This window comes from Tursiops truncatus, chromosome 20, assembly GCF_011762595.2.
Source record: "Tursiops truncatus isolate mTurTru1 chromosome 20, mTurTru1.mat.Y, whole genome shotgun sequence".
Lineage (NCBI taxonomy): Eukaryota > Metazoa > Chordata > Mammalia > Artiodactyla > Delphinidae > Tursiops > Tursiops truncatus.
The window spans coordinates 42,674,851-42,819,029 of record NC_047053.1 but is presented as its reverse complement, the minus strand read 5'-3'; the positions used below and the strand labels follow the sequence as shown (position 1 = coordinate 42,819,029).

Here is a 144,179-nt window from a genome sequence, read left to right as displayed (position 1 = left end):
TTCGATCCCTGGTTGGGGAACTAAGATCCCACATGCCGCACGGTGCAGCCAAAAAGTAAAAAAACAAACAAAAAAACAAAATTCTCTTACTGTGAGCATTTGACTGTGAACATTCCTCAGCACAAGGTATATCTGTGAGGGGAATGATACTGCTTGTATCTGATGGCTAATACAGTATAACTATGTTCTATTGTTAAACAGTAAAGATAAGATTCTACAAAACTAGTGTATGAAAAGTGGGAAGAAAGCAAAGAGCCTGACTTAGTCGTGAGAACCTTGGAAAACAGGCAAAACTAATCAACGAAATGAGAAGAAGAGCTTTTACTAGTACTCCAGATCTTTCAGACTGCTCTAACCTGCAAAGGAGTGTTCCTTGGGTAGAAAGCAAGAGCAGTCCAAATTATGAAACAAGATTCCCCAAGAAAGCCTCTAAGGGCAAAAAAAGCTGACCAGCGGGCAAGGAGGTGCTAGGACAAATGACCCTACAACAGAAACTTTGCGGCGCCACACTAACTCAAAGCCTAGCCTCAAATGAACCAAAAAGAACAGAGAGATGGGAAGGGCAATCCTTCTGCAGGGCAAAGTCATCAAATACTCCAGGAATGATTTTTTTTTTTTTAAATATGACTAAAGTCTAAACAAGGTAAATTTGGGACTAGAAAAAGCCAAGTCTCTTTCTGGATTAGGGAAAAAGGGAAACTGGACTGTAAAACGTCAAAAAGAACAGCCTAAGAAGTGTTTAAACATGGCTAACATACTAGGAAGCAGATTCTAAACTAATCCATCCCATTACACACAGTAGTAGTTAGGACCAAGTGAAACCTACCATCAAGAGGGACCTAGCAAAAAAAAAAAACAAAAAACACTGCAACAGATCTTGTTTAAAACTATTTATTAGAAACATCTTTAGGATGTAACTTTATAAACATTAGCACTGAAAACAAAAGAGGTACCTAGCAATTTGAGACCCAGACAAGGTAAAGACGAAGAACAAGACTAACCAAGCCAAACCATCTCTAGACTCAAGTTTGAAATAAGAAATCATTGATAGGACTTCCCTGATGGCACAGTGGTTAAGAATCCGCCTGCCAATGCAGGGGACACGGGTTCAATCCCTGGTCCGGGAAGATCCCCCATGATGCGGAGCAACTAAGCCTGTGTACCACAACTACTGAGCCTGCGCTCTAGAGCCTGTGAGCCACAACTACTGAGCCTGTGTGCCACAACTACTGAAACCCACATGCCTAGAGCCCGTGCTCTGCAACAAGAGAAGCCACCGCAATGAGAAGCCCGCACACCACAACCAAGAGTAGCCCCTGCTCGCGGCAAGTAGAGAGAAAGCCCACAGCAACGAAGACCCAGCGCAGCCAAAAATAAATGAATAAATTTAAAGATAAATAAAGTAAAAAATAAAGCCTTAAAAGCATTCAGAAAACGTTAAAAAAAATCATTGATAATACAACCTTACTTGCTTTCTTTCTCCTTGCCTTAAAAAAAAATTTAAGAAATACTTCAATTTAATCTTTAACTAAAAGTAAACAGAAAATAAGAAGTAACATAAATGACTAACAGCCAGGTGTAATGACAATACTGACCACATATAGGAAGGAAGAAAGCAGATGAAAAGTGAAAATCACAAGGAGGAAAACTAGATATGGATATGGATTCTCCAACCACTGTGGCACAAGAGTTCATGTACACTTTGTTAAGTGTCAACCAAATTTATATTACTGACTGTGAAAAAGAGAAATAAGGTATTACTGCACCAAAATCCGTAAGACAAGAATTCAGAAAGGTAAGATCAGCACTCAAAAAACAGTATTTCTATTTGAGGACATTTGCTGATTTAATTCTAAAGAAAAAGCTTTGAAACTGAGCTAGCTGTACTTTTGGAGGCCTGAGTGTGTGGAGAAAGAAGAAAGTCAAAGCCCAGGACCTGCCCAATGAGGGTATTCTGGGAAATCTACCCTATACTTTAAACAAAGAGCACAGGGCTACCCTTTCAGGGTAACAGCCACCTAGGAATACACCAGCCCTCATGAAAACTCAATGGATAGAATTATGGAGATTAGACAAATTTAAAGAGAAAATAAAGAAGTGGAGGTATCAGAAGAAATACAAAAGTGCAAGGAAATTTCAGAACAACCTACTCAGAATTCAGCCCTGGGAAATAAAGACCAGCAATCCAGAAGATAGGGTAAGAGGCAGAGAAAATACAGTAAGAAGGTCTAACATATGTTTAAATGGAATGCAAGAAAGAGAAGACAGAGTGGAAGGCAGAGGCAATATATGAAGAGACAACGGCTGAGAATATTCTAGAACTGATGAAAACCAGCAACCCACAGATTTAAGAAATCCAATAAATTCCAAGCAGAATAAATCAAAATAATCCAACCATTCATAAAAATCTGCATACAGATGTTTATAGCAGCTTTATTCATAACTGCTAAAATTTGGAAGCAACCAAGACATTCTTTAGTAGGTGAATGGACAGATAAATAAACTGTGGTACATCCAGACAATGAAATACTATTCAGTGCTTTAAAAAAAAATTTTTTTAAAAAGAGGTAACAACCCATGACAAGACACAGAGAAAACTTAAATGAGTATTACTAAGTAAAAGAAGCCAATCTGAAAAGGCTACATACGGTATGATTCCAACTACATGACATGCCAGAAAAGACAAAACTATGGAGACAGTAAGAAGATCAGTAGTTGCCTAGGGTTAGGGGAGGGAGGGATGAACAGCTGGAGCACAGAGGATTTTAGGGCAGTAAAACTACTCTGTATGATAGTATAACAAATATATATCATTGTACATTTGACCAAACCCACAGAATGTACAACACCAAGAGTGAACCCTAATGTACACTATGGACTTTGGGTGATAATATGTCAATATAGGTTCATCAGTTGTAACAAATGTGCAGGGCCAGGAGGTATCTGGGAAATCTCTGTACCTTCCACTCAATTTTGCTGTGAGCCTAAAACTGCTCTAAAAACTAAAATCTATTTAAGTGTATTCTCAGGTTCCCCAAAAATATTCAGATGTAAATAAAGCTCAGGAAAATAATAAAGAAAAAAAGTAATCCAATCTAGACATATCTCTCATCCCTACATTATAGTGCAGAAGATCAAAGTCAAAGAGAAAAGCTCGAAAATGGACAAAGAAAAGAGAGATTACCTTCAACAGAATGGCAGTGAGACTAAAAATAAAAAGAGTATAATGGAAGTCAGTGGACAATAGTAAACAATGTACTGAAAGAAAATAACAACAAACTTAGAACTTTAAACCTAGCAAAAATACCACCATTCAAGAATAAAACCAAAAACAGACATTTTAAAGCAGACAAAATGGAAAGACAATCACTGGTAGACCCACACTAGAGAAATTCCAAAGGATATATTTCAGGCAAAAGAAAAAATATTCCAGATAGAAGAGCAGAGATGTGAAAAGGAATGAATGACAAAGAAAGTGGTAAACACATAGGTGAACATGTAGGTTAGGCAAAAAGAACGTAACTATAAAACAGATGCAATAATAATCTGTGGACTCTTAAAAATATATATACAAATGGTGAATACATGACTTTTCTTCATGTATCAAAAGCCATAGAACTCTACAACACGAAGAGTAAATCCTAATGTTAAACTATGGACTTTCATTAATAATAATGTATCAATACCGGTTTATCAACTGTAACAAGTCTACCACACTTACGCAATATGTTAATAATAGGGGAAACTGGAGGGATGGGATGGTAGTATATGACAGCTCTCTGTACTAACTGCTCAATTTTCTATAAATATAAAACTGCTCTAAAAGCCTACTAGTTAAATATATATACATATACAATTAAATACAGAACAATAGCATGTGAGGTGGGAGAGGAATAATGGAGTTAAATGTTCAAGGCCCTTATACTGACAAAAAGGAGGGCAAAGGTATTGATTTAACATTAATCTTTAATAAACTGAGGATACATATTGTAATTTCTGTGGTAACCAATAAAAGAGTGCATAACTTTCAAACTAGAAGGTGGAAAAATGGAATATTAAAAATAAATAATAATATAACTGACAAAAATTTGAAGGTGGGGGGAAATAGTAGGAGAATGTTTGTCTTTCATAGCAGACAATTACTCAATAAATTACAAAAAAATTTCAAAAGAAGGTAATAGAAGCATAAGAAAGATTTTAAAAGAAACATAAGGAAGATTTAAGCCAAAATATATGTCATTGCTTTAAATACAATCTTAGACAAGAGTTTGGAGCTAGATTAAAAGAAGAAACATGGGGGCTTCCCTGGTGGCGCAGTGGTTGAGAGTCCGCCTGCCGATGCAGGGGATGCGGGTTCGTGCCCCGGTCCGGGAAGATCCCACATGCCGCGGAGCGGCTGGGCCCATGAGCCATGGCCGCTGAGCCAGCGCGTCCGGAGCCTGTGCTCCGCAACGGGAGAGGCCACAACAGTGAGAGGCCCGCGTACCGCAAAAAAAAAAAAAAAAAAAAAAAAAGAAGAAACTTGCCTATATGGGTGACAATTAACTCTATTTTCATCTTCTCAATACTCTTTTCCAATTCAACAAAGATTTATTCAGTGTATACAATGTGCTGAGCACTTGAATAGTCAGAAATAAAGGTATCACCCATGTTCTCAAGGAGACTAATGGGGAAAACAAATGTGTTATAATAAAAGTAGGTTATCAGGTGTTAATAAGATAATGCAACTAGATGGTGCAGCTATCTGGAAAAGCTATACAGAAGGGATATCCGGATTATGCTTTGAAAAGTAAACTGAAAGTTCATTTGACAAATAAAAAGGAACGGTACAGGAGACATCACAACCCTGTTTACTAACATGACAGGTTAGAATATCAGTCATGGTCTGAGGTAGCAGCGACCAGCATTGGAGGAGTAGATGATCCATGAAGTTAAAAAGTTTGGATAGGGAGTTTTAACTCTACCCAGTAGACAATGTGGAGCCTTTAAAGCAAGGGAGTAAAACAATAATATTGGTATTTTTAGAAATATAACTGGTGGCAGGTTACAAAAAGATGAATGGGATAGGAGAAACTAGCTATTACAGTTATGAATGAGGAAGGTCTGGATTAAGGCAGTAGCAGTGGCGCAGACAAATACTAGAGAAAGAAGAGAAATGAGTTGATACTTGACTACATGTGAAATGAGGGTAGAATTAAAGGAATACTAAAGTACAGATGGTCCCCGACTTATAATTGTTCCACTTAATGATTTTTCAACCTTATGATGGTGCAAAAATGATATACATTCAGTTAAAACCATACTCCAAACTTTGAATTGTGATCTTTTCCCGGGCTAGTAATACGTGACACAACACTCTCTCACGACGCTGGGCAGCGGCATCAGCACAGCTCCCAGTGAGCCATGCAATCACGAGGGTAAAAGAACCAAGACACTTATAACCATTCTGTACCTAGACAATCATTCTGCTTTTCACTTTCAGTATGGTATTCAATAAATGACATGAGATATTCAATACTTTATTGTAAAATACACTTTGTGTTAGATGATTTTGCCCAATAGTAGGTTAATGTAAGTGTTCTGAGCACGTTTAAGGTAGGCCAGGCTAAGTTACCATGTTCGGTAGGTTAGGTATGTTAAATGCATTTTCAACTTCTGATATTTTCAACTTACAATGAGTTTACCAAGACATAACCCCACTGTAAGTCGAGGAAGATCTGTAATGAAAAGGAGAACGTAACATAAAAGCAAACATAATAAATTTATCAACAGTTCCTTAAAACTAACCGGTATAAATGTACACTATTTTTCAACATTTATGCTTATTGACCATCTAACTATGTACTAAATATAAACACCTAAACACACTGTTCAAAATTACTGGCACTGGTATGTGAAATAGCTAACATTAGATATTGATAACTGACACCTTCTAATTGATGCAATTCACTAAATGACAGGAGAAAGGTATTGGCTGGTTAAAGGTCTTTTCAGAAATCAAATGTGATCATTTAAAATGTTCACATATCAGACTCACAAATTTATAAAAGATAGGAAAAGAGATCATTTTTCTTTAAGAAGACATCAATAATCTACTATGTGGTACTACCTAAAATTACATGCTCTTGCTTCAGGCTCTATAAAGTGAAGGTTCTTACTGTGCCAAAAGAGATAGTCCCACTTTTCATGGCTTCTCATTTTGCTCTTCTTGTCAATACCATCAACACACTGCATAATCCATTTCATTCAATACAACTGAAACCAACGACATTAATCAAAAAAGTAAGTGATAGTGTGGAATCCTAAAAAAATAACACCTTAAACGTTTTCTTTGAACTTAAAACATAAATGTTTATTCTGTTGCCAAGCTTTTGATACAGGCCCTTTGAGTTATAGATCCACTATAGTTTCACACTGTCTTACACAAACCACACCCATAATGCATCATCTACAATTTCCAGTTTCAATTTCTTTAAAAGTGAAGCAAGAACTTTAAAGATACTTTCCAAGGATCTAAATGAAGAATTCTTCCAGATTAAAAAAAAACTTTTTTATAAATTTTTATAGTTATCTCCTTATTGACTCATTTTATATTCAGTCTTTCCAAGGCAGTTACCTTAGTTTTCACCAAATCGACAATTCTTTCATTTTACAATCATATGGCAATGGTTGACACAATTTTGTATTGAACTATATGATTATAATACAAGTGCAAGCTGTCATAAAGTGACTCTTGGTAAGTCTATAAATCAACTGGTGGGAGCAATGCAGTGGGCATCAGTTAGTATGTCTTATAAAAAGAGAAGGAGTGTTTATTAAGACTAGTATCCCTGTTATGAAAGATCTAAATTCACTTATTGCTTTTATTGTACTCAGGACAGTATCTGGCACACAGGAAGTACTTTAAGAGTATTTGTTACTATCTTAGCATTAAAATTCAACTAGGTACAGTTAACAGTGCATGCAAGGGTGGAAATCCACCTACTTTACAGTCTCCAGAATCAGAGACAAGACTACCTGTATTTAAGTTGTCAAAAGGGGAGAGAGTAGGGAATATAAACTGCATTAAGTCCTCATTGAAAACATATGAATACAAGGTACAGTCAGTTTCACATTACTGCAAGTGGATTATCTAGCACTTAAAGGAAGAGAACTTAAAAGAAGGATAGCTCACATGTCAAGTCAACAAGAAATGAAGAAGCAGGTTCGTAACCCAATTAATCTATCACCTCAAAAATGCTAAGAGTATGGCTACAGGTCCTCGTAAAAGTGGCAGCTAGACTAGAGGAGGAAAGTCAGCTACAGCTTAGTGCACATCAGGTTACCTTCCTCTATTATCAACTCACTGATGACAGAAAGCATCAATCTCTTAAACAAAACCACATGGTGCATCCCAAAGCGCAAAACAAATGCCTTTGTTTTACCAATTATTATAAGTTAAATATTATACATAAAATTATATAAAATTAATGCATATAAATGCAATGTACAATAAAATTTTTAATTTGCCAATAACCTAAATATAAGTAAAGAGCAACTTAAATACTATAAGTAATAAATGCGGTGGCTTGGCCATTTTCTTTTAGCCTAAGTTTTGTGATGTATATCCAATTTGCAGGTACAAAACACTCGAGGCAACATGACAGAATATCTACAATAACCAGGAAGTTCAAAGACTGCAGCTACTTTAAACACCCTGTCCACTAGGAAAGAATCCACAGTGGCACTGACCTTCTTCCTTCTATGGACATCAAAAAGTACTGAAAATGTTATGAATAGTTCGCAGAAACTCAAGAGACAGCCCATGAGGCTGCACCAGTCCCACTAGATGGCACTATCACAGGAAAGTCACTCTGCTCTCCCATTTGGAGCAAGGGCTGAAAGCGCTCATGATCTCTGTAAAAATGAAAGCTGTCATCAACACAGTGACATCCTCATTGAGAAATTATGACCCATAATGAGGAATTCCAAGCTAGAAGGAGGAGCTTATCCAAAAGCACCTTTTCTCCCAGTACTGTGGTCACCTCCCCACTCCTATTTCAAATCAGTGGTCTGAGAGATACAATGTCTTGCAGGCAAAAGAAGTCCTGCAAAATGGAGATTTTCTTTTTCCTCTTCCTAACTCCACAAAATAATTTACTTGCCTTTTTTTTTTCTTCGCAAGTTTCTTTGCTATGGGTAAAAATACTCTCCTGCTAGTCCATGAATAACAAATTTATTGTCATCAATATACTTACCATGATTGGAAATTTCAAAATAACATACAATTAATGGCATAAAAGCTTTTGGATATGAAGTAACTTCTTTCTATGTATCAAAGGGAGAACTTCCTCTTAAACAGATAAAGTTTTCTGACACCTTAGTTACATGATTTTAGGTTGGGCCTGGGCAGCAGAATTCACAATGTTACTCATTCCCCTAACTTACGCTCTACCCCATGGAAAGTATGCTTGGATACAGCTACCATGAACCTAAAAACAGAAGGAAAGAAAAGCATCCTAACAAGGAAGCCTAAAGAGTTTAAACCGCATACAATTTGAATACAAACTCACTTTTACTCACTAGGTGACCATCTAAACAGACAGATTTGGATAAGAGCCTTTTGCTGAATTCCCCAGTTAAAAGACGCAACAAAGGTTATTATTAGGTAATCAATTGAATCAGAGATCAATTTAATACTCAAATATACTGCTCACTTACAGTTGAAGCTACTTCACCTAGATCAGAGAATTTACATTTACACATGTAACTTTAATATACAGCAACAGTCAGGAGTATAGCTGCTCCAAAGTGCCACAAAAGTCAGTTACTTAATTAAAGAGGCCAAGAAACTAAGAATTACAAAATATGTAACAAATCCTGTGTTCCCATAGCACCTCACCACAGCTCTAATACAGCTCTCATCACAGCATCAGCTCTCTGTCTAGAGCACTTGCCCTCTCCACACTGCGGGGGGGCTTGGAAGCACTGTACTGAGGCGTCATCCCTAACACCCTGCACAATGCCTAGTATGGAGCAGGTACTCAGTAGCTGCTGAATGAACAAAAACTATCAGGCTATTCCAGCTCACCAAAATTATGAGACTCCTCAAAGCAGCCAGTTTTTCCAACTAAACCCTGACAAACACCTTCTCCTTTAAGAAGCTACTGGGTCTTCCCTAGTGGCGCAGTGGTTAAGAACCCGCTTGCTAATGCAGGGGACATGTGTTCGAGCCCTGGTTCAGGAAGATCCCACATGCCGCGGAGCAACTAAGCCCATGTGCCACAACTACTGAGTCTGCGCTCTAGAGCCCACGAGCCACAACTACTGCGCCCAAGTGCCACAACTACTGCAGCCCGCATGCCTAGAGCCCGTGCTCCGCAACAAGAGAAGCCACCGCAATGAGAAGCCCATGCACCGCAACAAAGAGTAACCCTCGCTCGCGGCAACTAGAGAAAGCCCGCGTGCAGCAACAAAGACCCAACACAGCCTAAATAAATATATAAATAAAAAATAAGAAGCTACTGACCAAAGCATGAGACTAAGATCTAAGTCACCATTAGAAATAAGATTTCTTGAAAAGCGCAGGAAGGAATGTATCACATGAAGTCAAAGATCAAAAATTCTCGAGTCTCAAGTCCAAGGAAGCAACGTCTTGGATTGGTGAAAATTTTAAATAAAACATCATAAATATATTTTATATATTGTATTAAAATCATAAATATGTTTTACATTTTGTACTAAAGCCATCCTATGAGAGTAGAGGGGTGAGGTAGCAGGTATATACGATTGCACAGGAAGCCATAACACTGCTTAACTTAATACCCGCCCATTAATGAGGCCTGATCTTATTTTATGCTCCTGGAACAAAATAAAGAATGAACAAGAAGGAAAAATAGAAGGAGAGAAAAAGCAGTCTGGGGGTACAACCAGGAGGAATCTGCTGAACTGCAGATTTGGAGGACTGACAGACTTAGCAGAGGCAGATTTTTCAAAACTCTACACATAACTATCCAGAAAGTCTAGCGTAATGAAGCTATGCCAATACCTTTGCATTAACAGTTTTTTCTGAGTGACTGAGCTTTGACAAAATGTGGCATAGAATCTACATACACATCCTGTTAATATCCTTGCAACAGACCCATGGGAAACCTCTCCCATATTAGAGGGTAAAAAGAAGTATATCCTCCCATAGAGAGTACCTTCAAGCAAGCATACTGTTAAATGACTGGAACAACTGGTAGGATTTAAAAGTTCACTGGAACCGTAAGCCAAATTGTCTCCCCCTTCAGTGTATCTGTATGATCCACCCAAATTGCTCTTTGTTTTTAAATGTGTTTACATTAGGTTATAATCAGTGTTTGTTATCATCATTTTACTCACCTTACTAACACCAACTCCAGTAAACCTGGCCTCTAATAATTCCTGCCGTCGGGGGTCCAGGCTATGCAATTCTTCCATCATTTCTACTGAAAAAGAAAAAGTACCTGTGAGACCATAAAAGCTAAAACACGAGGAACCAATTTTTAGATATAACAAAACTCAGAGTAATTATTTCACCAAACGGTCACATACAGATAAACCTCAAATAAATATGGCATACAAGTAATAAACTACAATGTGCTGCACCAAACAGTAATACATTTAAAGTTATAAAGTGGCTCAAAAGTCCTCTTCTGAGCAGTGGTTAAGAATCCGCCTGCCAATGCAGGGGACACGGGTTCGAGCCCTGGTCCGCGAAGATCCGACATACCACGGAGCAACTAAGCCCGTGCGCCACAACTACTGAGCCTGTGTGCCACAACTACTGAAGCCCACGCGCCCAGAGCCCGTGCTCCGCAACAAGAGAAGCCACTGCAATGAGTAACCCCCTGCTCACCACAACTAGAGAAAGCCCACACGCAGCAACTAAGACCCAATGCAGCCAAAAAAAAAAAAAAAAATACAGCATGAATCAGAAGCTACTAGTAACTTAAAATAATGCTATTATATGCCTCCTTGCTCTAAGGACCAGATAGTAGCTCATGAAAAATGGAATTACTTCAAATTTAATAGAGAACCCATGGTAAAACCATCAACCGGCATTCACTCAGGAAATTAGTATAGCTCCATAACCATCCCTTTACAAAATCTTTCTCTGCCACTCCCTGGAGCAAGTAGGTTTCTCTAGACATCTGCTTTTAGCACTCCTTCCAAGCAGGGAGGGGCAGGAGGACACCATTTTTAAACTCCTTCCACGACCAATTAATGCACAGGCTACTCTCAGCAAATACCTCCATCATTTGCAAGAGATCAACTCTTGCAGAACCCACTGGAAACCTCCCCAATATTAAAAGTAGAAGAGGTGCATATACCATTACATAGAACCCCTTTGAACATATTATTAAATAGTTATTGGAATGATTGGCATGATTTAAAAGTTCACTGAAAACATGAATGAAACATGCTCCTCTGCAATCTAACACCTCCACAATTTCCAGTAACAACCCCTACAAAGTCCTCCAGTTTCATTTCCCTTCCTGGATTGAGAGCCTGGGGCAAAGGGGAATGAAAGGGTGGCAAATTAAAGTTTCACCCACACAGACAAGTGCAGGTTAGAGAGGGAATTAGGAAATTCTCGGAAGGGTAGAAAGGCATCTTAAAAAAGAAAAAGGAAAGAAAAAAAGAAGAAGAAAAGAGATTAAGCCAGTGTTTCCCTAAGTGGCCTTCCTCGCGTCTCGCCCTGCCCTAATCGAGGCCAGTATGGCAGAGGTTGCAACCTCCCTTCAAGACCCAGGGTCTCTCGGCACGTTTCCTAAACCTCCATCCTCAGGCCTGGCCCGGAAAATGACGCCCCAGCGGTTATTCCATTTAATGTCAACTCATGTTAAGGAAAGATCCACTCTGTTCCATTCCAGCGGGGCCTTAGACTGGGATCCTCCCTGTAGCCCACAGCCAGGAAGCAGGACCGATGGGGCCTGGTCCCGGCGCCCCTCGCCTCCCGCCGGCTCCAAACTTTCCCCAACTCCAGGCCCACCTGTCACGGAGGGAGGGCGGGCCAGCTCTCGGGGGCGCCCGGGAAGCTGCCGGGGCCTCCAGCTGCCCGGGCGCCCCCCTCTCCCCGCCGGCCGCCGGCCCCACTCCCAGGCCGGGGCCGCCTGGGCCTCCCCCATCTTCGGCCCGGCCCCTCAGCGACCCGCAGCCCTCGGAAAGCCCCTCCCGCCTCAGAGCCGAGGAGGTGCGGCCCCGCGCCGGCCCCCGTGTGGGCCCGGGCCGCAGCCTTCTCAGCCGAGGGGGTCGCCCGGATGGTTAATGCCCCAGGCCCGGCGCCCTCCCCCGCTCGGGGCTCAGCCTCTCACCTGCCGCCGCCGCCGCTGCCGCCGCTCCACGCTCCTCCCGGGAGGGGCCCCGACCCGACCCGGCTGCGGACCGCTCTGCTCTCCCCCTGGGCAGGCCCGGGGCGGAGCCGGGGCCTCTCCTGAGCACCGCAACCCCCCGCCCGGGCAGCCGCCGCCGGCGCTGGGCTCCACGAGAGGGCGGGCGGGGGAGGGGGGCCTCGGAGGCCGCAGATCCCCGGGCTCGCGTACAGAGCCAGGCGCCCGACGCGGGCCCGGGCCCGGGCGGCCGCGGGGGGCGCGGGACCGGTCTCCTGGCGCCGGACAAAGGCCAAGGGAGGCACAGAAGGGCCCAGGCCCGGCCGGGAGGTGGGGGCCCACTCGGCTAGGGGCCACTCGGGTGCGGCGTGGAGGGCGGGGGGGGGGATCGGAACCGCTGGTGCCCACGACCCGCCTCCGGCCCCTTAATCCGGATCGGTTCGGTCCGGATTAGTAGTGATCGGTGTAAACACACTAGTGAAACCGCGTGTTTCCTCGCGAGATTTGCACGGCTGGGAGGCAGGGGGGGGGTCCAGTGGGGGTGGGGGAAGAGCCGACAGTGGGGGAGGAGGGGGAGGGGACGAGGAAGGTGGGGGGGTCCCCGCTGCCCCGGCGCCCCGCCTCCTCCAATCAGCGGCCGGGCTGGCGGGCAGGGGTTAACCAGGGGACCCCGCGCCGGCTGAGGAGGCCGCCGCCTTGCCGGGCGGCTGAAGGAGGGCGGGCGAACGGGCGGCGCCGGCGGACCCGCAGCGACGCTAGGAGAGGTCGGACCCGTTCGGAGCTCCGGAGACCCCACTGCCGTCTACGTAAAATCGGCCCTCGCCCCGCGGGACCGGCCCCAGCCGAGGAGGTTGGGCCGGCGCCCTGGGTCGCGGACCGGAGCTAGAGGGGCCTCGCCGCCGGGGCCGGGCGCTTCCCCGATACGCCTCGTCGAACCCTGCGCCAGCCTAATCCCTGGTCTCCACGAGTTTGGGTGAGAAGTGGGGTTGCTCTGCCCAGGATGGATTTTAGAGCAAGAAAGCCCGTGTGCCGGCGAACCCCGCCCGAACTTCCCCGGAGACGCCCAGTTAGTGAGTTGGCTGTGCCCACCCGTGTTGGCCGGCTCCCCCGCCCCGCCACTCTCCAAACTCACCCTCCCACTCCCCAAATCCAAGCCGCCTTGGAAAGCGGACAGCGCTCCACCTCCACGTACCTGGGTGGCAGGACGTCTCCAGGGACAAGAGGTCCTCTGGGATCAAGGCTGACTCCCCACCCCCACCAGGATGCTGCCCCAAAGGGACTCTCTCGGTGCCCCCGGGGGGAGGTTCCATTTCAACCTTTGATTAACAACAAGGCCATCCTGGGTACTTAGGGGGCTCGGAGGGTAAGGGCTAGAATGGAGAAAACAGGCCTGCCCCTCAGTGTCTGCTGAGGAATGGGAAATGTGAAAGGGTGCAGTAGCTCCCGCAGCTAGGAGGGCTTCCTGCACAGAAAAAGCCTCCCATTTTGATCACCCAGCACCAGAGAAAAAATCACATTCTCCACCGACTTCTATGAGCCAGGACACTGACTTAAACTCAAATACCCAACTTTTTATTTTCCTTTGATGCTGCCTTGATCAGATGTCTGAAGATGACTTAAGGACTACAGGCAAATCACTTGGGAAAAATTCAGATAATGAACAAGAGCCTTGAACTTTTCCAGGGGGTAGGCAAGTACTTCAAGGGGAGTTTCTGCCTTTCTTTCTTCCTTATTCTTAATTCATCCTGTATTAATGGAACACAAACCTGCTGGAAGGGCAAAGGATGGCAGTTTACTTTTTGTTAGTTGCCCAGCCTTCCAAAGCCTTGGACAAATTCAAGCACTGTGGAAAAACTCCATTCAACCAAGAGTCACCTTGCTTCGAACCCAGCCAGGTTGGGCCCTGTGCACGCACATATTTCCAAAGATAACAATGTTTGAAGGGGAGGGGGAGAGCAAGTTCCAGGCAGACGAGGGTGAAAAAGGGCAAAGTGAAGGACTATCAAGAGAGCAGGAGAACCAAGAGTACCTTTCCCTACAACTCGAAAAGCAAGTGAGGCAAGCTCTGTCATTATAGCGAATGATCAAAAAAGTAGTAACTCCTTAAAATGACACTGGAATGTCTCAAATGAGAAGAGTTTAAAAGGAAGAGCGCCGGACAGAGTTGGAGCTGAGTTCCAGCCAGCTCTTTCACAGACAAGCTGCATGGACCAGTTACCTAACCTTTCAAGTTTCGCCAACCTCATCTGTGAAGGAGTTTGGACTAGAGGATAATAAGATAATAATAAGGCTATGATTCTGTTTTTTGAGCTAATTTTTAATTTTTTCTTTGGCCACACCATGCAACATGGGAGATCTTAGTTCCCCCGACCAGGGATCAAACTCGTGCCCCCTGCATTGGGAGCACGGAGTGTTAACCACTGGACCACTGGGGAAGTCCCTGAGGTAATTATTTTTTAAAAAATAAAAGTAGTTACTGAAATACAGGAAAAGATGAGATTTTTAGTTTCACTTTGCCTAGTGCATTTTCCTCTGCATGTCAAAGAACTTACACTGCCATAGGTCTGTTCACAGCCCCACTCCACGTTTAACACTCATCCCAGCAGGAATTGCTCAAAGGAATTTAATGAATTTGCTTACCACAAAAATGAGGTGCTTCTGTTTATAAGCATCATATAAATGAAAATATCAACAGTAAGGAAAAAGAACAATAGATGGATAATTTCAAAATAAGCTCTGTTGTTGTCAGATGGTTCTCACAATGTAATTTAACCTTGGGTTCATGAACCAACCAGTTTAAAGTGTGTTTACTGGGACTTCCCTGGCAGTTCAGTGGTTAAGACTGTGCTTCCAATGCAGGGGGCTTGGGTTTGATCCCTGGTCGGGGAACTAAGATCCCACATGCCATGTGCCCAGAAATAAATAATTAATTAATTAAAGTGTGTTTGCTCACAGGGCAACTTTGTGAGACTCAACTTGTCATAGACTGGCAAATGGTGACACTCCCCATGCAAAGGCCCAATTCCCATCAGCTTCAGAAGGCTCAAACATGGATTCATTTAGATGTGCACGTTGATCATCTGGTCCTTCCTGCCTTCAGTGTATGACAAGTTCTCCAGGTTCATGTTCATAGTCACAGAGAGGACCAGGGCACTGGTGTTCCCCAAGCTGTGCTCTGCACATCTCGATAGGTTAAATGCTTTAAAGGGAGTAGATGTACACTGGACCTCGGGAAACTAGGTTAAAGTGGAATCCTTTATTTCAGTACTACTTAGAGCCTAAAATGTACAATAGGCATACGACAATCTCCAGGTGGGGGATCAGGGTATTCAGTGGTTTCCTATTTGATGTTCGGAACCACCACCCTGGTTTTTTGTTGGCTGGTTTGTGGTTTCAGGTACTCATGGGAGAGGTGTTTTGAGAAAGACACTGGGAAAAACTAAAGTAGTTCTAGCACTCTTTTGCCCTTTCACCTGTACCACACTAAAGAATGTCCAGCATCTTCTTCAGTGTTTCTTAATGTCCACCATCTGGCATATATTACTGAGCAGGGGGCCTTACGTGCACCTTTTCCAGAAGGGGCCTGCAGTGTGGTGGCTAAGAGGACAAACTTCCTAGTCAAGCCCCCTGGTTTTCATCTTGGCCCTGACTCTTACCAGCTGTGTGGCCTTAGGCAAGATATTTAACTTCTCTAAGCCTCAGTTTCTTTATCCATCAAATGGTGTTAAAAACCTCACAGGACTGTTGGAAGATGAAATGAGATAATGGTGTGTGCCTGACAGAGTAATCCCTAAATAAATGGTCCCCAAACCACACTTCTACCAAGGATGTAGACATTTGTCATTAGATTGGTTAGCAGTACACAGTTTAACTTCGGAAACCAGGCTGCCAATGTACTGAGTTGTTTGTGGGTCTATTTTCTTCATAACAGAAAAAGGACTTGATGTCCCTTTAAAGAATGCATTACAAAAAAAAAAAGTATTACATTTTATTTTGGGGGGGCGCGGGTAAGTAGAGAAAAATGTAAAAGTCATCTGGTCTGTTTATGTTCTTCCCCCATCCTGGAGAATTGAGGGTTTCTAATGGTGAGAAGAAATAACAAATTTTGTGAAGGCAATATTTCCACTATAAATTCTGGTAGGCAGGGCAGTGTAGAACGTCAGGGCACTGGTGGTTGGAATGAACTAGGTCCTAACCCCGTCTCTTCACCTGTCAGTTTCCTCATCTGAAAACTGGCCAGCACACCTAATCCCATGAGTGGCTTTAATTAAAGTTGAAATAGTGATAGGAAATGCCTTGTAACTGTGCCTGACATACAGTAGGCATTTGGTCAGTGTTATTTCCTCCCTTCTCCCCATTTCTAACAAAGTGGAAAAGCATCTGGTTGCCATGAAAGTGCACTATAGACGAAATAAATTCAGATCTCAGCCTGCGTAAGATTCTCTGCCTATCTCTATGTTTTTCATACCCTTCTTCTGCCCAGCTTGCTTCAGAAAGCTTTCCCGAGCAAGTCTCCTTGACACACTTTACTCTCTTTATCGTCATGCGTTCTTCCCCGCAGCCCAGTGATGCTGGAACAATATTCTTATTCTCCTGGAGAGTACCTCCCTTCTTTAATTTCCTCTTTCAACTCCCTCCCCAAATGTTACTTTTTAATACTTGTCTTCCCTGAATTGTGTGTTCCTTCTTCCCAGCAGCTGAAATGTAAAAGAAACAAGTAGAGGAGCAAAGAGAATAAATGCCCCTGAAAAGTAACAAGCCCCCTCCCCTGAGCTATTGAATCCTCCATTTTGGTCTTTCTCAGAAGACGTCAAGATAGGGAACAACAGCAAACACACTGCATTTGTGGAAGCTGGCAAAAGTGTATTTTATAAATCTTAGTTCTTCCATTGACCTTTCATATTAGGCTTAAGTAATCAACCTTCAGACACAGTGGCACAGGTCATGAGGGAAAGGGGGCCCAAGCCCACAGAGAAGACAGAAGGGGATCATTCGGCTAGTGGCCTTGGGCATGGTCAGCCCAGAAAGGCAAGTCAGAAGATGGATATTGTATAGCCTCTGAGTTAAGAATGAGTTTTATTTTTAATGGCTGAAAGAAAATCAAAAGAAGAATAGTATTTCGTGACGTGAAAATTACATTAACTAATTTTGGTGTCCATTAGTAAAGTTTCATTAGAACACAGCCACACTAATTCCTTTACATACAGTCTGTGGCTGATTTTGCACTACAAATGGCAGAATTGAGTAGTTGTGACAGGCAGGCAACGCCTAAAATGTTTAGTATCTGGTCCTTTACAGAAACAGTTAGTCAACCCTTGCTCTAGGCCAGGCCTTCGCAAATTGGACCAAGCATACGTATCCCTTGGGCATCTTGCCAAAATGCATCTGGGATAGGGCCTGAGAGTCTGCATTTCTGACAGCCCCAGGTGATGCTGTTGCTGCGGGTCTGCAGCCCACACTGGATTTCAATGCTCTGAAGGCTTGTCTGTTACATTAGTGAATGCTTTATGTGAATGCTTTGTTAAGTACAGTGAGCAAATCTTTAAAAGTATGAAAAATTGGAGTGTAACCCATGATAATAACCTCAGTCGAATCTTCCACATTTCACTCCACTGTTTTGGCATCATGTGACAGCCTGAATAGCCGTGGAAATGGATTTGCCAGCCACCTTGCTGAGGCCAAAGGGATGGCAGCCCCAGCCCTCTTGTGATGTGGTGCTTCCTCTTATTGGCGCTAAACGTACCAGTCCAACTACAGAAGGGCCTTCTGTGTCCTGGTATTGCAGAATTTGGAAAGGAGATCTGAGTTCACCTTATGCAAAATACTCGACTCTTCCAACTGCAGGCAAGCAGTCCTCTCCCAGCTCTTTCTTCAGTGAGCAGTGCTTCTCAGGGTGACAAACTCCTGCAGAAACAGCTTGGATTCAAATCCCAGCCCTTCTACATACATGTTCTGAGACCCAAGGACACGTGACTTCTGGAGCCTCGATTTCCTTATCCGTGCAATGGAGATAATGTATGTAAAGCACCTGGCTTACTGCCGGATTCCTGCCAGGTGCTTCCAACCTGAAAGCATCATAAAACTTACATCCAAACCCTGCTCCTCCCCCTACCTAACTCATGTTAGAAAATGTCATTTCCATTCTTTCATTATTTATATCAAAAACCCTGGAATCATCCTCTCTTACACCCTTATCCCCAGCACCTCCACTCCAGCCTCACTGGCCTCCTCCCACACCTCAGGGCCTTTGCACTTACTATCCCTCTACCTGGAACACTTTCACCAGACACTTAGCAGGTGTGGCCACATGTTACTGCATTGCACGGAATGTGTCCTATCTTCTGCGTATGTGTGATAATGATACGGAGCTGGCAAGTGGCTGCCTTTCCATGATAGAGTGAGAAGAACCTCCAGGCCGTTTCAAGAGACAACCATGCTAGGCTTTTGAGTAGAAGTAAGTGAGGAGGGCAGTTTGAAAAGAAAGACCATTTCATCACAAGAAAAACAATTTTGGGGGCTTCCTTGGTGGTGCAGTGGTTAAGAATCTGCCTGCCAACGCAGGGGACACGGGTTCGAGCCCTGGTCCGGGAAGATCCCACATGCCGTGGAGCAACTAAGCCCGCGTGCCACAACTACTGAGCCTGTGCTCTAGAGCCCATGAGCCACAACTACTGAGCCCACATGCCACAACTACTGAGCCCGTGCGCCTAGAGCCCGTGCTCCGCAACAAGAGAAGCCACCGCAGTGAGAAGCCCGCACACCGCAACAAAGAGTAGCCCCCAACTCGCCGCAATTAGAGAAAGCCCACGTGCAGCAACGAAGACCCCACGCAGCCAAAAATAAATACCATAAATAAATTTTTATAAAAGAAAAACAGGGCAGTGATTGAAACTGCCCGAACCCATGGAAAGATATCAGAGGACTCTGAAGTCAGAAATATCAATCACTCTAGTAAGATGTCAGAAGAGAACAGAGAAAGAAAGCCCAAGAAAGTTTGCTCATATGTGGATATATGTATATATATAACTGATTCACTTTGCTGTACACCTGAAACTACCACAACACTGTAAATCAATTATACTCCAATAAAAAGTTTTTTAAAAAAAAAAAAAAAAGAAAAACAATTTTCTTCTACTTCTTTAATTTTGTATCTATATGCGATGGTGGCTGTTCACTAAACTTATTGTGACAATCATTTCATGATGTACGTAAGTCATTATGCTGTACACCTTAAACGTATACAGTGCTGTAGGTCAGTTATATCTCAATAAAACTGGAAGATAAAAACAAAATAAAAAGAGCAAAACCAAATCCTTGCTCTCAGGTGCATGACAGTGAGAGAAACAGACAAAAAACACAAAACTATATGTCAGAGGTGCTGAGTGTCATGGAGAAATAGAAAGCAGGGTACGAGGATAGAGTGCTAGACCCCAGTGGTGGCAGGGATGCTTCTTTATATAGGGAGGTAGGTCAGGGACAGCTGTCCTCTGATAACGTGACGTGACGTCTGAAACAAAGGTGCAAACCTTGTCACCGTCTGGGGGAAGAGCCTTCCAGGCAGAGAGAACAGTGAGTGAAAATGGCCTGGGGCCAGGACCAGCGTGTTTGCAGCAGGATGACTTGTCAGGCAAAACTGCAGCGTCTCTCTGGGCCTTCTGGGCCTTGCACGACAGGGTGAGAAGATGCCTGCTGCTGAGCCGGGCATGGGTGTAGGCCACAATTTCACCAAGGTTTCGACATAATAAGGTGCTTTATGCTGCAGTGAGATTCAGTGTCTTGAGCCTGCGTTTAATGCCTGATCCCAAAGGGCAGGGATTATAACAAAAAGCATTTATTGAGCATTTATGGGGAAGGCACTGGAATGAGAGCATGTTCATTATTACTTTTAATCCTTTCAACCTTGAGGGAGGCCCACCATACAGAGGAGGAGGAGACAGTGGAGAGGAGGTGAGGGAGTTCTCTGAAAGGCGGTCTGGCTCCAGGACCGGTGCCCTCTGCCCCACCAGGCAGGGTTAGCGTGGGCCAGGGCGCGCAGTGCTCAATCCTGCCCCTCCTGGCTGACTCCAGGTTCCACCTGCTCCTTTAGCTTGCTTCAGTTAACACTAACTTTCTGTCACCTGCTTCTGGCTTCTGGCTTCATTACCCCATATTTATTGTGTTTCACAGCTTTCCTCCCTGGCCATTAGTTTCTACCTCCTCTGAAGGTGTGGATGTGGGCAGCTGGTTAGTCACTTAGGTAAGACTCTTACCAAACTCACCGCTGCACAGGATCTGGTTCTCAGGTCTTCGGGTCCCCCTGGTCCCAGAGTTAATCCAATTTGGGAAGAACCTCATCAAAATGCTGAGAATGGTACATAACCCTGTGTGCCAACTCGTTCACAGCCCTGGATGCCAACTCGTTCATTTCAAAAGGGGAATGTGACTGCCAAGTGGCAACATTTGACCCACAGACGCTGATCCCAGGATAGCTGCTCGGAAGGCTCCTCTGAGCAAGGAGCAAGGGAAAGGGCATGGCCTTAATGGCTCCACCGCGCACAGTTGTGTTCAGCTGCCGTTCCCAATTCCTCGAAATAGTGCCCTGTCTTGTAAAGGGACAGGACGCTGGGTCTGTCCCTCTCATGAAATTACACCAGAGCCCTGCTTTTTAGACTCCCCTCTCTTGGACTCTCCTCTTCTGAAACCACAATGTATATATATATATATATATATATATATATATATATATATATATATATATATATAGGCTTACATTTTCTTGGAAATTTGGATAACCCATTTTTAGCCAAAGTTGCTGCTTTGTAGGTAGCTGATCTCCTCCATCACCGTGGAGTCTTCCAAGTTTTGTTCTCTGGCTTTGCAGGTATCTTGGTGAGGCCTTTGAGACTCTGCTTTAATATTCATTAGCATAAGACTTTCAGAAAGTTACTTCAACTTCCTCCTCTATCAAACCGGGAACTAACACCTATTCTCCTCTCAGCGTTGCTCTAAGGATTAAGTCAGTTAACACAATAAAGTCTTCTGGGGCTTCCCTGGTGGCGCAGTGGTTGAGAGTCTGCCTGCTGATGCAGGGGATGCGGGTTCGTGCCCCGGTCTGGGAAGATCCCACATGCCGCGGAGCGGCTGGGCCCGTGAGCCATGGCCACTGAGCCTGTGTGTCCGGAGCCTGTGCTCAGCAACAGGAGAGGCCACAACAGTGAGAGGCCCACATACCGCAAAAACAAAAACAACAACAACAACAGCAACAAAAAAAAGTCTTCTGAAATTTAGGGGGAAAAAAGTGTCATGTAAATGCAAAACAGAATTATTCTTTCAAGGCAAGTTTCCCCTAAAACAACAGTTTAAGCAACAGGGAAAGACGGTGACAGTACAGCTGGCCCTGCACACGATCTGCAGCCTACACTGCCCATTCACGCAGCAGCCCAGCAGCCCTTGTCAATGGGAGTGTGGTTCCACCAGGTCCAAGAACCACTGCCCTAATAAATACTACCTCAGTGTGAAGCCATCCACAGACTCTGGCTATTGTGTTTCCCCGGTCTCCCTGTGCTTTGTCCAGATTTAGTTTTTAGTTGCAGAGTAAATGCGGTGCTCTGAAAGGAATATAAGACGCAGAGTCACAAGCCCTGGGTTCACAACTCAGCTCTGCCGTGCACGCTGGGTGACGCTCAGCCACGTGTCCTCCCCTCCGCCTGAACCTCCCGCCCCCCCGTAAAATGGGGCTGCTCACATGACCTGTCCTTTAGAGCTGATGTGAGGATGGGATGAGGTAACCGAGGTTCGGTAAGATTAGTGTGGTGTCTGGCGTGCAGAAGACACCCCAATGATGCTTGTTGAAAATAATTAAATGTCATTGATTTGTTTGACGAGAGAAAGCAGTTTATCACTAGTCTTCTCCTCAAAATGCTTTCTTTCTTCAGAGGTTTTAACTTTTGCCTGACAAACCAAGCTCTTCTGTCTGTTAAGAATGTTTTTTATCTTCCTATTCTAACAAAATATTTGGAAGCCAAAATAGATGCTGCGTGTGTGCGTGGGGGACAGACTTTCTTGGTCACTGTTTTAGCCACCCAGACAGTGGTGTTTTAGCTCCCACGTTTCTTAAACGGTAGCAGGGCAAGATTTTACTTTTGCTGTTTCAATCACTGGCATCGATGTTGCAATATCACATAGTAACAGGTTCCCCAATCTGATTACTGGCTTAGTATCTTATTGATCAGCTGATCCGTTCCACTCCTGTATCAGAGCAGGAAATACCCTGATAGGTTCTTTTCTTCTACCACAGATATAAGACTCACCTAAATTACGAAGTCCTTTTTCCCTGGGGCGCCCCTTATACATATCTCCACAGGAGCTGGACAGAAGGACCTGTGGGATTGGAATGTGGGGAAGGGGCTGCACTGGGAGGCTTTTGGTGGTCACAGTGCCCAGAGGCTGCATCCCACCTGGCACTGATTCAGCATTTGCATGCTCCCACCTGCCCCATTTGGCTAGAACAGGTGAGAGCTGGTCCTGTGTCCTTGTGGGTCCTACATCTCCTGCCCTCCCCTTGCCGTGCTCCCCATAGGATTGGACACCTCCAGGATGTAGGCCTGGGTTGGGTTCTCCAGCCCCTGGTGACTCATCTCCCCAGTGGAAAAAGTATGAAAATTGTGCTTGTTACGTTAACAGATTCCTGAGAGCTGCCCCCGTTGTCCATTGAGGGAGTTTCCATCTTATATTTGGGAAAACAGAGGTGGTAGGTGTGAGGCAGAGAGCCTGAGCTGGGAGCAAAGCTGACCCAGGGTCCAGTCCAAGCTCTCCTGTCCTGGGCTCCGTGAACTTGAGCTGGTTACTTCATCTTCCCAGCCTCACCTTCCACATCTGTAAAAGGGGGATACAATGCCCATCTTAGAGGGTGGAGTTAGGCCCTTAAAGCATCAAGCACAGCACTGAGCACAACAGGGACTCAGTAACCGGGGGCTTCTTTATATTGTTCACACTTCAAATGGACTGTTTAGTCTTTTCAGTAAGTCCCCAGACTAGAGCTGGGTCCCAGCACTGAGCTGACTGAAGCATGACTGCAGAGGCCCTAGCAGCACCGGCCACAGAAGGGGGATTCAGGTGTCTCCACCCCCCTCCTTGGGGGCAGCAATTCCCCCGTCCCCCACCCCCCATAAAGCCCAGACAGTAAATATTTTAGGTTTTGCAGGCCATGTTGTCTGTTACAAGTCTCACCCTGCCAGCACGGCAGGAAGATAGCCACAGATGATACGTAATTGAATGACTGTGGCCGTGTTCCAGTTAAAAGTTTATTTGCAAAAACAGGCAGTTTGCCAGCCCCCTCATAACTCTCAAATTTTGGCTCACACCAGAATCGCCTGGGGGGTGTCTTCCAACACACCTTGCTGGGCCTCACCCCCAGGGCTTCTGACTCTGTGGGTCTGGACTGGGCCTGCATTTGTGTTTCTAAAAACTTCTGGGTGACACTCCTGCTGCGGGCCTGGGAACCATTTTGAGAACCACCAAAGCTTTTCCCTCTCCCTTCTTTCCCTGTGCAGCTGAAACACTTTATTCCTACTGCAAAAGAGCATTTATTGTGTTTTACTATGGTTAGTGGTTTGTGTGTGGGTCTCTGGGATCCGTTCCTAATCATCTTCCTACCCCAGTGCCCAACAGTAGCCACTGCCCATCATGAGCACTGAACTCAAGGGAGGTCACAGGCTCAGGAGCCCTGGGTCCAGCTCTGCTCCTTGGTGGACATTTCTCTCTGGAGCTCTGTGTGACACCCTGTCACGGAGAAAAGGAAAAGGGACTTTGCCCCCCTGCCTATCCAGAAACAGATCAGGAGAGGAGACATTCCCTGCTCAGACTAGACCTTGAACCTGGACTGTTTTCTAAGGAAATGAAACGAGGGTTGGGGGTTTGGTTTGTTTTAATTTTGTTATTTTTTTGCTTTGTGATGTATGAGTGTGGGGGGTTGAATCCAGACAGCTGACTGATGTGGAAAACCACTATTTCTGAGTTGCAGAGACTAAGAAGGCATTTACAATGACCTGCAGTCAGGGTTCTTTCCTCAGATCAGGCAGAATCCAGTTTGGTCCTGATAAAAATAAATAATATTTGATGGGCTTCCCTGGTGGTGCAGTGGTTGAGAATCCGCCTGCCAATGCAGGAGACACGGGTTCGAGCCCTGGTCCGGGAAGATCCCACATGCCGCGGAGCCACTGAGCCCCTGTGCCACAAATGCTGAGCCTGTGCTCTAGAGCCTGCGAGCCACAACTGCTGAGCCCGCGTGCCACAACTACTGAAGCTCGCACGCCTAGAGCCTGTGCTCTGCAACAAGAGAAGCCACCGCAATGAGAAGCCCGCGCACCACAATGAAGAGTAGCCCCCGCTAGCCGCAACTAAAGAAAGCCTGCGCGCAGCAACAAAGACCCAACGCAGCCAAAAATAAATAAAATTAATAAATCAATTTATTTTTAAAAATAAAAATAAATAAATAATATTTGAGACCTTCCCTATCCTAAGTGGCATGAGTACAACAACTCCTGGGTCCAACTCCCTCTTTTGGAACTTAGTGCCTTACTCCTGGTTTTTTTTGTGTTTTTTTTTTTTTTCGGTACGCGGGCCTCTCACCGCTGCGGCCTGTCCTGTTGCGGAGCACAGGCTCCGGACGCACAGGCTCAGCGGCCATGGCTCACAGGCCCAGCCACTCCGCGGCATGTGGGATCTTCCCGGACCAGAGCACGAACCTACATCCCCTGCATCGGCAGGCAGACTCCCAACCACTGCACCACCAGGGAAGCCCCTTACTCCTGGTTTTTATCCTGAGGACGCTGCGAGTAGATAGAGCCAGGTGTGGACCCACACGTGCTTTCCCACCTCTTCTTGCTGGTGGGCATGGAGGAGGCCCCACAGGAGCTCACCAGAGACAGGGAGCAACTTAGTCCTGGGCTGGTGTAACAATGACCTTCCTCTTCCCAATTCCCAGGCCTCTCCGATGCAAGCTTACATGGGAATTCCTTTTGATCTGTGAAGTTTCAAGGCCATCCATACCTAACCTTCCGTGCCTCACTCTCTCCTTTCCAAACTAACAGACAAACAGGGAGAAAGGAGTCCTTCCCCTCCCCATCTTGATGCGCTCTGTGAACACTGCCCAAGGTCCAGACATTTGCTGCTCATCTAGACTGTGGTGCAGAAAGCTATGAGCTATGACCCAGTAACCTGGAGCACGTGAAGTTAGCACGGCAAGGGAGCAGGAGTGACCCGACCGGCTTAGAACTCCTTCTGATATTCCCTGTCCCTGCCACCTCGTTACCCCTGCCTGCCAATCAGTTTTGCATCAATAAACTTTATGTTCCGGGCTTTGCCAGATGAATGAAAGGCGAGCAGCTAAAGACTGATCTCTGACCTCGGCACGTAAACAGCCTACAGATTGGACTTGACAGTTAATAAAGGAAAGGCCTAGCAATTCTCACATGCCTTTTCGCCTTAATTAGATCGAGCATTCATAAGCTTTGGGGAAATCTTCAATTTGAAGAGGAAGACCCCGCAAGACAGGAATTCACATCTCTACCCGTTCATCCGTTCGGATTGTCTGCCCCTCAGTCTCTACTCACTGACCCTGGTGCCACCCTACTACCTGTGCTCAGCGCTGTGCTAACGGCTGTCGAGCACAGGGGCTGTAAGAATTCCAGGCGTCCGCACCATACTCTCCTGGAAGACAGCGTCCAGCTCGGCAGTCAAGCACATGCTTCGCTTCAGACAAATCCAAGCCTGAATCCTGATTCTGCCGGGTGACCTTTGGCAAGTTATTTAACCTGTCTGCCCTCAGTTTCCTCTTGGGGTTAATAATACCAACTGCCAAGGGTTGTCGTCAGGACTAAGTGAGACCATCTGTGTGAGGCTTGCAGCACACAGCCTGGTGCTTAGCAGTGACGCCAGGCGTGGAAGTCCCAGCACAGCGCTCGTGGCTCGCTGGGCCGGCTCTCAGGGGCTGAGAGGCTCCTCCCCTTGCCCTGGCCTTCTGCCTGCCACTGGGGAGCCAGTGATGATAGGCAAGGTCTCTGCCTTCAGCGGCCTGAGAGGCCTACTGTTGACAGTGCTTTTAGTTTCTTCATCTATAAAATGGGGGTAGTGGTGCTAATCCTCCTTGGAGGATCAGGGAAGAGCCTAGCACAGAAGCCTGCAAATGCACTTTGCCGAAGGAAACGACTCTGGGAATATTAGATGCCGGTAGCAGCCTCTGGCTTGTCATTGGATGCCACGGCCCCTGCAGGCTGTCTTTAATAATAGATACTTTCAAATTCCTGAACCCGCTTCAAGCTATATTTGCTCACACACGGAGGTTTATTCAGTGTTAATCACATTAATGTGCTGTTTCATTTCACGCTGTGCAATGCCAGCTTCAGCGAGAGCCCAGAGACAGCAGAATTTACGCTCAAAGGGACCTCGTACTGCGTTTATCCAAGCGTCGTCAAGGCATCTCAGCGCCCCAGCAACCTCCGGGCCACCCCCCTGCTCCCCCAGGGGTGCCCTCAAGCCTTAAGCAGTCTTCCTTTCAAGTGTCTCTCTGTATCTCTTGGTTTTTACCCTCAATTAGAAACCTCTTAGGCAAGTGTCCAATTTTTACTAGCCATCTTTAATCCTTTAACAACCCAAACACATGCTATTCAGTAAAAGCTCTCCATCAGGTATCATAAGGGACCCTGAGTGAACAGGAGTTTGCAGGGTCCTTTGAGAGCCCCCAGTTCAATCCCCTCATGTTACAGATGGAAAAACTGAGTAGCAGAGGGGTAAGGACTTAAATCTCTCCCCTGTTGGCTCTTTCCCTAAGCTGATGAATAATCGCCATTCAGATCTTAAACACCAAACAAATTTGCCACTTTTTCTTTGGCTCTGCGCCTCAATCTGCTTGAAACAACCACTTGCCCTCCTGACTCTTGTCAGCTGAGAGCCTCAGATCCTACTTCCTGAGGGGTTGCCCCCCCCCGCACCGATCCCAGGGCCCAGCGCAGCACCTCAGTGCGGTGTCCCCTCCAAGCTTGGGGCCACCCGTCGGCCAGCCTTCCCAAGGACTTTTTCCGGCACCTCTCACCCCTTTCTTACAACATCAATTTCTCCCTTTCCACAGGAACATTCCTGTCAACATACACTCTTGCTCTCATTTTAAACATTTTTGTGCAAAACCCTCCCTTGACCTCACGATCCCCTCCTGGTACCATACCATTTCTCTCCTTGAAAACTTGGCTGTTTCCACTTCCTCTACAACTGCCATTAACTTCTTTTTTTGTTTGTTTTTTAGAGTAAACGGTGTTTATTTTTTGTTGAATTTTTTCAATCAAATGAAATTGCTTAATTTAAAAAAACTTCTCTCTTTTCTCTTTAAATACTACAATTTCATTTTACCTCAGCAGACACCTAGAAACAAAACACTGGACCCACCAGAGAAAACAGGGCAATAAAAGCATCAGAAATTCAAATCAACTATGGAAGACCTACTGTTAGCTGGCAGCTCTCAATTCTAAACAGAAGTGTCCCAGAACCTATCGGGTTTGACAAAAGTTTCTTAGAACTTGGGATTTGGGAAAGTTGGACTCCAACTGAATTCTATTACAAAGAAGGAAATTAAGGTCGATGCATCAAATGAACACCCAAAGAAACATTTAAAAAACGTGTTTGAGGGACTTCCCTGGCAGTTCAGTGGTTAAGACTCCGTGATTCCACTGCAGCGTACGTGGGTTTGATCCCTGGTCGGGGAACTAAGATCCCACATGCCGTGCGGCCAAAAAAAATAAAATAAAAATATTTTTAACAAATGTTTGACTAAAACTCAGTATGTGAGATTATTAATAACGTGTCCTCCTAGTTACTTTGTCCTGGAATATATATAGGTTATTTGTAGCTATCACTGCTACAATATCTTCTGAAAAATGCCAAGCTGTATGCAAGATCTTTTTGCTAAAGTCCAGACTGTCGACACTGATCTCGCCTTTTCTCTGCTTGCCCCTCACGCACACTGCTCAGTTTTAGGATAGCTTGGGGTTTGCTCTTTTCCCTCAAGGCCTCAAGAGTAACATCACACTTGCTGTTTCGGTCAAACATCCTGAAGAAGTTGTTGTAGGAGCCTGTTATAATGACACTGTCTGACCCATTCCACACACACTCAAAGTTATCAAAAATGCAGTCATTTTTGTAGAGGGAGCACAGCCTGCTGCAGAGGTAGCTGTGAACCAGGTAAGTCTCAGTGGGGCGGTTTTCCATGTTGAGATCCCAAACTTTGATGGTCAGATAGTCTCTGGTCATGATATACCTCCCACTGTGGCTGAACTTCACATCCGAAATCGGAGAGATAATTTCAGAGAATAACGACCTGTTGCCTGGATCTTCCGGCTCTTCAAAAACTGGTCATGGAGGGTCTCGGGGGAAGCAGGGGGGGTGGGGGGCAGCTGTGGTTCACTGTGGGGGCAAGGACACTGGTGGCAGAGGCACTGGGGACCAGTCATCTGCGTGAGCTCTCTTGGAGGCCGCCACCCCCGCACCACCCAACAACCTGCAGGCTCCGGTGCTGGGACGCCTCAAGCCAAACAACAAACAGGGTGGGAGCACAGTCCTGCCAGTTCACTCTTTCTAATTTTTTTTCCTTTTTTTTTTATTTTTAAAATTTATTTATTTATTTTATTTTTGGCTGCCTTGGATCTTTGCTGCTGCACGCGGGCTTTCTCTAGTTGTGGCGATCTTCGTTGCGGTGACTGGCTTTCTCATTGCGGTGTCTTCTCTTGTTGCAGAGCACAGGCTCTAGGCACGCGGGCTTCAGTAGTTGCGACTCGTGGGCTCTAGAGCGCAGGCTCAGTAGTTGTGGCGCACAGGCTTAGTTGCTCCGCAACATGTTGGATCTTCCCGGAGCGGGGCTTGAACCCGTGTCCCCCGCACTGGCAGGCAGATTCTTAACCACTGCACCACCAGGGCTTCTGCAGTGGAAGTGTGGAGTCTTAACCATCCGACTGCCAGGGAAGTCCCTAGGAAAAATTTAAGCCTACAGGAAAGTTGAAAAAGTGTTAAAACAGCCCCCAACCTAGATTTTCCAATTAGCATTTTGCCACATATGCTATATCTCTCTCTCTCTAATAGATACATATAAACTATATATAAATCTAATACCTATATATAAACTATGTATATACCTATGTATATACCTATAACATAAATACAATTTATATAAATATTACATATATTATATGTAACAGATACAGATATATATGTATAGTTTGTTATTGTTGAACCACTGGAAAACTTTCAGACATCTTGCTCCCTCACCCCTAAATACTACAATACTACAACATGTGTCTCCTAAGAACCAGACCTCTCTCACATAACTGAAACTGCACAACTCAGATGGGACTCGAACCCATGCGCTGGGACTCGAACCCACTGTCTTTTAATTGAGATCACACACCAGGTCTCAGGACTTAATGAAGCTCAGATTCTTTATGTCTCAGTGCAGAAGTAATTCAGCAAGAGGCAAAGTGATAGGTAAGAAGTGGATTTATTTAGAGAGATACACATTCCATAGACAGAATGCAGTCTGCCTCAAAAGGCAAGAGCGACCCCAAAATATGGGGTGGTTAGTTTAGGCTGTTGTTTTTTTTTTGCCACATGGCTTGCGGAATCTTAGTTACGCGACCAGGTATTGAACCCAGGCCAAGGCAGTGAAAGCGTGGAGTCCTAACCACTGGACTGCCAGGGAATTCCCTGGGGTGGTTAGTTTTATGGGGTGGATAATTATATAGGCTAATTATGCAATTACCCAGCCCATAAAAGTGGGAGAATTATTCCAACTATTTGGCGGGGGAGGGCAGGGGTTTCCAAGAATTGGGCCACTGCCCACTTTTTAGCCTTTTATGGTTAGCCTCAGAACGATCCTGGTGCCCGCGAGTGTGCCATTTAGATGCTAATGTATTACAATGAGCGTATAATGAGACTCAAGGTCTACTGGAAGTGGAATCTTCCACCATCTTGGGCCTAATCAGTTCTAACCAGTTTTTGTGGTATCTTCAACAGCTATGTCATTCTTTTAAAGGTTGTGCCCTGCCCTCTTCCCTCCTGTTTCTTTTTTTTGGCTGCACCACGTGACATGTGGAATCTTAGTTCCCCCACCAGGGAATGAAACCCCGCCCCCTGCAGTGGAAGTGTGGAGTCTTAACCACTGGATCGCCAGGGAAGCCCCTTCCCCCTGTTTCATAACCACAGACCATTATCACACCCAAGAAATTAAATGCTGATACAATAATCTAATATAAAGTCCATTTTCATATTTCTTCATTTGCCCCCAAAAGGTCCTCCATAGATACTTTTTTTTTTTTTGCGGTACGCGGGCCTCTCACTGTTGTGGCCTCCGCTCCGCGGCATGTGGAATCTTCCCGGACCGGGACACGAACCCGCGCCCCCTGCATCGGCAGGCGGACTCTCAACCACTGCGCCACCAAGGAAGCCCCATAGCTACTTTTTTTTTTTTTTTTTTTCTTCTTCTTTTTTTCGGTACGCGGGCCTCTCACTGCTGTGGCCTCTCACTGCTGTGGCCTCTCCCGCCGCAGAGCACAGGCTCCGGACGCGCAGGACCAGCGGCCATGGCCGCGGCATGTGGCATCCTCCCGGACCGGGGCACGAACCCACGTCCCCTGCGTCGCGAGGCGGACTCCCAACCACCGCGCCACCAGGGAAGCCCCCCATAGCTACTTTTTAATCCAGCTTTCATTCAGGGAAGAGGCCCACCCCAATTTAACTTTCAGATCCACCACTCCACCCAGAGTGTTCAAAGTCGGGTGACTTCTTTACCAAATCTAAAAAGCCCTCTCTGGCCTTGGCAGGGGGGTAACCCAGGGCAGTCTCCAATGTGGGCTTCTGGGTCAAAACACATTCGGTTCCCCCCCTCCCTTCCTTGCTCCGTCCCCTCTACCAGTCCTGTGAATGTTGGGGGACCCCAGGCCTTTGTGCTGGGCCCCTTCTCTCCAGTTCCCAGGTGGTCTCATCTAGGCTGGTGGCTTTAACACCAGCTGCATGCTGATGCCACCCATATTTCCAGCATCCAAGCTCTGACATCCCCCAACTCCAGACTGATGTACCCCACTGCTTTCTTCTCAGCATCTTCCCTGTGACGGGCCATCAACATCTCAAACTTAACATGTCCAAACTGAGGTCTTAACGTCTTCCCTTCTTTCCCATCTCAATAATAGCATCCCCCTCACCTATCATCTGCCCCGATTCCACCCTTCCCTCACCAGCCCCCCAACCACTGGGTCTTGTCTGGACCCCTGCTCCCTGCATCTTCCCCGCCGCCTCTGACGTCTGGTCCACCCTCAGGGGTCTGCATAGCGCAGGAGCCTCCAAACTGCTCCTTACGCTTGCCCCACCACCACCGGCACATTTTCCAGCATTGCTAATCTTTTAAAATTGTAATTCAGGTCAGACCACTCCCTCTTTTAAAACCCTCCAACAGCTTCTCCTTGTAATGAGAAAACCCCCAACTCAGCGGGGTTTCTGAGGCCCTTGGTGGTCTAGTCCTGGCTTTCTCCAACCTACTCCACCATTCTTTCCGGTGACCCTACCCTGGCCTCCACTTAGTTCCTTAAATACCCAGGCTTTACCCCCTCGGGCCTTTTGTTTCTACAGGCTCTCCCCTCTGGCTGCTACGCCCTTAGCCTGGGTCTCAAGGTCGGCCTGCCTGTTGGAGATCGCCCCGGCTCTAAGCTCACGCCGCCCTCTCCAGGCAATCTCCTGGGGAGGGCTCTGATTGGCTTAGCTGGTATCACATGAACACCCTTGTCCAATCATCTGTGGCCAAGAACAGGTCCCTGGGAGGAAAACACGGCTGCCAGGAGTTGCACTGGTTCCCCTGGGGGTTGGAGGTTTGGGGCAGGGGAGCGGTTTTGCGGGAAGAAGGTGGGCAATGTCTCTAAGTCCGCTCAGCCTTCAGTGCACTCGGCCTCTGAGCAGCGCTTAACCTATTGGGAACTACCCCTTTTATTTTTCCAAAATGTCTATTTTAGCCAAAAAGGGCAATATATACTTACTGATAAAAGAGTTAAAAAAATACAGAAAATAACAAGGGGGAAAAAAAACAGGATTACACCAGCTGAGGACAACCACTGTTAGCCTCCATCGGCTCTGTTGTCGCCTCCCTGGTCCATCTCCAGCCATGAACCTTGAATGGTTCCTCACCTTCCACCGCTTCTGCTTTTTCATTGTATATCTGGATTCTTTCTCCCATTTTTTTTTTTTTTTCGGCTCTCACTGAGATATCACCCACTGCAATGGCTTCAACCAACCACCACGTTTATGCGGGTGATTCCCTAACTGAAATCCTTTCCCACCAATTTCTTGGTTTCAGATTTGTATCTGGCTGCTAGATGGCCCCACAGGATGGCCGTGGGTGGCTCAAACTGGGAGGCTCTCCTTCCATACCCTGAAGTCTCTTCCTTCTTCTCTGGATTGAAGCCCTAATTATGGCATTGATGAAGTAAAATTCATATTCTATGGCAAGACGAGAAAAATTTAAACAAAATTTGTCTTTGCCTGTTTGGGCCTCCTCTCTCCCCTTTAGTGTGTAGTGTGCATCCGCATCAACCAGACCTTCTTAAGCAATAACCTTCCTTCTTAATCTTGTAGGGGGCCACAATGACCCATGACCCACTACTCACTGTGCACGTGTAGGTCTGGATTGTGTCAACTGTCAATACTACATCATTTGATGTAGACCCTTTGTCTCAAAAGCTTATATAACTGTGCTTTGACCTCTAACTAATGGAACAGTCCTCAGAGTTTTCTGAAAGACTGTCTCCAGGGTTATAATCCTCAGGTTAGCTCCAATAAAATTTTCCATTTCTTTCTCAGAGAACTGTCCCATGTACCATCCTTCCAGAACAGCCATGATCCTGTCCATTTGCTGCTCTTCCCCCATAAATGGGTCTTTGCGAAATTCCATTTCTTTGGCTGGACACCATCATCCCATCCCCATCCACTTGGTAAACTCATCTTCCAAGACCCTGCCCAAGGGTTACCTGCTCTGTAACATCCTCCCGAGAAGTCCTGCTCTTCTGTGCTCCAGGAAAATGCCATTTATGGAAGTCATTTCTGTACAAATAAATGTAAAAAGCCTGGATGTTTTCCCTCGATGCCACGGATGCCACCGTCCCAAATTCCTGACCCACTGAGACTTTGCTCAAACAGTTAGACTGCCCTATATGCATACAGAAATGCTAAAGACTTTACACAACAATTCTCTCCACAGATGTTTCCCTGAGACACAGTGTGGGCTGGGCAGAGGGGGAAGGTAGAGTGAGGGGTTCACTCACATCTACCTCCATCAACTCTGCCCCTCCATCTGGGAGGCTGATGCCACCTGAGGGGCCTAGTCACACTGTGACTTTCATGGGCTCTGGGCACTTTTGATTTCATGAGCCCTTTCCTCCATTCATTAAAATTTTTTTTTTTTTTGCGGTACGCGGGCCTCTCACTGTTGTGGCCTCTCCCATTGCAGAGCACAGGCTCCGGACACGCAGGCTCAGCGGCCATGGCTCACGGGCCCAGCCGCTCTGCGGCATGTGGGATCTTCCCGGACCGGGGCATGAACCCGTGTCCCCTGCATCAGCAGGCAGACTCTCAACCACTGCACCACCAGGGAAGCCGCCAATTTTTTTTTTTTTAATAAATGTATTGGTATAAAAACAAACATAATCTAGGCTGCCTTCATTATCATATATTCATTTCCAACTATTCATTTTTTCCTTGTTTTTTTTTTTTAATTTACTAAAATTTTTTTTTTTTAATCTTTGGCTGCACCAGGCGGCTTGCGGGCTTGTGGGATCTTAGTTCCCAGAGCAGGGATTGAACCTGGGCCCTCCAGTAAAAGCGCGAAGTCCTAACCACTGGAAAACCAGGGGATTCCCCTCTTCTGGTTTTAAAATAAATCAAATTAAAACGTTTTCAAGGGCCCCTGAAAGTATTGTGGGCCCAAGTCAATGCACTGTAGAGGAGATTGTGCCCTGTGCCTCATGAAGAAGCTGACTCTGGCTGAGGGCAACAACCTGAAACTCACTGAAAGCTCGAAGGTTTTATCTCCTCTTAACTGTTCTTTGAGACTTGAGAGAAGATGTAGATTAATGCTTCTTGCTACAATCTTATCAAGACTCAGGGACACATGGTTATTCTCTCTAGGCAAAAGTTGCCAAGGGACATACCATCTATATAACTGCTAAATACACAACATACGATAAAGCGTGCCTTGCGCAAACTAGCCTTATAAATACATAATAGCCCACAGAGGCTGGCTCTCAATGCTGTCCCCTCAAGGAGTTAGGATGGAGTTATGGGGGCCGCTTGGGCTGCTGGATGATTATTATTGTTCATACCTGACTGACAGTTGAGGAAACTGAGAGGAATCTGGTAACTGAGCCAAGATGATGTAGAGCACAAATGAATTAGTGACTCCAGGATTTCCATCCTGGTCTGTGCTCTTATGAGTTGCTTTGGACAGACAGACAGAGTTTGAGGTGCCTGAGGGCCTTCTAGGGGAGAGAGACATCAGGAGGTATTTAGATAAACTAGTTCAAGGATCAGGTGAGATCCCTAGCTCGTGACATAGATTTGGGAATTATCCAAGGGTTGGTGGCATTTAAAGATTCAAAGTGGATCAGCTTCCTCACTCTGTTGCAATCTCTGTACCACGAAACCACCCTGAGCGGGCCCCTTCCCTTGGGGAGATGAGCAGCTTTGCTCTCTTGTGGGCTCTTACTCCCTACTCTTTCCCAGGTATGCCTGGCTCCTGAGAAACATTTACAGGGCAACTTCTGTCCACAGGCCCTGGGCTACCAGCTTGGGCTTCCATCTCCAGCCCCACTATTTCCTGCTGGATTAGATGCCAGAACTTGACTTTCCTCACTTTGATGCCTGATCTCTCTGTGGAACCAGCACCTCTGTGCACTCACCCACACAGTAAGTATTTATTGAGCACCAACTATGTGCAGGACACCATTGTAGGTACTGAGGATACAACTGTGCACAAAGTTGACAAAGTCTCTTGAACCCAAGGAGCTTATAGTCTAGAGGCAGGAGGCAGACAGTAAACAAATAATAGTTCCAGGTGTCAGGAATACAATAAAGCCTCATAATGTGGCGTGAGTGAGGGCACAGGAGGGCTCTGAGGAGTGGCGGTGACACTGGTCAAGGTTGTTGGTGGGAAAGGAGTCTCAGAGGGGGGATGTTGCAGCTGAGCCCTGAATGAGGAGATGGTAGCGGCTGTGAGGAGATAGGGTGCGTGCAGGGCCCTTCCAGCAGGAGCAGTGAGCTGTGCAGGTCCAGGCTTGGTATGCCTGGAAGGCCCTCCTGATGGGGGGGAGGGGCTTGGAAAGGCAGAAAGAGCCAAGGCAGGCAGGGGGTCCTGCCCTGGGTGAAAGGCCCAACCTAGGGCCACCAAGGACCAGCTGACAAGATGGGAAGAGAAGACCCCTTTTTCCTGGGGAAGGAGAAAGAGGGAGGAAAAGTAGCAAGGAAGAAGCAGCAGCAGGATCGGGGCCCTTGTTAAAAAATTGTTAAGAATTTCAAGATGGTGACAGCAGAGCATTGAACCTGGTGAGGGCCCTTCTGAGCACCGAGCATGGTGCCACTCAACAGGACACGGTCCATGACACTGGCCCCAACCCAGTGGAGACCCTTGGGAAGATGAGGCACGGAATCCAGGTCCTCCTTTCACCCCAGGCTGAGCCTCACCTCGCAGGCAGGGCCACAGGACACAGGGTAAAGGTGGTGGGTTAAAATTTTCTATTTTGATGAAAATGTAGCAAACTGTACAATGTTGCAAAACCAACATAATTTATGTAGCTGATTTCATGGACTTTTGATTACACTTCTGACAGTTGCAGTGTTCTTCTTTCCCTTGGGAGATCTGGGGCAGATGGGGCCCGGGAATCTCTCCTCCTCACAATAGGGTTAACCTCTGAGCAGGTGTGACATGTTCCCGGGCAGGCACAGTTGGTTGGAGCCAAGAATGTTTAACCCCCTATATTATGTCAAATATCATTTATATCAAACCACCCCTCTTTAATCTTAGGCTAATTACCTTATGATTAACACTAGTCCTCTGACCTTGGTAAACCATTTATTCTCCCCGAACTTCAGATTTCCTCATCTGTAAAAAGGAGATAATTATACTTCACAGGGGTGCTGTGAGGATTAAACATATGAAAAGCCTTTTTAGAGTATTAAGGTCTAAACAAATGCCAGGTAGTGTTACTACAGATCTGCTCAGTGGTTGCCTCACCCGTGCAGACAGGGGATTCGGGACAGCCACGGCTTGACAGAAGCCTCTCTTTGTGCCACTGACTCTGAGGCTCTGGTGTATTCTTAGCAATCAACTTCTGATCTTCAGTTTCTCAAGCAGCTTCCTTTCCTGGGGAGATCCCCTTGGCTTGTCAGGTATGCCTCAGATCACAGATCAATAATCCTGGTTTATATAAGAGACTCTCGTGAGTTGGGCTGCCTTCATAATTTTAATTGTCCCTAAATGAACCGAGAAGAATCCAGATCCTGGACCTGAGGGTCTGATGGAGACAAGTAATCATTCTCTCTAATTTCTTAGTGCACTTGGGTAATACTCTTATTAATTAGTTTTTTAAATTAATCGGTAGTTGCGGCATGCAGGGCTCTCTAGTTGTGGCACGCGGGCTGTAGAGCAGGCAGGCTTAGTTGCCCCACGGCATGTGTGATCTTAGTTCCCCGACCAGGGATCGAACCTGAGTCCCCTGCATTGGAAGGTGGAGTCTTAACCACTGGACCGCCAGCGAACTCCCAGTAATATGCTTATTAAAAGGTGCTAAAGGCAGATACTTTTATTACAAGAGTGAGCAATGGTCCCCTAAGCTACTATTTGTGATGCAGTGTTGCCCATGCCGTGGGGTGGAGTCTACCAAGATCCTTAGGCCTTTGCAGTGGCCGTTCCTTCTGCCTTGAAGGCCCTGCCTCCACACATCCCATGAAAAATGTCACCTCCTCCAGGAGATCTTCTCTGCCCACCCCACCTCAGAGGGCCCTTTCCCCTGCTCCCTGTCACCTCGCTATCCTCCCTACCCTGCTCGATTCTTCCTGGCATATGCCCACCTGACTCATGTTTTATAGGTTTACTGTTGGAATCGCCCCATTTAAGTGTGAGCTCCGAGAGAGCTGTGACTCTGCTCCGTCCACTGCGGTGTTTCCAGGCCTGGGGCTCACAGCTTTTGACCAGCAATGGGATCCAGATAGAACTTATATTATTCTCTTGTTTTCATTGTATTTATTTTTTAAAAATACTTTTGTTCAGGACAAATACTTATTTTACATTTATCACAGTGATATAAAGTTTCCTTTAAAAATAAATTTAAGAATGTAAGTAATTTTAAAAGATCAAGTAAATAATGGTGGTGCCCAGATGTCACATAAAGGGTGCTCTGTGGATGCCTTTTGGGGACTCTGCTTGGTCTGTAAACCCATTCTGGCAACTGCTTACTCCTAACTGTGTGTGCGCGTGCACACACACACACACACACAGAGAAACACACTCATATTACAGAGATATCAAGCCTTAGGGTTGATGGTCGCCTCCTACAAGTGGACCAAGGAGCAGGGAAGGTCCTTGGCCAGACTGGGGAGTGCTGGTGAGTACACACTTCCCAGGACTCCTGAGGCCCCTCTACCTTTCTGCCTGGGCGTCCATGAGACACTCTGTGTCCTCCTACCTTCTGTTTTCTCCCTTAAGCCAGCTTGAGCTGCTGATACTTGCAACCACAGTCCTGTACACTACGGTCTTCTGAAGTTAAATACAAACTGTGTGCCAATGCATGTCTGTTGTCGGGGGTGGGGGCATGGCAGAAAAAAGCTATTTAGTCATTCAGTCCTCATGCATCGTGCACGACCGTGGGCCAGGTGCTGGCTAAGTGCTGAGAATACAAAGTTCCCCCAAGGAATTCATCATTTCCTGAGCTCCACTGAGTGTCAGCCTTAATCACCCAATAAATGCTGAGCAATGGGAAGCAAGGTTGAGCAGGGCATGGGGGGCTCACTGGCGGCACAGGACACGAGGCCTTTCTCCAGTCCTGCTCCTCCCCGTGGAAGTGTTTAAAGTGTGGCTCCTTCTAAGGATTTTTTTTTTTTTTTTTTTTTTTGCTGCGCCGTGGGCTTAGTTCCCCAATTAGGGATTGAACCTGGGACCTCAGCAGTGAAAGCATGGAGTCCTAACCACTGGACCACCAGGGAATTCCTGGATATTTTAAGTTTTAATGGAGAAAGGAAGGTGGGGGATGAATGAATGAATGCAATTTGGGGCTTACCTCAGGGTGAAGATGCCAAGTTTGAGCCCTTGGTCAAGGTTACTGGCTACTGTGTCTCAGGGCCCCCACTGGAGCATGGAATCTGACTGTGGCTGTTTGTCCTGTAACTTGGTCATGTAGTACAGTCCACTGACTACAGTCAAGAGACAATCGATATCCAATCTTGCACCTAGAAATTCACTGGAGTAAAGTGAGGTGGCTGTGACACACCATTTTGGTGTTTTTACTTGCAAAATTCATCACCAGCACTCCTCCCACCTCTCAACCCAGGCTCCCAAATCAACCTGCACGCCAAATTAAGAAGCATATAAAAATGTGCAACGCATCGATGCAGCCCGGCACTGAAAATAGCAGCTGCAGCCACAAACCAAAAAAAGGCCTTTGTGAACAGAGTGAAAGAAGCGGTTTGTCCTGAGTTCATCTTTTAAGCCACAGATAGAACCCCCTACTATTACTAAAGTAACGTCTTTAATCAAAGATAGGAATCAATTAGAGGAAAGCAGGATGTCTTAGTACATTAGATTTTCCTTTTCCTACTAAGTTTCCAAGGCCCTAATTTCCTAGTCAGAGCCAAGAGAGTATGAACTCACACGAAGGCAGGTAGTGGACCCACTGCATAGATTTGACAGCATTAGCAGAGGGCAGGTTCAAGATGAAGCACACAAAATCGGGCGATGAATCACTTCTGAGGTGTAAGAACCCATGGTCTCCAGGTGACAGTGTTACACCCTGACCCTGGGCACCACCTTCAGGAACATGGCTTCTAATAGCTCTGGTGCACCTGTCTCAAATTAAACTGTCCCTCATGTTTCAAACAACGTTGAATTTATCTCCTCAGCCAAATTAACACCACTTAAGAAGATCAGTTTCAGAAACACTTCTCTACTAGACTCCAATCTAAACCACACAACTTCCTGAGCAGTTTCACATGTGGAGCTACCTTCCCAGCCAACACAAGCACTTTTCTTCTTTAAGAGTATTGAGTCAGACAGACGTAGAGAACAAACGTATGGACACCAAGGGGGGAAAGTGGCGGGGTGGGGTGGGGTGGGGTGGGGGGTAGTGGCATGAATTGGGAGATTGGGATTGACATATATACACTAATATGTGTAAAACAGATAATAAGAACCTGCTGTATAAAAAAGTAAATAAAATAAAATTCAAAAAAAAGAGTATCGAGTCAGACTGGAGTCAGACTTATAGTCCAGGCAGTCTGTATTTTTTTGAGTGGCACTGAGGTCATACTTTAATCTACCCTAACCATATTTAATTGTCCTCTGCCCCCCATTAGTGATTCCAAGGCTGAAAAATTATGCAAAGTCCCTTACAGAGTTCAAGTTAGCTTGACAGATAAAGAGTCAGAGAGCTTGGCATGTGGCAGAAAGGTACAGGGAGCGGGAGAGGGGGAGGAAAAGGCTCAACTTTTATACCTAAGCCCAAAGCACAAGGCAGGTACTAGGATGATGGAATAAAAATTGTTCCTGTTGCTTTGAAATGCTTCAGCGACGCCAAAGGAAGGTTTTCTTGTTCTGTTTTTGAAAGCTACAAATCATTATTCATCAAATGAAGCCAATGATCAGGTGTACCAAATTAAGTGTCCCCAAACTATAATTTTTCTCTTGTGAGGAAAGCTGCCTTTACTGGAGTGCACAGACCAAAAGATAGAAAAGCCTTTTTGTGACTAGTTGAAACTTCTTATAGAAGTCCCACCAATTTTTTCATCTCCCGGCACATGGGATATGCTAATTCTTTGGCTTTTGCTGACCCACCTTGTAAAACCTTCTCTAAGTGGTCCTTGTTCATCTTCAGTTTTTCAATTTCACTCTTAATTGAAGCAAATTTCTCAATCACAGTATCTGCCACCATCAGCTTGTAGCGAGTGGTGTTGATGCGAGCACTGAGGCAGACCACCTCCTCTACTGGGAGTCCCGTCACTGCTGCATGGATGGAGACCTTGTTGGAGATGCCCCCTCAGCTGGCTGGGCGTAGGTGACCTCTGAGGTGAAGTCTATCACAGCCTTGCGGACTTCTGCAAGGAAGGTCTTTAGTGGATCATTTAATAAAGCTGTTCTTCATTTCAAAAGACAAATGAAATACATTCCAGTGACTCAGTGTTTTCATTTTATTTTTAAAATTTATTTATTTTTGGCTGCACTGGGTCTTCGTTGCTGCGTGTAGTCTTTCGCTAGTTGCAGCGAGCGGGGGCTACTATTCATTGCGGTGCACAGACTTCTCATTGCAGTGGCTTCTCTTGTTGTGGAGCATGGGCTCTAGGCACATGGGCTTCAGTAGTTGTGGCACGTGGGCTCAGTAGTTGTGGCTCGTGGGCTCTAGAGCGCAGGCTCAGTAGTTGTGGTGCACGGGCTTAGTTGCTCCGCAACATGTGGGATCTTCCCGGACCATGGCTTGAACCCGTGTCCCCTGCATTGGCAGGCGGATTCCTAACCACTGCGCCACCAGGAAAGCCCCAGTGTTTTCATTTTAAATAAATTCATTACAATGGAAAAGATGGGCGCTCCTTTACTCCTACCTTTTAAAACAGGTGAAACCAAGCAAGGTATGTGTTAGTGCAGGGGCAGAGGGGTTGTGGTGGCTCTGTGGGGTGCTGAATCCAGGGCAGGAGGGTGTCTGGGTGAGGAGGGTGACTAGGTGAGGTAATGATGGAAACAGTGGCTTGGAGAGGGTGTCAAAGAGCCCAAGAGGTGAGAGGGCATCCATGTGTGGTGACAAAAGAATGGTTACATATGACTGGATTATCCCAATATGTTGAGGATTGTGGGCATTTGGGATTGTTGGAAAAGAGAACAAGTACAGAGAGAAAGAATAAAAACTAGAATAAATCTTGTGGTGTTGGATTGGAATCAAAGGTACTGGTTTGAACTGGTTTTCAACATATATATATGTATTTTTTTTTTTTGCGATACGCAGGCCTCTCACTGTCGGGCCTCTCACTGTCGTGGCCTTGCCCATTGTGGAGCACAGGCTCAGCGGCCATGGCTCACGGGCCCAGCCGCTCCATGGCATGTGGGATCTTCCCGGACCGGGGCACGAACCCGTGTCCCCTGCATCAGCAGGCGGACTCTCAACTACTGCGCCACCAGGGAAGCCCTCAATATATATTTAAGTACAGAAATACAGATGCATGTATGTATACATATACATATATCCCTGAGCTCCATCCACTGAGGGGGCCTGGGAATAGGCACCACAATAGCAATGAGCACCCTTGGCTTGGTTTCTAAATACCTTGCTCTAGTAAAAGAAACTAGAACTCCTTGGGGGAAATAGCTGGTTCAGACTGGGGCAGAGAAAGTACAAGGTGAGCCTGGAACAACTTGTGCTTGAAGTGCTGGAATGGTATTTCATTTGTCCTTTGAAATGAAGAACAGATATATTAAATGATCCGCTAAAGACCTTCCCTCAGCATCTCTAAAGCATTCATAACAACAGGAACAGTTTTTATTCCATCTTCCCAGCACCTACCTTGTGCTTTGCAGCTAGGTATAAAACCTGAGTCTTGGGACTTCCCTGGTGGCGCAGTGGTTAAGAATCTGCCTGCCAATGCAGTGTAAATGGGTTTGAGCCCTGGTTCAGGAAGATCCCACACACTGCAGAGCAACTAAGCCCATGCACCATAACTACCGAGCCTGCGCTCTACAGAGCCCGTGAGCCACAACTACTGAGCCCGCGAGCCACAACTACTGAAGCCCGTGCACCTAGAGCCCATGCTCTGCAACAAAGAGAAACCACCACGATGAGTAGCCCCCACATAGCAACAAAGACCCAATGCAGCCAAAAATTAAATAAATGAATAAAAATTTTTTAAAAAAAAGCAGAGTCTTCCTGCTTCCTGCACATATCAAAAGGTCACAGAAGCATTTGAAGGGGCTCCCACTGGCCAAATGTGGGACAACATGAGCATCAATATCATAAAATATCAAAATGATAGTAATATATAATAATCATTGAGTAAAACAAACCCATGAGTCCATAAGCAAATGAATAGAGAAAAGGAAGCCTTCCTTATGGTAGAATGCCAACCAATAAGTATAGGAGGAATGTGGGATTCAAAAACATTACTTGGCTGCCATCATAGTAGTAATTCAGCCAAGAAACAGCAATAGATGCTTAAACTAAGGGGTAGAGTTTAACGAGGAATGGGATATTTAGTCTCAAAGCACTACCCTACAAAATAGTTATTAGGAACTTTTCAGTGGAGAAACCCAGCAGGCACCACCCCAATTAAGTGATCAAAGTTAACACCACCACCACCAGGGTTCATCAAAATCATGGACCACAATAGCATCACTTCTGATATTCCTGCCCAAAATATGTACTTGAACCAAATCATGAGGCATTAACAAACCCTCAAATTTGAGGGCAGTCTGCAAAATAGCCTGTAATCTTCAAATGTCAAGATCATGAAAACAAACCTCAAGGATTGTTCCAGACTGAGAGACTGAGAAATGACTACTATATGTAACAGAAGGCCTTTTTTTTTTTTTTGATGATAAAGGATATTATTGGGACCATTGGGAAAACTTGGTTACCTGTGGATAGTAGGATTTCCATGTTAATTTCTACTTTCATGTTAATTATCCACTTCTGATGGATATATTCAGTGATATAGGAGAACATCTTCAGTTACACGAATTACACAGTATAAAATATGCAGCAGTGTTGGGATATCACCTTGCAACTTACTCTTAAAAATGATTCAAGGGGACTTCCCTGGTGGCACAGTGGTTAAGAATCCACCTGCCAATGCAGGGGACACGGGTTCCAGCCCTGGTCTGGAAAGATCCCACATGCCGCAAAGCAACTGAGCCTATGCTCTAGAGACCGTGAACCACAACTGCTGAGCCTGGGTACTGCAACTACTGAAGCCCATGCTCCTAGAGCCCGTGCTCCGCAACAAGAGCAGCCACCACAGTGAGAAGCCCGCGCACCGCAATGAAGAGTAGCCCCCGCTCGCTGCAACTAGAGAAAGCCCGCACGCAGCAACGAAGACCCAACACAGCCAAAAATAACTAAAATTCAATCTTTAAAAAAAAAATGGTTCAAGGGACCTCCCTGGAGGTCCAGTGGTTGAGACTCCGTGCTTCCACTGCAGGGTTCACCGGTTTAATTCCTGATCAGGGAAGTAAGATCCCACATGTCATGTAGTGTGGCCAAAAAAAAAAAGAAAAAACAATTCAGAAAAAAGTTGACTATTCTCACAGTATTTCTGGTACTGTACTTCTCTGTAAGTTTGGAATTATTAAAATAAATGCTTATGACTTATATTTTTATAAATAAAATAAACAATTATGAGAATATTAAAGTTTGAGTTAAAAACCCAAAATGTAGGAATGAAGAATTGAAAATTCTTAATTCAATAAAATGAAGAACACATCATATAGTTTGTGGACCATCAACGGGGGCGATCACATTAAAAAAGTTAACAGGGATGAAAGGCTCACATTCAGAAATGAAATGGCTAAAATGTCTCTCAGTCAAACATTTAAGGGCACACACAGAAAGACAATTTGCTAAAAGTGAAGATCCTTTTAATTTTTTTAGATGCAGGTTACTTAGATGGGGAAACAGTACTTAAAATTCCATGGAGGTCAAGCAGAGACCATGACCAAATACTTAACAAAGACACCGTATTTTGATGCTCTTTTTTTGAGTCAGGACAATATCCAAAGACAGGTGATTCTTCCTAATTTGTATCTCTGATGACCAATGAATGAGGCCTTTAGTCATCTTTGTATCAATTTCTTAGTCTAGGCATTTGAATCCCCAACTAATTTAATGCAACTTAGTTATTCACTTCATCATATATAATACTTACACATGGAAATAAATTCTTTGATTCCCATGAATAACATTTCAACTATTAAGTTACAAAATGGCAAGAAAGATTCTTTGAGATCTCCAAGTAAGAAAAAAAAATGAGAAAAGTATATACCACAGGGCTTCACAAATATGAAGCAAAAATGGTTAGAATCTTTTTTTGTTGTGTTTTTTTAAAAACATCTTTATTGGAGTATAATTGCTTTACAATGGTGTGTTTCTGCTTTATAAAAAATGGTTAGAATTTTGATATAAAATAATTCTTCCTAGGTTCAAATCTGTTGGAATCCTTGAATGGTTTAATATCTACAAGACACCATTTGTGGGCGTTCTTTTTAAAAAGCCCCAATGACCTCGCCTGTCAGGAGCAGGTGCCTCTCAGCTGGTGCTGGACAGAAGAGGCTTACGATATTTGCACTGAATCCAAACTCGGTACATTGTCAGTTGTTTCCCTCGATTCACTTGCAACCGGCGATCCACCAGGTTCTGAACCTTTTCCAGTCCAGCAGTAGTGAAAAGTGCGTCCAGTTCATCTAGTTTGGAAAGAGATGTTTATATATTTTCCCCTGAAGAAAAAGCACTGTGCCTACCACTTCCCATGTTAAATGGCACTCTGTGAGATTGCTGTCCTTATTTATAGATTTTAAATGGCTTGAGCAGTATTGTTTAGTTACACACGCAGTAGTGGCTTGGTAGCAGGAAGTCCACATTTAGGTAGGGGAAGGCAAACCATGAGTGAATGGCAGCCTGGAACCCACAGGGAGAACCTCTCTAAAAGTTAGCTGATGAGAAAGAATTTTCTAGGGTTCTACGTACACCTTACAATTATATGCAAAAATTGACATATATGGCATGTCAAGGCCATTTTTTTTTTTTTTTTTTTTTTTTTAGGAGAGAGGTTCCATCACTAACTAAAAGTTCAAAAAAGTATGTGACCTGACAAACGGCCCAGGAATGAAGTATTCATAAGGCACTGGAGGAGGAGGAAACCGGCAGCAGGACAAGCAGCAGAGGAGAGCAGTTCTGAGTTATACCTAGAACCCAGGGGGCCATGAGTTCACCGTAACTCAGGTGCACCTAAGGTACAACCCAGCTTAGAGCCTGAAACAGCTACAGTGGAGTCTTGCAAAATGGGCAGGTTCCTGTTTTGGACAAAGTGATAGAGAGGAAGAGCAGCCAGTAGAAGAGCAAAGGAGGGACAGAAGGATCCGACAAGCTGAGCCTACTTGGAGCAGTGAGTGGTTCAAGGTGGCTGAAGGTAGGCTGAGAGGTGGGGAAGGGCAGAGAAGAGGCTGCGAAAGATAGAAGGGGCCAGATGATTTCACTTCTGAAAGCACACGGAGGAACATGTAATCTGGCCCTGTGGGGGCTGTCAGCATAAAGACGAGTGCTTTCATACCTTGTGTGAAGAAGTACACTCTGGTGCCATCGCCTCTCACATAGAAATTTTCAGACAGACACTGACCTGCAGAGTGGTGTGGTAAAGACCAGAGAAACTTTAAAGCACTTCTTTGAATTTCATTGCCAATCAAATGTGCATCAAGATATCAATTTCTTGGGCCAAGAACGGATCCTTTTCTTGGTTACACTGGTACTTTGCAGGAATCTGCAATTTCTCTCCTACAAAGGAATGGTGCTTTGGAGAAGAGCAGCCCAAGGGGAATAATCAAACTTCAGTGTTAGCTAACACATGCAATTCTCAGCCCCCTGTTCTACAGTTCCGTTTCATGATGAAAATAGCTTGTTTTTCCCTCCCTCCCCGATTAAATAAATAGCGCATACACTTTGTTTAAAAACAGAAACAACTTTCTAAACAGCCTTCTGCCCCTCTAAAAACACATTTAAAAAACCTCAAGGAATATAGCTAAGTTTAAGGAAATCTGAGACAGCCACTATTCCTGTTTTAGTGACTGTCCTTTTGCATGTCTCTCTACGTATCCACATGCACATTCATAAATATGATCACATATATACTGTTTTTATCAAAGACACACACTTCCCCTCCTGCTGCTAAGCCCCCTGACCTTGTCAATTTAACAACCTGATATGTAATCAATCCTTCTATACCTTTTGAATGTCCAAATAATCTTATTTTTCCCCAGTTACTGTTATACAGGGGATTAAGTTTAAAATACCCATGTGCACATTGCTTTTCTCACTTGGTAATATAGCATGGAAACCCCCCCAAGACCAGTGGTATGGGGTCTATCTCATGTGATATGCACAACATTCCCCTATCCAGAGGCAGTCACTTTGTTTCCAAGATTTTGCTTATCATACACATATTATGTGCTGGTTCTTGAATAAATCCCAAAAGGACTGTTGGATTGGATAGATAACACTAGGATGCTTAAAGAAAGGCTGTAACCATTTCTATTTCTACCAATAATGGAAGAGTGTATCTCTTTCTCTGAATCAGCCAGCAATAGGTATCTCATTGTTATTTTTATTTTCTTGAAATTTTGGTTTCAGCCATTTGGATCTGCTCTTTAGTAAATCAACTCTAAAACACTTCTTGTCTGTTTTTTGGTGGGTCACTGATCTTTTCCCTTATCAATTTGCCAACAGCCCTGCTTGAAGAGCACTGACATTGTCTTTATCTGTTCCTTTAACTGAAAATATTTGTCCTCAATCTGTCATTTTGTCTTTTAACTTTAATGGCATCTTTTGCCATACCACACTTAAAAACTATTTATGTAATCAAATGCCTTTTTCTAAAAAAGACCTCCCTAACGCCTAGATTATACAAGTCTTCAAAAACATACCACCCTTATCATGTATTAAATGGCTTTATGTATGGAGCTATATAATTTGAGAGTCTCTATTTTATTCCACTAATTTGTATGACTATTCTTATGGCAAAACCGTTGTTTTGATTATAGTGGGAAAATACCTTTTTTAAACCGAAGCTGAGCCATGTCATAGCGGCCATAATCTCGCAGAAGCATCATCCCTCCAGGCTTCAGAAGCCTGCTTAGCCTGTTGATAGCGTTCTGCATCCTGTGGGGCAGCAGGGAACGAAGATCAGATCTCTTTAAGGATAGGGTTCCTCTCCCCTGTAGCATATCCCGAAAAGCCCTGAAATCTCCTCCACTCTTGTTTCAGTTATAACCTGAGCACATGCCCAAACCTCTGCTGTGCCTTCTGCTGCCTGCTCACAACTGTGCCTCCGATCCACTGCCTTCAGTATGAAGAGGTCTGAAGAGGCCTGCTTCTTCAGCAGAGGTCCACCGTGGGGGAAGTTATATGCTCTCTGCCTGATTCACTTCCCACTCCTCATGGGGAAGCCAATCCTACACCAGGCTCCCATGGATCTGAGAGGACCCCTGACCACCCAGTATGGAGATTGCTAGTTGACCCATCTGCCTGCCCCACTAGGCCCAAGCTCTTTGAATGCAGCCTGCATCCTTCCATCTGTTAAATGAAGACTGAACCTAGAACTTACAATTTACATGGTGATACAGTCTGTATGCAAATGAGTACTCTGGGCAGACTGCTTTACACTTCTGACTGCACTTTCCATATACAGAGTCTCAGTGCAGGTTTCAGCTTTAACCACTGCAAAAGTATAAATGCTTAAAACTTAAAAAAACCATTTGAAAGTCTATTTAAATACTGAATAATGAATTTTTAATTTTAATGTTTTGTTTCAGTCCATATCAGTTTTTAAAAGTGTACAGCATGTAAGCTTCTGCAATTAATGTTTAAAACCATGCCAGGCCGTTTGGGCTGCCCTCCACCTGCCTTTATTTCTCACTCACAATATCCCTGTCAGGTCAGATGACACAATGCTATCCTAGAGGAAATGTGGGCTAGAGAAAGTCAGTCACGCCCCACCCCCCGCAACTGCCCCGAATGCTACTGCCTCCTTGAGACAGTATTTCACCTTCGTCGGGACAACTGGCTGCCTGTCTAGGAGACTTCAATGGTATCTTTTAGGGTAAACCAACCGACTTTCCTTTTATCTAATCGTGATTTTACAGAATTCTCCTGTACTATAGTTTTCTGAAGAACTTAAACAGAGAACACCTGAGTTAAACTTCACTGTAAATTTTGTGCTGTTAATAAGCTTGTTCTATTGAAAGCATTTAAAAGGCCAATAATGGGATGTTCTCTAATAGCTGTGGCATCCACAGTTCTAAGACATCATGCTATGTGATGGTCAATAGGAAATTTCCACATACCCACTAAGACAGCCCCCTCACTCTCTGGGGATGTTAAACCATAATCATGGGAAGAACCGAGCACTGCAGTCAACAAGCAGAGGTTTAGATGCTAAACCAGAAGTTGGACTCCAAGACAAATTTAGAAAAATAGTTGAGAAGCTCCTACTGCTCCTAGGATGGAGGAGCTTCTTCCTGCCTATCAGAACATTAATAAAATCCTTCTTATTTAGGTTCCACCTCTGACATCCAGGTCCCTGACCAAAGCTTTGTTTTTGCTATGCTACTGGCTAAGGGATCTAAAACTTACTTGTCTGGAATGATTGCTGAGAGAACAAATATGAGGATGATGACATCAAGACTATCCCCGGGCACTGGGTAACTCTTATCTTCATCACACAGGTCGTGAACAAAGGCAAAACACCGAGAAGGATCATATGCTGAATTTGTCTGCAGACAGATGGAAGAGAGGACACAGGCTAGAAAATGTTCACATAGACTCAAGAAAAGCTATCTTGCTTTAAACGTAATCACCGCCTCTTCCCACTGAGGAGATAGTTCTTGCCATTATGGCAAACATTCTTACTCTTAGGGTAAGAATCAGGAACAACTCTAGGACCCTGTGGAATCTAACTGGTATGCTTAAAATGGAATGTTCCCAACTCCTCTAATTTTAGTCTTTATTCTGATGCGGAGTCAGATCTGAGGACTGGAAAATGACCAGGAAGGTAAGTGACCAAAAGGGCAAAAAGAAACCTCATAAGGAGGAAAACAAAACGTACTGAAAAAGCATGATTTAAACTCCTACTACAGCGTATTACACAGATCATAGAATTCTCCAGGAAAATCTCTCTCTCTAGATGTGGAAGATTTAACCTACAATTTATTATCGTTAAATTAACTAAGGATAAGCCTCAATATTCGTCTGGTATAGGTTTGCAAGAATAGTTCCAGAAGTGGGAATTCCCTGGCGGTCCAGTTAGGGAATGCTTTCACTGTTAGGGGCCTGGGTTCGATCCCTGGTCAGGGAACTTAGATCCTGCAAGCCAAGCAGTGAAGAAAAAAAAAAAAAAAATCCAGAATTATTACCAATTCCTGAGCTCCTATGCTAGGAGCATCATACATTATTGTAACACGCACATTTTTAGGGTAACTTCCCTATCCACATCTCTCTTCTCCAAAAATGTGACTTTGTTCCTCATTGGCCACAGCTAATTGAAACAGGGCAAGTAGACTGTCAGCTGGGTTGAGTCAATCAGACTTTCTGGGGACTTTGGAATCAAGACACTGTCATTGAGAGGAGGTTTTGGGAACACGTGAAGAGGGGAGACTTGTAAGGGACTGGGAGGGGCAAGTATGCTGAGGCCAAGGCCACGTGCAAAACCAGGAAAAACTTATTAGAGAAAGGTGGTCTGCAAAGAAAAAACAAAACAAAAGGCAAATGGGCAATGAGAGATAAGACACTGTGAACTTGAGGGAGGTATTGTGATAGGAGGGGGCGGCAACATCTCACCAGCCAGCCAGTTTGCCTTTGGTATCTGACACCTTTTCAGGGCTGAGTTTTAGTCCTGGCTACACTTTACGCCCTTGAGTTCTATGACAATCCCTTTAGCTGAGTTTGTCTAGAAGTTTCTGTAACTTGTAACTCAAAGAATCCTGAATGAAATAATCATCTCATTTTAATCCTTAAAACATGAGTTTGGGTAGGTCAAGAGACCCGCCCAAAGTTTCACAGCAGGCAAGCAACATATTCTGTATTCACATTTGGCCCTTTCCTCTACTCCATGCTGTTTCAGTACATCTTTTACTTTCAGACCACAGTACAATAAGAAAATAGCTAGAGACCTTGATTTTTAGCAGACCCTTTCCCCTTTAAGTCAGTGAAAATTAGGGACAGGAGCACTGCACTTACCTGGACCAGTTCTACAGCTGTGGAAGAAAAATCACAACAGTAAACAAAGAGTCTTGGGTCACTGAAATGGGCAGAAAAAACAGCAGAACAATTAGATTACAAACTGTACTATGTCTATTCTCTTTCCCATGTAGCAGAGTTAAAATATGAAGGTACCATATATTAACAATGCAACAGGTTTAACACCCACTAATTTCCCTGATGACAAAGATAACTCATAAATAGAATTAAGTCAAAACAATCCATAAATGGATAATGTAGATATCTAATCTCCTATAACCCACAATTCCCAATAACCACTATTACCACTTGGATGCAGTAAGAGTTCTAAGAAACAACAACCCCTCACTTTTCTCTTCTTTGCTGTCATGTAAACTTTACAACAAACTTACTTGTTAGTTTGTAAAATTGGAAAGACTGTGTTTCCCACACCACAACCAACCTGTAGACAGAAATGAACTATTAATCACAGAACTTTCCAAAGAATTAATTCCCTAAAGCTAGATAAATAATCAACAACGGATAATCTTGTCTAATTGTATTAGGGAAGGTGTAGTGACCAGAGCTAAATAGTACCCATGACATTCCCTGCCCTTGACCTCGGGAACCCTTAAAGAGATAGCCATAAAAGATGAGAGCACGGGCTTTCACTAGCGGGAGGGAGATGGTCTGGAAAAAAGGGCATGGGCTGCTTTTACTTTCTGAGTTTTGGCAAATGGTCCTGTAAACAAAACATTTTCTTACTGAGCTCCACTATATCATTATTGGAAAAATGTTTCTAGCAGACTGGGTTGAAAAATTCATGAAAGGAGGACCATGGCAACACTGTCCTAAATTCAGCGCTGGGTGTGGTAATTATAAAAACAGCACAATTTACTAAAGGCTTACTGCGTGCCAGACACTATTCTCAGTCATTTTACATACCTTACTTCAATTAACCCCCGTAACAACTATGAGGCAGGGAGAGGCAGAAGTCCCATTCTGCTGGGTAAGGGACTAGCACAAAGTCATGCCAGAGGACTCAGTCCCAAAACTAGTCAGCTTCTGGTGGAGTGTGTTGTCACTTCTGTGAACATTTGTTACAGTGCCCACCCTAGACATTTTTTCAGGTCTAGCCTAGCCTCTGCCACACATCCAAACTGAGAAAACAAGAATTCTCTCACAATTGAGAGTAGGTACCACCGCAACTAACCTCTCCATCTTATAACTATCTTAGAAGTAACAAAAGCTGTCTTCTGACCTGGGACTCTTTACTAGATGGCAGGTACAGCAGGATGCTACAACTTCTGGATGCAATATAATGCTCCCAATAGCAGGTGATCTGTCTTTGTTTGCCATGACCACCAGGTATCTGGTCTGCATCTAGGGCATTTCATTAGTTCAAACACCTGGAGGTGTTTCCAGGCCAACATAAGGGTCCAGTCTAGTCAGGTTCATCAGTCAGAAGTTACTTTGGTGGTCAGCCTCTCTACTGCCACCCTATGTGCATAGTAAGACAGCCTCATTAACCCCACTACCAGGACAATAAAGGGAGGTTACCTCCAGTATTCGGTAGGTGGCTGAGGATCCAGGAAACTCATCAGCACAGATTTCCAGGTGACGGAGTTTCTGAGTTACATTCTCTTCCACAGGAGGTGGCTGTGTTTTACGTCCAAGGCTGACTGAAGAACAACTGTGCTGTGCTTCTATTATTAAACCAGATCCATCCTCACTGCTTCTACACGCAGGTACTTCACTCCCCTTGTTCTCTGAGAGCAAAGCCTTCAAGTGATTTTGGTTTTGGCTAGGTGCCAGCTCTGGGAATTCAGTAAAAAGCCAATGTCTATCCTTGAAAAACCCATTTTCGTGGATTTTGTAGAAGTCATTCCAGTATTTGTTGGCATTGATCTCATAATCAACTGTAAATAGTTAAGAAAGAATTTTAAGAACCATCTCTCAATATTTTATCTGTATATAGTGTAAATCACCATCCTGCTTCACCAAAATTTGTACTAAAAGTTATACTCAAGTAGAGCCACAGTCTCAGAGCTGGTGGTCATTTAGTCCTACCACCTATCACACTTGAATTTGCTGTGTATCTTGTCCTTCCAGGGAGTTCAACTTCTGCCAGAGAACTTACTACCTATCAAATTTCCCCTCACATCTTTGGATGGCTCTTAACTACTAGAAAATCCTAATATTAAGCAAAAAATCTGTCTAATCATTTCTGATCAAAAGGTCCTACTATTTCTCAGGGCCAAAGAGAACAACTCTTTCGTATTTGAGGACAATTATTTCCCCTTCTAAATCCTCTTTTACAAGCTAAACGTCCCAGGTTCTTCAGTTACTCCCCATGTGAAATCAATGGTTATGATACAGGTAGCTCTTTACATTATGTTCCTCTGTCAGTGATTCTTTAGAGTGTGGAGCCCAGAAATAAATTCTCTACTACTAATAGAGACTAAAAATGGAAATAGAAAATGCTGACAAGAGGGGAAAATGTCTTCAGATGAGAAAAGATTTGATGATAGAGTACAGGAGAGACTAAGGTATGGACTATTTAAAAGAAAGCTGCTGTTTAACGTAAGCAGACCTAGATTTCAGTTTTTCCTTTTTACTAATTTATTATTTTTTTGAGATAACACTGGTTTATAACTAGATTTCAGTTTTCTGCTCTTTGCCAATACAGGGCCTTGACTAGTGTAGTAGGAGAATAAAAACCCGAGAAACTGGATTTCAATTCCACCACTACTAACTGCTTACCTCTGGGCAAGGCACTTAATGTCCTGAGGTCCAAGATTCTTTAATTGTAAAAAGAGGATATTGGACTATATGATTTTCAAAATCCCTTTCAACCTTAACTTGCTTTGATCTAGTCTTTGTCAAACTATGTAGGGTGAATATTTTGTAACCGGAATCTTCTAATTGTTGTTCAGAACTCTTTCAGTGGGTACTACTCTCCCATTCCTAGCGCTACCTTCAATTGTCACTTAGGACACAGGCCCAACCAGTCCTAGTTTTTTAGTATCTAGGGATACGTTGCAGTGAAATCATCCACCTCTGCAGAAGGGGCCTCTTTTTCTTTGACCAGACTTATTTCCACTCTGCTTCATCCATCTTTCCTTGGCAGAAGCCCTAAATCCTCATAGCCATCACACAAAGAAAAGGCACATAATTCACTACTCATTAGCCATCCCCCCAACAATATTTAGAATCTGACCACTTGAATCTAGCTTTAATGGCAACATTTCCTCAGGCGAAGTGTAATGATGGAGAAAGTATCGATACACCCTCTAAGACAATCATGTGACCACACGGTTGCCACACGCCAGCCATATTAACAAAGATCTAGTCAACATAATTAAAGACTTAAATCACTAGAAAATACTATCAAGATGGTTATCTTCTTCCAAACAAAAAACCAAACCAAAACACGCTCTACGCCCTAACAAGATTTTAAGGCGCAGTCCTTTCCCATCCTTGCCCATCCCCTCCACTCCCATTCTACCTCCGAATTCTGTATCAGTCCACTAACAAAGACCCGGCGGCCTCGGTTCTCTGGCCTCTCCGGGAGAACACGTCCAGCAGTACGCTGGCTGTCTATGCCACTGTGGGCCCACCTGGGCGCACCTTGTTTCTCCTGGCACACCCGCTGGGTACTGTTCTCCTGGACTTTCCTCTCCGCCGCCGCGGCCTGCTCTTCTGACCACTCCACACTGTCCCTGAGAAAATTAAACGGGTAGCTTAGGGGCCTCAGGTTCCCGCTGCGGGTAGGTGAGTCCATGGCCCCGGAGCGCCTCTCCCGTGGGAGGAGAGCGCCTCGAGCAGGGCAGCGGGACTCTGGCCGGCGGTCAAGGGTTTCTCGGAGCGCTCCACGGCGCCGGGACAGAGGGCGAACCGCAGGCCGGGCGAGGGGCAGGGCGGTTACCAGGCATTGTGGTGGAAGACGCGCGCCGGGTCGCTCAGAAACCGGCTCCCAAACTGCTGCCTCTTCCCGCAGACCGCGGTGTGTTCGCCTTCAGTGTAGGAAGCGTCCATGACACCGGAGCCGGAAATCCCTACCTTTCCCTAACGCGAGCACTTCCTGCGAGGTCACGCCCCCTTCCGGAAGGCGAGCGGTCTGGGCGGGAAAAGACGGAGGCGGGGCGAGGCGAGGAGGGGCGGGGCGGGGCGGGGCGGCCCTGGGGGCGGGGCGGCCTTGGAGTTGGGCGTCCAGGCGGCGCTCGGGGTCCGTCGGGTCGCGCGGGGCTCCTTGGGGAAGGAGAGGTGGTGGGGTGTTGCCCCAGAGTCGTTTGTCCCTGAAGAGGCCGGCGAAAAAGTGGGAGACGTTCTACTTGAGCCTCCTTTCTAATGCTGGGATCCTCTAACAGGTTCCCTAGTTTCCCTTAAGTTGTAAGGCTGGAAAAATCTAGAATCACTTTAAGAATTAAGGGTACCTAGTTCCACCGTAGAGCTAATGACCAAGATAATTGAGGAAGGTAGCAAGCAGGGTGACGAAACAGGGCAGTTTTCCAGCTTCTATAATCAGATTCTCACAGTGTGAAAAAGGAAAAAAAAATGTGTATACATGTATATTTAAAAAGTATATATATAATAGTGTGGGACTATATATATATATATTTTCTGGGGGAGGATAGGAAATGAATTCTGAGAACACGAGGTTTATTCGTCAAATGAAATCGAATATCCAAGGACAAGTTTAAAAATATAACTACCTTTTTGGATTATCTGTATGAGAGCTTATTTGCACAATCAGAATTGTAATACACACACGTATGTAGTTCTATTAATGCATTTTCAGCCTTACATTTCTATTTTGATAATTACTACAAACTGATTCTCAAAAGAAGAAAGTGTGCTGTCAACATAAGGTAAGGTTAATTAAGAAGACTTCCAGTAGAAGAGTGATGACTACCATTTGTAAGAAGAGAAGGGAAGAGTTAGTTATTTAAGTAATGTAGTACTAGGTTTAGCATACTGGTAACCAGTGATAGTTTAACTCCACTGCTTAGTCTTTCCATAGGCAAAACCAAGGGGAGCAATGAAAGATTCTATACCTTTCCCACCAAAGAAATGGGAACAAGCTCTAAACCCTCTGTAATCACAAAGAAAAATACAGGAGTGAATCAAAAAGATAAGATAGTAAAGAACTTGTACTACTTTATTTGAAGACAAAATACTTTTGCCATTCTCAAGGTCTTTTGAAGCATTTTGAACAAAAGCTCCTTTCCAAAAAACAAGTACAAGGATTTTTATCTTTTCTCAAGGCCTGCTGTTTGCAGATAAGGTGGTTGGTTTATATTTATTTTTGGCATCTTGTTCCTTCATCTACAGGCTTTTTTTTCCTCCCCACACCAAAAGCTGTTTGTGGTCCCAATCAACGGTCCCAATCAACAGTCCCACTGCGTATCTTCTTGCAGATAGCTCACTCTGTCTTCACTTGAAGTTGCTTGCTATATTAGTTTCAATAATTAGAGCCATTAAAAATGTCAAGCAGGTCTTCCTTGGTGGCGCAGTGGTTGAGAGTCCGCCTGCCGATGCAGTGGACACGGGTTCGTGCCCCGGTCCGGGAAGATCCCACATGCCACGGAGCGGCTGGGCCCGTGAGCCATGGCCGCTGAGCCTGCGCGTCCGGAGCCTGTGCTCCGCAACAGGAGAGGCCACAACAGTGAGAGGCCTGTGTACTGCAAGGAGGGAAAAAGAAAAAAAAAAATTAAAATGTCAAGCAACTTGGGCCTTTTAATAAAATGTGATAGAGTATCCTAAACTTAACTTTTATACAATTATCTTTGGTTGACCTGTACAACTCATTTTTCTCCATCTTTTTTTTTTTTTTTTAATATTTATTTATTTAGTCGCACCGGGTCTTAGTTGTGGCATGTGAGCTCTTAGTTTCGGCATGCATGTGGTACCTAGTTCCCTGACCAGGGATCAAACAGGGACTCCTGCATTGGGAGCGTGGAGTCTTATTCACTGCGCCACCAGCGAAGTCCCTTTTTCCATCTTTTGAAGCACCTAAAATAATATTTCGGAAGGAATTTGGAAGACATGTATCTGTGAGTCCTCCGTGGTATCAACTGGACTGTAGTGTCAGCAAGCACTACCCTTTCAGAGGAGCTAAGGGTCCCTCTGCTGGTGAGTGTTGAGAACTCTTCCAGCTCAGTGGGTGGCATGGGTTCAAAGCATGGAAAGGTTAAGAACTCTCAGGCTGGATTATTGCTTTGAGTGTTTAACCCTAGACAGGGGTAGTTAATTGTTTCAGGCTTTCATTCAATTCCAGTCAGTGGAAGTTCTGGGCTGTGTAAGCATGTGCTCTAGAACTGAAGGACTGGTGAAGGTATCCTAGTGTCCTAATTTGCTCTCCTTAACAGTTTCATAGAACCTGGACAGCCTTCGTAGCAGCCCTAGATATTGAATAAGCTGGTTTAACAACGTTAATTTTAAAGCAGCTTTTGTGGCTTTTTCCTTATTGCAAAATACATATATGTTTATTGTAGAACATTTAGAAGATATAGATAAGACAAAAAAAAAATATCCCATCCTACCTTTAATTTAATCCATTAGACACTTTGGTTTATATCCTTCCAGTGTTTTTTTTCTAATTTATTTATAGAAATAATTTTTAAGTTAAACAATTTCAGAACAAACTGCTTTGTGCCCTTCTTTTTTTACAGTTTCATTGAAGTATAATTTACATACAGTTAAATTCATCCATTTAAAATGGAAAATTTGATGAGTTTTCATAAAAATCTGTATTTGTGCAACCACCATCATAGTTAAGTTTTAGAACAATCCCATAACGTTCTCTCATGCCTTTTAGCAGTTGTAGTCTGCCTTGTAATTGTGAATATTATTCTTTTGTTTGAAATATTTTTTTGAAAAAAATTATTTAATTATTTTTAATTTTTGGCTGCATTGGGTCTTCGTTGCTGCGTATGGGCTTTCTCTAGTTGTGGTGAGCAGGGTCTAATCTTCATTGAGGTGTGAGGGCTTCTCATCGCATTGTCTTGTTGCGGAACACGGGCTCTAGGAGCGCGGGCTTCAGTAGTTGCAGCACGTGGGCTCAGTAGTTGTGGCGCATGGGCTTAGTTGCTCCGCGGCATGTGGGATCTTCCTGGACCAGGGCTCGAACCTGTGTCCCCTGCATTGGCAGGGAGATTTTTAACCCCTGTGCCACCAGGGAAGCCCTGAAATATGCTTTTACGACATAATTTTAATGACCCTTGTATTGTTTTGTATAGCTGTATCATAATATATTGGACAATTAGGCTACTTTAAGTTTCTTACTATTAAAAATTCACCATGAGAAAAATCCTTATAACTAAATCATTTTGTACATTCATAATTCTTTTTTTTTAAACATCTTTATTGGAGTATAATTGCTTTACAATGGTGTGTTAGTTTCTGCTTTATAACAAAGTGAATCAGTTATACATATACATATGTCCCCGTATGTCTTCCCTCTTGCGTCTCCCTCCCTCCCACACTCATGATTATTTCTTTAGGATTAATTTCTAGAAGTGGAAGTGCTGAATGAATGGTTATAATTAGCTCCGTTATTAAGCTCTGGGAGGTCAGAGCATTTTATCTGTTTGCTCACTGTTAGATATCCAGGCCTGAGAACAGGGTCCACCACACAGTTTGCAACTCAGGAAATAATTGGTGAATGAATGGCTGAGTACCTGTTGCTATACTGTATTCCATCAATTTATGCTGTCATCAACAGTGTGATAATTTAATAGAATATATTACTGCACATTTAAAATTTTCCAAGACAGATGTACTTAAAAATATTCTGTCCTGTTATCACATTGATCCAAGGAAATATTCCAGGAATTCTAATATTTTGGCATCCAAGTTAAATCTCTTAGGTTGCCTGTTATACTCACAGCCATACCAAAAAAAAAAAAATCTCTTGTCAAACCATAAATTTTGTCTTTTATTTAGAAAATGTGATCACTTATCTATAATGTTATCTATTTTTGTCCCAAACATAACATTATAAAGACTGGCAAATATACTTAGACAGTTTTGAATATTCAAGGTAACACAAAATTACTTCAAGGTTATTTCATTAAATAGTTTTGGGATCCTTCACTATCTTCATTGTTTCTTCCTGGCATGTTATAATTTTACATTATAAGCCACTGTCTCCCTCAATATGGAACATGTATTTTCCTTTTTCTAAAAGGAAAAAAAAGTAATGGATGATATACACTTAAATATAAAATAATAAATTTTATATTACTTATATTTTTCCACAATAAAAAATTGCAACCCCTCAAACTTGTAATACAGTTATACATGTGCTCCTTTATTAAATGCATTAAAGAACAACAACAAGCATAATGGATGAGATCACCTTAAAAAAATTTTTTTTTGGTAAATACCTAGGAGTGGGCGGCTGGTTTTCTTGCTTATAGAATTCCTATCTAGCTATCCTTCATTCTGGGAATTTTTCTCCAGGCATACATAGCACTGATCAAAAATAACACTACTTTTGTTTAGCAAAGGCCAGAAGTCTGGTCTGGAATCTTTTTTTTGAGTGATAAAACTTGAAAAGAATATTCTTTCCAACCAAAATCCATCTTTAATCACAACTACTACAAAACTGTTACTCACTCATTGACCTTAACAGTGAAGAGTGAGTGAAATCAGCTATTCTTTAGGGTAATCCAAGAGATCAGTCTGAAAGTGTGTGGCTAAGGAGCCTTACGAAAACCCAAATCTAATCAAGGTTCCTTGGGGGATTGCGAAATCATTCCCTGAAACTGAAGGGTCATTGTCATCTGCTGCCTCTGGCTTCTTTCACAAACGATAAAAAAACTAATGCCACTTAAGTCACATAAACTCAGGTGCTTATTGCTGAGAGGGCTGTTAGGAGGTCAGAAGGGCAGCCCTGTGCTGAGGTAAGTGCCAGCTTTGCTTTTCTCCTTCCTGCTGAGGCCCAGGCAGTTTTGAACCAGGTAGGGGCAGTGGAGTGCAGCTGCTTGCTAGGGGAATAACCGCAAGGCATCTATCTACTAGCAAGAATTAGGAAAGGGAAACCATACTATGACTTAAACTTTTTTACTGGTCAGAATTCCAAAGATGTCAACATTTCCAGCTGCTAAGAATGTATTAGACAAAAGCAAGAATAATTTTGATATCTATGAAAAAGTAGTTTGCAATGAGCTGTTTAGAAAATGTAGAAATTTCATTGTCGAAACCCTTTGAAGCCTTTCCATTTTCTTCTTCTTCCTGTGGCACACTCACTAATATCCGAAGAGGAAGAGAATGCAGAGTTGTGGAAGGAATTTCTATTCACATAGGCATCATATAACCTTAAGTCCTTTGGGGAAAGTAATTCTTGGCAGACATTCCAGGACCATGTATAAGTAGAAAAGGTGTCATAAAAGGACTCATTTTTACTGTCTATCCCAATCAAATCCCCTCGGATCTTCCGCCAGAGGTTTAGCATTTGTTCCCGGTGCTCAAGGGCAATTCCCAAGTTATAGGTATCTGTAGCTCTCTTTACCTGCAGTGAGAGAGCAGAAGTTTACAGTAGTTACCTTAAAATGTCTTTGGTTTGTGGACCACAATTCTAGATATCCCAAGAGTTATGTTCCCAGGTTACTTGAAAGTCACTGAATTTATATATTGGGTAGTGCCTCTTGAGGACATGTGAGTTAGGAGTTGATGGACAATGAAAATGTATTACTTGGGAATAATGAGATTTTAAGAAATTTTATAAGAATTTAAAAACACAGTAGGCTACAACAGGAGGAAAGTGGGATGGAGATAGGCTCTGGATATAATAGGAGTGCCAAGGATGGCACTCAGTCCAGCCTAGGGCAGGGAGGGAGAAGATGCTGAGCTGAGTAGGTCCTCAAGGACTTGATTAAATCGAGGGAGTGGGTGGTGATGGGAAGGTGTTCCAGGGAGAGGGAATAGCATAAACAACGGCTCAAAGGCAATGCATCCTGGAGCTGGTAGGGGGAGTCCAGGCACTTTGGTATTGCTAAAGTGTCAAATTTGAGGAGAGGCAGGCCAGGTGTTGTTGCTGTAATCAGGCCCTGAGACTTGTTCTCAGTGAGGTTGGGCATAGCCCTTTCATCAGTGAAAATCATGCTGTAGTGAGACACTTTTCTGTTAGAAGTGAGATAAATCCCTCAGTTGTATGGAGCAAAAAATATAGTTGAAAAACCCTGTCATCTCTGAGAAGGAAACATTCATTTCCTAAGCAGGACAGTGACAGGCTGGATCTTCTTTGGATTCATTCCTCACAGCAGCTGTGTGGAGGATGGGTGGTGCTCTGAGGAAGGGATAATCATTGCAGGTTGCTGTTTAGGTAAAGCCTAATGAGGACCTCAGCTGAGACAGTAGTAACAGGATGGAATAAAGGGGACAGATGTGAAAAATCTTTGGGAGAATGAGAGTAGCCAGATTTGGTGATTGGTGGATGTGAGGAGTGCAGAAAAAGTATAAATTAAGGATGGCTCCTGGCCTTCTAGTTTCAGTGCCTGGGTAGATGGTAGTATCAACAACTGAGATATGGAATCCTTAAGAATGAGCCAGTTTGATATAGAAGATGATGAATTTGGTTTTGGACATGTCCAGTTTGATATGTGGTGAGACAGCAAGGTAGAGATGTTCATCAGGCAATCGGTGAGATGAGGAAGAAGTACTGGAAAGAAGTCTAGGCTAGTGACAGCTAAGAGTTATTAGGTATATAGGTGGCAGCTGAAACAAGGAGGGTAGATTGAGATAGCTCAAAGGATACTCACCCTAGCTGTTCCTTTACTTAATGCAGAGATCCCCAATGTTCTGTTGCGACTGGGTTATAGGGATGCCAAATTATTGGTATTCTCAAGTTTCCTAGCCCTTGAGGCAGCTAGCACCTCAGGGCTGGAGCCCTTTGGCTATAAGCGACCTCCATTTACGCCAGTGTGAATTTATGCCAAGATGAGACAGAGGTTGGGAGTCTACTCCTTTGCATTCTTGTGGCATGCTGTACTGACCTCCTGTAGTTCCGTTTATCCCAATGTATTATTACTGCTCCTTTCCTTCTCCGTGTCTCCCACCTTACTGCTAGCTCATTGAGGGTAGGAACTGTGTTTTTTATTCTGTGGTATCTCATAATCTCAGAACTTTGTTAACACTGGATAAATATTTACTGAACCAATGAATGTATATAATAATAAGAGCAGTAGGATGAGACTAGAAAACTAGGAACCATCAGGACTTAAGGAGGGACATCCCTGGTGGCCCAGTGGTTGAGAATCTGCCTGCCAATGCAGGGGACACAGGTTCGAGCCCTGGTCCAGGAAGATCCTACATGCCGTGGAGCAACTAAGCCCGTGTGCCACAACTTCTGAAGCCCACACGCCTAGAGCCCGTGCTCTGCAACAAGAGGAGCCACCACAATGAGAAGCCCGCGCACCGCAAAGAAGAGTAGGCCCCGCTCACCGCAACTAGAGAAAGCCTGCGTGCAGCAACGAAGACCCAACACAGCCAAAAACAAAGACTTAAGGAACCTAAATGTCCATCGGCAGATGAATGGATAAAGAAGATGTGGTTTATATATATACAATGGGATACTAATCAACCATGAAAAAGAATGAAATAATGCCATTTGCAGCAACATGGATGGACCTAGAGATTATCATACTGAGTGAAGTAAGTCAGACAGAGAAAGACAAATATCATATGATATCCCTTATATGTGGAATCTAAAAATAGATATAAATGAACTTATTTACAAAATAGGAATAGACTCACAGATGTAGAAAACAAACTATGGTTACCAAAGTTTGAAAGAGGAAAGGGGGGAGGGATAAATTAGGAATTTGGGATTAACAGATACATGCTACTATATATAAAATAAACAAGGGCCTACTTTACAGCACAGGGAAATGGAAAAGAATCTGAAAAAGTATATATTTATATGTGTATGTATAACTGAATCACTTTGCTGTACACCTGAAACACTGTAAATCAACTATACTTCAAAAAAAAAAGACTTAAGAGATGAACCTTCAGGAAAGAGAAGAGAGAGGAAAGGACACAGAACTACAAGGAGAATTAAAGATGCAGTATTGTAAATGTTAAGGAAGTAGCAAGTGTCTAGGAGAGCCTGATCATTAGTGTCAAATGCAGAAGGGAGGTGGCATAAAATAAATACACCCCAGTCTGTCTCTAGAGGACAAAAGTTGCTAAGAAGTCAGGGCACAAAAGTAGACAGGTGGCACACAGTTGTGGTTAATCCACAGTTGTGAATTCTGAAGCCAAGCTACCCATGCTTATAATTCTGGCCCTATTAGTTTCTAGCTGTGTGCTTTTGGGCAAGTCACTTAACCTCTCTGTGCATATGTGTAAAATGACAAAGAGTAACAGTGCCTACCTCAAAGATTTGTTGTGATAAGTAAATGAATTAGTACCTGTAGAGCACTTGTAGAGTACTTATAGAGCACAGTGCCTGACACCTAGGAAGCATACTTAAACTACTATTATTACAATTATTCTTTTAGCTGCCATAATAAAGATGCATTCACTCATCACAATTCCCTGATTACACCACTCACTGTGACCGTTGGTTTACTGCCTTAATTAGTTGCTATTTCCAGCATGAAACAAATGAATGTCCCAGAAATGATGCTGGGTATGACTCCATAGGTGATTAGCAGGATGAATTATAACAGTTAACACTTGAACCCATTTGATTATAGAGCAAGAAATATCATTACAATGGATGAAAATAAGAAATGATCTGGTCTTATTTTAAAGACATAGCTGTCAGTGGTTTCTCTGAAGGTGTTCAACAGAGAATACTCACATGCTGTTTAATAGCAGCTGCATCAGCCACTGTCCAATTCTGCTTTTTCTTGAGTATTTGGTCGATGGCGAGGATGTCAGTTGGGTAGCCTGAGGCACGGTCGATAGACTTTGTATTTGCTGCCTTTATGAACATTTAAAAAGGAAGGTTAGTAATATATTTTAGTTGAATTATATAACAAAGACAAAAATACACGGAAGTGTATTGTATTATGAAAGGGTGTGTATATGATTTACAAGGTTATTTCTACAGCACTTGTCAGTTGTTTTGGGGTACCTGGTATAGTGCCATGCGTAAATGGGCATCTAGCAAACTCTCTTTCTTAATAGTGAAGCTTACTCATAAGAGGAGTATAGACCACAGGATGGTTTATGTTGGGGATGGATATGGAGGGTAGAGAGGAGTCAACTCCATCCTCACCCAAACTTCCAAAGCACTAAAAATGAATGTGCCCTCCACAAAGTACAACATATACTACTCCCAAAATTCTCACAGGGAACCAGCCATCTGTTATTTTTTACTGTTCCTGGGCTACTGAACAATGTTGGTGGAAATCATGTAAATATGCAGATTGCTTTCTTTGAAAATGTGTATGACCCAGTGTCATCCAGGCCCTCAGTATTGCTTGACATTACTTTTCTTCATTTGCTGTAAACTCTCTTACAGTCCTCATAGCGGCTGCTGGAAAACCAGACCTTCAAACTCCCTTAGCTGTGCTGCACTGGCTTGTGGGATCTTAGTTCCCCGACCAGGGGTGGAACCCAGGCCCTTGGCAGTTGAAAGCGCAGCATCCTAACTACTGGACCGCCAGGGAATTCCCCTAATATGAATTCTTTCAGCTCTTCTTTCCACCTTATGATTTCTCCATCCTTTAACCCATTTTTTCCCTCCTTCCCTCTTATATCTGAGAGTTTTTCTTAATTCCCAAGGTCTCCTCCTGTACCTTATCCCTTCAATTTTCCTCTTTCCGGGGCTGGCTTCATGGGTGTGTGATCTGTGCAGTTACATAGGACCTTATACTTAGAAGGGTCCTAAGTTTGGTTTAATGTTTTATCGTTGCTGTCTTTATTTTTATTTTTTTAAAAAAATATTTATTTATTTATTTGGCTGCACTGGGTCTTAGTTGTGGCATGCGGGATCTTTATTTGCAGCATGCGGACTCTTAGTTGCGGCATGTGGGATCTAGTTCCCTGACCAGGGATTGAACCTGGGCCCCCTGCATTGGGAGCGTGGTCTTAGACACTGGACCACAAGGGAAGTCCCTGTTGCTGTCTTTAAATTCTTAATTATTTTTGGACAAGGGGCCCTACATTTTCATTTTGCACTGGGCCTAGCAAGTTATGTAGCCAGTCTTGCCCCTCTCCTACATCTTCAAACATCTTCAGTTTCTCTTCTCTTTGAGCAGTGGTGTTCAGCTTTGGCTGCATGTTGGAACTTTAAAAAATACTGAGCCCTGGGCCCCGTTCCCAGAGATCTGATTTAACTGGACAGGGTTGTGGCCTGGGCACCAGGATTTTAAAAGCTCTCCCTGGTAGTTCTGTTTTGCAGCCAAGATTGAGAACCGGAGTTCTAAGGGTTTTTCCTCCTGGCTACAAATTGTGCTCATCTCTTATGTCCTGAAACAACTTTTTCTAGATTCTGATTCTACATCAAGCTATAGTTTCATGTTTCTGTTAAACTTAAATTTTTGTAAGAGGATTTGATCCCCCCAACCGCTCCTTTGCATTATCAGTTTCTGAAGATGCATAAAAATCTCCTACTGTACTTATGGATTTGCTTATTCATTTAGTATTTATTTTTACCATGTATAATGCCTTAAAAAGTCTAAAGCCAAAAAAAAAAGTTTAAAGCCAGGGCTTCCCTGGTGGCGCAGTGGTTGAGAGTCTGCCTGCCGATGCAGGGGACACGGGTTCATGCCCCAGTCCGGGAAGATCCCACATGCCGCGGAGTGGCTGGGCCCGTGAGCCATGGCTGCTGAGCCTGCGCGTCCGGAGCCTGTGCTCCGCAACGGGAGAGGCCACAACAGTGAGAGACCCGCATACCGAAAAAAAAAAAAAAGTCTAAAGCCAATCCTTATTCTGTTAATTATCACCTTATCTGTTAATTTGCTAGGTGTGTACAGATTCAGAATAGTTATATCTTCCTCATGATTTAAAATTTTTTTTCCAAAAAGAAAAGGGACTCCCCTGGAGGTCCAGTGGTTAAGAATCCACGCTTCCACTGCAGGGGGCATGGGTTGGATCCCTCGTTGGGGAGATAAGATCCCGCATGCTGTGTGGTGCAGCCAAAATAAAAAATTAAATTAAAAATAATAAAAATTTAAAAATATGTATTTTTATTTTATTAAAAATTTTTTAAATTGAAGTATAGTTGACTTACAATATTATATTAGTTTCAAGGGTACAAACAATAATTCAATATTTTAATAGATTACACTCCATACAAAGTTATTATAAAATATTAACTATATTCCCTGTATTGTACATTACATCCTTGTAACTTATTTATTTTATATCTGGTAGTTTGTACCTCTTAATCTCCTTCACCTATTTTGCCTCTGTCCTCATCCTTCTCCCCTCTGGTAACCACTAGTTTGTTCTATGTGAATCTGTGTCTGTTTTATCGGTTTGTTTCTTTTATTGTTAAGATTCTCCTGATGATTTTTAAAAATCATTAAATAGCATCTTTATCTTTAGTTATATTTTCCTTAAATTTTCTTTTCCCCACACTAATGTATGGATAACAACTTATTTTGATTTGTATTTGCCTGATATATCTTCTTCTGTCCCTTTGAAGTTTCTGTGTAATAATTTAGGTGTCTCCCTTAAAGAATATATATCTTAAAATTAGTTTTTAAAAAATCAGAATCTTTTTTAATTTGAAAATGATCCTTTCTTCCTTCCTCCCTCCCTCCCTCCCTCCCTTCCTCCCTCCCTCCCTTCCTTCCTTCTCTTTTATTTTTTTAAACTGGTGTGTTTAATCTTTTATTGTGATTACTGATATATTTGGATTTTCTGCCTGTTTTGTTTTGCACTTTCTATTTTCTCATGTTTCTCTTTTTTATTATTTTTTTCTTCCTCTACTGTTTTGTTATTCATTTTAGCTTTTAGTGATTGTCTTCACATTTTTAATACTTAAAATTAATGTAACAAATTATAGATTTAATCAATATCATAAGCCTCTCCCCAAACAATAAAAGGAATTTAGAAAGCTTTAATTCTGGGCACTGCCCTCCTCATCTTCCATGTTACCATGGTATACTATTTTAGTTCTTATTGTCTAATATTCTTCAAACCAGTACTTCTTTTTTTTTTTTTTTTGTGGTACGCGGGCCTCTCACTGTTGTGGCCTCTCCCGTTGCAGAGCACAGGCTCCGGACGCGCAGGCTCAGCGGCCATGGCTCACGGGTCCAGCCGCTCCGTGGCATGTGGGATCCTCCTGGACCGGGGCACGAACCCGTGTCCCCTGCATCGGCAGGTGGACCCTCAACCACTGCACCACCAGGGAAGCCCAGTACTTCTTTTTTATTTCAGGGTTTTTTTAGAGGGTAAAACATGCACATGGTTCAAAATTCTGAAAGTATGGTGAGTATACACTGCGATCTCCCTGGCACTTTTCTCTCCCAACCCCCTAGTTTCCCTTTCTACAGGCAACCAATGTCATAATTTCTTGTGTTTCCTTCCAGCCCATTTTACAAGAAAAAAATGTCCGTATTTCATATTGACTTTTCCTCCTTTTACACAAATAGTTGTGTACTATTCATACTGCCTTGTATCTTGCTGCTTCCATTTGGAGATCTTTCACATCATTGCACAAAGAGTTTCTTAGTCATTAACATGGCTGCAGAACATTTCACTGTGTGTTTGGAGCCTAACTTAACTAGTCCCTATTAATGGTTATTTAGTCTCCCCCCCCCACCCCCCACCAATCTTTTGCTAGCAGAAATGACCCTGTAATGAATTACCCTTTTATGGGTGGCATTTGGAATATGTGCAAGGATATCTGTGTATCTTAGGTGGTATCCCAGGAGTGGAATTGCCAGGTCATGAAGGTGACAGAATATGCCACCCCCAAATATGCCACTTTGGCATAGGATTATTTTGAGCTAAAGGCACTTGAAAAACAGCAGGTGTAAGAAGGGTACACTGAGTTCTCCTTTTTTTTCCCCTAAATACAGGAGATAAACCCCCCATATGGAAGATGTCCTCCCTATACCAGGAGGAAAGTAACATTCATATCATTAGGGACAAGGATTCAAGGCAAAGAGAAAGCTGTACAAACAAATTTTTTTATTCTGTTTTTTATGATTTTTTACATTCTTATTTATTTTTTGGCCACACTGTGCAGCTTGTGGGATGTGGGATATTAGTCCCCCAACCAGGGATTTAACCCAGACCCTCAGCAGTGAGAGCATGGAGTCCTAACCACCGGACTGCCAGGGAATTTTTTATGATTTTAGAAAAGTATTTTATTCTTATGCAGTTACTCTTAACATACCTTATTAAACTAACCCTTATCTTCCTATTCACTTCTTCACTCACTTAACTACCCTAGCCAAGCCTCTTTGTCTGGACACTTTTTCCTAATTTACTACTCTGTCCATTTCAGTACATAAGCGTTCAATTCTAATTGCTTCTTTGGGTCTTCATTCTCCCAGGTACATGTAAAATTTAATAAAATGTGTTTACTTTTCTCCATTTTAACTGTCTTATGTCAACTTAATTCTCAGGCCCTGCCAAAAACCTTAAGAGGATAGAGGAGAAATTGTACCTCCCCTATAGTCAAAAGGAACGAGGTCTGTCATTTTGGTAAATATTACCAAATTTCCTCTGTAGAGGTTGAATCAATTTAAACTCGTATCTACAATTTAGGAGTGCCCCATGTGTTTTTCAGTGTTTTGGTCTTGGGCAATCTAATATGGAAAGATAATATCTCAGGGTAGGTTTAATTTGGATCTTTTATGAAGAGTGAGATTGAATATCTTTTCATGTTTCTGAAAACTGTTCATATCCTTTGCTCATTTTTATATAGGTTAGTTTTTTCTAATCAATTTGAAGCTCTTTGATGTATTAGAGTAGTTAGCTCTTTGTGTTATGTGTTGCAAATGTGACTTTTTTGGCCATGTAGGGATTTTTCATCTTGAAGTACTTGAATTAATATCTTTCTATTAAAAATTACTTTTGTGTCATTGTTAGGAAGGCCTTCCCAGAGTTTCAGTATTTTAAAGATTTCTTTTATTCTCTTCCTCTTTCCATTTTTTCCTTTTACCTATATATCCTTGATCCATTTGGAATTTGTGGAAGGTGTAATTTATGCATCTCAATTTTTTTCTCAGATGGCTACCTAGTACACTGTTTATTGAACAATCTATCTTTTCCATGTTGTATTGAAATGTCACTTTTTTTTTTATTTGATTTATCTAATTAATTTATTTTTGGCTGCTTTGGGTCTTTGTTGCTGCGTATGGGCTTCCTCTAGTTCCAGCAAGCAGGGGCTACTCTTCGTTGCGGTGCATGGGCTTCTCATTGCGGTGGCTTCTCTTGTTGCGGAGCATGGGCTCTAGGCGCATGGGCTTCAGTAGTTGTGGCACGCAGGCTCAGTAGTTGTGGCTCACGGGCTCTAGAACGCAGGCTCAGTAGTTGTGGCGCACGGGCTTAGTTGCTCTGTGGCATGTGGGATCTTCCCCGACCAGGGCACGAACCTATGTCCCCTGCATTGGCAGGCGGCTTCTTAACCACTGTGCCACCAGGGAAGTTCCAGAAATGTCACATTTTTTAAAAATTAAAATTCTCTGTATATTTTTATCTATTTTTGGATTTTATATTTTGTTCTTTGGACCTATTAATTTGACAATAGCTCCACTATTTTAATTATTGAGACTTTTAAATATGCCTTAATATTTAGTAAAATTACTCCCTGTGTTCATTAAGTTTTTCTTTCAGATTATTCTGACTGTTGTTATTTTTTGTGTATGAACCAGATTATTTAGTTATAAAAATCCTTTGGGTAAATTCAAAAAATCACACTAAAGTTATAGATCAAGCAAGAAAGAACAACATCTTTATGATGTCAAATATTGTAAATTGAGAACATGGTCTGCCTTTCTGTTTGTTCACATTTTTTCTGGGTCCTTTAGGAGCATCTTAACCATTTCTTTATACAGATATTTTATATTCCCTAAGTAATCTCTAGGAGTTTTATCTCTTCTCTTACTATTTTAAATGAAGTCATTTTATCTTCTTATGTCTTCTAACTGGTTCTAACTGGTGGTTGTTTGTGTTGCGCCAGGGGACTCCTCCTTTCACTAAAAGCGCAGCCCATCCAGATTCTGGTTTTGTAGAGGTTTCAGTCCTAGCTGCTCACCTACAGGGTCCATATCTCCTGACCCTGAACAGTTATCAAAACCCCAACCCCTTAGGGAGGGTGGGAGGGAGGGAGATGCAAGAGGGAAGAGATATGGGGACAGATGTATATGTATAACTGATTCACTTTGTTATAAAGCAGAAACTAACACACCATTGTAAACCAGCTATACTCCAATAAAGATGTTTAAAAAAAGACATAAAAATAAATAAATAAATAAACAAACAAATATTCATTCCCACTGGGAAATAAAAACAAAAACCCCAACCCCTAGCCATCAGGGTCTAGATCCATATGAAGGATCCAGATCCATGTGAAGCCCCATGAGGGCTTCACCTCTCACCTCTCCCTCAGCCACTCACAGGGCCATTTATGAACATACCATTCTAGCCTTAGGTTCTCTCTTCTTTCTGAAACAAAGGGGTCCTTTTCTTTTGAATGCATTTTTATATGTCACTTTATTTCATTTGGTATTTTTATGTGGTCACATGAGTCTGTGTGATGGGTTGGGCATGGTGAGTGAGTAGCTTGGGTGGGGTAGTGTTCATGTTAGCTCAGTTACTTTCATTCTGAAACTTCCCTTTCTTGGTTTGTAATTGACATTTATTGTATATTAGATTAGATGTTGTAATGGACTAGATTAGAATGATAATATTATGTATTTTTAGTAAGTTTAACTATTTGTTGAAATTAAATGAAATATTTATACCTGGGCTTTAAATTTAGGAACATGGCTATGGAATCTGGTTTGAAATATCATGACTGAAAATATTTGTCATTAAAAAGCACATTACTAGTTCTGTTAAGTTAGAACTTGAAAACCTAAGTATTTAACTGATATGATGTAATATAAATCTCACCTGTGTTTTCCAGTCTTTTTTATGGAAAAAATAGTTCTCAAAGAAATTCAGAGGCTCCGTTCTCCTTAGCATTTCTAATTTCTGTATGTCTTTGAATGGCTTTCCCATCACCACCCCATCCACATTAGGAAACAGTGGAAAGACGGGTATTTTTGAATATGGGCTATCTGAAGGACGATTGCATCCTAAGAAGATAAAAACTGGTATCACAAATAATGTAAGAAGAAATTCACATAAAAGACATACATGTGGTACCTATTTTGCTCTTTGTCTATTCATCTCCTCAGAGGCCATGCCACCCCTTCTTCACTCTCCTGCTCCTACCACCCACGCATCCACAGACTTTCAGCTTCATACAGGTGTCTGGGGATTCAGGTACATTTGCTTTCAAATGATATCTGTGTGACAGAGACCAGACACTCAGAATAGGCTGTGGCCTTACTCTTAAAGCACTTGGCATTTAGTATTTAATTCTGACCAGTAATATACAAATAAATCCTTTACAACAGTGGGGAGAGGACAAATGGCTCTTACTCTTGAGCTCTTCAAGAAATTTAAATAAATCCTTTTCTTTCGTTATTGCAATCCGGGCAGCATTAGCAAAGGCGGCTGTGCTTGAGCTTGGAGGTGTGCATATGTCTGGCTTAGATCTCCTTTTTCCATAACCTGTAGCATAAGGGCTCCACACCATTGCCGAGGTGGTTTCCTGGAATTTTCTTCGGAAATAGCTAGGAAAAAAAAAGTAATTCAGAGGTGGCTAAAAAGTGCTAAAGTCCTACTGAAAAAAAGTGCCTGAGTGTTGGACAGAAAGAAAAAAAAGTCAAATTGCAAGTTATATATGCTGAATGCATTCATTTTAATTTGTATATTCATTCAATATTATTTATTGAGGGCTTGTTTCTGTGACATTTATAGAAAATCTACTGATATTTTCCACAGGCCATTTAATTACTTTATATATGCAGTCCCTGGGCTTTGCCTTCCTTCCTCTTCCCCAAGATTTCCCAGTCCTGTCTAGAAAAATACCTATCGATTATGATCCATGTTAGGTTGCTTCTATGTCTTGGCTATTGTAAATAGCGCTGCAATGAACACTGGGGTGCATGTATCTTTTTGAACCATGTTTTTCTCTGGATATATGCCCAGGAGTGGGATTGCTGGGTCATATGGTAGCTCTGTTTTTAGTTTCTTTAGGAACCTCCATACTGTTCTCCATAGTGGCTGTATCAGTTTACATTCCCACCAGCAGTATAGGAGGGTTCCTTTTTCCCCACACCCTCTCCAGCATTTATTGTTTGTAGACTTTTTGATGATGGCCATTCTGACCGGTGTGAGGTGATAATTTACTGTAGTTTTGATTCGCATTTCTCTAATAATTAGCGATGTTGAGCATCTTTTCATGTGCCTCTTGGCCATCTGTATGTCGTCTTTGGAAAAACGTCTATTTAGGTCTTCTGCCCATTTTTGGATTGGGTTTTTTTTTTTTTTTAATATTGAGCTGCATGAACTGTTTATATATTTTGGAGATTAATCGTTTGTCCATTGATTCATTTGCAAATATTTTCTCCCATTCTGAGGGTTGTCTTTTCATCTTGTTTGTAGTTTCCTTTGCTGTTCAAAAGCTTTTAAGTTTCATTAGGTCCCATTTGTTTATTTTTGTTCTTATTTCCATTACTCTTGGAGGTGGGTGAAAAAAGATCTTGCTGTGATTTATGTCATAGAGTGTTCTGAATATGTTTTCCTCCAAGAGTTTTATAGTGTCTGGTCTTATGTTTAGGTCTTTAACCCATTTTGAGTTTATTTTTGTGTATGGTTTTAGGGAGTGTTCTAATTTCATTCTTTTACATGTAGCTGTCCAGTTATCCCAGCACCACTTATTGAAGAGACTGTCTTTTCTCCATTGTATATCCTTGCCTCCTTTGTCGTAGATTCGTTGACCATAGGTGTGTGGGTTTATCTCTGGGCTTTCTATCCTGTCCCATTGACCTATACTTCTGTTTTTGTGCCAGTACCATATCGTCTTGATTACTGTAGCTTGGTAGTATAGTCTGAAGTCAGGCAGTCTGATTCCTCCAGCTCCATTTTTTTTCCCTCAAGACTGCTTTGGCTATTTGGGGTCTTTTGTGTCTCCATACAAATTTTAAGATTTTTATTCTAGTTCTGTAAAAAACGCCACTGGTAATTTGACAGGGATTGCATTGAATCTATAGACTGCTTTGGGTAGTATAGTCATTTTCACAATACTGATTCTTCCAATCCAAGAACATGGTATATCTCTCCATCTGTTTGTGTCACCTTTAATTTCTTTCATCAGTGTCTTATAGTTTTCTGAGTACAGGTCTTTTACCTCCTTACGTAGGTTTATTCCTAGGTATTTTATTCTTTTTGATGCAGTGGTAAATGGGATTATTCCCTTAATTTCTCTTTCTGATCTTTCGTTTTTAGTGTATAGGAATGCAAGAGATTTCTGTGCATTAATTTTGCATCCTGCAACTTTACCAAAATCATTGATCAGCTCTAGTAGTTTTCTGGTGGCATCTTTAGGATTCTCTGTGTATAGTATCATGTTACCTGCAAACAGTGACAGTTTTACTTCTTTTCCAATTTGTATTCCTTTTATTTCTTTTTCTTCTCTGATTGCTGTGGCTAGGACTTCCAAAACTATGTTGAATAATAGTGGCAAGAGTGGACATCCTTGTCTTGTTCCTGATCTTAGAGGAAATGCTTTCAGTTTTTCACCATTGAGAATGATGTTTGCTGTGGGTTTGTCGTATATGGCCTTTATGATGTTGAGGTAGGTTCCCTCTATGCCCACTTTCTGGAGAATTTTTATCATAAATGGGTGTTGAATTTTGTCAAAAGATTTTTCTGCATCTATTGAGATGATCATATGTTTTTTATTCTTCACTTTGTTAATATGGTGTATCACATTGATTGATTTGCGTATATTGAAGAATCCTTGCATCCCTGGGATAAATCCCACTTGATCATGGTGTATGATCCTTTTAATGTGTTGTTGGATTCTGTTTGCTAGTATTTTGTTGAGGATTTTTGCATCTATATTCATCAGTGATATTGGTCTGTAATTTTCTTTTTTTGTAGTATCTCTGTCTGGTTTTGGTATAAGGGTGATGGTGGCCTTGTAGAATGAGTTTGGGAGTGTTCCTTCCTCTGCAGTTTTTTGGAAGATCCTTTGGAGAAGGATGGGTGTTAGCTCTTCTCTAAATGTGTGATAGAATTCACCTGTGAAGCCATCTAGTCCTGGACTTTTGTTTGTTGGAAGATTTTTTAAAATTAATTAATTATTTATTTATTTGGCTGCATTGGGTCTTTGTTGCTGCATATGAGCTTTCTCTAGTTGCAGAGAGTGGGGGCTACTCTTCGTTGTGATGCGCGGGCTTCTCATTTTAGTGGCTTCTCTTTTCGTGGATCACAGGCTCTAGGTACGCAGGCTTCAGTAGTTGTGGCTTGTGGGCTCTAGAGCACAGGCTCAGTAGTTGTGGCTCATGGGCTTTGCTGCTCCGCAGCATGTGGGATCTTCCTGGACCAGGGATCGAACTCCTGTCCACTGCATTGGCAGGAGGATCCTTAACCACTGTGCCACCAGGGAAGTCCTTTCTTTCCATTTATATTTTAAGCTCCTTAAATGCAAATGCCACCTATTAAATACTTCTGATCTCCTTAGGAACCAGGTATATGATAAGTAACTACCACAACCATAATAACAATAAAAACACCAACATCTGCTAACATTTCCTGAGCACTTACTGGATATAAGCCGCAATACAAGGAGGTGGAAAAGAGCATGGTTTCTGGAACCAGACAGTTTGTGCTAAAATCTAGGCACCCCTACCCCTTTGGGCAGGTTACTTAACTGACCTGTGCTTTAGCTTTTTTAATCTGTAAAGTGGGGATGATAGGGCATATCAGTAGGTGAGGATTAAAATAAATAACGTGTGTATTCTATGCTTATTCTAGTTACTTTCACATAATAATAATTGCTAACATTTATTGAGCTCTTATGATTTACTGAGCACTTTACCTTCATTATCACATCTCACAATTTCCCTGTAATTGTGTTATGGGTATTATTATTCTCATTTTATAGATGAGGAAACTGAGGCTGAATGGTTAAGGAATGTGCCAAATTTGTGTACCAACAGCAGGCATTTAATAAATGTATTTGACTTGGAATGAAATGTAGAATGTTGTGCACCCTCTGTTCCACATCTGACCGAGGTGTAGGATAGTATAAAGAGATTACCTGTTGAGCAGCGGAAGGATATTTTACATTGTTGGTGGCATTCTGTATTTTTAAGTCTCTCTAAGTGGGATAGTAGAATGCTTTGAGAGAGTAAGAGTTGAAAAGATTGATAACAGAAACATTTAATTTTTGTAATACAATGATAGACATAGATTGAGGAAATGTATCTTTCGTGATATTTGCTGGAATAAACACATTTGGGTGTGAGAATGTTTCCTTATCCTCTATTCTCAAGTCTAATTCTGGCTCTGGTCCAGTCCAAAGACTACTTTGGGAAGTATGAAATTGCTGTACCTCATCCCAAAGGACCTTTTGACAGCCCCTGGTAGATCCAGTGTGAATGGGAGTATCTTGTATTCAAACTAGATTTCCAAGCTCACCCAAAATCATTCCTGGAAAAGTCTCGTTCCTCTGGGATTCTCTAGCCTAGGGTAGGAGAAGCTGAACTTTTGGCTGTCTTATTGTGGCACATGACTATTTATTTGCCTATACACCTTCTCCTTCGTTTTGGAGCAGATCCGTGGAGTAGGATGTTTGGGAGAGGTGGCTGCCTTGTTAATATCCTCATAAATGCTGCCGAGAAGGTCGTTTTTGTTCTTTCTTTGCCACCTACCTTACTATTTCCATTAGAGCCTTTCTGGGTAAGGCTGAAGTCTCTACAAGCTTTGATAGGATTTCAAACAATAGGATCCCTGGGTTGCCAGCTAAATCTAAACAGCTCTCCGTTTCTGGAACTATGGAGGGAAAAAAAAAATTCAAAATGCCTTCTGAAAAAAAATCTATCATAAAAAGGATTAAATTGTTTTACTGTATATACAGTATTAATACCAAGTCAAGAACTACAGAATTATAGAAAAACATTCGAAGTCTGTTCTATTTGGTAAAAAGGTCATTTTGATTACTGAACAGACAAAATAATCATGGAATTTTAAATGAAATACTTTTAGTTCAGTGACTTCTAAGTAAATACAGTAATACATTTAACATAAACATGAATTATGTGTTAAGGACTATTGTTCTGTTCTTCTATGTAAAGGAATTGTTGATATACATACTTCTGGTGTGCAGGCAAACCCTTGTTACTATAGTGATACTTGAAACAGTAACTTCTGTTTATACTAAAACAGTTCATAGCTTATGAAAGGATGTATTTTTCAAAACTGTATACAATATTTGGAATTTGGAATGCATTTATCCTAGAAGACATGATATGAATAGGGTTAGATTTTCCAAGGCAGCTTGTTAAACTCATAAACAAACCGTTAGAGGACTAACAACAATAATTTGAGTACCTCCACTTCATTATAACCTTGTGTGAAAACATGCTCTCGAACCTCCAGCAGACTCTCCAGCCCTCACACTGAGGGCAGAGGCTTCACCAGGGTGAGGAAGATATTTTTCAGGAACAGTGAATTATCTATACTCAAATTTGCCTGAGAGAGAGAGAGAATTTTTCTTTTTCTAAAAAGACAATTTTTCTTCTGTAGGAGGAGTACCTCCCAAAGTAGCACAGGTACTGGTAAAGAATTAAAGTACTATAAAAGGTGACCAAAATTTTCTACACCACTGCCTGAGTGTTCTCATTGGAGTCCAAAAAGCAGCGTCTTCTGCAGAAGGACTTGATGCATTTAAGTTAAAATTCTAAAACTGTATCAATTTCCTTAGCAAATTTTGTTTTAGAGAAGCAGTACAAAAGTAAATCACATCCCAGACTACACCTTCCTGATTGGAGACCTAAATGAATAATCTTTACAGTGCCATGAATTGCAACTAACCATCTGCCATCTATTCAGCAATATTTCTACTCACCCACAGCCTTCAGGAAGCGGTTGTTATCTGTTAGCACCTTTATAAAGTCTGAGAAATTCACCTTCCCATCTCCTGCAACAGAGATCTAAAGCTCAGAACAAGGATATATTTACCTTCCCACTTCACTCCCACCTCTATATTTCTATTATTAGAATATGCCAGAGTTTTACCCTGTTTCCACTAAAATTAAAGGATAGCGAGTGCTATTAGAGTGTTTGTGTTTCAATGAAAGAATAAAAATTTGGGTAGAGTTAGTGGAAACAAGTGACACTTTAATTAAATGGTGACTGACACACATGGGATGCTGCTGATTGAATGGGGCACTGGCAGGTGGGTGAGGAGAGGTGAGATGAGGTACTGTGCTGAATATATATTCCACACAACATACCAGCTTGGGCTACTAGTCACTAAATCAGTATATTCAGGGCTTCCCTGGTGGCGCAGTGGTTGAGAGTCTGCCTGCTGATGCAGGGGACGCGGGTTCGTGCCCCGGTCCGGGAAGATCCCACATGCTGCGGAGCGGCTGGGCCTGTGAGCCATGGCCGCTGAGCCTGCGCGTCCGGAGCCTGCGCTCCGCAGCGGGAGAGGCCACAGCAGTGAGAGGCCCGCGTACCGCAAAAAACAAACAAACAAAAAAAACCAGTATATTCAAAGAAAACATTACCTATATGCTTTAAAAATATCAATAAAAATGCTGTGGCATTTAAGATTCAATATAGGTGGGCTCTAATGATGGAAGGAAGATCTGTACTAAAATGATTCAAACAGAAACAAAGGGCTTGGATTTCCTTGGCAATGTAGGCAGATAGGGTAGGGGGTCCCGGAGGAAGAAAACTAGGCATAACTTTCTTGACATAAGAGAAGCCATTTTAGGCCTAAGCCATTTTGTCATCTAAGCCTGGCCACAGTGCTTGCCCTTGCAGAAGAATATGCCTCATAGTTAATGATTTGAAAGGAACAAAGAACGTAAGAACAAACTGGTATTACCAGGCCAGGAAAATAACTTAACCATATTGGAAACAACATACCAGTTGTAAAGACTCCCAGTTCTGTTTTGAAAGTTGAGATTAGCCTGAAGCACATTCCTGAGCTGTTTTGCAGGATCCAACCCCCCTTGAGCACTCAACCTTTACCAGAATACCTAGAGCCTAAGGAATGATGCTGCTGACCTTTGCTGACTCTCATAACCCCAATCAACTAGAGCCTGGACTCTGTCGACCTTTGCCCCAAATCTACGCTGAATTCTCCTCTGCTCCAGCCCCTTCATGAATATGCATGCTTCCTTAGCTTAAAACCTTCCCATTTTTGCTGTCTGGGGAGACACTGCTTTGGGAAAGATCTCCAGCATTCTCCTTACTTGTTGCAAGTAATAAATCCTTCCTTCTGCTCTTTGGCTTGGTTGTGTCTTTTGCCTCAACACCCACCAAGAGGTGAAGCCAGTTTTTGGGTAATAGTAACAGGTTATTTTTGAAATTGCCAATGCCTTTGTATCTGTTATTTCAAGGCACCCTCCAAAATGTACATTAGGACAAGTAATCTGAATTTGACATTAAATACGACAGTCACTTTTCATTTCCACACAGGCTTTTTCAAAGACTAGCCCATTTTGTAGCATTAATTTGATTTCATAACTTGTATACCGATAACTTTAAAGAGAAACACATATATGTGCTTTTGGCAAATGAATGAGGTTTACTTCTCATGTTTATGTAGTCTGAGAAAAAATATATATTTATAAAAATTTTTTATGAAAAAAATAATGACAAGTCAAAGTACTCACGATCAATATCAGCACATCTTAGTTCATTACAGACATCGTGCTTGGTTAGATTCACTCCCAATTTAGCTAAAGTGCGCATCATTCCATGTAAATCAATACAGCCAGTTTTATCCTTGTTAAAGAAGTTGTAGGCATCTTGGAAGGCTGGGGAAATGGAATTAGGTTAGGACAGGAATAAATACATATTCTTATGGAACTAGAACAGATATTACCGTTGATTGGAGGTCATGTTCTGAAAAACTAGAGAAATTTGGGTATTTAGTAGACATTTCTTATAAAGGACAGTGTCCTTCCATGAGATTTGAACTAGAATAAACTAATTGGTGGAAAAGCAAATATATAGGCAAAATGGCTCTTGAAAGATGTTCATACCCTAATTCCTGGAACCTGTGAATGTATTACTTTACATGACAAAAGGGATTTTGCAGATGTCATTAAGGTAGATTACCCTGGATTATCTGAATGGGTCCCTTATGAAGCAAGAGAGATGTGGCAGATGAAGTGAGAGATTCAAAGCAGGAGAAGGACTTGACTCATTGTTGCTGGTTTGAAGATGGAGAGGGCATGTGATGTGGAATGCAGGCAGCCTTAAAGGTCTGAGAGAGGCTCCTGGCTGACAGCCAGCAAGGAAGTGTTTTTGTTTGTTTGTTTTTCATTTTTTTGGCTGGGTTGGGTCTTCGTTGCTGCGCGTGTGCTTTCTCTAGTTGCAGCCATCGGGGGCTACTCTTCCTTGAGGTGCGCGGGCTTCTCATTGTGGTGGCTTCTATTGTTGCGGAGCACGGGCTCTAGGTGCGCGGGCTTCAGTAGTAGTGGCGCACAGGCTCAGTAGTTATGGCTCGTGGGCTTAGTTGCTCCGTGGCATGTGGGATCTTCCCGGACCAGGGATCTAACCTGTGTTCCCTGCATTGGTAGGAGGATTCTTAGCCACTGCGCCAGCAGAGAAGTCCAACCTTGTCAGTTTTGAGGAGTGTTGTTCAGGTACTTTGTAGAAGTCCTTCAATTTGGGTTTTTCTGATGTTCTTCTCATGGTTAGCCTGAGATTATGGGTTTTGGGGAGGAAGACCACAGAACTGAAGTGGTGTTATCATCATTTATTAAGGCTATCAGCATGACTTATCACTGGTGATGGCAACCTTGATTAACTGGCTGAGGTAGTGTTCGTCAGATTTTTCCACTGTAAACTTCCTTCCTTCCTTTTTCATATTCTACTCTTTGGAAGCAAGTTACTAAGGACAGTCCAGACTCAAGGGACAGAGGGCTCAGGGGAATGGGGAATTAAGCTCTACCTCCTGGAAGAGGTAATATCTACATACGTTATTTGGAATTGTCTTGTAAGAGAGGTTTGTCTCTTTTTCATTTAAAAAATTCAATCATGGGACTTCCCTGGTGGTGCAGTGGTTAGGAATCCGCCTGCCAATGCAGGGCACACGGGTTAGAGCCCTGGTCCAGGAAGATCCCACATGCCATGGAGCAGCTAAGCCCGTGCACCACAACTACTGAGCCCACATGCCACAACTACTGAAGCCCGTGTGCCTACAGCCCAAGCTCCACAACAAGAGAAGCCACCGTAATGAAAAGCCCGCGCACCACAACCAAGAGTAGCCCCTGCTTGATGCAACTGGAGAAAGCCCATGTGCAGCAACGAAGACCCAACACAGCGAAAAAAAAAAATTCAATCATTTATTTCTATCACTAGGGGCTTAACGATATTTATTTTATACTTTGAGTTATAATCCAATACTATTCTGTTTATTTTTGTTGTTCAAACTGTTCCAGCTTTGGCTGTTGTGAGCTCTTTCAGGTTCATTTCTGTATCTCCTTGACATGCTCTTGTCCTTTTGTATTTTGAGCATCTCCTTACTTTCTGGTACTGCAAGATATTCCAGGTTCATTTTGTATATTCTCTGCCAAAGCCCTAGAATCAGCCATTTATCCAAGGAACTCTGATTCTTTGATAGGAGACTGACATTGGAAGTCAAGATTTGGGTGCTGGGTATGCTTGTTGCTATGGGGGTGTCAGTGCTTTTAAGTCCTCTCAGCAAACAGAGCTAGGAAATATATGCACATATACTAACCCATGTATACACACATATCATATTATTTCTCGATCTATCCATCTGCATCCATTAAGTTAAACATGAGTTCACACTAATGTCTCACTCTAATCCAGTTCCACTGCTTCACTTTAGCCTTCTCCCTTTGTTTATCTGAAACTTCCTACTCCAACAGAGAGAAACCTGGCTCCCACCATCCACCATTGAGTCACTTATTTATTCAATTGTCGTATACATGTGCAACGGTTTCAGGATTGTTAATGTATACCCCTAGGAGAAACAACTTTACTAATTAGAGTGTATTGTGTGCTGTTTATGTATAGCTCCTTTTGTGTTCAGTCTTACAGTTTCTAGTCAAAATGTTGTTTTCAGAGTTACATAGGTCAGCGCCTCCCTCTCCCCGACCTGACTTATATTTTAACAGGATCACTGTGGCTATTGTTAGAACAGACTTTTGTAAGGATTTGGGTAGAAGCAGGGAGACTAGCCTCAGGTAGGAGGCTATTGTGGGTGAGCAATAACAGTGCTTTAGACCAGGGTTGTAGCAGTAGAGGTGGTATAAATCTCGATATATTTTAAAGGTAGAGCCAATGAGATTTCCTGATGGATTTATTTTATTTATTTATTTTTTAAAATACACATTTATTTATTTATTTATTTATATTTTTGGCTGCATTGGGTCTTTGTTGCTGCACGCAGGCTTTCTCTAGTTGCCGCGAGCAGGGGCTACTCTTCGTTGTGGTGGGCGGGCTTCTCATTCTGGTGGCTTCTCTTGCTGTGGAGCACAGGCTCTAGGCATGTGGGCTTCAGTAATTGTGGCATGCGGGCTCAGTAGTTGTGGCTTGCAGGCTCTAGAGCGCAGTCTCAGTAGTTGTGGCACACGGGCTTAGTTGCTCCACAGCATGTGGGATCTTCCCTGACCAGGGCTCAAACCCGTGTCCCCTGCGTTGGCAGGCGGATTGTTAACCACTGTGCCACTAGAGAAGTCCCTCCTGATGGATTTAGAGGTAGGGTGAGAACAAAGAGTCAAGGATGACTCCAGAGTTTTTCCAGAACAAGTGGAAGGATGAAATATCATTATCTGAGATGGGGAAGGCTATGGGTAGGTCAAAGTTTAAAAGTAAGAGGCTGAGGGGAGGGGAGGATGGGGAGTTACTGGTTAATGGGTCTGGAAGTTCAGTTTGGGATGATGAAAAAGTTCTGGAGGTGGATGGTAGTGACGGTTAGAGGACATTGTGAACATATTTAATGCCACTGATCTGTGTGAACTCTTAAAAATTGTAATTTTTATGTTATGTATATTTTACTACAATAAAAAAAAAAGAGTAAGAGGAACATATCAGGAGTTCAGTTGTATTTTTTTTTTTTTGGCCATGCCGTGTGGCTTGCAGAATCTTAGTTCCCTGAACCTGGGACCCCGGCAGCGGCAGCGTGGAGTCCTAACCACTGGACGGCCAGGGAATTTCCCAGGAGTTCAGTTTTTGACATGTTGAGTTTGAGGTGTCTATTAGACATACAATTGGAGATGTCAGGTAGGCAGTTAGATATGAGCCTGGAGCTGGGGAGAGAGACCTGGCTGGACATATACATTTGGGAATTGTTGGCATATAGGTATTTAAAGCCTAAGACTAGATGAGATCACCACATGTGTGAGTGGGATGAAGAAGAGAAGAGGATCAAGGACTGAGCTTGATCAGGAATGATATACTAGAGAGTGAAAAAAATTGGTGTTGGAGAGGGGGGCACAGTTTCTTTGGTCGTATCTTTGAATTTGAGAGAGGAGATGTGATCTAGTCCACAATGGAAGGATTGACTTTAGATAAAAGTATAAAGTTCATTTGTGGAAGAGGGAGGAGGGCAGAGTTTGTGGGTATAGATGCTGGTGGGGGTAGATATGGAAGTGGGAGTCTGTGGAAGTTCTATTCTGATTGCAGAATCAGAATTCTCCAATTATAAAGGGGCAGGAAGCAAGGATATCAATTGAGAGTGAGGATGGTAGCAGATGTTGGGGATTTGGAGGTGTTCAATAAATATTTATAAAATGAACAAATTCACCTGTCATAGTGCTTAATCCTCACGACAACCACATTTTCTAGTTTCTGTATTTGATGCTTTGATATCTGGGGCCTTGCTGATCCTGGAGGGCCTGCCCCTCCCATAACTAGCCAGTTCCTAGAGATAGTAAAAGACTTGCCTGTGAGTATGTTCTTCATATATATACAAACCAACCAATCCAGAGACCGTATCCCCAGTCACCAACTTTCTTAGGCTCTTAAACTCTGGGCTACTGTTCCTCTGTCCTAATCACTGCAGGGCAGACAACTAGGGACAGCCCTGAAACCCAGAGCTCACTGAAATGATTTACCTAGCCAATCCTAAACCTGCTTATCCTGCCTTGTCTATTCCTTCCTGCAGAAACCAAACTAAGGCTCTTGCCCACTTCCCTCTACCCTTTGTCTTTTGACTGACTCTGGTGCTTCCCTCTTCATGGTGTGCTGTGTCTCTTACTTTTAGGGATCTCTGAGAATAAAATACTTCTTCCAGGACAGTTGTTTCTATGTCTGTATGTATAATACCTGATTAAAACAAATAGTGGGTACCCCTAAAGCACCAATGTATATTAATGTACTTCAGAAACCTTGAAGTTGTATAAAGCCATAAACTGTTACTATTAAGGCATTTAGTTCAGTTTTACAGTGAAAAATGAAGTTCTGATTCTGACAATCTTTTGTGTTTCCCAAACCAGCTTTCCCAGCAATAAAGGTGTTTTTTTGATTCCTGTCTCTTGGAGGAATGTCTTAGTTGGTTCCAAACTTGGAGGGGTGAAGCATTAACCTTCTCAGAACCCAAACACAGCCACGCTTGATTTTTTTTTTTTTTTTTAGTTTTTCTAGTGTGTCATGTTTTCCCTTTTCTCTGGGTCTTTGCAGATTCCACTCTTTCTACCCAGAACACTCCCTTCTGTGCTCTTTGTCTGATTTACTCATTATTCAGCTTTCGCTGGGACTTCCCTCCTATCCTTACTGAGACTAAGTTAGGACACTTTCTTTTATGCTCCTTTAACTCTATACTTTCCCTATCATAACTTGTGTCATGTTGTAATTTAAATGGTTCAATCAACAAATTCATGGTTTAACTGTCTTCCCTGTAAGACTTCCTATTAGGGCAGGGAACATGTCTGACCTGTGTTTCGCCTAGTACACTGTTGGCTTTAAGTAATTATTTGTTGTTTGGATGAATGAACTGTAGTGAGGGTAGCTCATTTTATCATTATAATTTTTTTCTATGATAAATTCTGGGACTTTAGTTGTGTTGATACTGCTTTGCTACTTAATTTCTATTTGACCTTATATTTTTTCTTCTCCACACCACAAGTTCTCCTTGGAATAAAAATATTTGGCCAGGACTGTATAAATTCTTGAAGATGTCTATTTGAAAGTAATCCCCCAGGACTTGCCTGGTAGTCCAGTGGGTAAGACTCCACGCTCCCAATGCAGGGGGCCCAGGTTCGATCCCTGGTCGGGGAACTAGTTCCTGCATGCATGTGGCAACTAAGAGTCCTCATGCTGCAACTAAGAAGTCCGCATGCTGCAACTAAGAAGTCTGCATGCCACAACTAAAGATCCCACATGCTGCAACTAAAGATCCCGCCTGCCACAATGAAGATCCCACGTGCTGCAACTAAGACTTGGCACAGCCAAAAAATAAATAAATACTAAAAAAAGTAATCCACCTTCCTTCCCACAAATTAGACATTGTATCATAAAATATAGATATTTTTTGTTTTTAAATAACAGAGTACTGTAGACAACCTTTGAAATCCCAGATCTCCCTTAGAGAAAAAAAAATGCTAAGATATATTAAGGGGCTTTTGTTTATGCTTTTATTTTGGGATGGGTCTCATTACCTCGCATTTGTGAACGGCTCAACTTCCTTTCTTTGTGCTGTAATTGGCTTGGCAGCGGTCCTGGTAAATCTTTATCCCTGAGAAAAGAGATACTTATTGAAACCAGCAAATATTAGTTCCCTTCATCAGTTTCTGCTGACTGGAGTGACTGTAAACATCAAAATATATCCAGAGTCACACCACCTAAGGGCCCTGTTACTGTCAATTGCCAATAGCTACAGGATGGACAGTGATGTTGGCCACTGAGGTCCACCTCTCCCCTATACTTGCCCATCAACCTTATCCCCTTAAAAAATCTGATTTCTCCTATTTTACAAAAGAGGAAACTGAGGCTCAGAGGGATTAAATAACTTGTCCTGAGTCACACAGCTAATAACTGGAAGCCCTGGGATTCAAATCCAGGTTTATTTGTTGCCAAAGTTGAAGAATATAAGCCTCACACTATTCCTATTGTTAGAAATATAAGTTGTTTCAAACTTTTAACTAGTTTAAATAATCTTATGGTGAATATACTTACAATGAAATTTTGTATTCACATTTATTTTACAACTTTGCTAAATTGTATTTTTACCAGAATATGAGAGAGCGAGAGCGGTAGATCGATCTCTTTCTTTCTCCCTCTCTCTCTCTCTCTGTCTCGATGTCTCTATATCAACCATATCTATCTATCTCTCATCAAGAGAGAAAAGTTCTGGAAAGTTTGGAACCCTAGGTGACCTTTTATTTCCTCAGGAAAATAAAATCTGGAAAAAGAGGAAAATATTAATACTTTGGGGATATTTTGTATATATCTGCAGCAATTTATTAGTTTAGGAACATAAAAATGTATTATGCAAAACTGGGTTTACTTATAATATGGTAATTTAATAGTAAATTTATAATAATCATAATTTTATGGATTAATTTTATTTAAAATACATTTAGTTTTGATACTAGTAGAACTAAAAGTTTTAAGAAATATGTCATCTCTTAGTTTTTGTGCTTTTACAAGAAGCAATTAAAAAAGTAAAACTATAAGAAATACTAAACATGGTAGTTAAATAAAAAAATTATAGTTTATGAATTTAGTATCCTCTACAGTGTCTACTAGATTCAGCCCATTTTTAAAGAGGACCTGGTAAAATAGGAGGTGAAATGCACCATTCTCAATTTTTCTGACACGGAATTTGATCTAATTAGTCTTATTTTTCTCAGCCTTTACTATCATTGATATCTTCTAGTGTTTGCTTTTCATTACCAACTTGATGCCTTTACTCAGATTGGTTATTTTATATTTGTTGTATTTCTAAATATAAACAGATTTCTTTTGCATGATATAAAAGATGCAGTGGGGCTTCCCTGGTGGCGCAGTGGTTGAGAGTCCACCTGCCGATGCAGGGGACACGGGTTCGTGCCCTGGTCCGGGAAGATCCCACATGCCGTGGAGCGGCTGGGCCTGTAAGCCATGGCCGCTGAGCCTGCGCGTACGGGGCCTGTGCTCCGCAATGGGAGAGGCCACAACAGTGAGAGGCCCGCGTATCACACACACACAGAAAAGATGTAGTGGATGGAGAAATATGAAGTTCTCAAGAAGCAAGAAGAAAGTAGAAGCCCAGGCAATGCAAGTTCTTTATTAGCTACGTTTAAAAAACCATACTCTTGGCAGAATTTCAAATCTTATCTTGGATCAAACATGGGAAATAGATTTTTTATTTTACAGTGTTTCAAAGGTTCAAAGAACTTTAGATTTGGAATGGACCCAGTCTAGCCTCTCATCTCATGTAGGAATTCCCTCTACATGTGGTATTATCTAGTCTTTGCTTGACTACTTTCAGTGACAAGGAAGTCACTACTTCAAAAGACAGTTCGTGATGAAGGGTAAGGGAACAATGAGATCAAGGAATTTGGCTGCTACAAGGTTGTGTTACCCACATTCTGATAAAAAAGTCCGTAACATATTCCTGTAGAATGGCATAGTCAAGGACACTAGGAGACATACTCTCAAAGTGGCAAAGAAAATGGATAATTGTGAGAGAGGAAAGAGGCTTTTCTTTTTATGATCTGATAAAATTTGCATCAGGCTTTCATTTTCAGTCACTAGTGGCTACTGTTTATTGGAATTTGTAGTTATCAGGTTGAGAAAAAGCTATTGTTAATGTCACAGGCAAACCTCCCTTCCCAATTTTAGCTCAAGGTTAGTCATAGCTAATTTATCAGATTTCATTTTACTGGCCATTTTTGAGCTACATACTCTTTTTCTATATTCTGACACTTAGGGGTTTATGATCCTCTGAGTTTTTTCTCCTTTAAACTGGCACTTGAAATGTCTTAATGTGTAACTGACAACTCCTCTAGCCTTCTGACAACCTTCTTCTTCTGGGGTATTCTGTCCCCTCACACAAAAATAGCCTCTCATTTGGGAGAATAGGAAGAACTCTTTGTTTCTCTAATCAAAAAGTATATATATATATCTTTCTTTTCATAAAAAAATCTTTATCTTCAATTCAGATGTTTTGTTTTATAATTAATTTTATCACAGAATAGATATTTGAAGAACATTCTAACTTGTTTCATTATAGCCTTTATGAGTATTTAATATATTCATCACCTTAATAATTCTTTATCTTAATATATTGATCACATTAATAAATTCATTACTTACCTCTTGCCATGGAAGTTGGGTATTTTTGTTGAAGGATTCAGTTTAAGTTTTGCTTTAATATCAGAAACTGCCATGTGGCCAGTAACTCTGTCTGGAATTCAGAAGATACAGTTAAGGATCAAATCACAGATTAATGTGTTTATATTCTTTTACAACTTTCCCAGTTCGAGACCTGGAGTTTGAAGTCCAGGGCCTCATGGAATGGAAATATGTGCAAATGCAAGTTAGAGGCATGTGCAAAGTTGGAAGGCCAAGTGGACGGGTCCCTTTACTATCCCAAGATCTCTAAGTGAAACTTCTTGCCATTGCTCCTCCTGCAAATAGTATCATTCTGATCCTATATAAAAATAAATGGTAGAGCATTCTGCAAATATGTAGAAAAAGTTATTTAAAGACAAAATTTATTTTTAAAATGTGCTTTTCATCTCATAATTGACAGAGAATAAAATGTTATAGCATTTGCAAAATATTTACCTAATTGTTTATATCTTGGATAGCTGCTGGGTAGTAAGTAGATTTTCCCAGGGTTTCCTTCTGGGAGGTCCACCCCTGCCCTATCAGTTCTTATGAACCCACTGGTCTTTTTAAAAAATAAGAACAGGGGTGGGATATAATGCTGTTTTGCTACCTTAGATCTCCCTGAATGGACTATTAACCACAAAGGACTCCCTAGTCCTTCCTTTCTACTTCTGCATAGTTTAAGAATCAGAACCTATGGACCAGAAGCTGGGTTGGTAGGGCTTCTCCCTTTTATTGTTGGTCTTATCTAATTATCTTTTTTAATATCAATTTATTTATTTATATTTATTTATTTTTGGCTGCATTGGGGTCGCAGGCTTTCTCTAGTTGCGGTGAGCAGGGGCTACTCTTTGTTGCGGTGAATGGGCTTCTCATTGCGGTGGCTTCTCTTGCTGCAGAGCACGGGCTCTAAGCACATGGGCTTAAGCAGTTGTGGCGCATGGGCTCAGTAGTTGTGGCTCGCGGGCTCTAGAGCGCAGGCTCAGTAGTTGTGGCACACAGGCTTAGTTGCTCTGCAGCATGTGGGATCTTCCCGGCCCAGGGCTCGAACCCATGTCTCCTGCACTGGCAGGCAAGTTCTTAACCACTGCGCCACCAGGGAAGTCCTCTAATTATCTTTTTAATATATAGAGTGTATTAGGTAGTTCACTGACAAGAAAACTGGGTTGCTGACTTAGGAACAGCAGACAATCATACACTATTAAACCATGAAGAAAAAGTCTCTGAATGTTTGGTTAGAGTTCAGTCAATTTTCCTAAGTCTTTACCTCAGACTCTGGAAAACTGTTGCTTCTAAACAACTCAATTACATGTGCTCAAAATCTGGAAACCTATCACAGAGCTGGGAACTCCGGAGAGGCTTGACAATGTAGGCAGTTGAAAGGTGCTGTGAAATCATCCTCATGGCTTAAAATAATCATTACTTTAAAAAAACTACCTTCAATCTCTCACTGAGATGATAGATTAAAAAAAAAAAGGTCTCCTTGTAGATTCCTACAAAATCTGGATATTTACCTACTTCTAGGTGGTGCTACTTTACAACTTCTGGGCTTCAGTCAGATCAAGAATCCATAAAGGGTTTGTTCCATCACACAACTGTGACCTCATTCACTTCTCAGGCTCAGGTCCAGGTAAGAATGACCCACAAGCTCCTTCCAGCTTTAGAGCAACTGTGATTTCAATGTGGTTCATTCGGCACCCTCAGGGTATGTGTGGGTATGAGTTACAGAATCAGAATATTTTGACACTGATTGGATTTTGGGGAAGGGGAGGTTTTAAAAAAAATTCTGTATTAATATATTTTCATGTTAAACATTGGTGAATTGAAAGTTGTTGAAGTAAAAAATTTTACCCAGTTCCCTTGGTTGAATGCTGATTAGGAACCATTTCATTGTTTACATCCAGAAAGAGGGAAAAATCAAACTCTCACAGGTTTTAGTCTATAGTGTTATCGAAAAGAGTGATTTTAAAAGAGCAATTAAGGAAAGTATTATGATTGTTTTAATCAGAAATTTTCAAGATCTGACAGGTCTCACGGTATTTAAATCATCTAAGCACAGAAGTTAGGAGTGTCTCTAGTCTTCATGATGGCTAAGCACAGATACCTCTGGCAGCAAAGGCTTAGCTTGAGCCCCCCAAGTTGTTTCAGACTTCACTTGTTAGCTGCAATTCTAGAGATTTTCTATTCCTGTTCTGGGGGATTCATTTATTATGTGCATAATTTGACTTTTCCTTAGTCTGTCCAAACTTGTTATATTACCTTTCATTCTGGCTAGGGATACAGAGGAAAGAAAGGGAAGGTTTAATTTACAAATTACACAAATATTTAATTAGGGCCTACTATATTAGGGGCTACCAAGACTTAAAATGAAGTTAATGACCACCATTCTACGTTCTGTTTCTATGAATCTGACTACTCGAGGAACCTCATATAAGTAGAATCATACAGTATTTGTGACTTGCATATTTCACCTAGCATAGTATCCTCAAGGTTCATCCATGTTGTATCATGTATCAGAATTTCCTTCCTTTTTAAGGATGAATAATATTGCATTATATGTACCACATTTTTTTTTTTTTTTTTTTTTTGTTTTGTTTTTGCGTTATGCGGGCCTCTCACTGTTGTGGCCTCTCCCGCTGTGGAGCACAGGCTCCAGACGCACAGGCTCAGCGGCCATGGCTCACGGGCCCAGCCGCTCCACGGCATGTGGGATCTTCCTGGACCAGGACACGAAACCATGTCCCCTGCATCGGCAGGCGGACTCTCAACCACTGCGCCACCAGGGAAGCCCGTACCACATTTTAAGATAAAGCACTTATTTATCTGTTGATGGACACTTGGGTTGCTTCCACCTTTTGACTATCATAAATAATGTTGCTGTGACACATTGGTGTACAAATATCTCTTCAAGACCCTGCTTTCAATCTTTTGAATATACATCAGAAGTGGAATTGCTGGATCACATGGTAATTCTATTTTTAATGTTTTGAAGAAATATTGTTTTCCATAGTGGCCACCATTTTACATTCCAACCAACAGTGCATAAGAGTTCTAATTTCTCCACATCCTTACCAATACTTGTTGTTTTCTGTTTGACAGTAGCCACCCTGATGGGTATGAGGTGATATATCATTGTGGTTTTGATTTGCGTTTTCCTAATGATTAGTGATTGTGAGTGTCTTTTTATAAGCTTGTTGGTTATTATATATCTACTGTAGAAACATATCTATTCAAGTCTATTGCCCAAGTCTTTTTATCACTTGTTGTTGTTGTTATTGAGTTATGGGAGTTCTTTATATATTCTGGATATTAATCCCTTATTAGACATGTGATTTGCAAATGTTTTCTTTCTGTAAGTTGCCTTTTCACTCTGTTGATTGTGTTTTGTTGCCTATGCTTTTGGTGTCATTTCCAAGAAATCATTGCCAAACCCAATGTCATGAAGCTTTTCTCCTATGTTTTCTTCTAATAGTTTTAGGTTTTGTGTGTAGGGAGAAGTAGAATTTTAACACGTAGCATGTAGCTCCTAGGGAACAGTAGTCTAGAGTGAAAGAAGAGCAAAAGCATGTAGAGTAATCATGAGAGCTTAGGAGACAAGGAACTGTTCAAGACTGCATGAAGTGAGATAATGGGAGCAAAAATGGTTAGGTATTTGGGCTAGGGTTGGTTATTAGAACAGAGATTGCAAATTTGATCCCCATACAAGTTTTATTTGGCTTAAATAGCATTAAAATTTTTTTTGAGTTTCATAAATGAAAACATGGGTAATTTAAAAGTTATCAGTTTATGACTTCTGAAAAGCCCAAAGATCAGAGAACACATGGCCCCCATTCCTATTTAGCAATAATTGGCAGGAGCAGAAAAACTGTCACCCTTTTAACTGGAACCCAAGGTTTCCTGATTGCCACAGTCTCCCTCATTTTTTCTAGTCTCTTATACCCAGCATGTCACTCATTTAACATGTTTTATTTTAATAAACTTATTTATTTATTTATTTATTGGCTGTGTTGGGTCTTTGTTGCTGCACGCGGGCTCTCTCTAGTTGCAGTGAGCGGGGGCTACTCTTTGTTGTGGTGCGTGGGCTTCTCGTTGTCATGGCTTCTCTTGTTGCAGAGCATGGGCTCTAGGTGCACAGGCTTCAGTAGTTGTGGCATGTGGGCTCAGTAGTTGTGGCTTGCGGGCTCTAGAGCTCAGGCTCAGTAGTTGTGGCGCATGGGCTTAGCTGCTCGGCGGCATGTGGGATCTTCCCCGGCCAGGGCTCAAACCTGTGTCCCCTGCATTGGCAGGCAGATTCTCAACCACTGCACCACCAGGGAAGCCCTTAACATGGTTTTTGTGTATACATATACATCTTGATTGTTAAGCTAAGGGAGTCTAGACTTTAGCATTAGCATTGGGGAATTCTGAAGATATTTAAGTAGGGATGTTGCATAAATATAGCTGTTTTCTATAGGAATTAATTCAACCATATCAATCTAAGAATCGCCTAGGCTCATATTCCCTTCTGATTTTACGAAGAATAAAAAGGAAGTGACTATTAGATGAGGGAGAACATCTAGTATTAGGCTTCTTCCTATGCAGTACTGTTCACCAAAGGAGAAAGGGGTTTTATGGGAAAAGGTTATGTCTCAATGTGATTTATAATTTGTGGCCTCTGAAAACCTAACATTTCAGGGTAATGCCTAATTCATCCTGTATAGTTAAAGATATATGAGCCTGGGCTTCCCTGGTGGCGCAGTGGTTGAGAATCTGCCTGCCAATGCAGGGGACACGGGTTCGAGCCCTGGTGTGGGAAGATCCCACATGCCGCAGAGCAACTAAGCCCGTGAACCACAACTACTGAGCCTGCGCTCCGCAACAGAAGAGGTCGCGACAGTGAGAGGCCCACGCACCGCGATGAAGAGTGGCCCCCGCTCACCGCAACTGGAGAAAGCCCTCGCACAGAAACGAAGACCCAACACAGCTAAAAATAAATAAATTAATTAATTAATTTAAAAAAAAGATATATGAGCCTTAAGGAGAAGAGAATCTCACCAGTTACTTCAGTTACCAGAGCAATGGGAACTGGATTTTTCAGGGGGAAAAAAAGTAGCTACCTCCCTCTTAGAGATGCTGCCCCTGTAGGCGAATCAGGCTTTACAGGCAGATGCCCTTCCCTTCTCTCCCTGGCTCTTTTGCTTTCACTAAGTGTGTAAGTACCTTGAGGTGAGAAGCTTAATATTCTATTTTCCCAACATTACCTCTGTCCATTGAACATAGGTAGTTAATGAATGACTAGGGAAAGGCAAGATGTTCCTTCCTTTTGGGGCAGAGATTTTTGTGCTTCACCACTTCTCCCTCCTCTTAGGCTTTTCTCAAACTCCATCACCCACTTCAAGTCTGGTAACCTGGGTAGGCAAAATTCTCTGGGTTGGCCTAATCCTGATGAGCCCCACTTCCTCTCTTGCTCCCTCCTGACTAGTCTAGATTAATGATGGAGATATTTGCAGAAATTAGAAGGCTTACTCCTGGGACTTCCCTGGTGGTCCAGTGGGTAAGACTCCATGCTCCCATTGCAGGGGGCCTGAGTTCGATCCCTGGTCGGGGAATGAGATCCTGCATGCATGCTGCAACGAAGAGTCTGCATGCCACAACGAAGAGTCCACATGCTGCAACTAAGAAGTCCACATGCTGCAACTAAGAAGTCCACATGCCACAACGAAGATCCCATGTGCCGCAATAAGACCTGGTGCAGTCAAAAATAAATAAATAAATAATAAATAAATAAATTTGAAAAAAGAAGGCTTACTCCTCTTTACACAATACCATTTAAGTTATTATGCATGCAAACCAACTAGTTATAATTTTTAAATTTAGTGTACACCAACATGGATGGTTTTTGGAGCAGCAACTATGTAAATGTACAGCAAAAACCCCTTCCTCCCATACCACCCAACCAAGTCAGGGAAAGCAAGGATGTGAGGGGGCTTACAAAATCACATATAGAGGCAATAAGAGGAAAAGGTAGAGAAATATGTGGCAACCACTTGCTCATCCTCATTGATTTTTTCTTGAGAGTCAATCCAGAATGTCAGAAAATTTTCCTAGCATCAACTTAATAGCAAGTTATAATAATAGATTGCTTAACCCATGTTCTGCAGATCACTAACTACTCGGATTTTTAATATCTCCTCTTTATATAATATTTGAATCCATATGGATTTCATTTAGTTTCTTCACTAGTTCAACAAATATAATAGCATTTAGCCAGTCTCTTATTCATTCATCTGTTCATCTCAGGAAATGATAATTGCATCTTTCCAGGCCTATGCTCCATCCTCTGTTGAAGCCAAAATGCTTGGAACATGCTTCAATCCTCTTCTTTTGTGTTCTACATCTAATCCAATTCATCCATTTCATAAGTACATTTTTAGTGCCTATTATGTTCTCGGCCCTGGGATATCTATCAGGAAGTACTGTTGATTCCATCTTCAAAATATATATGTAACTCAACCACTCTCACCACCTCCACCTCTACTTCCTGCTCTGGGTTACTGCAAAGACCTCCTAACTGGTCTCCCTGCTTCTGCTCTTGCTGTATTCACCCCTGCCAAGTCTCTTCTACACAGGAACCAGGACAGTCCTTTAAAAACTTAAGTCAGATCATGTCCTATCTCTGTTCAAATCCTCATTTTCCTGTGTTACTCAGGAAAAAAACCCAATCTTTACAATAGCCTTCAGGGTTTATATGATCAGCTACTCCCCACACCTGCACCACCCCCTTCCCCCAAAAGGAACATCTCATTGCACAATCCTGGAATTGTACAGTGTATAGCTTATGTAGCTCAATGTGGTGGTCCCGTCCCCTACCTCTATGACCTTACGTCTTCCTACATTGCCCTCGCTCACTCTGTTCAGCCACAGTGGCCTCTGTACTCTTTCTCAAATATTATGAGCATGCTCTTGTATAAGGGCTTTTGCACTTGCTCTTCCCTCTGCGTGGAGTGCTCTTGCTCCAGATTTCTGCTCCCTGGTCTCCTTAGCTTTTTGCTTAAATGCCCTTTATCAGTGAGTCTTTTCTTGATTAACTTCCTCCACCTACAGTATCCCCTATACCCATTTCCTTTGCTTTATTTTCTCTGTAATCTCTGTCATACTATTATTTGTTTATTGTGTATATCTCTTCACTAGAAAGTAAGCTCCATGAGAGTAGTGAGCTTTGTCCCAAGCATGTACAGTAATACTTGGCACACAGTAGACTATGATTGTTAAGTGAATGGATACACGCATCCCTTCATTGCTTCAGCAGACACCTACTAACCGCAGGTACAGAGAATAAAAAGACTTACAAGATGGCATGTCTGTGTAGGGGATGAAGAGGCACAAACTACTATGTATAAAATAAATAAGGATACATTATACAGCACACGGAATATAGCCAATACTTTATAATAACTATAAATGGAGTATAATCTATAAAAAATTTGAATCACTGTGCTGTGCACTTGAAACTAATATAATATTGTAAATCAACTATACCTTGGGGCTTCCCTGGTGGCGCAGTGGTTGAGAGTCCGCCTGCCGATGCAGGGGACACGGGTTGGTGCCCCGGTCCGGGAAGATCCCACATGCCGCAGAGCGGCTGGGCCTGTGAGCCATGGCCGCTGAGCCTGCGCGTCCGGAGCCTGTGCTCCGCAACGGGAGAGGCCACAACAGGGAGAGGCCCACATACCGCAAAAAAAAAAAAAAAAAAAAAAAGTGGGAGATGATCAGGTCAAGAGGAATGGATTTGGAAGAGTGAAAAGAACCTCTTCAACTGAAGAGAGGAGAGGGACATAGTATATCTTCCTGAATAAGAAGAAATGATTAACTGGAGAAAACAGAAAATGGAGATGTTTGCAATGAATAGGTTCAAATTTATTAAAATCATGATTTGAGAACATAATGGTTGTGTTTTATTTCCTACTTTCTGTTGGGTTTAGCAGAGAAAGTCAAGTATGTATTCCCTTCTTCATCCCTTAGTATAGTTCCTGGACATATTCAGTGATCAATAAATATTTGTTGTTTGAATAAATCAATATACAATCTTTTCTTTCAAGGCCAGAGCTGTACAGAAGCTTTCTAGAAACATCATTATAGTAAGAATTGATAATCCCCAAATGCTCCTAGATCATCTTTTTTGTATCAGAACAACAAAGAGGGTAATAGAAGTAAAAAGACGAGTCTAATCTAAAGTAGTTATATAACAGAAGAGCCAGCAGATAAGTCATGTAACTAGACTCAATAAGCAATAATAAAAATCTCAATAAGCAAACAAATCAATCAATCAATCCCTAACTCCTTCTGCTTTCCCTGTGTGTCTCTCCCTAATACTCATTTTTATTTGCTAATTTTAATTACTCTAATATTTTTCCTTCTTATTTTGGGGATGGAATCATGCCCTCAGGCACATAATATATTGGTTGTACTTGTGACTTAAGAAATGAAAGGCCAGGCACAATCTTAATATATCATTTCTTCATCTTTTAGGTCTTAGATAGGCAAAGTGTGGACCTTGGACCAGCAGCATTGCCACCATCTGGAAGCTTGTTAGAAATGCAGAATTTCTTAGGCTCTACTCCAGACCTGAATCATAATCTGCATTTTAACAAGATGACCAGGTGATTTATACGCACATTCAAGTTTGAGAAGCATTGTTCTAGGTGACACAAGAAAGATAAGGATCATTTCTGAGAAGCTTATATACAAGATAACAAAGGTAACTTCTAGGAAGACAACAGAATTTAACAAAAAGCTCACCATTGAATGTCAAATGAGGCATTAGTTTCATTTCTTCTTCTGTGAGCTCAACCCCCTCATTTGCTAGAAAGTTGTCTAAGTCCTGGATATCAATCACCTCTCCTTAGAAAAGGTGAGAAATAAATTGCAGAAATATTATATAACTGTCTACAAAGGATGAAAAACACTATTTGTGCTTATATATAACATTACCCATGTATACCCAGAATTAACAGGAGGATCAGAAAAAAATCCTCTGTTTCAAATTCTGGTTCAGGAAATCAGAAAGTGGCTACAAAAAAAATAATTCACTGGTGGGTTACTGCAACCCATAGCAAATTAAGCTACATATAGGTATTTGGCTTTATTTTTTTCTCTTCCTCCTACCCCACTGGAAAATTCAGTTTTTTCTATAGACCAGTTTTTGAAATTTTATTTTTATTTATTTTTAAAAAATGTTTGCCTAGTTTGCTTCTCTGAGCACTATGCATTCCAAGAATTTCATTCATCTCAACACAGTCAGAAGTAATTTTTCCTCATTCATTGTAAAATATAACATTTAAGATTATTATAAAGTGGGAAAAATATAATTCCACCACCCTATCACAAAAACCATTTTTAGGTTTTCATATACCAGCTTTCCATTATGAAAGCTGTACTTTCATAATGTAGAAATCTAATATACATACAATTTTGTATTCTGCTTTTCCAGCCTAATATAATTACTTCATAAACTTGCTTCCAAGTTGCTACATAATTTTTACAGTTAACATTTCAACAGATGATATCCCATAAGCCTGACTTACCATGATTTACGTGGTATTCCCATATTGTTAGATATTTAGACTGTTTCAAATTTCCCTGAAGGTCTTTAGGAAGAGATTTTTTTCTTTTATTCAATTAAATTATTTCCAGAGGATAAATTTCTAGGATTGGGGTTAATGGGGAAAATGAATAGTTCTGTGGCTCCTGAGATCTGTAACTATGTTGAAGAATTCTTTTGGGGAAAACGTCAGAGAATATTATGGGTATTGATATATAAGTACAGATTAATTACTGTTTACCCAATTTCAGTAGCATCCACAAAACTGGAACATATATGAAAGAATTTAAACATTTATAAGGGGATATATTTTTCTCCACCAATTGCAAAATATTAAGACGCTATTTATAACATCTTTTCATCATAGCTCGCAACTCACCCTTGATATAACTGAGAGCATCCATCAAATCATTCAGACCAACTGTATTATCACCTGTAAGGAAAGGGGAATAAACCTCAGAATCAGATAAGCAAATATTACTGAGACTCACAAAATTTAGGACGCGTAAAGTTCTGAAATTATGAAGACCGTAAGAATTCACTAATTTTTTTCTAATTTTTCTTAGAATTTTATGATCTTATCCTTAGAGATAACAGTATTATCTTAGAAACAAAGCTTTCAATCTGTAATGAATCATTCCTGTATCTTCCTTTTTTCTTTCCTTTTATAGACTACTAGAATAAGATTAAATTAAGAAGTGATTGGTTACAGGTAAGTGTAGGGAGACAGGAAAAATAAACCTGACCCTGAGTATTTTTATTTAGTAATTAATCAACAAATACTTAGGAGTACCTTCTATGTGCCTGGCACTTTGCTAGGCTTTGGGGATACAAAAGTAAACATGCTGGCAGTGTTCTTGCTATTAAGGAGTGTACAGTCTGGTAGAGGGAAACAGACAACGAGCATGTAAACAAATGAGCAAAAAGGTACTGTTGTTCTGAGGTATTGTTAAGATGCTATCAAAGATGAAATAGGGCAATATAATAAAGAGTAATAGTGGGTGGGATTTTTTAGACAGGGAGCTGAGGGAAGGCCTCTCTGAAGTGGCTCCATTTGGGTTGAGGTCTGAATGATGACGAGAGCCATGTAAAGAACGGAGAGAAGAACATTCCAAGTAGAAAAATAGTATGTGTGATAGGCCTAAAATGGGAATGAATTTGACGTGACTGAGAGATGGAGAAAAGGCCAGTGTGAAAGGGGCCAAATTATGCAGGGTCTTGTAGGCCATGATGATAAAGTTTGGATATTATTCTGGTTGCAATGGAATGTCACTGGAGGTCTTGAAGAAGGGAGTAACTTGACTTGATTTCAACTTTCAAAAGATCACTCTGGCTGGTGTATGCAGGATGGGGAAATTGGAGGAATGAGGACTAGATAGTAGACTGTTTCAGTGGCCCAGGAAAGAGATGATGGTGGCTAGGGCTATGGGTACAGCAGTGGAGATGATGATAATGGATGGATTCGGGACCTATTTTTCAAGTAAAGCCTAGATTTGAATGTGGGATATGAGGGAAAGAAGAAATGAAACCTAGTCTCTTCTCCCCACCTTCCCCCTCAAAATTTGAAGAGAGAAGGTGTGAAATTGTCTCTGAGAGTGAGAAAGTGAATTTATTTGGAAAAGGTAGTAGGCACTTTGGCCACATTAAGGGCTGACTTGATATTCGTGGCCATTATGTGGAAGTGAGTTCTATTAGTGTAGTTTTGTGATTTTCTTCAGCAATGTTAAAGCTGTTCAGGGGCAAGCCTAGAGTAAGGTGATGGCTGGGTTTTTGCCAAGCAAGTCTGGTAGGAGTTTTGAGAGTTTGTAAGGTTATATGATGTTGAAGTATTGAATCTAATTTAAGGAAGGAAGTGAGGACATACGGGGAGGAGTTGTTGAATAATGAAACAATGGTTGAGTTAAAGACATTGAAGGTCTCCTTGTGGCTGGAGAGTTGGAATTCTATATTCTGTTCTGCTACAGCCTATGTTTAATAGCACCGATTCATCATATTCAATCGGTGAGTGAAATAATGTCACAATAATGTGAAAGTTGTATTGGTTCATAAATAATTTTTCCTAAGTAAGAGAATTAGAATTATAAACCTCAGCAGGAAAAGAAAAAATCCTGGGTTGGCTATAGCAGGGGCCCTCTCAGCTCTATTTTAATAAAATTAAACAATAAGTGCATACAATGCATGAGGGGGAATCAGGTTCACTTGCTCAGAATTCTACTTCCATCTACATTATTTCAGCTGCATGTCAGCATTTCAACTCCTTTTTCGGTTGTGTGTATGTGTGCATTTTTAAATGGCTTCCAGCCATTCTGAGCTGGTTATTTGGGCTTTTCCAACTTCCTCACAGTATCAATTTCTGCTTTTGTTAGTGCTCTGGTTACAAAGTGGCATAGATTTTGAGTGGGCTTCCCCGGTTTTCCCCATAAGCTCAGTTACTTTGGTGGGCAATTTTACAGAATGGGAGATTTCCAGGCATTCCTACATTGTGTTATGGAAGAAAAGTCTGCATAGTAAATGAACTGGAAGGATAAAGGGCAGAGAGTGGTTATATGAAATAAAGATTTTGGGGGTGATCAAGTATTAGGCGAGGACAAGGTTTAGATCATCACCATGTGAGTGGTAGTTAAGGGAGGGGAGGAAAAGATGACTGAAGTTAAAGAGGTCAAGGAGCAGGAGGTCAGGATGTTGGATGGGTGACCTATATCAGGAGTTCTTAATCTAGGGTCCATGGACCCTGTATCTATAGATTTATAAATACAGGGAGTCCTTGAGCTCAAATGGAAAAAAATACATCTTTATTTTCACTAATCACTAACTTAACTTTAGCATTTTCTTCAATTATTCATGTAGTCCACAAACCATAGTAGTACTAGGAGAATCTGTGACGTTGTTACTAATATAAATCACTAACATTTTCATTTCATTTCAATGTATTGAGAAGTTGCTTATGCTCATCACTACTTTTTTTTTTTTTTTTTTTTTTTTTTTTTTTTTTGCGATACACGGGCCGCTCACTGTTGTGGTCTCTCCCGTTGCAGAGCACAGGCTCCGGACGCACAGGCTTAGCGGCCATGGCTCACGGGCCCAGCCGCATGTGGGATCTTCCCGGACCGGGGCATGAACCCGTGTCCCCTGCGTCGGCAGGCGGATTTTCAACCACTGCGCCACCAGGGAAGCCCTGCTCATCACTACTTTAAAATGACAATAATTATTAGACCTGATACTAGAACTTGTTAAATGTATTAATAAGTACTAACAATTTATATCTTTAATGTTTTGATAAATTATATTTTAAAATAATTAGCTTCTCAGTAATCTTATGTATTTTATTTTATGCATTTAAAAATATTCAATATTATATTCAGACGTGGTCCAATTCATCAGACTGTCTAAGGGGTCTATGGCACAGTAAAGTCAAAAGCCTCTGATCTGTATGGAAGGTATTGAACTTGCCAAGAATAAGGACAGGAGAAGTGGAGGAGGAACCCAGTGAGCCCAGTGCTATTTCTTGTAAAATATTCTAAGTTGTATTTTACCTCATTCATTTATATAAAGGTCATAATTAGTAATAAGTATTTATTCTACTAGGACTTACATTTTTATAACAGGCAAAATTGATTCCTAGATCATAGAATTTCCTTTTCTTTTTCCTTTGTTCTTCAACATTTTCTCCATCTTCCCCATCATCTTCACCACTACCACTGTCATCATGACTAACATTTACTGAGTATTCTAAACACTGCATTAAGACCTTCATGTGTATTATCTATATTAACTTCAGGGCAAGAAGTGACCACAGAGAATCATTTAATTCAACTCCCTATTTTTCATGTGAAGACACTTAGATTCAGTAGGGTTAAATCGTTGGCAAGTTAGTGATGGAATAGGGACCAGGCCTCAGCATAAAGAAATACTATATACTACAGATGAAGCATGTAGGCTAGATTCACCAGGGAATAGGGAAGATTTTTTTTCCCCCAAAATACTGCCAAATGATTTTTCCAAGAGCAATGGCAACTCTCACCCAAAATGTATCAGTAAGTTCCTTTCCCCTTACTCTCACCAGAACTAAGTGTTGTCAGTCCTGTTAATTTTTGCCTGTCTGAGAACTGAAAATATTTCTGTATCTTGTTTTATTTTGTATTTTCATGATTATTGGTGAGGTTAAATATCTTTTCATATGTTATTGGGCATTTACATTTCCTTTTTCATGAATGATCTATCTGTATATTTGCCTATTTTTCTACTGTCAGTATGTTTTAATCAATGTATGAGGGCTTTTTCTACCTTAGGGATCTTGCAACCATTCTCTCCTAGTGCATCATCTGACTTTTGACTTTCTTAAATGTTCCCTTATTAACATGTTCCCTTATGAAATGTTCCCTTATGAATGAAATTTTGTTTAAAAATTCATTTTTATTTTAGCTCCTTAAGTGTATGGTACTCCCAGGCATGGCTGAGTCCTGAAAGCGACATTCCCAACATATCTTTTTTTAAAAAATTACTTTAAAAATAATTAATTAATTAATTTGGCTGCATTAAGGGGGAAAGCTGCGGGGGGTGGTGGTGGTGGTGTGATGAATTGGGCGATTGGGGTTGACATGTATACACGATGTGTATAAAATTGATGACTAATAAGAACCTGCTGTATAAAAAAAAAGAAAAAAAATTTTCCAATGTAAAAAAAAAGAGTTAACCTTATTTTAGTGTACGGTATGACTTATAAATCTGACTTAAGGTTTTGCAAATAGTCACTCATTTCAACACTATTTTTGACTAGTTCATTCTTTTCCCACTTGTATAAATTGCTACTTTTATCACAAAATAAATCTTCATATATTCATGAAAAAAAAATTGGCTGCATCAGGAGCCAGTTGGCATGGGGGATCTTCATTGCCACATGCGGGATCTTCATTGTGGCATGCAGGATCTTTAGTTGTGGCATGCAAACTCTTAGTTGCAGCATGTGAACTCTTAGTTGCAGCATGTGGGATCTAGTTCCCTCACCAGGGATCAAACCCAAGCCCGCTGCATTGGGAGCACAGAGTCTTAACTGCTGGACCACCAGGGAAGTCCACCAACATATCTTTTTTTTTTTTTCCAACATATCTTTTTAAAAGTGTTTTTGGAGATAATATTTCTTCATGAGTCAGGATTAAGTCTTTCTATTTACATTTACTTCATTATGCTACTAAAAAGGCTGCTTTCAGCAGTTCCAATAGAAGGGCTTAATGTTTCTCTGAAGAGCGTAATGATGTCTGTGACACTCACCATCAGCTGACAGTTGGGTCATTAGTTCCTCAAATTCCTCATCCTTGAGTCTAATTCCCATGTTTTCCACAAAGGAGTCCAGTTTTTTGATTTTGACCCTTGGTCCTTAGGAAAGAAGGGCATGGAATAAGAACAAGGGTACTGGAAAAAAAAAAAAGAAGAACAAGAGTACTGATGCTTCAGAGTGAAAGATGCTAATCATGATCATGCATCAAAAACCCCCACTGGAGGGTTAAAGCACAAGGGCACAGAGAAACTATAACATATATATATGTCCCTAGATTTAATTTGTCTACTGAAAGTAGGAAAAAATTGAGAAATATAACCATTGAGACAAAGGTAAACAGTAAACAGTATTTATCTTTATGGGGGGTATTAGATCAGTGGGAAGTAGGGGACTTTCACTTTTTTAAAAAATTGAGATATAATTGACATATAACATTAATTTCAGGTGTACAATGTAATTATTCATTATTTGTGTATATTGCAAAATGATCACCACACATAGTTAACCTCCATCACCACACATACACTTTTTTTTTCTTGTGGTGAGAACTTTTAAGATCTACCTTCTTAGCAGCTTTTAAATATAAAATAAGGTATTATTCACCATATTCACCATGCTGTACATCACATCCTCATGACTTGACTTTTACTTCTTTATATCAGTTTTTGTAAGTGGTAGAATCAGATAAGTTTCTTATAGTATTTTGTGTTTTAAAATATTTTTTTCTAATTAAAATTAAAAATATAATTGTCTACATAGAATTAGTATAGAAAGTGAAAATAGGATATCTTCCTTAATGTCTATCCAGGAGACTCTGTTTCAGTTTTCCATGAGAGGTCATTAGAGAGGAATAGGTAACTAATGATTCATGATTAAAATAACCACCAATTTATACAGTTCTAGCCAGAAAACAGTGTTAGAAACTTCCTATGGTCATATACTTTAACTTACATTCTAATTGATTTTTTAAAATTAATTAATTAATTTTTGGCTGCGTTGGGTCTTCGTTGCTGCATGCAGGCTACTCTTTGTTGCAGTGTGCGGGCTTCTCATGCAGTGGCTTCTGCTGTTGCGGAGCACGGGCTCCAGGCCCACGGGGTTCAGCAGCTGTGGCACGTGGGCTTCAGTAGTTGTGCCTCGTGGGCTCTAGAGCACAGGCTCAGTAGTTGTGGCGCACGGCTTAGTTGCTCCGTGGCATGTGGGATCTTCCCGGACCAGGGATTGAACTTGTGTCCCCTGCATCAGCAGGTGATTCTTAATCACTGCGCCACCAGGGAAGTCCTTAACTTATATTCTAAAGGCCAATGTACCCAAAGAAGGATGATAGGTTAGGAGTCATAACAATGGATCAATAAATTGGCAGGAAGCAAACTTGGAATATTTAAAAGAAAATGCTAAGGATTTTATCTTTTACTTGCTCTTTCACCATGCTTTTCACTCACCTTTGAGGGCTTTCACACCTTTTAGCAATCTATTCTTATATATTTTTCCATCAGCTGTAATGTAAGATACAATAAAGAATAAAGGTTAAATGATGGCAAGGTTAACAAAGACAGCACAAAGACAACATAACATCCATAATTTCAGTGGAAAAAAACCCCTTCAGATTTGTTAGAAGTTATTCTATTTTACCCTCAAGTAAGAATGAAACCAAAGCTGAAGAAAGCTTTCACTGATATAGATCCACCTATTGGTTGAATTTAAAATAGTTTTATTTTCTTGTTTCTTCCTTTTTCCTTACTTCTGTTACTCCCTTGGTTTCCCATTTTGCCTTGGCCATGATTTAGGTTAGGCAGTGCTCCCACAGGATAATTTAGCCTTTATGGTGGGAGATCAGTGAAAGATGTCAGTTTTCAGTACAAAAATGTAAGCAACAAGAACAGAGTTTCTTCTTGTGTGAGAACTGTGTTTTCCAAATAGGATTTATTGGATATACACATATATAATTTCATCAGTTTTCACACACAAGCCCATGACTCCAAGCTTCAAAGAATGTGCTAAATCCTCACCGTGAACTGGCCGTTTTCAGCAGCTCCTCATGCCCCTCAGCAGTGAGCACGAGCCCCACTGTCCTCAGCGCATTGTCCAGATTACTGACATTAACTTTCTCTCCTTTGGAAAAATGGGGATTGTTAACATGTAATAATTTTAGGAATGGAATAATTATTTCAAATTATGAAAAAGATTACCTATGTGGCATCATCTTTAATTAGAAGAGCAAACTGACAATGAAACTTGTTAAACTATGTAGACTAAAAGGACATGTGGGTGGGTAGATTGAGTCAGAAATAGAATTCATACTTTTAATTCAAGCAAAAGAAGAGCTTATATAATTCCAGATACAAGTCAAATGCCATTAACTTTCCTGAACTATTGGGTCTTCTGACACAGTAATAGTATTTCCTAGCTACCCCACAAAAACTTCACCTTGCGATTGGACAGTGTTGACCTATATTTTGGTTGTTTAAACAATGGTGAAGTGGAAAACATCATTGGTAAAAACGCCACAGAATATAGGTCCATTCAGGAAAAATCCCAAATCAAACAGTAAGATTATAAAACAAACATTTAACCATTATATTTGGAGGGAGTCAACTTAGCATGTTAGTAATAGCCCAAACAGAAAACTACCATTTAAAAACATCTTTAAAAAAAAGCATTAAGGCCTTAGTTAATAATGAATTCCCTTTCACCACAGCTTCTTACTCACCTGTGAAAGCTTTTGCATCATCCATTGCCACATCCAAATCAACCATTTTATTCTCTGTAAGAAAAGACAATTCAGGCACAGAAAAAATTATTAGACTTAGAGAAAAATGATATGAAACATTTAAGTTGTAAAGAGAAAAATGATATGAAACATTTAAGTTGTAATATAAAGTGTTGGAATTCAGCTATTTTTCATGATTTTCTTTAGTAACTCTTTTAACTCAAAATAAGCAAGAAACAGGAAAGAAGATCAAAATGTTATTTAAAGGGGGCTTCCCTGGTGGCGCAGTGATTGAGAACCTGCCTGCTAATGCAGGGGACACGGGTTTGAGCCCTGGTCTGGGAGGATCCCACATGCCGCGGAGCAACTAAGCCCGTGAGCCACAACTACTGAGCCTGCGCGTCTGGAGCCTGTGCTCAGCAACAAGAGAGGCCGTGATAGTGAGAGGCCCGCACACTGTGATGAAGAGTGGCCCCCACTTGCCACAACTAGAGAAAGCCCTCGCACAGAAATGAAGACCCAACACAGCCCCAAATAAATAAGTAAATAAATTAATTAATTAAAAAAATGTTATTTAAAGTGAGCATCCACTTAATTAATATCACTTTCTGTATAGTATCAACTGACCCTTAAAGTAAAGATGAAGCAAGTTTAAAAGCAGTGCCTTCTAATAGGCCTCTCCCTTTCTTCACACCCAATAATGGGAACATATTTCAATAGACAAGATAGAATTTGAAAGTCATTTATTTACATAAGCATCTGACCCTTAAACCTTAACAGTATGCTATCTTCCCACTCTCTAAATTTTGCTTATGTTCTCCACTGCCACTCCCCAGGACTGTAAACTATTTGAGAGCAGGGATCATGCCTTATTTTTCTTTATACTACCAGGTATAACTTTTCCACTCTATAGTTCAGTGTTTTGCATATAGTTTGTGCTAGCTAAATGAATGAATTTCAGTGGTACAGAAATAGTCACACTGTTGGATTAGAAAAAATTATTTTGTTTTTGAATCAAGGATTCTAAAAATACTTTATCGGTAACAATATCTTTTCCTGTAGGAAGCATTTTGAGGACCCCTAGCTAATATGTGGGGACCATGATTCCCAGCATTATTAAACCCAGGGAGAGTGAAGTTTTAAACTACAAGCTAGGCCAAAACTGTTTTCTACATTAAGGCCAGATACAGGTAAGAGTAGCACAAAAGATGGTTCACTTTGATTGGCATATACTGGCTCTGCTGAAAGATGTGCTGTCTGGCTTTCTGATGGAAGCTTATTTTTCATCAGGTTTTTATTCAAAGCCACTGGATCTGCATTTGAATCCAATAAGGAAATCTTAGACTGGGGCTCATCCCTTAGTAATTTCTTCCTAATGAATTATCCTAACTTTGCCTCTTTGACATTTTTATCAAGCTTAATTGGTCTTATTGGGTCATTAATGAAACCTTATCTTATTAAAAAAAAGGTATACATGGGAGGGAGAGAAGGAGGGAAGGAAGATGTATGAAGCAAATATGGCAAAATGATAATACTTTTTAACTCTAGCCAGTGTTTGTTATATTGTCCTCTATTTTATATATGTTTGAAATATTTCATAAGTTTTTCAAAGAGATTAAAAAAGAAGTGTACTTTCAGAAGCCCTCACATAGAAACCTAAGATCCCCCCTAGGTACAGTGGTATCTGAAATACCTACCATCAGCTGGCAGATGGGTCAGTAAGTCTTCATAGTCCTCTTTCTCAAGCTGAATTTCCATGTTCTCCATTAGCGTGTCTAGGTTATTGACACTGACTTTTTTCCCTTAGGAAAGAAGAGGATATACATAAGAAATACAAGCAGGTCCAAGAAGTGGAAGATGCTATCTTTGAGTATGCATTCACCCTAAATGAAGAGGGAAACAGTGGCCATTTAAGTGAACCCAGAGAGTTAGCGTTGCAGTCAAGAAGAGAAAATGCTCTCTCAACACTGTGCTGTAGCTTTTAACTGAAGTAATCATGGATGAAAAAGAATTAGACAAGTATGATGAAGTGTGATAAAGATAATCAACCTAAATGAAATCAAAATTTTAAACTTGCTACATATTACTAACAATGACTTCTTCAAATGTAGTTATACCCAAAGAAGAACAACAAGGCATAAATTCAGTATCAGTAAACCAGTAGAATATTGAAGTAGCAAGATTCTAATCAGAAATTTTAAAAAGCAAATGCAAAGCACCTACAATAAATTTTAGGTGCTGTTCTCATGATTCTTACCTTTGAGAGGCTTCACGCTATCCAGCAATCTTTTCTTATATACCTTTCCATCTCCTGGAAGATATGGTAAAATTCAAGTCAAAAGAAAAAGGATAAGAAACTCTATCATTTTATGAGACATTTTATACAATTCATCTAGAAATTTATTGTATCTCACCTTCAAATTATAACAAGAGGTAAGGACTGTTCTCAATGTGGTCAATCTAGCCTCTATTTGGAACACCTGGCAGTAGCTGATGCAGGCTACACACTCACACTCACACACATCTTTCTTCTCATTCTTCTCTCCTTTAACTGCACTTTGACTCCTTTGCCTTTTTCTTTTTTCCTTGCCTATGCTCTAGGCCCATGAGGTATTCCCATAAGTATATGTTTATATCTAATGGTAGATCCTGTAAAGTGGTGATATTAAAGATAGATATCAACCCAAACAGTAACACAAAGTAATACTGAAATGAGAAAAAAAATTGTTTTCTAAACAAAATCTTTTCATAAACGGAGGTGAAATTCAACAGAGACAGAGAACAAGGGACACCTACCAGCCTAACCCAACCCCACAGGTGCTATCTGTCCCCAGAGTCCGCCATTCTGTGGTAGGAGTGTCTGCAGAGTTGACATAACCCTCAGCACCTGGCATGTGCCTGCAGTCGTCTCCATTACAGTCCATCTGCTTCTTTCTGTGTCTCTATCCTGCTCTCTCAAAGCCAATATTCTAAGAATGCTGCATTTCTCACAACTGGCCCCTTGAGAGCAATCTGGGGACAATGCTAGACATAGTGAGTGGCCACAGCCTCAGGTGTATGTGGGGAGGATTCAAATAGGCATTGAGCATTTGCCGCCCAGGGTGCTAATTCTGCCACCAGGGGCGCTAGCCCCCTTAGTGATGTGTAGGCTCTCAATTGCCTGGGGAACAATTAGGGACAGGAACTATTGGGGCAGGAGACAGAATATCTACGTGTCGGGGTCTCTGAGATTGGGCAGGAGGTACAGGTGAAGCACAGGTTGGCCTCTAGGGTCTTTGTGGGCGAGCCTACGCAGGTGCCCAGGAGGTAAAACTTTTGAGGAATTGACTGGTGGGGCCACTGACCAATCAGAATGGATATTGACAATATAAGCACATGGTCCTAGAGGTCCTCTGCTCTTAGGTGTTTACAATTTAGTTGCTGGATTGTGGGGAGATGGGAGGGCTACTGGGGGAGGGACTGAGGATGTGGGGTGCATTCAGGGGGCTACAGAAGAATTTAGCTGTGTAGCTGCTAAAATAAAAAAAAAAGTTTATCCATTGGCTGAATAGAAAAGAGAGAAGTTTCTCACTTCTAAATGAAAACACAAGTAACAATAACAGTTTCTTATGTCTGAACTGCATTTTTCTTAGGGGGTTTCTTAGGGCACTGGACAATTCTCACCCAGAAGCCCACAGTACCACATTTCCCTGAGCACCATGATGGTATGTTAACTACTCACTAGAGATTGGCAGAGTTTTTGACAGCATCAACTGTTCTTTTTCGGTAAGCTCGAGTCCCATGTTTCCCAGCACATTTTTAAAGTCACTGGCTTCAACTTTTCTCCTTTGAATAGATGGGAATTGTTTCAGGTGATAATATTAAGAGATCTAATTATTCTAAATTATGAAAAACTAAATCCAGTACGTTATTTTTTAACTGCAGGATGAAGTTTAAATATATGAGCTGACTTCACTTACATAGAGTTATTGTGAAATTCAGTACTTGAAAAGGTTTTTTAATTCAAATAAGAAGGTAACATTTTTATCCTGTGTATGGGTCGATATGGCATGGAGTAACAGGGGGGCAGTATAACTACCCAATGACTTATGATGGTAAGTAGAATCTACGTAATTCTACAGGCAAGTAATATCTCTGTAACTACTTCATAACCTGAATTATAGAACTGACTGTTCATAGAGATCATATTTCCTGATGCAAAAACTTCATGTTGAGATTGATTGCGGTCACCTATATTTTGATTCTTTAAACACTAGAGAAATGAGAGCACATTACTGGTCAAAATATTAGACAAGTTAATACTCCTTTTGGAGAGTGCCCAAACTTTCCCTAAATCTCTAATCATCTAAACTGCTGTCAATAAGACAAAATTACCAATAAATAGGTAAAAGAGCAGAGTGAACTTACTAATGATGACTGGAGGGAGTAAACTACTGCTTTAAGAAGATAATCCTCTATAAAGCATCAAAATCTCAATTTTATAACATCTTATACAAATTCTCACTCACCTGTAAAAGTGCTGCATCCATGAACACATCCAAGTCAACCTTTTCATCTTTTGTAAGAAAATTCAGAATTTAGACTCAGGTGAAGATAATAAGATTTGAAAAATTAAATACACGAAGGGAAAAGAGAGTCTCTGCAGTCAATAAGTGGTTTGGGCAAACTGGACCACTTTCTTAAACCATATACCAAAATAAATGCAAAATGGATTAAAGACTTAAGTATAAGGCCTGAAACCATGAAACACAGGCAGTAAGCTCTTTGACATTGGTCTTAGAAATTTTTTTTTTGGATCTGTGTCCTTAGGCAAGGGAAACAAAAGCGAAAATATTAAAATGGAACTACATAAAACTGAAATGGTTTTGTACAGCAAAAGAAACCATCAACAAAATGAAAAGGCAACCTACTGAATGGGAGAAGATATTTGCAAATGATATATCAGTAAGGGGTTGATATCCAAAATATATAAAGAGGGACTTCCCTGGTGGTCCAGTGGTTAAAACTCCACGCTCCCAATGCAGGGGGCACGGGTTCGATCCCTGGGTGGGGAACTAAGGTCCTGCAAACCACCCGGTGCAGCCAAAAATAAATAAATAAATAAAAATAATCAATAAATAAAAAGTATGGGCTATTTGTTGAAAAAAAACAGTTACATTAAAAAAACAAAACCCCCCCAAAATATATAAAGAACTCATACAACTCGATATAAAAAAAAACCTGATTAAAAAATGGGCAGAGGACCTGAATAGACGTTTTTCCAAAGAAGACATACACACAGCCAGCAGGCACACGAAAAGATGTTCAACATCTCTAATTATCAGGGAAATGCAAATCAAAACCACACTGAGATACCACCTCACACTTGTCAGAAAAACTATTATCAAAAAGACTAGAAATAACAAGTGTCCGCCAGGATGTAGGGAAAGGGGAACACTCGTGCCTATTGGTGGGAATGTAAATTGGTGCAGCTACTATGAAAAACAGTATGGAAGGTCCTCAAAAAGTTAAAAATAGGGCTTCCCTGGTGGCGCAGTGGTTGAGAGTCCGCCTGCCGATGCAGGGTACACGGGTTCGTGCCCCGGTCCGGGAAGATCCCACATGCCACGGAGTGGCTGGGCGCGTGAGCCATGGCCGCTGAGCCTGCGCGTCCGGAGCCTGTGCTCTGCAACGGGAGAGGCCACAACAGTGAGAGGCCCGCGTACAGCCAAAAAAAAAAAAAAAGTTATGAAAGGGTTGAAAAAATCAGAAATAATGTCATTTTTTGAAAAACTGCTTACCTCTTACTAAGGCAAAGGCCCCAAGGGCCTAGAACAGTGCCTGACACATCATAGGCATTCAATTAAAGTTTTTCTTTCTTTTTTTTAACATCTTTAAGAATGAAAGAATGAAAGGTACTGGGGAGAGGGATGGGGGAGGGGCACTGTAGGGGTGGGGGGAAAGGGTTTTTGTGGGATTATATGAAATCATGTGTGTGAAACTTCTGAAAATTGTAAAGCACCACAGAATTTAAAGAAACTTTCATTAAGTAAACAAAAGAAAGAAAAAAGAATGAAGGTACTACTAATTTGGAAAAACCCAGATTCATTGACTTGTGTAAATTTTCCATCTTTACTACTTCCTCAAGGGGGCAAGTGTCCCTCAAAATTTCCTGATAAAATTTTCTCAGTTCTACTAGCATGAGAACAGTCTTACATATGCCAAATTTAATTAGTCCAGTTGGTAACTTCACTATCCATCTTCTTAAGTTCACTAATTCTGTAGTCCATGGCAGTATAGCACAGTGGTTAAGAGATAGTTTCTGGAGCCAGATTGCCTGTCCACCACTTACTAGCTTTCTGACTTTAGGTAAGCTACTTGTTTTCTCTGTGCCTTAGTTTCCTGATATGTAAATTTAGGGTTAAAATGGCACTTACCTTATAGAGTTGTTTGGAAGATTAAATAAGATTATATATGTAAAGTGCTTAGAACAGTGCCTTGCACATGTCAGGACTATATAAGTGTTGGTCATTGCTATCTAATGCTGGATTAGCAGTAGGGACACTGGATCATATGATTTTGTGAGTTCTTAATGCTCTGAAATCTGCAAAATCTCTAGTCTAATAAATCCTCCACATTCTTTAAAAAAAAAAAACCAAAACCCAAAGATTACAGTCTTAAGTATTCTCGTTAGACCTTGGCATTTCCTATGGAGAGTGACACTTGCCATCTATATTGGGTAGCATTCTTGGTGATCCTTCTCAAGTGATAGCTATTTGGTTTCAGCTATGCTGAAGGCCTCACTCTTCTTTTTCTTCTTTTCATATACATCCTATCTTTAGTCTTTCCAGCCCTGATACTGGCCTCATGTGCAAAGTTTTGCTAAGGGGTATATTGATATTCAAAACTCTCACCATCAACTGGTAGGTGGTCCTTCAATTCCTGGATTTCTTTCTCCTTGAGGTCAATTCCCATGTTTTTAATGACAGTGTCCACCTTATCTAAAGATACCTTTGTCCCTTAGGAAAGAAAGGGGTAGATATGAGAAATATTTGTAATGATGTAAAGAGTGGGTCATTGTAGCTCATGCCTAGGCATCAATACTGTATAGAGAATAAAGAGCAAAGAACAAACTGTTCAAGTAAATATGGTTTGGTGTCTAAGTCAGGAATACCTAACCCTGATCTCTGGGACTTGGAAAACTTTTAAGAGACGAAAGTGAGGGGTTAGAGGTATGTGGTAAGTCATGGCAAAGACTAAAATCAACGTTTATAAGTATGTCTGCATAGTAGGATTTGAAACTTGCTAAATTAATGGAGAACTATCCATCCAATCCATGGATTTACACTATCATAATCCTATACATTTAATAACATATGTTTCTAGGTGCTATCTCCGGAAATTGACTGAAAGGGGCCCAGTAATCTGAATGCTAAATTCCGCCCCCCCTCCCAGTGACTCTGATGTACAACTTTATTTGGGAACCACTGCTTTTGGGCTTACTGTAGTTAAACAATTTTTGGTGACTGTAGAGTACCGAAAGCTTATAAAGAATAAATACTGAATAACTGGGACAGCGGGATTAATCATCTGAAATATGTGAAATAGAAAGTTTTTGAAAACAAGGACAAAGCTCCATGACCTCAGTTTTAACTGCCTTTTCATCATACTTCTCATTCACCTTTAAAAGACTGCAATTCTTTCATCAATCTGTTCATATACACCTTTCTTTTGGCTGCAAGAAAGGGAAAAATTCAAGTCTCAGACAGCAGTGCAGATATTTTAAAATAGAATAAAACATGCATAATTTTAGAAACATAAAGACTTAAATGTTTTATTCTAGACATTTATATTATTTCACTTAAAAGAATAAAACTCAGGAACAGAAACAGCTCTCAATTTGGTGAAATCATTTTGGTGGGGAAGGGGTGCATGAAAGATTCCTTAAATAGGGAGTATTAGTCACCTAAGTCCGTATACTCAAGTTTCCTTGAAGGCCACTGTGACTGTTTACCCCACTGTGATATTTTTAATGCTCACCATCAACTGGAAGATTGTTCAGTAATTCCATGCCTTTATCTTCTGTGAGCTCTATCCCCATATTTTGCAGAAAAATTTCCAGGTCACTAGTATCAACCTTCTCACCTTTAAAAAGTAAAACATGGTAATGGTTGAAAATTTGAAGAACGATGATTCTTTATTATTAAAAAAATGTCTCCATGGCATTTGTTGATTAAGCAATGAAGTAAACCTGGCAAGAATGCAAGCTATTGCTAAGATGTAATCTTGAGCTTTTTGGCGAAAACAATGATGATCAAAGTTAGGCTGTGAGTCAGTAGATGGAAACATTCATCAGAGTGAGAGAATACATCAATAAGGAAAACACTGCTATTAAAATATAATTCTGTGCACACATTAAAATCTTGGTTTTTTTAGAGTCTGCTTAATCACATATCATAGAACTACGCCGGGCTTTTCTCCAGGACCTTCTTTCTTAACCCAGCCTGGCTCTCTGTCACATCTCAAAGATTTCGTGGCCTTGTCGTCCTCTGTTCTTAGCAGCTACCACCACCCAGTATATTTTTGGGCAGTTAGAAAGTTAGATGCAGTCTTCCAAGCTCGCCTCTTTTTTTGTGTCCCAGGAAAACGAGCACATAGAGATTTTTTATTTTTAGTGTTTTAATGTAAAGTGGTAGAGTGAAATAGACAGGGATCACCAAACTATCACAAGCATGGGTAAGGCATAAAGCTAACAAACTTGTTTGGTAACTAATTTGTTTTTTGGTTCCTGGTTATGAGGGTGGAAAGCCCCACTTACCCTTGCCCCCTGCAACTGTTTCCCCATCTGCTTGTAGGATGGCTATGTGTAAACTTTCCTTTACATGGCTCTTCTCTTTAGTGTGAAGATACAGTTTAGCAACAAAACAACAAAATGGTAATTGTGTGAGGTGAAGGATGTGTCAACTAACCTTACTGTGGTAAAAATACATGTATCAAATCATCACAGTGTATACCTTAACCTTAAACAATGTTATATATCAACTACAGCTCAATAAACCTAGGGGAAAAAAAAAAGAGATGCAGTTTAGGCAGACAATGTGGACATCCTAATCATTTCCAGTTCCTGCAAAAGAAAACTCTGCAGTGCTACTATTGGTAGGAGAGTATCTGGGGAGTTAGCGAGCTTCTGTACAAGGGCCTGGGAGGAAATGTTCACAACGGTTGTTTTCCCCAAGCTGCTTCAGAACACTTTTGTGAAGCCTTGGACCACAGGAGTCCTAATATTCCCCTGTAACCAGACAAAGGAATGGCTCTTCAGACACAAAGAGCATCTTACCAGTCTGCTAACTTGATCAGGCTTTTGACAGACATGGGTCTTCTGCCTCAAGGTTATTATTCTAACCATATCTTTTATTTGTATCATTTCCACTCTCTAAAATGTAAGCACCTCAAAAATTTCTACCCTCTCTCTAATCTATTCTGTGTTTTACTACTCAAAATTTTCTTTCCATTGATAGCTTTCTTTTCCACCCTTCCTATAGTGCCCTCTTGGACTCTTTGAATTTCTCTGTATCATCAGTCTCCTTGAAGACTCTTACCTTCTTTCTTAACTGAACTTCGCCTCCTCCTAATAGACTTTTCTATTATTTTTTTTAAATTTAAAATATTTATTTATTTATTTATTTTTAGAGAAAGCTACTCATTATTCTATATTCCATTGCCTTAGGCTTGGCATTCTCCTAGATTCCAATTGCTGCTTTCCAACAATACTCAAACCTCTCCTCTTTTGAGATTTATGGCTTTCTTTTTATTGTCACTTATTGACTTGGTCATTTCAGGAGTTTGTCCTATTACTCACAGTCTTCCTCTGCACTGAAACTCCTGGCAGCATTACAGGGAATTCCCGTCTTTTTTTTTTTTTTTTTTTGCGGTACGCGGGCCTCTCACTGTTGTGGCCTCTCCCGTTGCGGAGCACAGGCTCCGGACGCGCAGGCTCAGTGGCCATGGCTCACGGGCCTAGCCACTCCGCGGCATGTGGGATCTTCCTGGACAGGGGCGTGAGCTCTTGTCCCCTGCATCGGCAGGCGGACTCTCAACCACTGTGCCACTAGAGAAGCCCTATTTTAATAACTTTTTATTTTATTTTTCTTTCTTTCTTTTTTTCCTTCCTTTTCTTCTGAGCTGTGTGGCTGAGAGGGTCATGGTGCTTCAGCCGGCTGTCAGGCCTGAGCCTCTGAGGTGAGAGAGCCGAATTCAGGACATTGGACCACCAGAGACCAACTGGCCCCACATAATATCAATCGGTGAGAGCTCTCCCAGAGATCTCTGTCTCAACACTAAGACCCAGCTCTACTCAACAACCAGCACGCTCCAGTGCAGGACACCCCATGCCAAACAACTAGCAAGACAGGAACACAAACCCACCCAATAGCAGAGAGGCTGCCTAAAATCATAATAAGGTAAAGGACACGCCAAAACACATCACCAGACGTGGTCCTGCTCACCAAAAAGACAAGATCCAGACTCATCCATGAGAACACAAGCACCAGTCCCCTCCACCAGGAAGCCTACACAACCTACTGAACCAACATTACCCACTGGGGGCAGACACCAAAAACAATGGGAACTACGACCCTGCAGCCTGAAAAAAGCAGACCCCAAACACAGTAAGTTAAGCAAAGTGAGAAGACAGAGAAATACACAGCAGATGAAGAAGCAAGGTAAAAACCCAGACCAAACAAATGAAGAGGAAATAGGCAGTCTACTTGAAAAAGAATTCAGAGAAATGGTAGTAAAGATGATCCAAAATCTTGGAAATAGAATGGAGAAAACACAAGAAAAGTTTAATAAGGACCTAGAAGAACTAAAGAGCAAACAAACATTGATGAACAACACAATAAATGATATTAAAAATTCTCTAGAAGGAATCAATAGCAGAACAACTGAGGCAGAAGAACGGATAAGTGACCTGGAAGATAAAATACTGGAAATAACTACCACAGAGCAGAATAAAGAAAAAAGAATGAAAAGAATTGAAGACAGCCTCAGAGACCTCTGGGACAACATTAAATGCACCAACATTCAAATTATAGGGGTCCCAAAAGAAGAAGAGAAAAAGAAAGGGACTGAGAAAATATTTGAAGAGATTATAGTTGAAAATTTCCCTAATATGGGAAAGGAAATAGTGAATCAAGTCCAGGAAGCACAGAGAGTCCCATACAGGATAAATCCAAGGAGAAACAAGCCAAGACATATTAAGCAAACTATCAAAAATTAAACACAAAGAAAAAATATTAAAAGCAGCAAGGGAAAAGCAACAAATAACATACAAGGGAATCCCCATAAGGTTAACAGCTGATCTTTCAGCAGAAACTTTGCAAGCCAGGAGGGAGTAGCAGGACATATTTAAAGTCATGCAAGGGAATAACCTACAACCAAGATTACTCTGCCCAGTAAGGATCTCATTCAGATTCGATGGAGAAATTAAAACCTTTACAGACAAGCAAAAGCTAAGAGAATTCAGCACCACCAAACCAGCTTTACAACAAATGCTAAAGGAACTTCTCTGTGCAGCAACACAAGAGAAGGAAAAGACCTACAATAACAAACCCAAAACAATTAAGAAAATGGTAACAGGAACATACATATCGATAATTACCTTAAATGTAAATGGATTAAATGTTCCAACCAAAAGACATAGACTGGCTGAATGGATACAAAAACAAGACCCATATATATGCTGTCTACAAGAGACCGACTTCAGACCTAGGGACACATACAGACTGAAAGTGAGGGGATGGAAAAAGATATTCCATGCAAATGGAAATCAAAAGAAACCTGGAGTAGCAATTCTCATATCAGATAAAATAGACTTTAAAATAAAGACTGACGAGACAAAGAAGGACACTACATAATGATCAAAGGATCAATCCAAGAAGAAGATATAACAATTGTAAATATTTATGTACCCAACATACGAGCACCTCAACACATAAGGCAAATTCTAACAGCCATAAAAGGGGAAATCAACAATAACACAATAGCAGTAGGGGACTTTAACACCCCACTTTCACCAGTGGACAGAACAACAAAAATGAAAATAAATAAGGAAACACAAGCTTTAAATGACACATTAAACAAGATGGACTTAATTGATATTTATAGGACATTCCATCTAAAAACAACAGAATACACTTTCTTCTCAAGTACTCCTGGAACATTCTCCAGGATAGATTTGTGATTTGGGTCACAAATCAAGCCTTGGTAAATTTAAGAAAATTGAAATCATATCAAGTGTCTTTTCCGACCACAACACTATGAGTCTAGATATTAATTACAGCAAAAAAACTGCAAAAAATACAAACACATGGAGGCTAAACAATACACTACTTAATAACCAAGAGATCACTGAAGAAATCAAAGAGGAAATCAAAAAATACCTAGAAACAAATGACAATTAAAACAGGATGGCCCGAAACCTATGGGATGCAGCAAAAGCAGTTCTAAGAGGGAAGTTTACAGGAATACAACCTTACCTCAAGAAACAAGAAAAATCTCAAATAAACAACCTAACCTTACACCTAAAGCAATTAGAGAAAAAGAACAAAAAAATCCCAAAATTAGTAGAAGGAAAGAAATCATAAAGGTTGGATCAGAAATAAATGAAAAAGAAATGCAGGAAATGATAGCAAAGATCAATAAAACTAAAAGCTGGTTCTTTGAGAAAATTGATAAACCATTAGCCAGACTCATCACGAAAAAAAGGGAGAAGACTCAAATCAACAGAATTAGAAATGAAAAAGGAGAAGTAACAACTGACACTGCAGAAATACAAAGGATCATGAGAGATTACTACAAGCAACTACACGCCAATAAAATGGACAACCTGGAAGAAATGGACAAATTCTTAGAAAAGCACAACCTTCCGAGACCGAACCAGGAATAAATAGAAAATAGAAACAGACCAATCACAAGTAATGAAACTGAAACTGTGATTAAAAATCTTCTAACAAACAAAAGCCCAGGACCAGATGGCTTCACAGCCGAATTCTATCAAACATTTAGAGAAGAGCTAACACTCATCCTTCTCAAACTCTTCCAAAATATAACAGAGGGAGGAATACTCCCAAACTCATTCTATGAGACCACCATCACTCCGATACCAAAACCAGACAAAGATGTCACAAAAAAGAAAAATACAGGCTAATATCACTGATGAACATAGGTGCAAAAATCCTCAACAAAATACTAGCAAACAGAATCCAACAGCACATTAAAAGGATCATACGCCATGATCAAGTGGGGTTTATCCCAGGAATGCAAGAATTCTTCAATATATGCAAATCAATCAATGTGATACACCATATTAACAAACTGAAGGAGAAAAACCATATGATCATCTCAATAGATGCAGAAAAAGCTTTCGACAAAATTCAACACCTATTTATGATAAAAACTCTCCAGAAAGTAGGCATAGAGGGAACTTACATCAACATAATACAGGCCATATATGACAAACCCACAGCAAACATCATTCTCAATGGTGAAAAACTGAAACCATTTCCTCTAAGATCAGGAACAAGACAAGGCTGCCCACTCTCACCACTATTATTCAACATAGTTTTGGCAGTGTTAGCCACAGCAATCAGAGAAGAAAAAGAAATAAAAGGAATTCAAATCATAAGAGAAGAAGTAAAACTGACTCAAAATAACTCAAAATTGAGTTATTTGTAGTGAGGTGAATCGACCTAGAATCTGTCATACAGAGTGAAGTAAGTCACAAAGAGAAAAGTAAATACCATATGCTAACACATATATATGGAATCTAAAAAAAAAATGGTTCTGAAGAACGTAGGGGCAGGATAGGAATAAAGAGGCAGATGTAGAGAATGGACTTAAGGACACCGGGAGGGGGAAGGGTAAGCTGGGACGAAGTGAGAGAGTGGCATGGTCATATATACACTATCAAATGTAAAATAGATAGCTAGTGGGAAGCAGCCGCATAGCACAGGGAGATCAGCACGGTGCTTTGTGTCTACCTAGAGGGGTGCGATAGGGAGGGTGGGAGGGAGATGCAAGAGGGAAGGGATATGGGGATATAAGTATACGTATTGCTGATTCACTTTGTTACACAGCAGAAACTAACACAACAATGTAAAGCAATTATACTCCAATAAAGATGTTAAAAAAAGTTAATGAATATGAAATGTGAAGATGTAAAAACAAAGAATAGCTATCTATTGGGTCAGGAAACTGGTAATAATTTAGACTACAAACCAGCCACATAGCAGAGTCACTGAGCTCCCAGTTCCCTGAAGATATTGATAAAGGCCTAACACATATTCCTCAGTTGTTTTTACAGGAAGCAGACACCCCTCAGATGAAAACTACAATGCAAGCACATAGAACCCAAACCAATTAAAGCCAGAGGATTGGTGTTGCCTGAAACTTTACCTTGATACCGACCAATCCGAGATTGTGCACAAGCCATTCACACACCCTGCAGCCCCCTCCCCCACACTGATTGTAAAACCTTTGTCTCCTAACCAACAACTTGGAGATGGTCCTAGGACATTGGTCCACCATCTTCCCAGGTTGCTGGCCTCCCAAATAAAACTTTTCCTTTTCCACCAACACTTGTCTCTTGAGTATTGGCCTTTCAATCAGCAAGAAGCCAAACTTGCTGGCCTCATCCGGTTACAGTCAATACATATTTGATCAGTGTAGAGTAATAATATATTAGATATTAATATTTTTCTATAGGACAAACAATCTGAGCTTTCTTTATATCTCCTAAATGTATATATTGGCATATCAATCAAATACAAGATACAAGGACAAATAAAGATTGACAGAAGATAAAACCATATATCTTTTAATTTTAGTATTTGGAATACTCACCATCAACTGTTGCTAATTTCAGCGCAGCTAGGAATTCGTCTTTTTTTAAATTACTTTTCAAACTAGACAGAGTATTCCACAGGTCAGGAGCACTCATCTTCTCTTTGCTAAGATTGTGGAGGTTTTCAATAGCATCAGGCAATACTAAAGGGTACATAAAACACAAGTTTTACAACATACTTGTCCAAGAAGTTAATACAGCAAACTATTATCTGGAATAGTTAGGAATTGAGATTTTTACGGTTAAGAAGAATAACAAATACAGTATAAATTAATTGCCAATTTTCAAATATTAAAGCAGAATAAAATAATACAAAATTAAGTATATCTTTGAAGATTCTAAAATATTTCAAGAACTTATAATGTCTGCACCCCTAAATAATCATTATAAAGAATAACTTTCATTGAACTGTAGATTTACAAAAGGCTGAATTCACAAACATGTCCAACTGATAAAACCATGAATTAAATAGCTTTTGCTATTCCCCAAAAAATTCTTTCCTGGATAACTACTTCCTCTTTAATATACCACTGCAGACCATGGAAGGAAATTTTGTTTGATTAAAATTTCAATAGAAAACCTTTGGAAAGTTTTAACAGGGGAGTGAAGTTATCATATTACAAAAGTATAAAAGATCACTCTGTTGCAATGTAGACAACGAACTTTCTGAAGATCAAGCAGTTAGGAAGCTATTGTAGTAGCTCACACACAAAAAAATGATAGTGGTTTCAACAAGGGTGAAAGTGATAGAGATAAGGAGAAGTGGACAAATACAGGATACATTTTGAGCATGAAGCTGAGAGTATTTAATGACGAATTGAATAACAGTCTAAGGGGGCGGGGGCCATGAAGAACTTATAGGTTTGAGACCTGAGCAACTGGGTGGAGAGTGATATCAACAGCTGATATAGGGAAGACCAGGGAAAGAATAAGAATTCTTTTTCATACACATTAGGTTTGAGATAAATAAATAGGGTGTCAAAAGGATACAGATATTATTTTAAAGCAATAAGATCACTCAGGAAAAGCCTTAGAGAATGGGACTCAGAATGGAATCTGGGATCACACTAATATTTAAAAGTCATCCAGAAAAGAAGCAGCCAGCAAACAAGACCAAAAAGGAAGGGGTATATATACAATGGGATATCATTTAGCCACGAGAAAGAAGGAAATTCTGCCATTTGCGGACTTGAGGGTATTACTTTAAGTGAGATAAGTCAGACAGAGAAAGACAAATACTATAAGGTCTCACTTATATGTGAAATCTAAAAAAGCAGAACTCATAGAAACAGAGAATAGAATGGTGGTTACCAGGGGTTGGGGAGTGGGGGAACTGGGGAGATGTTGGTCAAAGGATACTAACTTGCAATTAGAAGATTAATGAGCCCTGGGGATCTAATGCACAGCATTGTGATTATAGTTAATACTGTATTATACACTTGAAAGTTGCTAAGAGACTAAATCTTAAATGTTCTCACCACAAAAAAGAAATAATATTTATGTGATGTGATGGAGGTGTTAGTTAAACACTACGGTGGTAATCATACTGCAATGTATAAGTGTATCAAATCAACAGATTGCACACCTTAAACTTACACAATGTCAACTATATCTCTTTTTTTTTTAAAGGAAGAGCCAATAAGATGAGAGGGATATTAGGAGACTACAGTGTCACAGAAGACAGAAGAAGAGAAATTTTTAAGAAGAAACATATTAAAACCTCCTAGAGGTAAACAAGATGAAGACAGAAAATTGACCATTGGATTTAACAAGATGAGATTTAACTTTTCGTAAAAAGCTAGTATGAAGTGGCAAGGTCAAAAACCTGAATGAGTGCTTTTAAAGAGAGAACTGGCAATATGGTAGACTGAGAATAGCCAGATTCCCCTTCAACCTCAAAAATAAAACATATTCTAATACTAAATTAAGAATATCAATAAATATAATATTTGCTGGTGCTTACGCAAGCAACACATCAGGAACAGTCCAGTTCTTTGAGGGTGGCCACTCTACCACAGCTCACCCCCAATACACCCTGAGAGTCCACACAGGCCCCGCCTGCCCTGTGGTGTGGCTCCACAACAGGGTGGGGGCAGTGGAGGCTGGGGGCAGTGACTGGATGTGAAGGACAAAGTAGACTTGCACCCAATACTGCATCTGAGTGGAGTGACGGAAACAATTGCTGGCCCCTGCACAGGCAGCATATTGGAGATACCTCAGACCTCTGTCTGAGATCGATACAAGCCGAGAACCTGCATGGACTCCACTTGCTTCAGCTCTCCTCCCCTTTCAGGCAAGGGTCCCGGAGCAGGAAGAAGGGAAAGCACACACTTAAAGGGAACAGAGCCAGGCCTGGCCCAACCCTCAGGGCTTCTGCTTCAGCAACTTGGGATCAAACCCCACCCTGATAGGGCAGGGATGGCCACTGAGCAGAGAAGTCCTACCTCACACCTCACTCCATCTCTAGCCCCTCCATCTCTAGCCCCACCCCTACCAGGTGATAGCTGCCAGCACACTCTGAGAAAAGATGTGACCTGTGTCCATGCCAAATCCAGCTCTCCCACCAAAGGTATTGTGCACACCCTGTCTGTATAGGGATTCCCCCACATAAGAAAACCCCTTCAAGACCACAGTAGGTAACTGTTTTACCTAAACAGAGGCAGAGAAAGTTAAGCAAAATGAAAAGGCAGAGGAACTGCTCTCAATTGAAAGAGCCAAAGAAAACCCCTGAAAAAAATTAATAATGAAACAAATAAACAATTTACCAGATAAAGAATTCAAAGCATTGGTAATAAAAATGTTAACTGAATTAGGGAAAAGAATAGATGAACAGTGAATATTTTAACAAGGAACTAGAAAATATAAAAAAGACTTAATCAGAAATGAAGAATTCAATAGTTGAAATAAAAAAAATACTAGAAGGAATGATTGGCAGACTAAAGTGATACAGAAGAATACCACCTGGAAAAAAATGTAATAGCAAGTGTAAGTACAATAAACAGTTGAGAGATAAACATGAAGATGCAAAATATGACATCAAAAACACAAAATGTGGGGGAGGTGAGTAAAAACTGTAGACCTTTTAGAATGTGTTTGAACTTAAATGACTACCAGTTTAAAACAACCCAATCAAAAATTGGGCAGAAGCCCTGGATAGAGGTTTTTCCAAAGAAGACATACAGATGGCTAAAAGGCATGTGAAAAGAAGCTCAACATCACTAATTATTAAAGAAATGCAAATCAAAACCACAGTGAGATATCACCTCACACCTGTCAGAATGGCTATCATCAAAAAGTCCACAAATAACAAATATCGGCAAGGATACAGAGAAATGGGAACCCTTGTACACTGTTGGTGGGGATGTAATTTGTTGCAGCCACTGAGGAAAACAGCATGGAGGTTCCTAAAAAAGCTAAAATAGAACTACCATATGTCCAGCAATTTCACTCCTAGGTATATATTTGGAGAAACAGAAAACACTAATTTCAAAATATAGATGCACCCCAATGTTCATAGCAGCACTATTCACAATAGCCAAGATATGGAAGCAACCTAAGTGTCCATCAACAAATAAATGGATAAAGAGGAAATGGTATGTGTGTACACACACACACACACACACACACACACACACACACACAATGGAATATTACTCAGCCATAAAAAAGAACAAAATTCTGCCATTTGCAGCAATTTGGATGGATCTAGAGAATATGATGCTTAGTGAAATAAATCAGACAGAGAAAAACAAATACTGTATGAAATCACTTTTGTGTGGAATCTGAAAAAATAAAACGAATGTATACAGAAGAACAAAACCAGACTCACAGTTATAGAAAACAAACTAGTGGTTATCAGTGGGGAGAGGCAAGAGGGAAGAGGGGATGGGACAAGACAGCTGTATGGGATTAAGAGATACAAACTAGTATGTATAAAATAGATAAGCAACAAAGATATATTGTATAGCACAAGGAATTATAGCCATTATCTTGTAAACTACAAAAAATAAAAGTAAGTAAATGAATAAAAACCAAGATAAAAGAATAAAAACTAAAATTCTATGACAGCCACATGGAATGATCAAGTGGCTTACGTAAAATCTGAATGAGTACACAATGTAAAAATATATGTCCAGTCATTGGATGTGCTTGAAATGGTTTTATTAAAATTATTTTCTATTGGCATTTACTTTAATTAAAAAAGTACTTGAAGAAAAAAAGTGAGAAAGGAAATATAACTACAGATATGAATAAGATATTATACAACCCTGTGCTAATAAAATTTTTTATCTCCATAAAACTGAAATTCCTAGGAAAACTGCCTGACAATGCAAATAATCCTTGCATCCAATTAATCAATTGTGTTTCCTTGTATAGGAGACAAATTAAATTGATATATAAGGTAAAAATAGCTGTTACTTAAAGTGCACTATTACCTAATATGTGGCACAAAACAGCGCATTCCTACTTTTAGCCCCAATCTTCAAAGTACTAATTTCACTCCAATATACATATATGACCTTACATTTTTTTACAGTGAGCTTCTTAGTGACAAAGACTGTCTTCTTCACCTTAGCACTCTCACAGCTTAACATATAATCTGGTACATAGTAATGGCTCAATAAATGTTATTGAAAAAAGTGGAAGATGAAAAAAATATGAATAGCTGAAACCAGAAATTCTGCATTATAGTACTCAGCTATGGTCACTAGATGGCATCACTTTCCCAAAGTAAGAAAACATTTTAAACCTTCCCAAAATATGAATTTCATATATGTGGTTCTAGCTCTTTATAATAAAGTATGAGGTTGAACAGTAAGATTATGATAGCTTTTAATTCATTTGCATGTGGAAGTTCTAGATTTAGGAATCAGTAATGGAGAAGATTAAGATCAAACATAGCACGAAGCCAGGCATTTATTTGCCTGACGATCTTTAGGATGGCTAGCTCTTTTAATACATTATACTCTTCTAAAATCTGTCAAACCATTTAGTCCACAAAAAGCACAAGATACGATGTTCTAACATAATTTTTCAGAGAAGCGTTCCGTGTTGCTCATCATAGTATCAATGAATTCTTTAAAATTCACTTTTTTTGTTTCTGAAGGGAAAAGAACACATTTTCTTCAGTATCTTCAAGTATTAAATTATTATGATAAATACTGAATTATATAAAATAAGTTATATATTCAGGGAGATAACATAATTATATCCAACAGCTAATACTAACCACTAAAGATATATGGGTATAAGGGGGAAAAGCAATTCAATTTACAGGCAAAAGCTAAACCCTGAAAATACCAAGAAAATTTGTCAAAATCCTTCTAGCCACAAGTGTACAACATTTTTAACTTTAAACTTATCTTGTCTTGGTCTTGCAACAACTCAGTAAAATATGTAGGTAAATATAAAGCAGAAACTAACACACCATTGTAAAGCAATTATACTCCAATAAAGATGTTAAAAAAAAACACTACAATGAGATATCTCACACCAGTCAGAATAGCCATCATCAAAATAAAAAAATGTAGGTAAAGAATTAGTATGTTATTTTACATGTTCTAAAAAAACACATACGTGATATGATTTTTTTTTCTACGTTCACAGTAGGAAATGCAAGATCAAGAATTAGAAGCGAGCTCTCTTGACTCTCTGTTTCTTCTACATCAGGCTAACATTCACATTGATATCTTTAGTATACTGTTGAAACCATTAAACATCTTAATAGTCATTTTATACCTGGACAATGGCTTTCCTTGATTATGTATAACTCTTCATAATATCCCAATGTTAGAATGGATAAAATATTTCTAAGAATTTTCTAAGGCCAGATATAAGGGTTTTATATAAATATAATGAGCTTTTGATAACCCTAGTCCTTTGCTTACCCCACTGAGAAAAAAAAATTCTAATGCACTGTAAAAAATACAGCACAGTATACTTCCTATTCCCAATATTAAAAATCTTTGAGCGTTTACTTCAAAGAGCACCAAATCACTTTGTATTCTTAGCCAAATTTCTGGAGACAAAAAAAAAAAAGAGAACTTGAAAAATTCTGGGGGAATTATAGAGTTAGTTAAGATTTACATTCCCTAACAGGAACATATAACTTTCTAAATATTTGCAACATATATTCATTATGAAGCGTGATTATACACCAAACCACTGGGAAGCCACCACCCAGCTGAAGAAGATTATTAATACCATTGCCTCTGTGCTTTTCCCATTCCATTATCCTGCTTCCCCCACAAAGAGAATATTACTGAATTTTTAAAATTTACCAATCTTTTGCTCTTTTACATATAATTTGTAACTGGATAAATAAATTATTTTAAATTTTGTTTTCAAGCTTTTGTTACACTATAGCGATCTGAGACTTGCTTTTTTCATTCAATATTATATATCCAACAATCATCCATATGCTATATTGCTATATTCATTTTCACTCATGTGTACACCATTAATATTCCATTATACAACAAAGGTATATACCACAATTTATACATTCTGTCACTGATCATGTTGTTTCTTTTTTTGTTGTTATTAAGATCAGTGTTGCCATGAACATTCTTGAATATGTCTCCTTGTAAATCAGTGCAAGAGATTTCCTTGAATTTATAGCTAAAAATGGATTTTTCTAAGCCACAGGGATATGAAAACCTTACAAAATACTACGTTTTTCAAAGTTGTTTTATCACTTTCACCATATTTACCAACACTTAGATTAGCAGACAGCTTAATTTTTACCAGTTTAGTGCGTATAAAAAGTTATCTCACTGTGACCTAAATTTTGCATTTCCCTGATTACTAATGATATTGAGAAGCTTTTCATATGATTATTAGCAATTTGTGTTTCTTCACCTGGAAATGACTGTTCTTGAAATTTAGCCATTTTTCTATTCGGTTGTTAATTTATAGGGGTTCCCTATATATTCTCTACAACAATCCTTTGCTGTTATAAGTGTTGCAAATAATCTTTACTCAGTTTGTGGCTTGTTCTCCTTGTATTATGTTTTAGTAAAGAGAAGTTCTTAATTTTATGTAACCAAATTTATCAATCTTTTCTCTTCTGCTTAGTGATTTTGTATTTTTTTAAAAATCCCTCCTAACTCTAAGTCAGAAAAATTTTCTTCTTTTTTCCCTAAAACTTTTACTGTTCACATCTGGAAATTATTACTGAATAATGGTATATAGATAAGGATCCAATTCCATTTTTTTCATTTGAATAATTATTCCAGCACCATTTATTAAGTGGTGCTTCTTTTCCCTGCTGTGATCTAACACCTCATTATATATGTTGCCATATATGTATGTAGATAGATTTGGAAGTTCCTTATCTTGTCCTATTGGTCAATTTCTCTATCCCTGTGCCATTCTCACACTGTTTAAATTACTATAGCTTTATAACGAGACTTGACATCCAGGAAAGCTGGTCTCCTTCAACACCACACACACACACACACACACACACACACACACACACACCCCTACTCTTTATTACGAAAAATTGTAAATATATACAAAATAGAAAGTATATGGTGGACTTCCCTGGTGGCGCAGTGGTTAAGAATCCACCTGCCAATGCAGGGGACACGGGTTCGAGTCCTGGTCTGGGAAGATCCCACATGCCACGGAGCAACTAAGTCCATGTGCCACAACTACTGAGCCTGTGCTCTAGAGCCTGCATACCACAACTACTGAGGCCATGTGCCACAACTACTGAAGCCCATGCGCCTAGAGCCTGTGCTCCACAACAAGAGAAACCACCACAATGAGAAGCCCATGCACTGCAACAAAGAGTAGCCCCTGCTCGCCACAACTAGAGAAAGCCTGCGTGCAGCAATGAAGACCCAACACAGCCAAAAAAATAAATTAATTAATTTTTAAAAAAGAAAGTATATGGCAATGCACACTCATGTACTCTCCCTAGTTGCAAATATTATCAACTTATGGCCATTATTATTTCATCTATAACTTCACCCACCCCTCTACCTTACTCTCACCCTTTCTCTTTAGGAAAGTTGCTGCTATGTTCTACGGGCACCTAAAAAAATTGGTACCTTTATTGTGAATTGTCAGCTTTGACATAATAAACAGTCCTTCTTTGTCCCACTTAATACCTTTTGTCCTAACTTCTGTCAATCAGAAAGCAAAATCACAAACCCTACTTTCTTTTTGTTTGCATTTTTGCCTAGGAAAAAAAGGTTTGAAAAGACTATTAAGACTGCTTATTTCTGGACAATGAGATTTTGAGTGTCTTGCTGTACTTTTGAGTATTTTTGTACTTTTCAGTATTGGCTTAATTTTAATGGACTCTTTTTCTAACAAAGATTATAAAGTCATCATTCTGAGGAAAAGAATAGCAAACTGATCCTCTTTTCACATGCATCAACCCAATTTTCCTGAAAATATATCACTTACCGCCAGCTTCAGTCAACTCTGTGATCTTCTGAAATTCTGGCTTAGAAAGGTAAACTCCAAAATTTTGAAGACAAGTATTCAGATCCCCATAATCAATATTTTCATCTTTATCAATAGCTTTGATGACATCAGTCAATGCTGAAAATAAAGCAGTATGCTAATAAGCATTAAATATAAGTCAAAAGCAAAACAATAGTAAGATGAATTTTAGTTCTAACACACTAACAAAATATTAAAAACTTCAGAAATGTTATATGTGAGAAGCATTACCAGAATCTTTAATAATATGAAAATTAAGGGCTTCCCTGGTGGCGCAGTGGATAAGAATCTGCCTGCAAATTCAGGGGACACAGGTTCGATCCCTGGTCCAGGAAGATCCCACATGCCATGGAGCAACTAAGTCCATGAGCCACAACTACTGAGCCTGCACTGTAGTGCCTGCAAGCCACAACTACTGAACCCCATGTACCTAGAGCCCACGCTCCACAATAAGAGAAGCCACCGTAGTGAGAAGCCCGTGCACCACAACGAAGAGTAGCCCCTGCTCACCACAAATGGAGAAAGCCCACACGCAGCAACAAAGACCCAACACAGCCAAAAATAAATAAATAAAATAAAAATATTTTTAAAATTAAAAAAAAGAAAATTAATAAGTTATAAAATCAGAGTATGAAATATATTATTGCACTCTCCTATAGCATTTGTATTTAAGGAAGTGCCAATTTAATTGCACTAACAATATCACAACTAAAAATACATAGGATCAAAAATATTATATAATTTCCCCCATTTAATTCTCTAACAATTTAAAATTCCCTAGCAGTCTGTTTCTTAGTAGCAGAAACAGAAGTAGAAAACCTTCACTCTCAAATGATAAATTGGAATAAGCCTTTGTAACAATACATGGCTCAGTCATCAGTAAATTTATCTTAGTTTAACTTCTGTAAATATAAATTATTACTTGAAAACAGCTATGCTACATGTCTTTTTACAATACTTTAGAACGTACGCTTCACAAATTTGGGCAGTATTCCCTCCATTAAATGTGAACTGATAAATGTTTACTGCACTGAAAACTTTCTTAAAAGAAATTACTTATAAATTATATGGATTAAGGAAGTTGACAGATGTGTGTATGTGAACTCTGGAACAAATTAAACTCAAATAAGTTTTCTCTAGTAGATTAGGATAGGTAAAGTGAGGAGCTGGGCAGTGGAGAGCATTAAAGTCATTATCAGTAGTTAATCTTCTTCAAGCAATCACTGGAAGTCATTATGGATTGCAAAACAAAGAAAGAATGATCAAAATGATTTCTGAACTAGATGATCCTTAAAACGATTCTTAAAAAGATGATTCTTATGTGTAAATACATGGAATAAGACACCATGTTCCTATTTTGTGAAAGTTTCAGGTGAAAGTAATTCTCATTTAAAAGTTAACAACAGAGGAGTGATATCAGCAAGACAGTTGAGTAGGAAGCCCTGGACTCCCCTTCTCCCCTCACACACACTGATTCAGCAAAAATTCATGGATAAATTCCTTTTGTGAGAAATGAGAAACTAACTGAAAGGCTCTAACATCCCAGGAGAATGCAAAACCAGATTCATTGGAGCTAGTAGGGAGATGTGGGACACCCTTTTGCTGGAGACCCTGTCCCCACTGCAGCACCATATGATCTGAAAGAGACCCCTTAGCTCCCAGCTTCACTCAGGGGAAGATAGAAATTGGTTCACACATCCAGCAGTCCAACTTTTCTAAAAGGCCTCCCCAGAAGACTGGCTTCTGTCTTGCCAATCTTGGAGCTCTGATAGGTCTAGTATAGACTAGTAGTCTGGGGTAGAACAGAGGTGGTGACATAAGCCAGTCAATGCCAATGATCCTTGCTCAGCACAGAGTGAGTAGATATAAAATGCCAATTCTCAGCTTCCCCCTGGATAGCAAAAGAATTGATTCATGCATCCAGCACCCCAACTCCTTCAGGGCCTCCCAAAGGACCAGCATCTGTCTCGCCAGTCCTAGAGCCTGGGGAAGGAAAGAGTTGGTAGAGGTCCCAAGAATATTGGCTAGGCTAATTGGTAGGGGTATTCTCCTGTATAAGGCCAGTCTATGAAGACTAAGAGAGGTGCTTGCTTTGTGTAATGCACAGACTCCAACACAGAGAATCTCATAACTCTAATAAAAAAGATAACTCTCATAAAGATGCTCGTCAAAATCAAGAGAACAATGCAAGATCAAAGTGAGAACTTCAACACAGAGATAGAAAATATTCAAAAGTGCCAAACAGAAATCATAGAGGTGAAGAACACAATAACTGAAAATTTCACTAGAGGTGCTAAACAGCAGACTAGATCAAGCAGAAGAATGGAACAGTGAACTAAAAGACAGGTCACTGGAAAGAATTCTGCAAACAAACACTGATGAATAACACAATAAATGAAATTAAAAATTCTCTAGAAGGAATGAATAGCAGAATAACTGAGGCAGAAGAACGGATAAGTGACCTGGAAGATAAAATACTGGAAATAATTACTGCAGAGCAGAATAAAGAAAAAAGAATGAAAAGAATTAAGGACAGTCTCAGAGACCTCTGGGACAACATTAAACACACCAACATTCGAATTATTGGGGTCCCAGAAGAAGAGGAAAAGAAAGGGACTGAGAAAATATTTGAAGAGATTATAGTTGAAAACTTCCCTAATATGGGAAAGTAAATAGTGAATCAAGTCCAGGAAGCACAGAGAGTCCCATACAGGATACATCCAAGGAGAAACACACCGAGACACATATTAATCAAAGTATCAAAAATTAAATACAAAGAAAAAACATTAAAAGAAGCAAGGGAAAAAACAACAAATAACACACAAGGGAATCCCCATAAGGTTAACAGCTGATCTTTCAGCAGAAACTCTGCAAGCCAGAAGGGAGTGAGAAGACATATTTAAAGTGATGAAGGGGAAAAACCTACAACCAGGATTACTCTACCCAGCAAGTATCTCATTCAGATTTGACGGAGAAATTAAAACCTTTACAGACAAGCAAAAGCTAAGAGAATTCAGCACCACCAAACCAGCTTTATAAATGCTAAAAGAACTTCTCTAGGCAGGAAACACAAGGGAAGGAAAAGACCTAGAATAACAAACTCAAAATAATTAAGAAAATGGTAATAGGAACATACATATCGATAATTACCTTAAATATAAATGGATTAAATGCTCCAACTAAATGACATAGCTGGCTGAATGGATACAAAAACAAGACCTGTATATATGCTGTCTATAAGAGACCCGCTTCAGACCTAGGGACACATACAGACTGAAAGTGAGGTGATAGAGAGATATTCCATGCAAATGGAAATCAAAAGAAACCTGGCGTAGCAATTCTCACATCAGACAAAATAGACTTTAAAACAAAGACTATTACAAGAGACAAAGAAGGACACTACATAATGATCAAGGGATCAATCCAAGAAGAAGATATGACAATTGTAAATATTTATGCATGCAACATAGGAGCACCTCAATACATAAGGCAAATGCTAACAGCCATAAAAGGGGAAATCGACAGTAACACAATAATAGTAGGTGACTTTAACACCCCACTTTCACCAGTGGACAGATCATCCAAAATGAAAATGAAAAGTTTTTTGATATTGAGCTGCATGAGCTGCTTGTAAATTTTGGAGATTAATCCTTTGTCAGTTGCTTCATTTGCAAATATTTTCTCCCATTCTAAGGGTTGTCTTTTCATCTTGTTTATGGTTTCCTTTGCTGTGCAAAAGCTTTTAAGTTTCATTAGGTCCCATTTGTTTATTTTTGTTTTTATTTCCATTTCTCTAGGAGGTGGGTCAAAAAGGATCTTGCTGTGATTTATGTCATAGAGTGTTCTGCCTATGTTTTCCTCTGAGAGTTTGATAGTGTCTGGACTTACATTTAGGTCTTTCATCCATTTTGAGTTTATTTTTGTGTATGGTGTTAGGGAGTGTTCTAATTTCATTCTTTTATATGTAGCTGTCCAGTTTCCCAGCACCACTTATTGAAGAGGCTGTCTTTTCTCCACTGTATATCTTGCCCCCTTTATCAAAGATAAGGTGACCATATGTGCATGGGTTTATCTCTGGGCTTTCTGTCCTGTTCCATTGATCTATATTTCTGTTCTTTTGCCAGTACCATACTGTCTTGATGACTGTAGCTTTGTACTATTGTCTGAAGTCAGAGAGCCTGATTCCTCAAGCTCCGTTTTTCTTTCTCAAGATTGCTTTGGCTATTCGGGGTCTTTTGTGTCTCGTGAAATTTTTTGTTCTAGTTCTGTGAAAAATGCCAGTGGTAGTTTCATAGGGATTGCATTGAATCTGTAGATTGCTTTGGGTAGTATAGTCATTTTCACAATGTTGATTCTTCCAATCCAAGAACATGATATATCTCTCCATCTGTTTGTATCATCTTTAATTTCTTTCATCAGTGTCTTATAATTTTCTGCATACAGGTCTTTTGTCTCCTTAGGTAGGTTCATTCCTAGATATTTTATTTTATTTTTGGCAATGGTAAATGGGAGTGTTTTCTTAATTTCACTTTCAGGTTTTTCATCATTAGTGTATAGGAATGCAAGAGATTTCTGTGCATTAATTTTGTATCCTGCTACTTTACCAAATGCATTGATTAGCTATAGTAGTTTTCTGGTAGCATATTTACGATTCTCTACGTATAGTATCATGTCATCTGCAAACAGTGACAGCTTTACTTCTTTTCCGATTTGGCTTACTTTTATTTCTTTTTCTTCTCTGATTGCTGTGGCTAACACTGCCAGAACTATGTTGAATACTAGTGGTGAGAGTGGGCAACCTTGTCTTGGTCCTGATCTTAGTGGAAATGGTTTCAGTTTTTCACCATGGAGAATGATGTTGGCTGTGGGTTTGTCATATTTGGTCTTTATTATGTTGAGGTAAGTTCCTTCTGTGCCTACTTTCTGGAGGGTTTTTATCGTAAATGGGAGTTGAATTTTGTCAAAAGCTTTCTCTGCATCCATTGAGATGATCATATGGTTTTTCTCCTTCAGTTTGTTAATATGGTGTATCACGTTGATTGATTTGCATATATTGAAGAATCCTTGTGTTCCTGGGATAAACCCCACTTGATCGTGGCGTATGATCCTTTTAATGTGCTGTTGGATTCTGTTTGCTAGTATTTTGTTGAGGATTTTTGCATCTATGTTCATCAGTGATATTGGCCTGTATTTTTCTTTTTTTGTGGCATCTTTGTCTGGTTTTGGTATCGGAGTGATGGTGGCCTCATAGAATGAGTTTGGGAGTGTTCCTCCCTCTGTTATATTTTGGAAGAGTTTGAGAAGGATGGGTGTTAGCTCTTCTCTAAATGTTTGATAGAATTCGGCTGTGAAGCCATCTGGTCCTGGGCTTTTGTTTGTTAGAAGATTTTTAATCACAGTTTCAATTTCAGTGCTTGTGATTGGTCTGTTTCTATTTTCTATTTCTTCCTGATTCAGTCTCGGAAGATTGTGCTTTTCTAAGAATTTGTCCATTTCTTCCAGGTTGTCCATTTTATTCGCATATAGTTGCTTGTAGTAATCTCTCATGATCCTTTGTATTTCTGCAGTGTCAGTTGTTACTTCTCCTTTTTCATTTCTAAAAGTCATGTCCCTGTTTTTTCTTGATGAGTCTGGCTAATGGTTTATCAATTTTGTTTATCTTCTCAGCTTTTAGTTTTATTGACCTTTGCTATCGTTTCCTTCATTTCTTTTTCATTTATTTTTGATCTGACCTTTATGATTTTTTTCCTTCTGCTAACTTTGGGGGTTTTTTGTTCTTCTTTCTCTAATTGCTTTAGGTGTAAAGTTAGGTTGGTTATTTGAGGTGTTTCTTGTTTCTTAAGGTAGGATTGTATTGCTATAAACTTCCCTCTTAGAACTGCTTTTGCTGCCTCCCATAGGTTTTGGGTCGTTGTGTTTTCATAGTCATTTGTTTCTAGGTATTTTTTGATTTCCTCTTTGATTTCTTCAGTGATCTCTTGGTTATTAAGTAGTGTATTCTTTAGCCTCCATGTGTTTGTATTTTTCACAGATGTTTTTCCTGTAATTGATATCTATTCTCATAGTGTTGTGGTCGGAAAAGATACTTGATATGATTTCAATTTTCTTAAATTTACCAAGGCTTGATTTGTGACCCAAGATATGATCTATCCTGGAGAATGATCCGTGAGCACTTGAAAAGAAAGTGTATTCTGTTGTTTTTGGATGGAACGTCCTATAAATATCAATTAAGTCCACCTTGTTTAATGTGTCATTTAAAGCTTGTGTTTCCTTATTTATTTTCATTATTTATTTCATTTATTTTCATTTCATTTATACTACCAAATGTAAAATAGATAGCTAGTGGGAAGCAGCCACATAGCACAGGGAGATCAGCTCGGTGCTTTGTGTCTACCTAGAGGGGTGGGATAGGGAGGGTGGGAGGGAGACGCAGAGGGAGGAGATATGGGGATATATGTATATGTATAGCTGATTCACTTTGTTATAAAGCAGAAACTAACACACCACTGTAAAGCAATTATGCTCCAATAAAGATGTTAAAAAATAAAATAAAATAATTTTAAAAGTCCATATTCAGATATGAAAAAAAAAAAAAGATTAAGACTCTCAACTGACAATGTTAAATTCTACCTGAGTCTTGTGCTCCTGAAAAACAGTGAAAGAAGAATTCCCTCACCCTTTTGTGTTCTGGATAATGGCTGACTGGAAAGAACCACCCCTCCTCAAAAGATTTAGATAAAACTTACCACATACCCCTCTTGTTTACCTACGACAAGGCCAAGCACCTTCAAATTTTCCTTTCTTTGCCTCATAAATGGTTAGCTGAACTGTTTTATCCTCACCAATTAATCAGGACAAAATGCTTATTAACTAGGCTTCGGTTAAGCTTCTCTCCTTCTCCAAGCCCCTGAACTTTGGCCCACCCTCAGCCTGAGCCAGTCAGCATGCAACCCCTCCAGAAAATAGGGCTGGCCTCTCAGTAAAATATTCTCTGATCTATTTATCCGATCATGCCACTCTAACATCCCATTTCCCCATATCCAGTTCTTCCTAGCCTTGTTTACTCCTCTCTATAAAAGAAAACCCTTTTAATCACTTTGCAGTACACCTGAAACTAACACAACATTGTTAATCAACTACACTCCAATATAAAATAAAAATTAAAAAATAATAATACAATAAAATAAAACAAAAAAGAAAGAAAAGAAAACCTTTTTTCCCTAAACCTTGGAGATGCTTGCAGATCTTATGGTCACAGCGTTCTCCCTATTGCAATAGTCCCCCCACCCCCGCTCCTATTTCAATAGTCTCTTTCCTCCCTTACAATAATCCTTTTGAATAAAGTCTCTCCATACTAAGTCCTGATTTGTTTTTATTGACACAATACTGGCCAATACATAAGAATGTCCCCTGAATCACAGATAAGAGGGCTAGAGAAACTTGGTATCTTTTAAATTACCTTTTGATTAGACTGCCATGTTATTAATTACATTGTCTACAACCTCTCATGTAGGTTTAAATCCTTTGGTCTCCTGGAAGATTGTCCCTGTCCCTTTCCCAAAAAATACTCTCATCACACATCACAGATCTCTTGATACTACATGGGTTGCTGGGATGAGAGTTCAACATATATCCACTAAAAGAGTTCAAAGGTCACCTCAGTTATTAAGCAAGATCATATGACTATGTTGCTATGAATCTGCTTACTGATTATGGGTGTGAGGTAATGTAAACTAATTTTTAAGAAAGAAAAGGAAGGAATCTTTAGAAACTGTTTTGAAAAATACCTGGCAAAATAAATGTACTCTAGTTTCCATCTTTCTGTTTAGAGGTAAATTCTGCCCTTAAGGCCTCAAAGAACTTGATGAACAAGTGTGAATGAACAGTAGCACAAAATGACTTCCTGCAGGGACTTCCCTGGTGGCGCAGTGGTTAAGAATCCGCCTGCCAATGCAGGGGACATGGGTTTGAGCCCTGGTCCTGGAAGATCACACATGCCGCGGAGCAGCTAATCCCGTGTGCCACAACTACTGAGCCTGCACTCTACAGCCCACGAGCCACAGCTACTGAGCCCACATGTCACAACTACTGAAGCCCGCACACTTAGAGCTCGTGCTCCACAACAAGAGAAGCCACTGCAATGAGAAGCCTGTGCACGGCAACAAAGAGTAGCCCCCGCTCGCCGCAACTAGAGAAAGCCCACGCAGCAATGAAGACCCAATGCAGCCAAAAATAAATAAATTTATTTTAAAAAATGATTTCCTGCAAAAAAGAGAAAAATAAAAAATCATATATCTGTTTACGAGACATAAGCAATTATATTTAACTACCTTAAGTTATTCTTTCAATGTAACACTCACTTATAGTACGATACCTAATAGACATTTCCCAACTCAGATATATATACAAAAGCTAGAAAAGGCAGTTAATAGATCATAAATCACAGGAGATCATCCAGTCCCTTAACTTTACCTTTGTAGTATAAGAAGGAGAATAGAAATCCAAATTCAAATGTTGTGAAAAGCAGAAAGTTGTTATATGTATTTATTCAAATAAGCCCAATTAAGCAGAACTACTAACATAGCCAGTAATTGCTAATGCTATTAAATACTTACTGTGAGACATTATGATAAACACTCTGACCTGCATTATTTCATTTATTCCTGAAAACTACCTTTCAAGGAATTATCATTCTCTCTATTTTACAGATGATGAAGATAAAAACTTAGATCAAATTGCCCAAGATTCCACAGCCAACAAACAGTGGAGTCAGATTTTGAATTCAGGCAGCCTAACTCAAGAGCCTGTGGTCTTCAGCACCACACAACATTGCCTCTCAAAACAATACTATTGCAAACAAAAACTGTTTTAGCCAGTTCTACACTATGTAAATGTGATAACCAACTTCAGAAATTTAGAATTTCCCCAATTTTTCACAATATCTTTTACTTATATCTGAGTCACATTTGATGAGTGGTTTATTACATTGGTAGTGACATTACATTGTTAGTCGCAATTATTAGTATCTTTTTCATATTGTGAAGTTGAACCGCAAATATTAATATTCTGTCTAATAGAGAGATAGTACTTTAAAATAATTTATTTCTATAAATGTTATTGTAATTACTGTTGAATGTGGTATGCCCAACATTCCTGGAATTCAAAACATGTTAAAAATAAAATGAAACCACATTAAAAATACCTATCTCAGAAGACATTAGAAGGCTGTACAGGTTTCCCCAGCAACCCACTCTAAACTTCTTGGCATAGCACTTACTTACTGTCTTCATTTTTCTTATTGTCTTCATTATTCAACTGGCATTAATCATTTGCCTTGTATTTTTATTTAATTATCACATGTATAGCTCTTACACCAATTAAAGCCTAAATTTCTAAGGAATGGGCTGGTATCTCATCATTCTTTGAATTATTTCTCACAGAACCAAGCACAGTGCTATAGACATATTGTAAAAGAAGGAAAGAAAGAAGGGAGGGAAGGAGAGAGGCAGAGAAGGAGGGAGGGAAGGGGAGGGAAGAGGGAGGAAGGGAGGAAGGAATTCTGTCCCTACTGAGCTTACTCACCAAGAGCTCTTAGGTCATTAAAGTACTTAATTAAGCAGAGTAAGCACGATTTAAATAAATTTTGAAAGGAAGAACTTTCATAATTATTGATCAGATTATCAAAAAGTTGGCAGGGCTCAATCTGCTGGATAAATCAGATACCACATAAGTCTCTCCAAGGTAAGAGAAAAAATAGCACAGGGTGTCTCTTTCCCATAACTCTGACAACAGAATTGTTTCTTAACTCTTTTAATCCTATGACATATATGTGAACTTGCAAGGGAAAACCAAGGAAAGTGAAGAGTTGTATCCCTTTTCTCCAATCCATTCATCCCTCCATCCATGAATTCAACACATATATATTGCAACATGGAGGACACCAACTACCCTAAGAGGAGCCATTTGGGTGTTATGATACAGAAATAATGTCCTTGGAGTGAGTTCAAGAGAGAATAGGGGACAGAAATTGGAGAGAGCCAGAAGAGATGACTTAAGGAGTTATTCTATAAAGGGAAAGAGAAATGAGGTAGTAGCTGAGGGGTCAGAGTGGTTATGAGGTTTTAAGATGGGGAAAGATAAAGAAATGTTCATATGCTAATAGAAATAATCTACTGGAGGAGCAAAAATTAATCATATCGGAGGGGAGAGTTACTGGAACAATATTCTCAAGTAGGAGAAAGGAAATGGGATTTAGGGTAGAAGGGGAGGCTCTGGCCTTAGCTTAGCACATATTCACAGTAGTAGGAGACATGGCAGAGTAACTGGGCATAATTACATGTAGAGTAGGTGAGTAGGTGTGGTCGTGGGAGCTTGTGGAAATCATCTCTGATTGCGTCAGTCTCCTTAGTGAAACAGGAAGCAAAGTAATCAACAGAGAATGAGGATGTGAGAGGAGGAGCTGGAGGTTTGAGGAGAGAGGCATTGTTATAAAATAGTCACCTAGGAGAGTGGAAGAAGTAATAGTCCAATCAACTCACACCTGTCGGAATGGCTATCATCAAAAAGTCTACAAATAACAAATGTTGGCAAGGATGTAGAGAAAAGGGAACCCAAGTACACTGTTGGTAGGATTGTAAATCAGTGCAGCCACTATGGAAAACAGTATGGAGGTTTCTAAAAAAAACTAAAAATAGAACATGATCCAGCAATTCCACTGCTGGGTTTGTATCCTAAGAAAATGAAAACACTAATTCAAAAAGATACATGCACCCCAATGTTCATAGCAGCTCTACTTACAATAGCTAAGACATGGAAGCAACCTAAGTGCCCATCAAAAGACGAATGGATAGGGCTTCCCTGGTGGTGCAGTGGTTAAGAATCCGCCTGCCAATGCAGGGGACACGGGTTCGATCCCTGGTCCAGGAAGATCCCATATGCTGCAGAGCAACTAAGCCCATATGCCACAACTACTGAGCCTGTGCTCTACAGCCCATGAACCACAACTACTGAAGCCAGTGAGCCACAACTACTGAAGCCCACACGCCTAGAGCCCGTGATCCGCAACAAGAGAAGCCTCCACAAGGAGGAACCTGTGCACAGCACAAAAACCCAATGCAGCCAAAAATAAATAAATAAATAAATTTATTAAAAAAAAAAAGACGAATGGATAAAGATGATGTGATATGTGTGTGCGTGTATGTGTGTGTGTGATGGAATATTACTGAGCCATAAAAAAGAATGATATTCTGACATTTGCAACAACATGGATGAACCTAGAGGGTATTATGCTTAGTGAAATAGGTCAGACAGAGAAACACAAAGACTTCATATTATCACCTATATGTGGAATCTAAAAAGAAAACAAACGAATGTATGTAACAAAACAGAGAACAAACTCCTGGTTACCAGTAGGGAGAGGGAAGTGGGGAGGGGTAAAATAGAGTTATGGGATTAAGAGACACAAACAACTATGTATAAAATAAATAAGCAACAAGGATATATTGTGCAGTACAGGGAAATATAGCCATTATTTTGTAGTAACTTTGAATGGAGTATAACCTATAAAAATATTGAATCGCTATGTTGTACACCTGAAACTAATATAATATTGTCATATAATCAACTATACTTCAACAAATAAAATAATAAAATAAAAAAATTTAAAGAATGGGCAAAACTAATAAATGGTAATATAAATTTAAAAAAAATAGAATTAATAGCCCAGGGGAATCTGATATGATCGCTGGACAGCTTGAAGGGTCCCTTTAGGTAAGTGATCATGAATTTAAAGTGAACAGTAATCATGGTTGTGTGTTTTCCTCCAACCATGTTCATTGCAAAAATGCTGAAACTCAGTAGGCAGAGATTTAGATTAAATCTAGGGTTATGATTTAGCCAAGAAAGTAAAATGAACTGAAAAGGTGGTAAGGGAACTGGGGGCAAATGCAAGGGAGTGGTTTTAATTACTGACCATGAAACAAACTGAGTAGGTGGGTGAGAAGTAAGGACAACAGAGAATGGGTGACATTTAAAAAAAATTTTTTTAACTAAAGGTAGGAATGTGATGGCTGGAGAATGCAGCATATTGAGATAACAGAGTTTCAGTTACTGGTAATATAAGACAGAAGCTATGAAGGGAGCAAGTGACTGAGGAAAGGTGAAATTATTGTAGGAGAGGAGGGCAAGAACTGAGAGACCAGATATTCAAAGGATCATCTATGTGAATACTAAAATCACAAGAATTATGACAGAAGTATTGCTAGAGTGGTAGAAAGCCTGGAGCTGAAATTTGCAACAAGGAGTAGTAGTGCATGGTATAATCTGATGTGAGGTGCAAAACTGAAAGTTTTGAGAATGGGAGGAAGAAAAGTCTAGAAACAGCTATGAGAAGCACGAAGGGCATCTATTCTGGCAAAGGTCCCAGTGGTACTAGGAGAGTAAGAGACAAAAGAGCCACCAGCAGCCATATCCTGTATTCTGCCCACCACACTCCCCCCCACACACCATCCTTTCTCATTTTCCTTTGCTTCTTGGTTGTCATCATCTGACTCATCAAAAACTACCAAAAAGAAGTGAGAAAATTCAAAACTCTCTGATACATCAAAGGTATTTTTTTAATATCATGATTGATTCATTCCCCATGTAGATCAAGCTGTTGTATTGTTACTAAATGGTTTTCCAGTCCTTGGCAAAGTACAGAATTTTCAAAATTTTGTAACTTAAAAGATATATGTTAGGGACTTCCCTGGTGGTCCAGTGGCAAAGAATCCGTCTTACAATGCAGGGGACGGGGGTTCGATTCCTGGTCAGGGAACTAAGATCCCACATGCCACGGGTCAACTAAGCCCGCGTGTCACAACTACTGAGTTCACGTACCTCAATTAGAGAGCCCGCATGCCGCAAACTACAGAGCCTACGCGACCTGGAGCCCACGCGCCACAACTAAAGAGAGAAAACCCACAGACCACAAATAGAGAGAAGCCCGCGTGCGGCAACTAGAGAGAAGCTCACGAGTTACGACGAAGAGCCCGCATGCCCCAACGAAGATCCCAAGTGCTGCAACTAATACCCGACGCAACCAAAAATAAATAAATTAATTAATAATAATAAATCTTTAAAAATATATATATATGTTAAGGGCTGGGGTGGGGGGTACTCCTTGTTTGATGTTACATGACATCACAGAATCCATAACAGAGCTAGAATGATCTTAGAAATCTTTCCAGTCTAACCCCTTAATTATTAATTACACATGAGGAAACTGATGCACAAAGAGATTGTGATTTGCGCACGCAAAGTACATAAGAAAATACACAGTAGCAAACTTCAGGTCTCTGACTCCTGAATTCAGGGATAGTTCAGTAAAACTCCATTGCTTCCTAGTAAACAGAGAGGCAGAGCTGAGGCAGAAAACAAAGAGCTTCTGACTCAAAAAGCCCAAAATAAGACTTAATTTTGTTTAGGGCCTTAAGGTTTACATTGCGCTTCCACAGTTGCACCTTCTCCCTTGATGAATTATCATCACCTCCACAGAATAACTGACTGCTTCTCAGAGGGACATCCCCTCACAAAGTACCTTCCACTCTTTCCTTCCACACCGATTCCCTCACGAGCTGCCTCACTCACTCACTCTTCTCCACTTTTGTTGACGGCACACGTCCATTAAATGCAATTGTATAACCACGTCACTGCATCTACTGATCACCCCCAATCGCCACCTTTGTTTAACAAATATTAAGTGAACATCCACTTCATGCAAAACCCCGCGCGGTGGAGGATTCCAAGGGGCCCTGCTCTTGTGAAGCTTATGACTTCTTTGGGAAGAAAAGCAAGTAGACAAGTAGACAAGAAAACCACCTGCGAAGGTGGCAACAAGTGCTCTAACGGAGGTCTAACTGTATGCGAAGGAGCGGGGAAGCCTCCCCGCCACAGTGACCGCCACCCTCCGAGAACCACCACCATTTCTGAGGGACTGCCGGCTCCGGCCCAGTCATCCCTCACTCTGCCCCTTGACTGTCCGCCTCGTCACCTCACTGCCCTTTCTGGAACCTTCACTCATCTCCGGAACTGTTCTACTTTGTACCTCACACCGCGTGGCCGTCTTCTCTCCCTCAGCCTCAGAGGCTGTTCCTCCCCATCGCCTTAGCGGGTCTCCCCTCCCCACCTCTGTCCCCTGAAGGTCCCACCGTCTGCCCCCTACGACTCCCCAATCTGTCCCTCGCTCCCTCAGGTGTCTGCGGGTCCTCACGCGGGTGCTTCAGCTCCTCGGCCCCTCGCGCGGCGCGACGCTCTCGCTCCACCTCCTTCCCGGGCTCTGGCGCAACGAAGCCCCGCCCCCGGGTCACCTGACCGCCCTGATGCTCCGCCCACTGAGCACCCGGCGCTGGGTGATTGCGGGACCCAGGCTTCCTCGGATGCCGCCGCCACGGCCGCCTTGCAGGGGCTCCGGGGCTCCGGGCAGCGGCTGAGGTCGCCGCCGCCTCCGCCCGGACTAGAGAGCGCTGCGGCCGCACCCGTCTGCCCCACCTCATAAGGGCCTGTGACCTCACCCGGCCGGGGGTCGGCGGCCTGGACACGAGTGGCGGGGCTCATCTCCGAGCTTTCCCTCCTGCACCCTGGACCTCGATTTCTCCCTCCATCCTACACGCTCTCTGCTCTTCTGGTAGCTGTGTTCATTTTCCGGTCCGCTATCCTTCCCCATCTGATCCCATTTCAATGTTATCTTCTATCCATCCTTTGAATACCTCCCGCCCTCCCTTTCTTCTAAAGCATTCCATCCTCCTTCGCTTCTATTACTTAGTAATGGACAGTGGCTCCAAGCCGTTTGTCCCACAACCTTACTGAGATTTGTTCTAGGCTGCCCTTCCGAGGACTAACTCTACTTTTGGAACAGATACTTTGTTTTTTTGCTGAAAATCAACTTTTCTTTTCATGCAGATGAACTGATATTGGTGAAAGAAAATACACAAAGCAATTGTTCATGGCTTTCCGCAGGAGTCCCTAAAACGTCGTATAAATCCAATTCGATGAAATTAATCGTCTTTAAGGTTTGTTAAAGTTGTAAATGCTCTGTCAAGCAGAGTGTTTTGAAAATAGACCACGATTTAAAGTATCTTTTCTTTACAAACATATAGGTAACATTGTTCACATTGATCGATCCAACGTGAGCTCTCTCCATTATTTACATGCGGCGAACAGCATGTGCTTTAGAGGCAGATGTATCCAAATTCAAATCCTATTTATTCATTGCACCTGGTGGGGCAAATTACCCATGCTATCTAAGTCTTAATTTTCCCTGGATTGTGATAACTCAAAACTGTATGTGTAGTACCTAATATGTTACCATAGTTAATTCCTTCAGGGATACTGCTATGATCATTTGTACCTTAAACCCTGCTCTGTAGGCTTTCTTTAGTACGTTCAAAATGTATACAGTTTATCTCCCTAAATAGTCCATATGTAATCTGAGTGCTGAGACCATGTCTTTTATTTCTGTAAATACCCGACTCTCCATTCCCTACTTCCCCACCCCCCCACCTTGTTTACAGTCACCTCTATTAATGACTCAGCCCATTTTCCACCAATTCATACAGCATCAGTTCCAAATGTGTAAGGACTCTAATGGCTGCAGTCTGTACGCTGATCAACAGACTATGAATGCTTTAAAAATCTTGAACACTTGTAGTTTTTTTAGCACTACATCTATTCATGAGCTAGTTAGGTACTGTATCAGTCAGTTTCATAGACCCCCCCCCCCACAATAGCACCAACTATATATTAGTTAGGATTAGATTCTTTTGCCAGTAACAGAAAATTCCTAAATAATAGTTGACTAAGCAAGACAGAATTTTGTTTCTCTCTCACATTCAAGAGGTTCAGAGATAGTCACTCCAGGGCTAATGTGTACCATAGTTGCAGGTACATAGGCTTCTTCTATTGTATTGTTCCACTGGCTTCTGTTCCAGGGGTGATTTAATGGAGCTACCTCAGGGTATCTTTCAATCAGACTAAAGACTCTAAAAATTTTAAGGTTATGCTTCTCAGATCTTCTCATTTAAACAATAGGGCTTCTAAAAAGCTTAAGGCTTTTTTCCTTCGGCAGAAGCTCAAGGTAGAGAAAGATTTATCTCAAAGATACTTATGGATATATGGCTTTTAACTCATGGACTGAACCCCAGTAAGATTCACAGGAAATTCACAATTTTTAAAGAG

General features: G+C 41.0%; 4 protein-coding genes and 1 pseudogene across 23 annotated transcripts in view; all 5 read right to left on the bottom strand.

Annotated features, from left to right (window-relative positions):
• The window catches only part of TLK2 (tousled like kinase 2), a 100,825-nt gene extending 88,037 nt beyond the window's left edge, over window positions 1-12,788 (bottom strand). For 9 of the 14 annotated variants that reach the window (XR_012328573.1, XR_012328572.1, XM_073797518.1 and 6 more), the window contains exons 1-2: window positions 11,996-12,146; window positions 10,363-10,448 (exon numbers count right to left, since the gene is read on the bottom strand). Coding sequence is in view for 12 of the 14 variants with exons in the window: in XM_073797518.1 (XP_073653619.1) it covers window positions 10,363-10,448; window positions 11,996-12,131 (222 nt within the window). In the remaining 2 variants the exon portion in view is untranslated. Of the gene's footprint in view, window positions 1-6,158; window positions 6,256-10,362; window positions 10,449-11,995; window positions 12,147-12,317 lie in introns of those variants that run through there. The other 5 variants (XM_073797523.1, XM_073797517.1, XM_073797524.1 and 2 more) reach the window with 4 other exon arrangements.
• An 8,695-nt stretch (window positions 12,789-21,483) lies between these two features.
• On the bottom strand, window positions 21,484-54,614 carry METTL2A (methyltransferase 2A, tRNA N3-cytidine). 7 transcript variants are annotated; one of them, XM_004311831.4, is made up of 12 exons: window positions 54,480-54,614; window positions 54,182-54,273; window positions 52,112-52,470; window positions 50,965-51,014; window positions 50,573-50,633; window positions 48,971-49,110; window positions 47,391-47,497; window positions 45,897-45,962; window positions 36,619-45,030; window positions 36,418-36,486; window positions 33,362-33,434; window positions 21,484-23,186 (listed from the first exon to the last, which is right to left on the bottom strand). In XM_004311831.4, the coding sequence occupies exons 1-9, from the start codon at window positions 54,587-54,589 to the stop codon at window positions 44,876-44,878; spliced, it is 1,140 nt and encodes a 379-aa protein (XP_004311879.1). In that variant the 5' UTR covers window positions 54,590-54,614; the 3' UTR covers window positions 21,484-23,186; window positions 33,362-33,434; window positions 36,418-36,486; window positions 36,619-44,875. The 7 variants fall into 7 exon arrangements, with proteins under 7 accessions (XP_004311879.1, XP_073653629.1, XP_073653634.1 ...); XM_073797528.1 differs by lacking the exons at window positions 21,484-23,186; window positions 33,362-33,434; window positions 36,418-36,486 and having other exon boundaries at window positions 44,653-45,030; window positions 54,172-54,273; window positions 54,480-54,612; XM_073797532.1 differs by lacking the exons at window positions 21,484-23,186; window positions 33,362-33,434; window positions 36,418-36,486; window positions 45,897-45,962 and adding an exon at window positions 45,963-46,133 and having other exon boundaries at window positions 44,895-45,030.
• On the bottom strand, window positions 27,966-28,712 carry LOC101338943 (serine/threonine-protein phosphatase 2A 55 kDa regulatory subunit B beta isoform pseudogene; annotated as a pseudogene).
• A 3,323-nt stretch (window positions 54,615-57,937) lies between the features above and the next one.
• EFCAB3 (EF-hand calcium binding domain 3) lies at window positions 57,938-104,007 on the bottom strand. The gene is made up of 14 exons (XM_019944521.3): window positions 103,926-104,007; window positions 103,359-103,412; window positions 101,910-102,014; window positions 97,021-97,074; window positions 95,840-95,941; window positions 87,044-87,134; window positions 84,403-84,479; window positions 78,442-78,585; window positions 76,662-76,733; window positions 75,466-75,586; window positions 71,123-71,316; window positions 70,589-70,773; window positions 63,366-63,488; window positions 57,938-60,068 (listed from the first exon to the last, which is right to left on the bottom strand). Exons 3-14 carry the CDS (start codon window positions 101,968-101,970, stop codon window positions 59,748-59,750), a joined length of 1,545 nt encoding a protein of 514 aa, XP_019800080.1. The 5' UTR covers window positions 101,971-102,014; window positions 103,359-103,412; window positions 103,926-104,007; the 3' UTR covers window positions 57,938-59,747.
• Window positions 104,008-108,280: 4,273 nt separating this feature from the next.
• EFCAB13 (EF-hand calcium binding domain 13) lies at window positions 108,281-142,498 on the bottom strand. The gene is made up of 8 exons (XM_073797023.1): window positions 142,216-142,498; window positions 127,929-128,066; window positions 119,507-119,650; window positions 112,646-112,750; window positions 112,287-112,340; window positions 111,520-111,624; window positions 109,135-109,181; window positions 108,281-108,451 (listed from the first exon to the last, which is right to left on the bottom strand). The coding sequence occupies exons 1-8, from the start codon at window positions 142,496-142,498 to the stop codon at window positions 108,440-108,442; spliced, it is 888 nt and encodes a 295-aa protein (XP_073653124.1). The 3' UTR covers window positions 108,281-108,439.
• Between the last annotated feature and the right edge of the window lie 1,681 nt (window positions 142,499-144,179).

What these genes read in the sequence shown, in the direction of transcription:
- METTL2A (XM_004311831.4), bottom strand. Translation starts at nt 54,589, where the DNA reads ATGGACGCTTCCTACACTGAAGGCGAACACACCGCGGTCTGCGGGAAG. An exon ending in GGTGTGCCAGGAGAAACAAG is followed by an intron (nt 52,471 to 54,181) that starts GTGCGCCCAGGT and finishes AACTATTTACAG; the next exon opens with TTGATTATGAGATCAATGCC. An exon ending in TCAGCAATCATTCCAGACAA is followed by an intron (nt 47,498 to 48,970) that starts GTAAGTTTTAGA and finishes GCTGCCCCACAG; the next exon opens with GATGCAGAACGCTATCAACA.
- EFCAB3 (XM_019944521.3), bottom strand. Translation starts at nt 101,970, where the DNA reads ATGGGAATTAGACTCAAGGATGAGGAATTTGAGGAACTAATGACCCAA. An exon ending in GCCTCATTTGACATTCAATG is followed by an intron (nt 87,135 to 95,839) that starts GTGAGCTTTTTG and finishes TCTGAATTCCAG; the next exon opens with ACAGAGTTACTGGCCACATG. An exon ending in ATTTCTTGAAGAGCTCAAGA is followed by an intron (nt 70,774 to 71,122) that starts GTAAGAGCCATT and finishes TTATCTTCTTAG; the next exon opens with GATGCAATCGTCCTTCAGAT.
- EFCAB13 (XM_073797023.1), bottom strand. Translation starts at nt 142,498, where the DNA reads ATGAGGTGGGGCAGACGGGTGCGGCCGCAGCGCTCTCTAGTCCGGGCG. An exon ending in CGAGGAGCTGAAGCACCCGC is followed by an intron (nt 128,067 to 142,215) that starts GTGAGGACCCGC and finishes CTTTATTTTCAG; the next exon opens with CATTGACTGATGTCATCAAA. An exon ending in GAACAATCTTCCAGTTGATG is followed by an intron (nt 112,341 to 112,645) that starts GTGAGCATTAAA and finishes CCTTTCTTGCAG; the next exon opens with CCAAAAGAAAGGTGTATATG.